Genomic DNA, 140,207 nt, shown 5'->3' with positions numbered 1-140,207 from the left:
TCTCAGCATTTGAAACCGTCTTTTCTAAATTGACCACCTCAATTAGGGATTCACGGTCGGAAAATTGAGTCTCTGAGACAAAAGTCGGAGTTGTAGGTTCATTCGACATCGAATGAGTGAAAGACATACCAGTTGTGTGCGGGATTTCATATCCATGAACAACCGACGACGTGAAATATGGATGGCTCATGTTTTGCCAATATTCGGCTGGAAGCGGTTGATATGGACCTCGAGGGGCATAATTCAGATGATGCATATAATTTTCAAAACCTTGGACATTTTGAAGATTTTGTAGAGGAAACGGCATATTGGGAAATGTGGGTATTGATAATTTGGTGGAATTTGTGGATTTTGGGAAGATGAATATTCTTGCGACATGTTTGTAGAATTCAAGAAATTTGTAAAAAATGCCCTATTATTTTCATCCATTTCGGATAGAAAATAAGATGGTAGGAACTTGAAAAAATAGATGGGGAGAGAATTTAGAGAATAAAATTGAAAGAGTAGTGAGTGGGAATGAAAATATGTGCACATATGGATTGATATTTATAGTCAAAATTTCAAACTAGCCGTTAACTAACCGTTAAAATGTAACCGTTAAATAACTAGCCGTTATTTAATTTTTAATTTAAAAATGTAAATCTGTTATTTAAAAAAATTATTATTTAAAAACTTATATTTAAAAAAACCGTTGCATGTGTCATTGGTAAAAAAAAAAAAAAAAAAAAGGTTAACATGCTGTTGTATGTGCCGTTGGTAAAAAAAATTTTGCACATGGGGTGGGCCCGTCCTGGCCCACCCCACGAACACTTGAACGCGTTCAAGCTTTTGAACGCCACGTTGGCATCCTGCAACGCGACGTTAATACACAGTAGCATTATAACGCGGCGTTTAATGCCGCGTTGTAGATGCTCTTAAAGTTTTAGCGTTAATATCTACGTGGTTGTACTGTTCACGTACTGTAACATTATATAGCTGTACTGTTTACGTACTGTAGCATTAACACGTTCAACGAATTGAACGCGTTAAAATGGCTACAGTGCTACAAAATTATATATATATAATAATATATTACCATTAACGTGTCACGCGTTAATAACGTTGTAGATACTCTAAGACGGATAAGAAACTAAACTGCTGATTATTTCATCGAGTAAATTAAGTTAATGTCTATTTTTTTTCTTTTCACACTAAAAATAAATTTAAGATTTATTAATAAATTTTTTAATTATTTTTTTATTTAAAAAATATGTACTCTCATGTATTTCTTTAATATCACATCTTAAAATTAACAATATTGTAAGTTGAAAAGATTATATAACTACTTTGGGCCAACATACCTTTCAAGAGTATAGTATTTATTCTTATAGTTTAATATATAATATAAAATATTAAATTAAATTTGTATGAGTGAAAATTCATTCTCGATTGTCGTTCTTGTATTGTATTACTGTATAAGTTTGAAGTACCTTTATCAAATCTAATTTATAAATCTGGAGTACTAATTTACATATATTCATATATTATATTACACATATAAAATATATATATATATATATATATATATATATATATATATATATATATATATATTAAAATTGATGTAGCACTTTCTAGTGAAACTTTATATATATATATATATATATATATATATATATATATATATATATAAATTAAAATTGATGGCACTCATTGTGAAACTTTATACCTACCCATCTTCCAAATTCAATTTTTTTTACTATGAAGATAATTTTTTTATGACCATTAAATAATTTTATTAAAAATATTTGATGAGTATATTTATTTATATTTTTTTCTAGATTTTAAATCCTTTAAAATCATCAAACATTTTTAGTAGAAAATATTAATGACACTTCTGTTTGAGTTTAAAAAAAATACTTAACACTTTTAATTATATGATTCAGATTTTATTGAATGAGTATTATTACATGTTATTGGTCCTCTTAATTTCTTTATATATTTTCTAAAAAAATAATAATAATAAACACTTCTAGTTAAAATTTATAAGGCTGTAAAATTATTTTAAGCTCAAATATAATCGTTTATTTAATCATGTAGCCTTTGAATCATGTTTATATTATCGGAATTTTGAATATTATTCAAACAATTTCATAATTCTGAAAAGAAAAAATATTATGAGAAAAGTTAAATTCCAAAAAGTACAGTGAAACCATTACAATTCTTAATCACAGCAAAGTAATTAGCCATTTATCTTCCGTATGCATATAATTCATGTGGACTGTACATGTATCACTGACCTTCATTGAGCCCGAAGTGTTGATACCCAAAGTCAAACGTAGAGTACGGAGTGGACTTTGATTGTGAGCCCTCTTGGGAAGTCAAGGAAGGGGAAGGCAAAAGCTTGATCGGGCTCCGCCAGGTCCCACCGGAAACTGAGCACGAGGTGGTGGAGGAAGACAGCTAGCTCCAGCTTCGCAAGCTCAGACCCGGCGCACAGACGGGGGCCGCCGCCGTAGGCCATGAAGTTGCTGCCCGTCGTTTTGGCACTCTGCAAACGAATTGAGAGAGAAATCAACCACGGTCAATTTAAAGAGTTGACTTAAAAATATTCCGCTGACCCACCTGCCATCTCCAGGGGTCGAATTTGTGGGGGTCGTCGTACAGCGAAGCATCCAAGTGCACCGCCGCGAACACCGGGAGAATTTTCCAACCAGAGGGGATTTTGTACCCTTAATTTTTTTTATTTTTTATTTTTTGCATTTAGAAAAAAAAAAGTAATTAAATTGCAGTAAGAATTTTCTTTCTAGCGTGATTGGTAATTACTAAGGTGTGAGAGAGTACCTTTGTAGTGAACGTCTTGGAGAACCTTTCTATGCACAAACCTCACAACATTGCCGAGTCTCAGGGTCTCACTTATGACCTGAATCCAGAAGAAACGAACAGTCAGTCAACTATTGATTTGCAAAATTACTAGCAAGTCATATTTGAGAGCCTACGCATTGGGTGAACTCCATCTGCTTGTAGTCTTCCCAGTTCAATCTCGTCTCTCCTCTTTCCTTCTTCCTCAGTGCGATCTCCCTGTGCTCGTCCTAATTAAACACAATCATTGATTAAATTGATTTATTTGTTTATTAAGTTAAAACAAATAATTAACCACCCTTAGTTGATCAACGGCTTTGGGGCAGGCCTGCAGAAAATAAATGGCTAAGGCGAGGGCCATGGAGGAGGTTTCATGGCCGGCAAAGAGCAAGCTGAGCAGCAGATCAAGAATCTGGTCTTTGGACAGATTTGAGTGATTTAGAGCCCAACCCAGCAAATCTTCTTCTTCTTCTTCTTCTTCCCCCGCCTCCTTTTTACATTTATCAGTAGTATCTGCCATCATTCTCTCCTCCATTTTCTGCTCGATTACTCTCAGAATGTTTGACCGCGACTGCAATCATAAAAGAAAAGGTATTAAAATAATCTTCACAGTAGTGGATGGTGTTGGCAATCATTCGTGATAATGAACTGAGACATGCAGTCGGCTTTATGTTTATTTAAGCTCCGAAAACGATTCCACTTGATTCACTCATTAATTGCTATTATTAATTACGATTAGGGAGGAACCGAAGTAAACCTTCAAGGCTTTCCAATATGAAGTTCCGGGGAAATTTAGCGGAGCGGAAACCACTCCCTTCATGAACGTTATGTACTCCCGCCTCAGCTTCTCTGTCTCTGCTTCGTTCGGGCCCATGCTCATGATGTTCTTCGCCATCAAATTGAATGTAAACTGCAAGCAATCGGAGGTTATGTTGATGGGGAAATCAATTTGATTAAGTTGAGACTGCGTACCTTCTTGGCTTCTTCTTGGGCGGAGAAGGGGCGGTCCTCCGGCCACGACCGGAGGACGAGCAGGGTGTGGCGCTCCACCTCCGGAAGGAGCAGCGACCGGAGGCGGGCGTGGCTCATGAAGTTGAGGGAGATGGTGCGCATTTCGCGGTGCATGTCGCCGACCAGCACCAGCATGGACCACTTGCCGAGGATGCCGCCGATGCTGCGGGGGTAGCAGCACTCGAACAGCTTGCCTTCGTTTTGGAGGACGAACCGGTTCAGGCCGGCGTCGGCCGACACGACGGTGGGCTCACCGAACAGATTCATCGACCGGAAGATGGGCCCGTGGCGTGCGAGGCTGCGGGACATGAACCTGCCGACGGAGGTAGCCGGGTGCGGGGCGAGGTAGGCGAAGGTGTGGCCGACGAGGGGCCACCCGCCACCGACTGCGGGAGGGAGGGAAGTCGTCGTCCCGCGATGGGCTCTCCATTTCAGGAGGAGAAAGAGGAGAAAGAGGGGGAGGATGGGGAGGAAGAGGAGGAATTGGTGGCGATCGCTGGACATGGGAATTAGGGAGTGAGGAGTGAGGAATGGAAATCGAGTTCGAGTGTTGGGGTTGTGGGAATTATCAATATTGTGGAGATTTATTTGCAATTATTAATGATAATAATAAATAGGAATTGGCTGGAAAGCCCCACGGACGCCGGTCCCTTTATTGAGCATCTAGTTGAGACTTAGGGAGGATGGGCTATTTGGCTACAGTTGCAGGAGGGCTTTATATTTGATTTGGAAATATATCTATTTTTTAAATTTTACCTAACAATGGCAATAAAAATACCATTCACGATCATTTTTTTTGTTAGTAATAAATTAGTACTCAAATTCAAGGGCAATATATTTGATCTTTTGAATCAATACAACTGAGAATTGATAATTAATTAATTAATTAATTATTAGAAAACCTTAATTAAGGCACCATAGTTTTGGGATAAATATTAGTTTATATATTTTTTAATCTAAATATTTAACTCTTCAAGTCAACTAATTCGGAAAATGATCAATTTAGCTCCACATAAGTTTGTCATTGTTCGATAAAATAGAAATGATTGCAGAGGCCTATCCAAACAACTAGGATTCTTAGAATTATCATCAAAATAAAAGAAAATTTTTACAGTATTCTAGAGCTGAGATTTGCTTACTTGAGGGCAAATATTAATTCTTATATTATAGTAAAAGCACTCATCCTAAATACTCCTCACAATTTATTACCAAATTATATAAAACAAGTTTATAGTCTATCGTTAAATTATTAGTTCATATATAAACAATACGAACGTGGGTACACATTAAAAATATTATATAATAATTTAGGGGAACAAAAAAAGAGTATATTGTAGTTCAAAAGGATGACGCCGAGAGCAGCTGATATTGAAATGAGACCGAATATACAAACATTTTACGATGGTGACTTCTTTGTCTTAATTCATCCATTGTTAACTTGATAAGGATGGGTCAAGTAGACTAATTAAGAGAACGGCATGGCGACAAGCCGCCTGACGCATGGTACGTGTATGAACTAGCGTCTGCTAGCCTCAACAGCCATCACCAGTAATATTTACTTCGATCAATTACTTAGTTTTAGACTGATAGCTAAGATCATGGACAATGGACATGGCTAATTAATTATGTTTTGTTTGATTTTTAATCAAAACGATGAAGCTAATTAATTACTATTTATCAGCTAGTTTGGAAGGAAATTTAATATTAATTCGTCAAATGAATTTAACGAATCGAAGGTTAAAACTTAAAATCAGCGTGGCGGTTGTTTTGTTCAATTAGGACGTCGCTTTCCCCGTGTGAATAATGAAATCGGGACTAAAGACACGTTGCCGACTACCAACTCGTGAATGCGAACCACAAGTTGTGGATCATCATAAATCTATTGATTCCCCGGGCGGGCCCACGAAACTATGGCCGCACGTCGGGTCTTCTTCATGTTTGATTGGGGTTGTACCATCATGCCTTAATCAATTTTGTTTGGTGAATAAATCCACGTATAGTAAAATAGATTAATTGATCGGGCTTAATCAACTTTGGAATTTTTCACGTTGGACGAATTGAATTTAAGAAGATTTTTTATTAAAACAAAACAAAAAACAGAAGGACAAATCGAGTATTTTAATTACTTTATTATTTTTTAAAATCTTTTTTTGGACGCTAGCGCTGTGGGAGATCACAAGTGGCAACGTGTGCACGCCCCCCGATGGAACTAGTCTCTACGTGGCCGCACGTGCGCCAAAGTAATTTGACGCATACGTCTAAAAAGTCTCTGTTGGATATTAAAATTACGAAAATGAACTTTTTTTGTTTTTTGTTTTAAGTTTTCTTCGATGTGAAACCGGTGGACAGACGTACTTGTCATCGAGGCGTGTCTTATGTATACTCTGCCTCTCTTTAATTTGTCCATTATAAATGAAAATGACTGCCGGTATTTTGGGGTCAAACGTGATAAACAGGACCGAAATGTAAAAAATATATATATTTATGCATTTTAAATATACAAATTATTGATTCTCACAACTTGTCGACCATTAGGTCGTATTTTGAATAAACATCGAGCACATGCTTTAATCACAATTCATGGAAAACTAGAGCGCGCAGTACAAGGTAAGAGATTTTATATAGAAGCCATATATATACGCATGCAAATCGTTTCCTCAAATATTGATGAGAGTGGTATTGCGTATTCAAATAAAACACTGTCAGCTAATATAACTCGTGTTATTATTTTTTTTCCCCCTTTTGTAAAAAGAAAAAATTATCGGATTCCTTCGAGATCGATTGTCCCCGAATGTATTTATTTTTTATTTTATTTATAATAAGTATTTAATTTTTATGATCTAATTAATCGTTAATAAATATTTTCTATCAGGGTTGAGATAAACTGACGAAGTGCTGATGAGTCTTAACCAGACACTCAACATTATTATTATTATTATTAATAATTTAGATATTTAGTTATTTGATCCATTAAATTTAAAAATGACTGATCGACCAACATAAATAAATCGATAAACACTCATAGATGGCCATGTAAATCATTAGTATTCTTCTTTATACTGCCTTGAAGTTAAGATTTATTTTCCAAATATCAAAAAGATCTCATCATTATACCATTGTTGGGTGGATTTATGATGTACTTATGATTAACTAAGTAAGATATCATCGATTCTGTGACGATCGGCTTGGCCATGCGAAAGTTTCTTATCATTCACTAGGGTAAATTAGGAAACACTCGTGGAGGATGATCCAGAAACCTAGTATCCCTTGGTTGCACATTCCATTTGGAGAAAAAAAATTCTACAAATGTACCATAGCTATAACTTGAACCATAGGTATCTAGGTGACAACTGAACTGGACGTTCTTCCATTGCATCATAGCCCCAAGGGTTATGTATGAAAAAATGATTAACCAAGTCAGGTATCGTCAAACCTAGGGCGACCTATGCAAGTTTTTTACCGACCATCAGGGTAAATTAGGAAGCACACTCGTGGCGGACGGCCTAGAAGCCCAATATCCTTTGTTTGCGAGTCTCATTTGGAGGAAAAATTTCTACAAATATGCCGTAAAAATGATTAACTAGATCACGTATTGAAAACTTGGGTTGATCGGCCCGGTCTTACAGAAGTTTTCCACTAGCCACAAGCGTAAATCAGGAAGCGCTCGTCGGGGCGACCCAGGATCCTAACATCCATTAGCTGCGCGTCTCATTTAGAAGAAAATTCCTACAGATATGTCGTAGCTGAGAATCTAATCGTGGATGTCTGAATGACAACTAAACCACTGCAACATAGCCCAGAAACACACGAAATTACTCACCACTATACTCCAATGACTTAGTTGAGTACTTATGATAAATCCAGTTAGACCTAGTCCTAAGGGTGACTGACCCGATCCCACGGATTTTTCCACCAACTAACAGGGTAAATCGGGAAGCATTCGCGGCGGGCGGCCAAAAAACTCAGTATCTTTTGGTTGCGCGTCCCATTTAGAGAAAAAAATCTTATAAATATATCGTAAATACGGATTGAATCGTAGATACCTGGATGACAACCTAAATACCTTATCACTACACCATACCCCTAGGGTGCTAGGTTGAGTACTTATGATATCAAAAAAAGGTAGAATCCGTCAGTCCAACAGTCTTACACGATCGACTCCATAATTATATGTGAAAAAATAAATAGAAAAATTATAATTAATCAATACAAAGGAAGATTTTTTTGTACACGACTTTATCAAAATTCAAACTCTTATTCTATCCTAATTACTCTACTTGTACTAACTAATTCAACCTTCTCTCCTGGCGTAGGCTGAATACTTATGCATCGTGAGGTAAGTATTATCGATTGCAACCAACGAAATCAATTGATTGGATGATGCCCAACTCTGCCGTTTAAATCGGATCATTAAATTCCAATTATTTCATGAAGTTAAAAATATAATTAGTAAAATTTCCTGCACGTTCGATATCGGGTTCGGGCAAATCTTCGATGACCCGAAAAACTCGGGTCGAGTTCGGTCCAAGAAAGCCACGGCAACGAAACTCGTGCTCAAAGAAACCGTCTGCTTGCGAACCGGGAACCGCGAGCAGCGAGCTGACCGTCGCACTTCATTCGGATCGGCCAGGGGAAGCTCCGGCCTCGGCGGAAGCAACAAGGAGACAGAGGTCGATCGTTGGCTCAAACCCTAGGAAGCAAATATGGACGAAGAGCTAATGACGAGGCTGGAGGTAGCCGTGGCGCGGCTGGAGGCGCTTTCCGCCGAGCCACCCGCCCCCGCAGCCTCGTCCAGAAGCATTTGCCACGACGCTGCCATGGATACGTCCATCTCAGCGTTCGACGATCTCGTTTCGGATTCCTTGGGCCGGGTTTTGGAGGCTGCGGGTAAGATCGGCGGGGAGGTTCTCGACGCGACGAAAGTAATGGAGGAGGCGTTCTCGGTGCTTAAGCAGCTCATTGTCAAGTCCAAGCGCTGCCAGGTTGGTCTTCCTCCAGTCCCGTTTCTAGATCCTGAGTCCCGATCGCTTGCCATTTTCCGTTCACCTTTCTTCAAATTTTTTGATTTTCCGATAAAATGTGTGCAATGATATACTGTGAACAATTTTAATGAATATTAAACCAATTCAATGTGTGATTCTGCAGACAAATTTAATAACAGTGATTTGATAATTGAGTAATGAATGGATGATAGATGGAGTCAAATAATACATTTATGTTGGTTAAAAAAATCTCAAAAAACTGATTACATTTAAATCAAAATTTATTGTAAGGTTAATTGGCCCCACATACTTCCATTTGCTTCCCCCACCGCTGATCGAGAAACAGGTTGTATTCATTGAGGGAAGCTTATTAAGCACGGTTGCTGAAATGTAACAACGTATCAGACTATTTGTTTCGTTTTTTGTGAATTGTTTAAGACAATGTTCCTAACATTATTTCACACGATTGCAAATGTACATTTGCATTGATGACCTACAGTAAATTAGGTACGTCCAATGTTGATTAAAGAAGTTATTGACTGGTGTTTGTCTTACATCTGCTATGTTTTTCTGTTGCAAAAGGTTCTTGGCCACTCAGTTTTGCAGCTTGGAATGACTGGGAACATAAATTATAGTGTTATACATTTGGAAATCCTTTCCACATAGGAGCTAAAGTCATATTGTACCAATAGATTTTCATATCTGCATACAAAAATGCTATTTCTATCACCTTATTACCACATTTAGCTCCAAAACTTAATGCACTTAGCTGTCAAAATAACAGGTTCATTTCTTGCTAACTTCCGTAATTTGTTCACATTCCTTATTTTCAATTAGTTAGTTAAATATTTTTTCCTTGAGAAGCAGGTGATGTCTGTAATCTTTCTAGTTCCTTAATGTTTCTAGGGATCTTATAAATTCAGTTGATGCCTGCAGAATCCAGGTGTTGCTGGTACGGCAGAGTTTTTGAGGCCACTCAATAATGTGATTGCCAAAGCCAATTCCCTAACCGAAGGGAAACGATCTGAATATTTCAACCATTTAAAAGCAGTTGCTGATAGTTTAACAGCTCTGGTTTGGATAGGTTACACAGGAAAGGACTGTGGTTAGTATATTAGTAATCCTTCCCTCATCAGCATATTTACTAATTTATCAACAGATGATACTTGACTAATTTGCTTTCAATCCTCAAAAATGCCAACTTCTAGGCATGAGAATGCCAAGTGCACATTTAGAAGAAAGCTGGCAAATGGCTGAATTCTACAGCAATAAGGTAAGCACAGGGCTACTCTTTGTTATATATGTAGAAACCAGCGACATGGAATTTGTATATCAAGAATCAGGGATTCATTTATTACAATGTTTTTTTTTTCAGTTTATGGTTAAAATGGATAGTTGAAGATTGTTTGGAAGGGGATGGAAAATTTCTTTGACTAAGTCATAAGCTAAAGCAGTCAGATTTGGGCATCAGGCTTTTCTATATTAAAAAAAATGGACAATAGAAGTTCTACATTCATTGTGTATATCTTTATTATTTTTAAGTATCTACTATGATTGGGAAGTATTTCGGTTTGCTTCATAATATCTATCACTTCCTATTATATGGAATCAGTACTCATGCTATGTAGAGATGTGGTTGTTAATAGTCAAATTAGTAGCTTGATCTCCATAATCTGTTGAAATCCCAATATTTGACAATCAAAGTAGATTTTAGTGAAATGACAAAGGTGCCCATTAACTGTTATACCTTTTGCAAATAGAAAAATAGACAACCATTTGTTCCTATAGATCCTATGCGTGAGAACATCCAATGGACTCACCAACTTATCACACTCTGCCTTAGCTTTTGTATGCCATAACAGTCCTAAGGGGAGCAGGCAATTATGCGTGACTAATAGACCTAGCCACTTTCAATGAATTCTTTATCCCATATCTGTCTAAATCCAGTATGTTAAAGTCTGCAAAAAGAGTTCTCTGAAGTCCAAACATTAAATTAATTTAATAGTCATACTTTTATATTTTTTTGTTAGTTCGTATCCTACTTCAACTTCATCAATTCCTAGAATATAAGGCTATAATTTAACACATGCTTCCATATATTAGTCTACAATTTATAAATTTAACAAATACAGTACTACAAATTTCTTAGTTTTTTTTTTGAGAAGGAAATTTCTTTGCTTTTAGTAATTTATCAAACTACAATCATTTTGGCATTAGCTATTTATCTCTATTCATCAATTTCTTTATTTTACAGTGAAATAATATCCCTTTTTTGAATATTTAGATTCTTGTGGAATATAAGAATAAGGAACCAGAACATATAAATTGGGCAAAGTCAATGAAGGAATTGTATTTCCCTGGCTTGTGTGACTATGTAAAGAACTTCTACCCCCTGGGTCCTGCTTGGGGCATAGCTGTGTCAACATTGCCGTCATCTTCTTCAAGCACCCCTACATCAAGCACCCCTGGTGCACCACCACCACCAAAAGCTCCTATTATTTCCGCAGAAACTGTACAATCACGTCCTAGAGAAGGAATGTCTGCTGTCTTCGAAGAAATCAATTCAGGAAAATCAGTAACTGCAGGTCCATTGTTTAAACTCTCAGTCTTTTGCCTCCTTTTTTCTTAACCTAGTGATAGTCAGAGGTATTGATTTTGTTCCCTATTTCATAGGCTTGAGAAAAGTTACAGATGATATGAAGACTAAAAACCGTGTTGATAGAAGTGGTGCAGTAGCCTCAGCTGAAAAAGGTGGTTGTGCCAGTTCTTTTACAAACACCAAAGTGCCCCCCAAGTTGGAGCTCCAAATGGGACGCAAGTGAGGCTACCTTCAACTTCCTAAAATTCTCATGTCTTTAATAGCTTTACCAGTGTTGAATTTCTCTGTCTTTCTATGCTCAACGTTTTTTTGTTGGAAATTATTGTATAAAACTATACTTTGGGCAGATGGGCAGTTGAAAATCACATTGGAAATAAGAACTTGATTATTGAAGACTGTGACACAAAGCAGTCTGTATACATATACGGGTGCAAGGATTCAGTATTACAAGTCAAAGGCAATTCTTCATTTTTATCTTCAGTTTTGGTGTAATTTGCAATATTTATACATGCAGAAATATAACAGTGTCCTTTTATATTTATTTATTTATTTGCACCTGATTGTGTTATGCAGGAAAAGTGAATAACATAACTGTTGATAAATGCACTAAAATGGGGGTCCTGTTCATGGTTAGTGAAAAATATTCTTGTGCCTGGACTGATTGACTTCACCAATCAGCTTGTATCAGTACAATAATGGAGAAATGGTGTTTTCATTTTTTTTGATTCATGTTTGTCATTTAGGAGGTTGTAGCTGCTTTTGAAATCGTAAACTGCAATGGTGTTGAAGTGCAATGTCAGGTATGACAGTATCTCTTGTGTAGCAAAGTGAGGTATTTCTTTTTTCAGATTTCCAGAAGTAAAATTGTATTGAATTGGAATTAGTTCTGGAAAATTGTAGGTTGGATCAAAATAGTCAGATGGAGCATTTGAAATTGAAGGATTCATCAGACATAAATAAAACCATGTAAAATGAAAACTCAACTGAATAAAAATAACAAACAGAAAATAAGGAACTAAAGCATAACATCTATGTTCTAGCTTGAAGAGTGTTGGATAAGCTTATTATTTTATCATACATGTTTCTAGATTAGAGGTGTACATTCATCTTTTCTGAGGGGTTATATCCAATATAATGTCGTAGACTCGTGCATAATATTCCATCATTGATTGCCTGTATATTTTGGTAAACACAACAGCATACCCACATATATGCTGGAAGCCAATTGAGTAGACTTCTTAATTATGCATGACTGTGCTTATGTTTAGTTTTCTAATTTACTAGGGTTGATACCTTGTTGCTTTTCTGAACAATGCTCGTGTATCCAGAGTTGTGCACCAACTATATCGATAGACAATACTTCTGGCTGCCAATTATATCTGAGCAATGATTCACTTGGGGCTTCTATAACTACTGCTAAGTCAAGTGATATTAATGTGTTGGTCCCAGATGCAGGTCCTAATAGTGACTGGGTAAGTTTCTTTGTTTTCTTGATGTTCGAGTTATTTTAATGTAAGGAGAAACACATTATCTTTTGCCCTAGTTTACTACCTTTTTCTATGTTGAATTTTGGTTGTAAGTTTGAAAATCGAACTTCAATACAATTTCAAGCAACAAAATTTTGTTGGTTTGAACATAACTGTATAGTATCTTTCATCTAAATTTTATAAATAACTAAGACGTCTCAGGTAAAAAACATATTGGTCATATTATGTTTTCCCTGTATGACAGTATTTCACTTTTCTTCAGTAAGGGTGTGTTTTTAACTTGGTTATAGTTGTTGTCAGTGGGAGTTCAGTGAAGAATCACAATTTTTGTTCAATTCTTATTCCATTCTGTGTTAGATATTTATTTGAGATCTTACCTAGCAAAGTTGTGCCTATATTAGCATGATAATAGTTCTTGTCTTAGGTCATTCATTTAGTTCATAGGTTGTATCTAAGTCATCACCCTCACTGGCATAATTCACACAAATACAGTAATCATGACAAGTCTTAAAATCAATAGCCATTTACAATGTAAAAAATTACTCTGCCGTATAATTTTGTTTCATAATTTGATATTAGTGTACTTCTCATGTGTTCTAACTTGTATACGTGCTTTGGGTATATGTTTTAGCTCAATGTTGATCCCAGCTAAGTTTTGTTTACAGGTTAAGTTTCTCAATCCCTCTATATTTAGTATGTCTATGTAATATACAAGTATGTGCACTGAAATATAGGCTATGTTTGGTTAGGATAATGTAATCAAGCTTATAATGTAATTAAGCTTGGAATGTAATTGGTTGTTGGCTTTGTAATTCAGATTATAAAATTTTATTACCTTTTTGTAATTCAGATTACATTACATTATACTTTTAAAATTGTACCAAATAAAGTAATCAATCTTGTAACGTAATCAAAATTACATTACAAGGCCGATTACCCCTCACCAAACATAGCGATAGTTTCCTAGCAGGATATGAATACTTTGATGCTAATTGTGTAGAATGATATAACTCATACATGGAAGTTTTAGTGGGTGGTGCCCGACACAGCAATGAGAGCTAGACTAGGCATGAACTATCCCATTTTCATAAGCCTAAACGATCCAACCCCCAACCTAGCTTGAAGCAATGACCCTCAGGTGTCATGTTGGGCCTAGCTCAGCCCAAGTCTACCAAGCCCATTTTCTTTAAAAAAATATTTTTAAAAAATAATTAAAAATCTAAAATAACCACCATTAAATATGATATTTTATTAAATAATATTTTTTTTATAAAAAATATAATATTAATAATTGATATCTTGGCCGTGCACAGGCTGATCCTATGCTGGATGGGGCATGGCACGGGCTTCCAACCTCTGTGCCTAGTACAAACCAACATCATGGGTCGGACATAGTCTGACATGATGCATTTCCTTTAGACTGTGGTGTGACCTATAGCGTTCCATGTTGAGCTGGACCATGGGTAGGCTTAGGGCCGATCAGTTTGACACCTCTATATATAATTAGATGAAGCATTTCATCTGCAAATGCAGCTGCAAATCACTTTTGAAACCTATCAAAAGCAGATAAATGAGATTGCAAACAATTTGTAATTGATTTTTAGCACACACAATAGTACTGTTATCATATAGTCTGGCTTGAGCAATGTGTTTTGTACGTGTATTTCAAATATTTTCCTTATGATTGTAGGTAGAGCATCCCTTGCCACAGCAGTTTATCCACACTTACAAAGATGGCCAGTTCACAACATCACCACTCTCTCATTCTGGAGCATGAACATCTTTTACAACAATTTTTGTTGTTGCCTTTGGAAGCATTCAAATTTAGCTGAGAAATCTTAAGATTATATCGTCTTTGACACCATTTTATAGTAAGTTAATCTTTAGTCACATCTTAAACTTGTATTCTGTCTCATTATTGCAGTCACTACCATCTAATTTTTTTTTCCCAGGGGTTTAGGTTTATGTTCCGTCTGCTCCTCCGATGCTACTTAAACTACATTGAGTGAGTTTTGAATTGTTACAAATCACACACGTTCTGCATTGATGGTTGATGAAGGATATATCGTTTTGTTTATGATTATTGTTAATTTCGCTCCATTACTGCTGGTGAAAGAACAATTTTCCTATATGTCTCATGAAAACTACTGTTAATTAGAATTTCTCTGCTCTTCTCTTTCCTTTTGGCGTTGCATTGTTCCGAATTATGGTTGAATCATATATCATTCTCATGCGGTGCAGAAGTATGGAGGAAATTGGAAGATTTTGGTACTTGGATTTTTTTATTCGATTGTTTGTATGCTTTTCGAACCTACTTGCTCCAAACGAATTCATTAACATATACAAGGTAAACTATTATTTCAAAAATCATGTGGCAAACTGAAAGCTCGTAAAATGATTTTTGTTTCTCAATTATGGAGGATAATAAATTGGTAAGATAAGGCTTACAGTAATTCTGGAAAGTAAGGGTTGAAAAATACTTTTAAAAAATAGAGATAAATATAGTGATCAGTAGTCTCCCACAATTTTTTAGTTTACTATTATTTTTTACTTTTAAAATTATACTTTTTAAACTTTCATAAATTGAAAAATTGTTGAGATCCCAAAGTGTCGCTTTGTCATCACGCGGCGTTGTGCGCCTCATAGGATGGTAAATAAGCTGAGTTAGATGCTATGATGTTATGATGTTTAAAGTTTATTTGATAAGTTAATTGAATAGAGTCTAAAATAATCAATTTATTAAAATAATTGATTAAGTTTGGTTTAATTGTTTTTTTTTTAACTTAATGTTATTTGAGGTTGATTTATTTAGATGTTATCTAATTTTTAATTTAAATTTGTTTGATTATTTAAAATTTTTAAAATTTTAAATTTCTTTAATTAGTTATGAAATTGATAATATAAATTTATTTATTTATTTTAAATTTTTTTAATTTATTTAGTAAATGAATTTTGTTATTTATAAATAGATTCACGAACATTGTTCATAAATATTAATGTGGTGATAGGAGGAGGTCCACCTGACATGAGGTCAACCGTCAGGGTGGAGGTCAAAGTCAAGATGGTCAATGCCCAAGTGTCAAAAGGTTGAACGGAGGATAAATGTAACGATCGCTTGAGATAGGTAGGTCTCGATCGACGGTAAATAGGTCCAAGCGGACAATCCTTCCGACTCAGGAGGATACCATAGGTAGGCGCTCAAGTCATTATTAAGACGCTGAGGGAAATCGGATATGTAGTCCGAACGGAGGAAGGTAGGTTACTACATAGACCGCACTGAAGGACAATTAGAGTTGGTAGAGCTGAGTCCTCACGGCCAAGCGGCTACTCGCTTGGCCGAGTAGCGGGACCTAACCGTGGGCAGAGCGCAGTCCTGGCCGAGTGGCTGATCCGCTCGACCAAGCAGTAGGACTGTGGTCCTCGTAACATTCTTTCATAGGACATAGTGGAGGACGTGGCCTCGAACATGTTGGAGAACGTGGCCACGGTCATGTTGGAGAATGTGGCTACGAACATATAGGAGAACGTGTTTATGCCTCGAGGAGCGTGTACGTCACCCACCATGACTCTATATAAAGGGGATCTAACACCGATGGAGATACGCGTGATTTAATGTTTGTGCATAATTTTACTATTGTTCCACTTCTTTTCCGTATTTCGATGACTGACTTGAGCATAGGAGGATCAACGTTGAGGAACCCTTCCTCGGCTTAGTACTAACGTCGTTTGTTTTGCAGAGTGAAGCGGAACCCACATCCGATCAGCGAAACCGTCACCTCCCTAACTTTCCACTCACCCGCTTTTGAAGAAGATCAAATATTATTCACAAATATTGTTTATGAATATTATTCACGAATATTATTTGCGAACATTGTTTACCCATATTATTTATGAACGTTAACGAATTGAAGAGATATATGTTCAAATTTATTTATTTAATTAAATGAATTGTTAAAATTTATTTATTTAATTGATCTCATGTATATTAAATTAATATAAATAAACTCTTATCAAGTTGAATACCAAATTTATTTACCCATATTTGATTCATTTATTTATTGCCCTATGCGTCTGGTTCTAACTGTTAAACAGAAGGCATAGGGCTCAAATAAAAAATGTATAATTTCGCATAAAATAAAGATTCAATCTTAAGTAAAATTTGAATCTTTTGGGAACATATTTGTAAATGTCCTAGCGAGAAAGAAGAACCAGTAGAGAGATCCAGAACCTTCTTAAACCCTAAACCCCTCTGCTGGCTGGAGCAGGTCCTGCCATTAAATTTCAAGTCATCGTTGTCGTCCTGCTTTCAACTTCCCTTCTTCAATGGCGAAGCGTTTGATTCCTTCCCTCAACCGCATCCTCGTGGAGAAGATCGTTCCACCTTCCAAGACCAGCGCTGGAATCCTCCTTCCGGAAAAGACAACCAAGGTGAGCAAAATCTTCCAAGTCAATCGGGCCTTCTTTTTTTTCTAGTCATATTCTTGTCCGTCTATTCATTTCTTCTTATCTATTTTTTCTGCAACGTATTGGCCTTTTCTTCACCCTTTTTCTGGGTGGAAAGAGCGAGGCGTTTATCACTCGCTATTCTAACCCGGCGAGTACTTTTTTTGTTGGCAGTGAATGTAAAATGACTTCTTTTTCCATAACTGCGGTTTTGAAAATATCAATCCATGTTGTCAGATTGATATTTATCTCAGACGACATTCCACTTTATTATTTATCGATGTAAAATCTTCCTGCCTTTGGTCCGAGAAAAATAATTGCATAAGTTGTCTACGAAGTCAAACATGTGTGGATACCCTGGTCATCGTGATTTTATCATTTTCTATGACCTTTGAGTTTCCAATGTGATTCATTAGTCTTAAAATGAGTTTTAAGATACATAACTATTGATGCATTACTTAATTGTTTCTTCTAAAGGTCCATTTTTTGGTAATAAATTTGTGTTTGGATTATACATTTGAGAGTTAGATAATAAGAAACATTTACAGCTCTTAATAAAAGTAGTGTGGGAATGTTATAACAGGAACCAATCATATATAGCGCAACTGATAATAACTATTGTGACAAGGTGGGAGATACTAGCGAGTGTTGTACTCTTGTTTAGAGGGAGTTGATTATAGCTTTTGGAAGTGTTAATCTCATATTTGTTATCATTAGGCAATTGCATTGGTTACTAGGTCAAATGAAATATCTTTATTTTGAATCTTGATCTTGGCAGCCAATGACTGCTCAGATTATCCAGTTGGCAATAATGAATCCACCTAAAGTTTAGAAACTAAAACAATTCAAAATCTCTTTCTGGATAGATACTCTAAATGTATAACTTTTCCCCCTGAAAATGCAACTGAGAAATTGGAGCTTGATTAAGTATTTAATAAAAAGAAGTGTATGAAAATTGCACTTGGATAGCAAGCGTTATGAAAAACTGTGACCAGATGAATTGTGCTGGATGAAGGTTTGGGTGGAAAACTAATTTAACACTTCCAGAGAGGAAAAACAGAAATAAGGAAGTGAGTTTGGAACCATTTAGCTTTCTTTGGGGTCTTTATATTGCCGTCTTTGGTATCCTTTATAACTGCAATTTACAATTCATTTATTCTTTTAACCTAATGAAGATGATATTTAGTTCACTATATAAGATGTGTAACACTTTTGTGCATAATGCAGTTTGTGCTGATGCACTTGTCTGTCAGTTTTAAATTAGTAGTTATCGTTCGTATTAATCTTATATAGTTTTTCATAGCTCAACTCTGGTAAAGTGGTGGCAGTGGGTCCTGGTTTACATGATAGCAATGGCAATCATATCCCTGTCTCTGTGAAGGAAGGAGACACGGTTCTACTGCCTGAATATGGTGGTACTGAAGTGAAACTTGGTGACAAAGAGTATGTTAAATTCTCTTGTTTGTTTTATTCTTTGTTATCAGGTATGTTTAATGTGATTATTGTTTGTTACATCAAGCATAGCTTTAGAACTGGTTCCTGTATTCCCCGCCCTTGTGACCAAAAATTAGATTGCCCTTGTCGTGACCTTCAGTTGTTGAATTCAGTTTGAGGCTACTGATCACAAACTTATGTTAAGCTTTCCATCACTATGTATCTCATAAGGCGATGCATGGTGACGTTCAAATTTGATGTTCAACAGTTGAATTTGATTGCATTTCAATCATGTCAAGTCTGATCAACAGGTGGAGCTAAGATAATCTGAGGGACCAATATTTTGATTATGATGAGAAACAAACTTAGTACTTGTCTTTATTAGACACTGCTACTGTTACATGTTTATTGTGTTCGACGAGCAAGAACTTGTAATGAATGGATTTGTGCAATTTATGTGCTCGTCAAAAAGTCAACTTGAATTTCCCTTCAACCACAAGGCTTAGGCTTAATCAAGGTTGAATATATCGTCTAAACAGATGTGTAAAATCTACTATAATCTAGAATACCCAATTTAAACTGCCAGCATCATCAGTGAAACATGCTAATTTATTGCTGTAATATTAGTTTTGGGTGTCTAAATATTCTGCTGGAGCAGAATCAATTTTTTCTTCAATAGTGTTGATGTACCGAAGCTTACCTTCAAATTTCTCTCCATTTCCTTTTCAAACATTGTTTATTACAAATCACGTTTCTCTTTATTTAATGGACTCTGTTTTCCTTGTATTGTTATATGCTAAGTTATCATTACAATTGTCAAAGTGCTTGATAGGTTCTTTAAAGTCTCAAAACCAAATACCAAACTCTCATACGTTTGGTTTGGTGATCAGCCCTTCGAATTGGTCTTAAAGCAATATTACTCCGGCAAATATGGTGCTAATGTCCATCATGCTTGTGTTTCAGGTATCATGTTTACCGGGATGATGACGTACTTGGGACCATTCAAGACTGACACAGTCGTTTGATTTGATGTTTTGGGAGTGGTTTAAAAGTTGAATGTTAAGTCTTTCCTCGGAGCTACTAGTTGTATGGTTGAGTTTTGAGTTTGGAAACGTTTGGGTTGGCAATAATTAGGGACTTGAAAAAACTCAATATTATCTAAGATGACTTCCATTTTCAAACTGTCATGGCTTGGCCCTTGGTAGAGAACTCATTTCCGTGCGCAATTACTGACGGGAACTTTAACTCATGCAGTTTTAGCCGAGCCTGGTAATCTCGTCTTCAAATCTTTAATATTGCCGCTCCTCTTTCATCGAATGCCCTGGTTTAATCTCTCTTTATTAAAATATCTTTATCTGTTTTTTAAAATAACAAAAAGTTAAAAATTGATTGTGATAAAATTTTTAAAAAAAGATCGATAGATAGAAGAATTATACAATATACTTCCACACCAAATTAAAGGGAAAAAATAATACATTGTTTTTATTCTAAAATTTGTCGTAAGTTTACTATCCTTTGTTTTTGTCCCATCAGGGCCGATGATTACTGGGTATCTTGTCCACCTTTGGCATGGTTTGGACGGTAAATCTACATCTTGTGGGTATAGTCGAATGGATACTCGGATAAGCCATCAAAGGTATGGTTTAATTTTCGGTAAGTATAAATATTACTTTAGATTATATTGTATTCTGATCTAAGAAGGCTGCTCGATTAAAAGATATTCAAGTCTTCATAATTGTTAACATTGATTGATGAGGCAATGTCATAGTGCTTGTCCTAATCAAACTGGACGTTGATCCAGCTATCCTCGTGTGAGTAAGTGGATGAAATTTCTAGAGGTTAGATTAAGATTTTCTTAAAGAGAGATGGATAGATTCGTCCTTTTCAGAGAAATTTATTAATAATATCACTTAAAAGTGGGAGAAGTCGTTATCTTTTTAAGCCTATACGAAAGAAGATAGCTTTAAATAAGCCAATAATCCCATGAGCACTGTTTTAAAAAGCCCTTGCTTGGCCACATACACAACCTCTTAGGTGAATCTTGAAGGGTGCCACATACCAACCTCATACGATATGACATTTGTGGTTTGCATGTATAAATACAAAACCTTACTCGATAGCTTCTAATTTGTAATAAAGACAAATAATTCCTTTCGTTAGATGGACAATAATTACTGATCATACTATAAAGTACATAAAATGCATGGTTTGAGCAACTATTTACCAACAGCTTGAACCAAATAAATCAAAACTATTTTTTTTTTCAAAAAAAAAATGATGACTTTCCTCTAATTCGAATATAATTGAAGTATAAATTATACACACTAAAATATTCATCTCTGGAAAGGAATCATTTCTCTTCGTGTAGGCAATTGTCATGAAACTATAGTAAGTTGGATGGTTTGTCTCTTTAGTTGAAAACTCTTTGGCATGCTGCATGCATGCATCCAAACATTTAACAGGTCGAAGCTGTTGGAGAGTCATAGTCATTGTTAGGAGAAGGTTCTGTGTCGTCCAGTGCATGGTTATCAAAAGGTCCCACAAGAGGATGTAAAGAAAGACCCATTGCACATTCATATATAAAACTATAGGAGATAAAGAATCGCAATGAAGTAAGCAAGGAATGGTGATAATTATCGAATCCTAAGAATTTACCAGTAAGAGTAGGGACTGGCGAGCAACTGTTCTAATTTGAAAGGGGCAGGTTGAAAAGCCATCAACGCGCGAGAGAACACATATTTTAAGAGAGTTAGTATAGATGCGAGTCGGCAGTATCTGCAATTCCTCTTTCCTTATCCAGTGCATCACCGAGCTAGTCTGTGATCTCTCATGATGGCAGAAAAAGTGAGTTTCTTCTTCTCCTCCTGCTTCTTCGTTGAATTTGGTTTGATCATATACGTTATTGCAGATGTGGAAGTTGGTAATGGAAGTCGATCTTGATTGCCACCTGTGCTCGAAGAAAATAAAGAGGACCATCTGCAAGCTGCAAGGTAGTACTGTGATCACTGGTAACTATTATTGCGTTAAGTGAATCAATGACGGTTCTCATCTGTTTTCTTAATTTCTAAATTCTGAAACGTGGTTTGGTAAAGAAAAGGTGAAGATCTTGAGGATATCCTACGACCAGAAGAATGGTATCGTGACCATCGCCGGCCGATTCGATCCAGAGAGGGTCTCTAAGAAGCTGAAAGACGAGGCCGGCAAGGTGATCAAGTCCATCAAAGTTGAAGAAGAGAAAGAAAAGAAGCCGAAAGAGAAGAAGGAAGGGAAGGTGGCCGATATGAATGTGCCTGAGTTTAACCTCCGCGATCGGATTCGAGGGACGTTTACAGAGCTTCCGGGAACTTTCGGCGAGTCCCGTGGAAGCAACTACTGGTTTTGTTGTTGATGGAGGGCATGCTTGTCTCAATTAACCGGAGACGGCATTTATGTACAAGAAAATCCAGTAGGGCATCTGCTCAAATCTCATTTCTGTTTTAAGCTTTTATGTGAGTTAATTTCCATCATCTTCTAGTCAAATTATTTCGAGAACACTTCGGCCATGAGCGTTGAAAACCATTGCAAATAATTTTCCGCAACTTCAAAAGTAGTTCATCAGCCACATGGTCCAATCGCTTCATCGACCACCAAACAGTCCCAATGACATAGCTAAGGTGGTAAGTAGATAGAAGTTTCTCACTTGAGGTCAAGAGATTGAACCTGGGGATTGACAAAATGTAAATCCCTGCGTTTCCTATAACTCATCCCCATCAACTTGTCTTCTCAGTCACTGATTAATTTTTTCGTATTGATCTTGAGACGGATTGACAGAGACATGGGGGCGAATGCTTTACCTTTTTGCCACTTCGTCGACCACCAAATAAAATAAAACAAAACAAACCAAATGGATGGAAGAGGCGCAATAAATATACACATATCTACAAACACCACTCAAATTTAATCAGCTAACAAATTAATTAATCAACTGTAAGTAGAAGAATAGGAAGCGGACGACGAAGAATGGGAGAGCTACAATAAACCTTATTTAGAGGGAGATACTAGCGAGTGTTGTATTCTTGTGACAAGGTGGGAGATACTAGCGAGTGTTGTATTCTGGTGACAAGGTGGGAGATACTAGCGAGTGTTGTACTCTTGTTTAGAGGGAATTGATTATATTCGTTATCATTAGGCAATTGCATTGGTTACTTGGTCAAATTAAATATCTTTATTTTGAATCTTGATCTTGGCAGCCAATGAGATCTCAGATTATCCAGTTGGCGATAATGAATCCACCTAAAGTTTAGAAACTAAAACAATAAAACAATTCAAAATCTCTTTCTGGATAGATACTCTAAATATATAACTTTTCCCCCTGAAAATGCAACTGATAAATTGGAGCTTGATTAAGTATTTAATAAAAAGAAGTGTATGAAAATTGCACTTGGGTAGCAAGCGTTAGGAAAAATTGTGAACAGATGAATTGTGCTGGATGAAGGTTTGGGTGGAAAGGTAATTTAACACTTCCAGAGAGGAAAAACAGAAATAAGGAAGTGAGTTTGGAACCATTTAGCTTTCTTTGGGATCTTTATATTGCCTTCTTTGGCATCTTTTACAATTCATTTATTCTTTTAACCTAATGAAGATGATATTCAGTTCACTATATAAGGTGTGTAACACTTTTGTGAATAATGCAGTTTGTGCTGATGCACTTGTCTGTCATTTTTAAATTAGTTGTTATCGTTTGTATTAATCTTATATATTTTTTAATAGCTCAACTCTGGTAAAGTGGTGGCAGTGGGTCTTGGTTTACATGATAGCAACGGCAATCGTATCCCTGTCTCTGTGAAGGAAGGAGACACGGTTCTACTGCCTGAATATGGTGGTACCTAAGTGAAACTTGGTGACAAAGAGTGTTAAATTCTCGTTTGTTTTATTCTTTGTTATCAGGTATGTTTAATGTGATTATTGTTTATTACGTCAAACATAGCTTTAGAACTGATTCTTGTATTCCCCGTCCTGGTGACCAAAAATTAGATTGCCCTTGTCGTGACCTTGAATTCAGTTTGAGGCTACTGATCACAAACTTATGCTAAGCTTCCCATCACTATGTATATCATAAGGCGATCCATGGTGATGTTCAACTGTTGTATTTGATTGCATTTCAATCATGTCAAGTCTGATCAGCAGGTGGAGCTAAGATAATCTGAGGGTCAGCGGCACTAGTCTAATCTCCCTGTCTCGTCTAATCGCTCAGAATGTGGCTATTCAATCAAGTGGACCTTGGCAGGAAGCAGCAGTACGCCTATTGTGGAAGGTCAGTTCGTCAGCAAGGAAGGTCGGAGGCCTATTCACCAGAGCTTGTACTCCTCTCGACGGCACCGGTCTTCGGGAAGCACCCGGTTCCGGCTGAGTTCCACCAATGGACACCCCAATCAGCTGATCTACGACCACCCTAGTGTTGCGTCAGTATGCGTATTGGTTGATCTCTTGAAGGATATGCCCTCTCGCTTATGGCTCGAGCACTTTTTGTTTTTCGTCTCCCCTTAGTCCCTTCGTTTCACTAACTCGGACCTCCGCACCAAGAGTTTCTTGGTCTCTCTCCAATATTTTGATTATGATGAGAAACAAATTTAGTACTCGTCTTTATTGGACACGCTCTTGTTACATGTTTACTATGTTTGACGAGCAAGAACATGTAAGGGAACCAATGGTATTTGAGTTGTACACACATCCAGATACGCACACGGAGTGTTAGAGATCAAAAATTAGGGAAGGGGTCCTTGACACAGGCCTTCCGACACTCAAGTCAAATCCGTTTTCTGAGAGGCAATGTACTTAAGAAAGAAAAAGAAACTGCTGAAGATGCGTATGGATGTACGCGTACCTGGCCAATGAAGAGGTCCCCCTTTTTATATGATTCTGTTTGCCTTTTGAACCTGCGCGCTGCCAGAGAATGTCGGGTATCAGGGATTGTCGAGTGAGGGAAAATGCTCGACGACCTCCCATTGGCAGGAGGAAAGTTCCACTCTTAGTGTGTGGCATAATTCTGGAATATTTTCTGACTCACAACAGTTATTCTCTGACAGGAAGTTACGATTCTTTGACACTGTTATCGTTTAGTGTTGTCGACTCTGCCAATGAAGACAGTGTTCAGAACCCGACCGAGTGGTCATTGGTCGCGAGAGCCCTGCTCACTTATAATTCACACTAGGCGAGAGTTTGGAACCCGAACGAAAGGTCGTTGGTCGCAAGAGCCTTGCTCGCTTATAACTCGCACGGGGCGAGAAACTGGAGCTCGACCGAGAGGTCGTTCATCTCGAGAGCTGTGCTCGCTTATAACTCGCACTGGGGCGAGAGTCTGGAGCTCGAGCGAGAGGTTGTTCGTCACGAGAGTTGTGCTTGCTTATAATTCGCACTGGGGCGAGAGTCTGGATCCCGACCGAGAGGTCGTTGGTCGCGAGAGTCCTGCTCGCTTATAACTCACAATGGGGCGAGAGTCTGAAACCCGACTGAGAGGTCGTTGGTTGCGAGAACCCTTGTAAAATACCGAAAAAGGGTGAATAATAATAAGGAAATTTTTCCGAAATTTTTAGAAATTTTCTGGGAATTTTTCGGAGCTCGTGTGGACGAGTTTACGGGGATAAAAGCTGGGCCTCGGGAAAGCCTGTTTAAGGTACCCCATTTAAGCGAGGAAAAGTTATTTTTCTTTTTCTTTTATTCTTATTTCCTTCCTCCCCCGCCGAACCCATGCATGCCCTATGCTTGACGTCGTCTCCTCCGTGCCCTAACCGGCGACGGTTTCCTTTCTTCCTCACGATTAAAGCCTCACCGATCTTTTCCTTCTTCGTCCTTTTCATCTTCTCATCTTCTCCATGCCGTCCCGTGCCCTAGTCGCGCCTTCTCCTCCTCTTTATCGCGTCGCCACAGCGGCAGTGGCGCCCTCTTCCGCTCTTCACCTTTCCTACCCAAGCGCCGGCGACACGCGAGCCATTGCCGACCGAGCCGCTCCTCAGCCCTAGCGCCGGCCTCCTCCACGCTGTGCCATAGTTTTCCGACACTGATTTCTTCTTCTCTGCCCAGGATTTCGTCGCTGCCGTCCACTGCGGACTCACACCCGACGGTGCCGACACCGCAATTGCTCTGCCCTAGTGCCGGCAGACGGCCGCCCCCTCTGCTGCGATTTGGCAGCATTCCAGCCGAGCCCTAGTTCCCGATCTGTGGTTTCCGAGGGTGTTCGGTTGCTCTGATGCAACTGGTAGGTAGGTGTTCTGCCTTAGATTTTTGATTGGGTATATGATCTCTGTATGGTTTGATTGGGTGCTTGGTTTGTTGGAAGGTAGTGACCTAGGTTGGTTCCGGCTACCATTGCATCAGTAGCTTGTTGTTGACTCTGCTCGATCCATGGCTCTTAGTAGCTGTTGAAGAGGAAGAGGTGGTGAGAACAGGTTATTACTAGAATTAGGTTGTTGCTTGAATTAATAATCTCTAGTCTGGTTCTGATCTGTGATCTTCCTGTTGATCTCATTTTGATCTGTTGAGTAGGTAGGATTCTAGCCAAGTGTGGTGCGTTAAGGGGAAAACTTCAGCAAGGAGGTCTTGTTGTGGTATACCTTGTTTCCAGCAGCAATCAGCTCACCTTGTTCTATGTTCAACAGTGGTTGAGCTTGAGGTATGGTGTAGGAATTTGGATACGTAATGTAGTTGGATGATGTGATTAGGGTTTTACCCTAAATTAGTCGTACAGATTTTATTTAGCTATTTATTGAATTTTAGCTAAATAAAAATATATATATTGGTGACACAGGACTTTGACGCGAGACGAGCATCTCGATGTCGGATTAGACCGGATACGATCCTCTTATCGGAGGCGGGTATCTTGACTTATCTTTGATAATGTCATGTTGATATGTTTAGTAGGTTATAACCTTTAGTAATGATTATGCTCGTCTTTGCTTCGGTTGGTCACTACCCGATACCTGTTACATGCTTGTTTCGTTTACTTATTATGCACTTCCTGATAGTACCTACCTGATTATACATGCTTATTGGGGTAGTGACATGACCATGTGTTTATTGTGTTCAGGATCTAGGTTTTTGATACCTTATCTGATTCTGTGTACCTTTGATTTGGTTCATTGTCTTATGATACACATTTTATATATATATGGATATTGCTATGCTGTTCAGGATTTGTGCCATGCTTAGTGACATGCACCATTCGCATGATTGCATGCTGTGCGATAGTCTGCTCCATTATTGTTGAGCACATCGTCAGTTTCATCTCTGTCGGTGCTCCGTTGGTCCGCTCATGGGTAGCGTGACGCAGCGTGGTAGCACGTCAGTTGTGCTCTTTCGGTGCTCCGTTGGTCCGCTCATGGGTAGTGTGACGCAGCGTGGTAGCACGTCAGGGATCCCTCCCCGTCATTGTGTACCGGGAGATGAGAGCATTGAGCTCCCCCATTTATGATTTGGGGTAGGAGGATAGGTGTACTCCGACAGTATCCCGTCCACTCGATCACTCATCAGGGGCAGTGACGTCAAAGTGCACGGTTGTCACAGCCCTACCCACTCGGTCTCACCATTGTGTGTGAGATGGCTGACTGGCGTCAGGGGTGACCATGTCATTGGCATCATATGCATTGATGCATTTACTGATTGTGTTTGTTGTATTTATATGCTGCATTTGGATGGATGCATATGTTTGACATGCATATAGGATTTATGATACTCTCGGTCTGACGACCTGACTATTCTGATAGGAGGCCCTGGTGAGTACAGTTCTCTTTAGCCTTTTCTATTGTGCATTTCCAGCTTTTGTCCAGGAGACTGTACTCCATAGTTTGTACTATTTGTTATAGTTTACTATACATGTTAACTAGGTATCTGCTGAATTGTTGAACTCACCCCCGTGGACACTATTTTTTTTCAGGTACCAGGTTGTTTATGGAGTCGTTTGGAGTATCCTGTCTGCGGTCCCCACGTCACATTAGAAGACCAGTCTCCGCGTTTTGTTTATTTTTATCTTGGTATATGATATGTGTGTATTTGGCTTTGAGTTCCGGTTTTGTTTCCGGAGTGTTGTGTTGTTGTGTGGTGTAAGCCTAGTCGGCTAGTAGTCTTGTATTTTGGTATTTGTATTTGGTTTTCTGTTGTATTCCGCTGTGTTTGGTTTGGTACAGCCGAGTGGACTGTTAGATTTACATATAACTGCGTGGTTGTGTTTTTATTGTATCAGCCGAGTAGGCTGCATATAAACTGTGTGGTTGTGTGTATGTTCCAACCGCCTGTGGCTGATGTATATTGTGTCTGTAGAAATGCTTCAGATTGTCACCCGTACAGGGGAGGTGCTGTCGAAATTTCTTCGGACAGGGACTTCCTCGGGGCGTGACAACCCGGCTCGCTTATAACTCGTATTGGGACGAGAGTCAGGAACCCGACCGAGAGGTCGTTGGTTGCGAGAGTCGTGCTCGCTTATAACTCGCACTAGGGCGAGATTCTGGAACCCGACCAAGAGGTCATTGGTCGCGAGAGTCGTGCTCACTTATAACTCGCACTGATGCGAGAGTCTAGAACCCAACCGAGAGGTCCTTGGTCACGAGAGCTCTGCTCTCTTTTAACTCGCACTGGGGCGTGAGTCTGGAACCTGACCGAGAGGTCGTTAGTCGTGAGAGTCGTGCTTGCTTATAACTAACACTAGGGAGAGAGTCCGAAACCCGACCGAGAGGTCGTTGGTTGCGAGAGCCCTGCTTGCTTATAACTCACACTAGGCGAGAATCCGGAATCCGACCGAGAGGTCGTTGGTCACGAGAGCCGTGCTCGCTTATAACTCGCACTAGGGTGAGAGTCTAGAGCCCGATCGAGAGGTCGTTGGTCGCGAGAGGCGTGCTCGCTTATAACTCGCACTAGGGCGAGAGTCTGGAACCCAACTGAGAGGTCGTTGATCGAGAGATCAGTGCTTGCTGATAACTCACATTAGCGTGAGAGTCTGGAGCCCGACTGAGAGGTCGTTGGTCGCGAGAGTCGTGCTCACTTATAACTCACACTTTGACGAGAGTCTGGAACCCAACCGAGAGGTTGTTGGTCGCGAGAATCGTGTTTGCTTATAACTCACACCGGGGAGAGAGTCTAGAACCCGACCGAGAGGTCGTTGGTCTTGAGAGTCCTGCTCACTTATAACTCACACTGGGATGAGAGTCTGAAACCCGACTAAGAGGTCGTCGGTCGCGAGAGCCCTGCTCGCTTATAACTCATACTGGGGCGAGAGTCTGGCGCCCGACCGAGAGGTCGAGAGTCTAGAGTCCGACCGAGAGGTCATTGGTCGCAAGAGTCGTGCTCGCTTATAACTCACACTGGGACGAGAGTCTAGAACCCGACCGAGAGGTCGCTGGTCATGAGAGTCGTGCTCACTTATAACTCACATTGGGGCAAGAGTCTGGAGCCCAATTGAGAGGTCGATGGCCACGAGAGTTATGCTCGCTTATAACTAGCATTAGAGCGAGAATCTGGAACCTGACCAAGAGGTCATTTTTTATCAAAGAAAACATGCCTGTAGACTTGACCCCCGCGACCTTTGAGGAATCAGGTGAACATGACTTCTATCGCATAATTGGGTATTGGCCCAATTTGAGCCTCACTCCTATTCTGAGGCTGGGATGAGGTACCAGATCCTGATCAACTTTTCCCGCCGCCATCTACTCCTTTTCCCAATGCAGCCACATGGAATTGTCGGTCGTCAAGGCATGGTGTCAATTACCCTGTATCAGTCTCATGATTTTCCAATCTTTTCCACTATAAATGTCGTTTTATAGGAAGCTGACAGGTGTCTAACTGACTCATTTTGATACGACGTCTGACGCACGTTTTCTGCACGAGACTCGATAGTGCTCCCTTTCTTCTGATCCGACGACTATCTTCTACCATTGTGTTTCGATTGCCCAGCTCATTTCCCCAGATATCTTAAAGGTTTTAGTTTTAAAACCCTAAAGACTAGAAGCGGTTGTTCATCGACGCTTCCTCTTCCCCAGACCTCTTCTTCTTTGCCCGCTTGTATTAGCCTTTGTGCGCCCCTTCTGTAAGTGTTTGCTTTCCCTTCTCCCTCGCTCCTGCATTTTTTGATTATGGCCAGAGAAACCTTAGTCTCCTGGTATGCCTTCTTCCGCTCTGATTTTGATAGGAGTGATCTTAAGTTAGTGCAATCTAACTTAAAGCTTTCTGAAGCCTACAACTTTCGCATCCCTGGGCCCGACGACCATTCTTGTTATCCTCCTCCCGACTTTGTTACTTTCTTCAAAGACCAGCTTCTTGGCGGTCTGCGATTCCCCATCCCTCTATTCTTTTCTGAGTTGTCAATATTTTTGTATACTCTTGTCTCAATTTGCTCCCAACGCCTTCCGTGCTATGTGCGGGATGGTAGTTCTATATCGCCTGTATGACATTCCTTTAATCTATCAGCTTTTTCATCATTTTTATTCCCTCAAACGATCAGAGTCCGGTGTTTTCATAGTGCAGTCTCGGCCCGGGTGTATATTTTTTAAGGGCATGTCTTCCTCTAAAAAAGGCTGGAAGTCTCGCTTTTTCTATGTACAACTACCTAAGTCTGTAGCTTGGATGGCGTTCAGGTCTTCCCTCCAGCTCTGAGTTAAGTGACAATCAACATGCGCCAGATTGCTTTATTGCTTCTAGAAAATTGGCCGAGGTGCAGCTCCAACTTCCTTCCTTGCTACGGGAGAGCGTGCTATATAACTTCGGGTTGAATCCTATTCGGACGCCCCTTGCTGCACCTTTTGGTAAGATTAGACAACTCTCTTCTCATACCTTCACTAACCGAGGTATCTTCTTTTATTTGCAGAAGTCATCATGTTTAGAGTTTTGGTCCTCGACTCTTCAACTATGCTCAATGATATTTTGTGGAAGCGTGGACAAGAGATTATGTCCGGCCAAGAGGTTCCTTAGGCTGGTGCCTTGGCAGGAGCCTCCTCCCATCAGACGGGAGAACCTGAGGCCCTCAAAGATGAATCTTGCCCTACGGTGGAACCTCCTGCTGCTTTTGCTGCTAGTGAGAAGGCTTCTTCTCCAACCTCTGAGCATCCATTGTGACTTCAGCGCAAGAGGAGACGTGTTACTCCTTCTGTCCAATCTTCCTCCAAGAGACTAGCTTTGGTGCGGGTGTTTGCCTAGGCAAAGACTCCTTCCTAGGCGAGCACTCCAACCTCCTCAGAGGTCGTGGCCTCCTCTCCTCCACCCGCCCAAGCCAAGGAACAGACTTCATCCCGATCAGGGGACCAGCCCGCGACATCCACGCCGTCTTTTCCTCCTACCTCTTCGACCCAGCCGTCTTCAGAGGCTCCTGCTTCCTCCCATCACTCTAAGGGACACTCCAAGGGGAGGTATGCATTCACTTCTTCTTTTTAATTACCGTCCCTTCAAGTGTTGGGTCCAGTTTCTCTTTCAAGTTCTTCCTTCCAGTTCTTCCTCCTACTGTGCCTAGATACAACTACACGGGGTCCTGACCAACTCGTGGAAGGACATGACCACCCAGATATTGGGATGCCATCAGTTGGACTTGTCCGACAGATTTTTCCAACAGATGGTATCGGTAAGTTCAAGCTGCTCCATCTTTTATATCCTCAGAGTGTCGCTAATCCTGTCCTTTCTGTAGACCCATGTCATGGGACTGAGTATCTCCCATTTTGTGGCCGGTCTGCATCGAGAAAATGAGTTCCTGAGGGCTCATATTCAGGAATTGGCCTTCCCTGCTACTGCAGGTCGGGTTTTTAATTTAACGACCCCAGATAGTTTACTGTAGTCCCACCTACAAATGGTGGAGGAATAAGTACAGACTACCCGGGACATGGCCCGCGTTGAATCTGACATGGTGAAGGCATTGGAGGTTGCATTACAGACAAACGCGGCTAAACTTAAGTCTGAAAGCTTGAGACACGTCAAAATCCTGGTCGAGTTGGAGGCGAAGGGTACAAAGGTTGCGAACCTCTTCTCGCAACTACAGGACCTCCAGGTGGCCCATGCCTCCCTACGGGCGGACCTGGCTGCTAAAATGGATGAACTATCTACCGATGTCGATCGGAAAGCCGCCCTTCAGAAACAAACTAATGCGGCTCAGGCCACCATCAAGTCCCTACGGGCAGAGCTTTCAGCGGCAAAGACTTGAGGCAACGTCCACCCTCTTGGAGCTGACTAGGGCACAAGTTGACTTGCACAAGGCCCAGGAAGAGCTGAAAGAGTACTAGGCGAGGGAAGGCTCTCGCCTTGCAGCTCACAAGACTTCCTTCTTAGCCTTAAAGGATTTTGGGGCTAAGGTAGATCTGTTGGAGCAGCGGGGTCGGCAAGAAGGGGGTGAATTGCCTGAAAATCAAAAGAGTATACCCTCCTCGAAACTTTCAACTCAAAAAGATAGCAACAGTAATAAAAGAAATAACAAGAAATAAAAGGGAGACTAAAAATTAACTTGGTTACAACCCAGGGGGTTGTTAATCCAATGCGGTGGGAAAGCGCACTAGAAAAGTCTCATTCTCTGAAGGCGGAGAAGCCTTTTACATAATAAGAGAGCACAGAAGTTGCTAGGAAGTTGTTACAGAGTTGATTCATTAATTTCCTAGCTCCAGAGGCCTTTATATAGCTCCTGGAAATCTTATCCTAAGTGTTGAAGGCGCCTCCAAGAGGGTTGAGGGCGTCTCCAAGCAGTTTGACCGGATAAAGCTCTATCCGGTTGCAAATGGTCATGAAGACTGGGTCTGAGGCGCCTCCAATGCCCTTTAAGGCGCCTCGGACTGGTCTGAGGCGCCTTCAAGGTGATGGAGGCGCCTCGAACTGCATGGTATAAATACTGCCTTCAACCTGCATGGTATAAATAGCTTCCAGCTTCTCTTTTTCCTCTTCTTCCAAAGTTCCGATCGCTTGGGTGATTTCGGCCAACCGAAATAGGGCTCACTCGAACCCAATTTTCGGCCTTCTCCTCGAGCAGGCTTCCGACCCGGCTTCTAGTCCCTCGAACGCCGCGCACGTTCTTCTCGTCCACCGGTGTACTCTTCCACAGCTCTTTCGTCCTTCGGACGCACCGAGCCCGTCGGCTCCCTTCCCATGCCGTCCTTCTCACTAGCTGCATCTTCCGCTCGACTTCCTGCGCTCCTAAGTTCCTGCACACTTAGACACAGGGATCAAATAATAAGCAGGACCTAACTTAACTTGGTTGATCACATCAAAACACCCACATGGTTCAACAATCTCCCCCTTTTTGATGTGCATCAACCCAAGTTCAAGTTAGGGAAACAAAAATAGACAAACAGTAATTTATATAAATTACTAAACTAACAGTTCAAGTCTAAAGATTGCAATAGAATTTGCAACACAAGTTAAAAATAAATTTTAAGTAAAAACATTAAAAATTCCCCCTAAACTGTACCTATCTTTCTCCTACTTTGATCACAGCAAAAAGAATGGGGTAATAATTATTAAAAAAATTCAAGTAAAAACAATGTTTTTTAAAATCCAAGTGCAGCATTTTCAAAATGATTTCTAAGAAAAAATATTTTTTTTTAAAAAAAAGTAACAAACATTTTTCTTAAGAGAAAAAAATATTTTTGAAGAATTTTAAAAAAAATGTTTGAAAAACTTTTTAAAGCATTATTTAATTCTAATTTTAATGTTTTATCATAAAGTTAATTAAACATTTTTTATTCCAATATTTTGGCTTCCAGATCATGACGAGGCACTAGGTCTTCTTGATTATTGGAGCAACAACCACTTCCTTAGACAAAACCTCATAAAGAAATTTTAATAGTTAATTTTTTCGCTGAAAGCACTAAGTCTAAAGTTTTAATTTAGATCAAATGTTTTAATTTTTACACTATGATATTTAAATTTCTATTTTAGTTTATCATAGTTACTCAAATCTAATGTAGGGAAATTTGAACATGCAGAAAATTGTAGTATCTTTTCTATTGTTAGTTTGTCAAAATCCTTTAATTGACAGGCTGTTTTTAACTCACTATTAGTTAATAATTTTTCTAATTGACAGGAATATTCTGATTTGCAAAAATCTTTTGACACTATATTTTCTAATTCGAAAAAATCTTTCGATGATGTTTCTAATTTACAAAATTCTTTTGACAAAATATTTTGTAATTCATAAAAATCTTATAGCAACGTTTTGACTGACTTAACCAATTGATCAGGAGGTAGAAACCATACCTGACTTACCTTGTCGGTCGTTGATTCTCCCCCTATTGAGTTGTCTTCTTCCGAAGACTCTCCCCCTTCATCGATGCTTATCTGGGATGAGCTTTCTGTGTCCTCAGGATGGAATTCGGCTGTTGGGGCTGACCCGACAGTTTCCTCGATCTCGGACTCTTCTAACAGTTCAGTATCCAATGAGGAGTCGACTTCTCTTGGTTCTTCGTGGAGCTTTAAGACCTTTTCTCAAAGTTTTTTTGCACTTTGGTAGTCGCCAACCCTATCAAGCTCTTCATCTGGTAGTACGCTTAGGAGGTGAAATTCAGCCCGAGCGTTTGCCATAAACTCGTCACGTTGCTTATTGGTCCAGAGGTGTTGTTCGATGTCTTTTCCATTCGTTGTCTTTGGTGCTTCGTAACCAAATTTTATTATTAAAAAAATATCAGAGTATGTGTTAAGATATACCTCCATTTGTTGCTTCCAGAAAGCAAACTCCCTCTCGAATGCTGGTGGATAGATGTTAGCTTCGGTCATCGTCTTAATATTTGTGCTTCAGTCGGCGGTCAGTCCTTCTGAGGTGGTCTGACTCTGATACCACTTGTTGGAGCAGCGGGGTCGGCAAGAGGGGGGTGAATTGCCTAAAAATCAAAAGAGTATACCCTCCTCGAAACTTTCAACTCAAAAAGATAGCAACAGTAATAAAAGAAATAACAAGAAATAAAAGGGAGACTAGAAATTAACTTGGTTACAACCCAGGGGGTTGTTAATCCAAGACGGTGGGAAAGCGCACTAGAAAAGTCTCAGTTTCTGAAGGCGGAGAAGCCTTTTACACAATAAGGGAGCACAGAAGTTGCTAGGAAGTTGTTACAGAGTTGATTCATTAATTTCCTAGCTCCAGAGGCCTTTATATAGCTCCTAGAAATCTTATCCCGAGTGTTGAAGGCGCCTCCAAGAGGGTTAAGGGTGCCTCCAAGCAGTTTGACCGGATAAAGCTCTATCCGGTTGCAAACGATCACGAAGACTGGGTCTGAGGCGCCTCCAATGCCCTTTAAGGCACCTTAGACTGGTCTGAGGTGCCTTCAAGGTGATGGAGGCGCCTCGGATTGCATGGTATAAATACTGCCTTCAACTTGCATGGTATAAATACCTTCTAGCTTCTCTTTTTCCTCTTCTTCTAAAGCTTTGATCGCTTGGGTGATTTCGGCCAACTGAAATAGGGCTCACCCGAATCCAATTTTCGGCCTTCTCCTCGAGCAGTCTTCCGACCCGGCTTCTCGTCCCTCGAACACCGCACACGTTCTTCTCGTCCACCGGTGTACTCTTCCGCAGCTCTTTCATCCTTCGGACGCACCGAACTCGTCGGTTCCCTTCCCGTGCCGTCCTTTTCGCTAGCTGCGTCTTCCACTCGACTTCCTGCGCTCCTAAGTTCCTGCACACTTAGACACAGGGATCAAATAACAAGTAGGACCTAACTTAACTTGGTTGATCACATCAAAACTGTTGGTTGCTACTCGAAAAACCTAGAGATTCCACTGTACAAAAATTTTATACAAAGGTCTGAACCTTTTCCTAGCTACCATGTGTTCTTTTAAATTAAATTTTGGATCACCTGCGGAACTTAACACGTTTGATCCAAAACTTAATCTATTTGTTCTTTTAGGTTTTGACTTGGATCTCCTGCGGAACTTAACACGTTCGACCCAAATCACCTTAAGTTATTAATTCCATTAAATATTAATTTCCATAATTGGTTCCCAGTACTGACGTGGCGAGGCACATAGCCTTCTTGGATATGGGAGCAACCACCACCGACTAGACAAAACTTTTTATAGAAATCTAATATTTAATTTCCTAAAATAACTTTAGGTTAACCAAAAAGAACAATCAAATCACAAGGAAAAATAAAACAAAAGAACACAACTTCGAAAAACATATTTGAAATACTAGAATCGTAAGCCTATTGTATTTGGTATTATTTCCATAAATAACTAGCATGATGCGGAAAGGAAAAATTACTAGTTATACATTCTAGAAAGACCTCTTGATCTTCTACCGTATTCCTCTTCTAACCTCGGACGTTGTGTGGGCAACGATCTTCCGAGATGAGAAACCACCAATCACCTTCTTCTTCCTTGCAAGTTTCGGCTATCAAAACATCTTCTAGGATGAAGAGGTTCGGCCACCACCACCATGCTCCAAGGGATGCTAGAAACGAGGCTTGCTTTCTCTCCTTCTTCTCCTTCCTTGATCCGACCACTAACAAAAGCTCCACCAAGAGGTAAGTTTCGGCCAACAAGAGGAGAGAAGAGAAATAGGGTCGGCCACACCATCAAGGAAAAAAGAGGGAGAAAAATAGAATAGAGTCGTTAGCTTTGAAGCCTCCTCTACCCCCTCTTTTATAATCCTTGATCCTGGCGAATAAGAAAAATTTAATAAAAAATTTCCTTAATTCTTTTTCCATTGAAAAGGAAAAATTATTTAATTAAAAACAATTTTCTTTCTCAATTTTATTTGGCCGGCCACACCATAGCTACAAACAAGGAGAGTTTTAATTAATTAAAACTTCCTAATTTGTCTTCAGAAATTTATAAAATTTCTCCAATAATTTAATCCCTTCATGATTGGTTTATAAAAAGGAAATTTAATAAATTAAAATCTTTCTTTTAAACATGTGGATAAAAAGAAAGTTATCTCTAAAAATTAAAATCTCTTTTAATCTACAAATAAGGAAAGATATCAAATCTTTTCTCAATCTTTTGTAGAAACTAATAAAAGAGAATTATTAATTTTTTAAACTTTCTTTTAAATCATGAACATGGTTAAAAAGGAAAGTTTTCTTAAAATTTAAAATTCTCCTTTAATCAACAAATAAGGAAAGATTTCAAATTTTAAACTCTCTTTTAAACATGTAGATGATTTACAAATAAGGAAAGTTTTTACCAAAAATTAAAATCATCCTTTTAAACTACAAATAAGGAAAGAGATTAATCTTTTCTCTTAATCTTTTGTAGAAAGTTATAAAAGGAATTTTTTAATTTTTAAACTCTCTTTTAAAATCATGATATCCACATAAGAAATAATTTTAATAAAAATCCTTTTAATATTCTAGTGGCCGGCCACCTAAGCTTGGGACCCAAGCTTTGGCCGGCCACCTACATGACTCATCCACTTGGTCTTGGCCGGCCCTAGCTTGGGTTCCAAGCTAGCTTGGCCGGCCCCATTGGATGGGTAAGAAGGTGGATATGCGGTGGGTATAAATCTCTATATACTAGAGGCTACGATAGGGACCGAGAGGGGGAATTGATTTTGGTCTCCCGATGAAATTAAGCATCCCGTGTTCGCCCCGAACACACAACTTAATTTCATCAATAATAATTCATTCCACTAAAGAACTATTATTGAACTACCGCACCAATCCCAAATTACATTTTGGGCTCCTTCTTATTATGAGTGTGTTAGTCTCCCTGTGTTTAAGATAACAAATGTCCACTAATTAAGTAAGTTACTAACAACTCGCTTAATTAATATCTAGTTCCAAGAGTAGTACCACCCAACTTCATCGTCATGTCGGACTAAGTCCACCTGCAGGGTTTAACATGACAATCCTTATGAGCTCCTCTTAGGGACATTCTCAACCTAGATCACTAGGACACAGTTTCCTTCTATAATCAACAACACACACTATAAGTGATATCATTTCCCAACTTATCGGGCTTATTGATTTATCGAACTAAATCTCACCCATTGATAAATTAAAGAAATAAACATCAAATATATGTGCTTGTTATTATATTAGGATTAAGAGCACACACTTCCATAATAACTGAGGTCTTTGTTCCTTTATAAAGTCAGTATAAAAGGAACGACCTCAAATGGTCCTACTCAATACACTCTAAGTGTACTAGTGTAATTATATAGTTAAGATAAACTAATACCTAATTACACTACGACCTTCCAATGGTTTATTCCTTTCCATCTTGGTCGTGAGCTACTGTTTATAATTTATAAGGAACCGATAACATGATCTTTTGTATGTGACATCACACACCATGTTATCTACAATATAAATTAATTGAGCAACTACATTTATCATAAATGTAGACATTTGACCAATGTGATTCTTATAAATGTTTATACCAAAAGCTAGGCTTTTAGTATACACTCTAACAAAAACACCCACGAGGTCCAACAAGATCACCTCATCGACCATATGCTCTGTTACGGGGTGAAGGGGCTCTGGTACAGCTGCGAGAGAATGACCTACTATGATCGACCCCTCCCGAAAATTTCTTGGATCGCACCCGCCTGCTCCAAGAGCTCCTTGAGGAAGATTTTCCTGTCTTCGAGTAGTCTGAAGCAGTCTACTACTGTCTCCCCTTGTCCCAATAGAAAAACATCAATGTAATGCTTTAGACCTTTCATTGGTCTTTGGTATTGTGGTTATCGCCAAGGTTGTGTGCGTGAGTATGCTGTCCACAAGTTGCGTCATTTGTGTATTAGTAGGCCCGTCAGGGACTTTTTTGCACTTCCCTTTTACGGCTAAGTGCACGATTGCTTAGTGGATGCTCGACTAGTCTATCTACCCCAGCAGGTATCACTGCCGAGGAGCATCATTCCCTTGAGCGCAACTTATTGTGAGTATCAGTTATCTTATTTTCCTGGTGAGTCTCTCTGTGTAGATGTCAACTGCTCACTCGGTCATGAGCTATAGTGATTCCAGAGCCACCCCACTTGCCCGAGTGAGGGTTGTTGTAGATTCGCTTGTTCCCCATGTCAGAAAGGCTTCCATTCCCTTGCCGCCACAAGTCCAATCGATCCAACTTTTTCAGACAAGACAACATACACGCGATATTCTATTGTGATCCAACGACTGTCGTAGCCCCCTTGCCCCTCGCTGATGCCATCCACTCCTTTTACAGTTCTCATGATTGACACTTGTACCGAGGCATCCCGTCGCACACCCCCTCTGCTGGCTATAAAAAGCCCCCATTGACTTCTTCCTTGAATTTCCCATTGCTAGTCATAAATATCCCTCCTTCTCTCCTTTCTTCTATGATCCTATCTTCCTTTCTTCCTTCTCTAACTCATCCATGGATCCTTCAGAGTTGGGGTGCACTCCTGGAGTTTCAACCTATAGTGGTGTAGATCTAGACGATATTCGCTTTACGTATGAGGTATCCACCAATATGCACATTATCATACCTTCCGAGATCCATCGTCTCCACCAACCCCCTCAAAGTTATGTGACTTTCTTCAAGGAACATATCATGGCGGGTCTTCGCTTTCCCATTGACCACTTTTTCTTCGACGTGAGTCGCTACTTCCATATCTCCCTTTATCAATTTGTCCCTAATTCCATCTGGATTCTGTGAGGGGTTGTCCTCATTTGTCGCTTGTGTGACATCCCGCTGACTCCTTGCTTGTTTTATTGTTTTTTCACTCCTCTATGCCATAGTGAGGATCTCTTTTGTTTCCAAGATTGTACTAAGATAACTCTTTTTGCTTCCATGCCTCCTTCAAAACCAGAGTGGAAAGAGAAGTATTTCTTCCATAAATTCCCTTCTGCCATAGCGTGGCCCACCAGGCGTCAATTAGCTCTCCCTTCTAAACCGTTTCTAGGAGACTTTTGCTCAGACATGATTTTTATAGAGGCATTGGCATGATTAGCGGGTCGGTGTTTTGATCTGCATGAACTACTGTCGAAGGACATTTTGTACTTGTTTGGGTTAAGCTTCGTTCCTTCGGAGCTACCATACTCTCTGGGTAAGTACCACTACTGCCTTAGCTTGCTTTTGCCTTCTCACTATGACCTTTACTTTGCTGCAGTGGACTCTCTCGCCCGAGCGTCTTTGACTAGGGATCTCCCGCTAAGTGCCCTGGAAATAAATCATTGGGGGCAAATAATCCTAGGCGAGTGAGGCAACTCGCCATCTGCTTTGACTGCTTTCCTCACGGCCACGGTTGCTTCTACCTCTCGTCCTTCTGCCACTCAAGTGATGCGGCCTGTTCGTTCTTCTCCTAACTCTACTCAGAGAACTCTGCTGCTCCTCCCACTCATCACTCCATTACCCTAGAAGAGGCATCAAATTCAAACGAGCAACCGCTTACGTATCGAAAGAGGTTCATACCTACTGGAGCATTTGTTGCGACTCAGATACCTAGACCGACCTCGGCCTCTATTCTAGAGCCAAGACCCTCGGGCGGCTTTTCTATTCCCTTGGGGACTCACACGAAGCCTGACCGAGGGAAAGCCCCAGTTGAGAGGGAAGAAAGCGTTCCAGAGAGGCGATCTCCGTCAGCTGCCCCGGTCGGGCCCTCATCCCCCTGACCTTCTACTTCCACCCGACCTACACCCAGCAGGACTGCTCCTGGATCCTCCAAGTCCCGACTGTTCCGCTTTCATGCCACTATGACTTCCCATCAAGGGTTGTATTATGATCCCTCTCTCCCTTCTGGATCGGTCGTGTTACGAGGGTTGCTGGCAGATGCTTGGATGGAGTCTATGGAGAAAATAGACGCCAGTGCGTTTCCTGCCCAAGTAGATGTATTCTCTGAAGATGCTACTGTGGTAAGCCTTCAACTTCTTTTGTTGCGTTTCTCTTCCAATCTTGACTGACCCTCTCTTTGCCTAGTTCTTTGCCTCAAGATTACGTTTGAGCCAGCTGGCCATGGGCACGTATCGACAGAATAAAATCTTGAAAGATCATGTTGCTGACCTGGAATCTCATCCCACCAACTCCATTCCAACAGTGCGTCAACTGCAGGCAGAGGTGGAGTCTTTGAAAAAGTTGAATGCAACTCAGGAACATGTTGGTTAGTCCTAGGAAACGTACCAGTTCCACTGTACAAAATTTTTTGTACAAGTGTCAAACCTTTCCTTAAATAACCTATTGTGTTCTTTAGAAGTTAAATTAGAAATCGCAGACGGAACTTAACATCATTGATTCCAAATTTAACTTATCTGTTCTTAATGATTTAGATTTGAATTGCAAGCGGAACTTAACACTATTGATTCAAATCTACCTAAGTTATTAATTCCATAAATATTAATTTCCAAAATTGGCTTCCAGGACTGCATGGCAAGGCACATGGCCTTCTTGGATATGGGAGCAACCACCACCGCCTAGGCAAAGCCTTTTAAGGAAAACTAATATTTATTTCCTTAAATAACTCTAGGTTAACCAAAAAGAACAATCTAATCACAAATTCGAAAAAGAAGAAAACACAAACTCGAAAAACTATTTCGAAAAACTAGATCTAATTGCCTCTTGTATTTAGAATTCTTACAAAGAAAATAACTAGTATGATGCGGAAGAAAATTACTAGTTATACCTTCTCTTTGTAAGTTAATGACCTCGAGATCTTCTGCCGTATTCCCCGCCTCACCTCGGACGTCGTGTGGGCGACGATCCTCCAAGATGAACACCACCCAAAAGAGTCCTTCCTCTTCCTCTAGAATTCGGCCACCACCACCACCAAGGAGAAGAGAGCAAAGGGAAAGGGGAAAGGGAGAGGGCCGACCACCAAGAGATCTCCAAGCAAGAGAATAAGAGTTGTCTCCCATGAAGCCCCCTCACCCATTCTTTTATATTACTTGCCCAAGGCAAATAAGGAAAAACTTTTTACAAAAAATAAAATCATCCAAGAGTTTTTCCTTTTCCCTTTTAATTTTTCCTTTTCTTTCCTCTTGATTGAATCAATCACCAAATTTGATTTTGTGATGATTATAATTTATTTATTATGGCCGGCCCCTTGCTTGGGCACCAAGCAAGGTGGCCGGCCACCTCATCAAGAGGAAAAAAGAATTATTTTTTTTTATAAAATTTTACAAGAAAAACTCTTATAAAATTTTACAAGCTCTCTTTCCTAAAGTAGGAGTTAAAAAAGGAAAGTTTCTAAAAATTAAAATCATGTTTTAAAATTTAAAAACTCTCTTATAAAATTTCCTTTTTTAACATGATGATAGAAAATTTTAATTTTAAAACTTATCTCCCTTTTTTTCTTAAACCATGAGGATGGTTAAAAAAAGGAAAGTTTTAAAACTTTTAAAACTCTCTGATCTTGTCCGAGCGCTGAGTCGACGGACGCTGGGGACGTGGCGCTCTCCTCTATCTCCGACCGGCTGCCCAAATCTCCGGCGAACCTGCAAGGAAGTCGGGCAGGGAAGGGGTTCCCGACGATGACCCTCCGACTCTCAAGTCAGGCAAGAGGAAAACGATGAAGTGGCTCCGATGATGAGAGATCGCGTACCTCCGGTGAAGTCTGTGGGCTCTTATATAGAGCTCTAGGGAGGCTTGTGCACACCTGTCGAGGCGTACACGTGTCCTTTACCATACCTCAGTATGGGCTTACCAGAGGAGCATGTCTGACACCATACTGCTACAGTCCGAGCACCTTCCGTCGTAGGATTTTGCGTATGGCCTGGTCGTCGAACATGCCTGTTGTCAGAAGATGATGTTCCCCAATGTCCCCTTGTCCTTATCTCCTTTTTCCCTGAGCCGAGCGTCCAGCTGCTCGGCAGGCACCTCACTTCCGACCGGGTGTAGGTATCGGTCCGACCGGGAAGATTTTCGGTCGTGTGCTCGGCTGAGACTGTTCCTTCACAGCATTGCTGCTTTACGCCTCAGCCGAGCGGGCTACCCGCTCGGCCCGGCGACCCTGTTCATCATGAGCGTCGGAAACCCGACTCCTTGTCGGGTTGTCTTTGATTCCGCTTGGACCCGTTCGACCGGTCGACCCACCCTTTCTCCGATAGGCCTGACCTCATGCTGACCCTTTTGACTTTTGACCTCCACGTGGCATTGACTCCCCTCCAGAGGGGGTCCCACGTCCTTATCGCCGGATCACTTGCCTCCCCTTCAAGTCTAGTCGAAGGAGGCGATTAGTCCGACTGACTGGACCACCAGTTACGCCGAGCGGCATCTCTGTGAAACTATCCTCCGCTCGACCGCCACGGGGGTAGCTATAACGTCAGTCAACGCTAACATTCCTCGGATCTCTTTGAGATTTGCGCCAATCTTCGATATTAAGGCCGGGCATGCGCTCATTAAATGCACTCCAATGGCCGAATGCCACGTGTCGCTGCTGCCGTCATTGTACGGCAGCGGCGTCGCGGGCGACGAGATCGAGGCGGTTTGAAATGGACAGCCCGATGTGTGCTCCAGTTCCCGTGACCTGCATTCGACGGTAGAGGCCGCTCGGGCCCAACCCTATAAAGCCTTCGCCTTCTCCCCCCTCTCGCCGCATTTGCGCCTTCTCGTGCTTCAGTGCTCCGGCAGCTTCGGTTCTCCCTTTTCCGGCGATTCCGTGTCCCTCGTCGATATTCATTCTTCTCTGTAAGGTTCTTCTTCTTTTCTATCTTTGGTTCTTGTGTTTTCTCTGCGTTTCTTTCCCGAGTTTTGGTCCTCTGGGCACTGTTTTGTTTGTCATCTTCTTCCTTCTATCATTTGTCGTTCCTCGCCTTTTGTGGTTTCGCTAGTTCGGACAATGACCAGTTCCTCTCAGCCTCAAGGCCCAGCCCTTGGCCCGTGGTATACCACCATGGAGTCGCGCTTCGATCGGCGCGACGCCGATATTCTGATGGACAATTTTGACCTCCCCTCTGACTTTGAACTTATCTTACCCTCCCCCTCCGCTCGGCCACACAAACCGTCGAGCGGAGCTTTCTGTGTTTTTCGCGACCAGACCAGTTCATAGCCGGTCTGTGCTTTCCAGTCCATCCCTTCATCGTAGAAGTTTGTAATTTTTTCGGCATTCCGCTCGGAAGCTTGGTCCCTAACACCTTCCTCCTTCTATGTGGCGTTGTTGTTTTTTTCAAAATCCACAACATTCCCCTCCGACCGAAGGTCTTCTACTATTTTTATTATCCTAAACAGTCCGAGCTGGGTACTTACATGTTCCAGGCTCGGCCCGGTTTAGTCTTCTTTAATAAACTGCCCTCTTCCAATAAACATTGGAAAGAGTACTACTTCTATCTTCGTCTTCCCGAGCGGGCCCTTTTCCGAACTCAGTGGCAGGTCGGACCGCCAATCTCCCCTGAGCTAAAGAGGTTCAAGACCCAACCGGACTATCTTCACGCTGCCAACATGCTAGCCGGTCTGAAGTTTGACATCAATAAGTTCTTACCTGAAGGGGTCATGTACATATTCGGCCTGAGTCCGATCCGGACTCCCCTCCCGAGCGGCTTCGGTAAGAATTTTACTTGTGCATTCGCCTTGATTGCTAACTGATTTTCTCCTTTTTCCTTTGCAGCGGACATTGTCATGGAGTCCGTGATGGCCGGGATTTTGAAAAGGATAGCGGCGGCACTCGAGGCCGCAGCTGCCAAAGAGATGGAGTCGCTCGGCATTGAGTCGGTCGGCTCACACGAAGGGGAGAGCGAGACGCATGCGGGGGAGTCAGCCGCTCAGGCTTCTCTCCCGGAGCCAGTGGTTGGCGCAACTTCTAGCCGAGAGCCTTCCGTCCGGGAGGAAGGCTCCGCCCGGGAGGAAGAACGCCCTCTCCGACAAAAGAGGCGCCGAACGGAGACACCGCTTCGCTCGGCCACTTCTGCGGTCCAGCCGTCCGAACGAACCACCGCCGATTCTCGCGGCAAAGCCCCAGCGGTTGAGGCGATTTCGTCCGATCGGACCCCATCCCAGCTGGATGCGTTCGCGGACCCCATCGAGGCTATTCCTGTCAGAGCTTTTCCGCCCTCTCCCCGCCGAGTCCAATGCTCGGCCATTTTGTCCCAGTTTTCTGCACCGGCCTTCGATCCTCCCCCAGCTTCCGCTCAGACAACTCCCGGTCGGCACCGTACCATCAGGGTCTCCCTGCATCTCCCCACCGAAGAGTTGATGCCCGAGTCCGCTCGGCCAACCGCGCCTGAGCACATGATCACCATGAAGGGGCCTCTAGCCGAGATGTGGGCCGACGCTCGGGCACGTGTCGCGATGATTCCACTCAGCAATCTGGCCAACAACCACATGCAGCAGGCCACTGGGGTAAGCGTGCTTGCTCAAATCCTTTACGCATTCTTTCCGATCGGCCATTAACAATCTTGCTTATGTCAGAGATGGGTGGAAGAGATCGCTGTCTCCAATCGTCTGGCCATGGTGGACGAGGAGCTAAAAAGGCTAAGGAGTTCTGGTGGCGCGCCCTCCCATGGTCCTTCGTACCCCGAGCTGCAGAAAGAGCTCAAGAAGACCCAAGATCTGTTGGCGGCTGAGCAAAAGAAGACGGCCGACCAGGCCCATCATCTGCCCGAACTCGAACGACAGGTCAAATCACTGGACCGCAAAATAAGCCTGGCAACCGAGCGGAAGAAAACGGCTATCTCCGATCTGGAGAAGAAAAATGTCGAGGCGCGGGGCCTGGAGCAACGGGTCAAAGAGCTGATGGAGCAGCTGGATGGCGAGAAGGCGAGCCGCTCGGGTGAAGCCATCAAGCATAGGGACGAGCTGAAGAAGTTACAGGAGGCTCTTGAAGCTTCCTAAGCTGCCTTCAAGGAGTACTAGGAGGCTGAGCCCGGCCGAGCCGCAGCCCTGAGGCAGAAGCACATCCGCTCGACCGAATTTTCAGAAAAAGTGTGCGAGCGGATGTATACCGCCTTTGAGCTCGCCATCACTGCCACGATGAAATATCTGCAGTCCAAGGGTCAGCTCCCTGATTCTGCCAGCATCCCGACCCAAGACTATGCGGCGCTCCTTAGCACCATCCCTAAGGACCTTTATGATTTCCTAGAATAGAAGTCTTTATGTAATTCGGTCATTCGGCCAAAAACATCCTTTTGTGTAATTCGGCTGCTCGGCTTTGATTTCTCTAATTTCAATGAAAAATTTATCTTTGTGCAACTCCGTTTTTACTTTGCATGCTTGTGAGTGATTGGTCGGGGCCTATGACACACAACTCGGCCAACTAGGCCTCCCGAGCGGGCGTAGGTGGCCTACGACTTATCACTACTTTCCCTTGTCGCTTATTTTCAAGCGTCTTCCGGCCGGAGGATTTATAGTCGCCGGTTCGACTCTCGATATTTAACGTCGGAGCTCGACGGTCTTCCGGTCGGAGGGTTTATAGTCGCCGGTTCGACTCTCGATATTTAACGTCGGAGCTAGACGGTCTTCCGGCCGGAGGGTTTATAGTCGCCGGTTTGACTCTCGATATTTAACGTCGGAGCTCAACGGTCTTCCGGCCGGAGGGTTTATAGTCGCCGGTTCGACTCTCGATATTTAACGTCGGAGCTCGACGGTCTTCCGGCCGGAGGGTTTATAGTCGCCGGTTCGACTCTCGATATTTAACGTCGGAGCTCGACGGTCTTCCGGCCGGAGGGTTTATAGTCGCTGGTTCGACTCTCGATATTTAACGTCGGAGCTCGACGGTCTTCCGGCCGGAGGGTTTATAGTCGCCGGTTCGACTCTCGATATTTAACGTCGGAGCTCGACGGTCTTCCGGTCGGAGGGTTTATAGTCGCCGGCGCGACTCTCGATATTTAACGTCGGAGCTCGACGGTCTTCTAACGTCGGAGCTCGACGGTCTTCCGGCCGGAGGGTTTATAGTCGCCGGTTCGACTTTCGATATTTAACGTCGGAGCTCGACGGTCTTCCGGCCGAGGGTTTATAGTCGCCGGTTCGACTCGATATTTAACGTCGGAGCTCGACGGTCTTCCTACCGGCGGGTTTATAGTCGCCGGTTCGACTCGATATTTAACGTCGGAGCTCGGCGGTCTTCCACCGGGTTTATAGTCGTCGGTTTGACTTTCGATATTTAACGTCGGAGCTCGGACGTCTTCCGTCGGAGGGTTTATAGTCGCCGGTCTGACTCTCGATATTTAACGTCGCTCGACGGTCTTCCGCCCGGAGGGTTTATAGTCGCCGGTTCGACTCGATATTTAATGTCGGAGCTCGGCGGTCTTCCGGCCGGAGGGTTTATAGTCGCCGTCCGACTCTCAATATTTAACGTCGGAGCTCGGCGGTCTTCCGCCGGAGGTTTATAGTCGCCGGTTCGACTCTAGGGTTTAACGTCGGAGCTCAACGATCTTCCGGCCGGGGGGTTTATAGTCGCCAGTTCAACTCTAGGGGTTTAACGTCGGAGCTCGACGGTCTTCCGGCCGGAGGGTTTATAGTCGCCGGTTCGACTCTAAGATTTAACGTCGCTGCTCGACGGTCTTCAGGCCAGGGGGTTTATAGTCGCCGGTTCGACTCTCGATATTTAACGTCGGAGCTCGACGGTCTTCCGGCCGGAGGGTTTATAGTCGCCGGTCTTCCGGCCGGAGGGTTTATAGTCGCCGGTTCGATTCTCGATATTTAACGTCGGAGCTCGACGGTCTTCCGGTCGGCGGGTTTATAGTCGCCGGTCGGACTCTCGATATTTAACGTCGGAGCTCGACGGTCTTCCGGCCGGAGGGTTTATAGTCGCCGGTTCGACTCTCGATATTTAACGTCGAAGCTCGACGGTCTTTCGGCCGGAGGGTTTATAGTCGCCGGTCCGACTCTCGATATTTAACGTCGGAGCTCGACGGTCTTCCGGCCGGAGGGTTTATAGTCGCCGGTCCGACTCTCGATATTTAACGTTGGAGCTCGACGGTCTTCCGGCCGGAGGGTTTATAGTCGCCGGTCCGACTCTCGATATTTAACGTCGGAGCTCGACGGTCTTCCGTCCGGAGGGTTTATAGTCGCTGGTTCGACTCTCGATATTTAACGTCGGAGCTCGACGGTCTTCCGGTTCGACTGACGATGCCCTATACTTGCGCTAATTTTCCGATTTTTTACTCCTGCATTTTAAGTATACAGCCGAACGGAAAGTATACAGCATACATTACATTGGCGTACCTTTCACCCCGCCCGGTAAGACTGGAGGTGGTTCCGTTGTATTCCCCGATCGCCGGTGGCACATAATGCTTTGGCAGAGGGGCCCACAGGATGACCTCTAAAAACTGCCGGTTGATCCGCTCGGGGGAGGCGTCCGTTCGGGGAGCCTTGCCTTTTCTGTAGTCTCGCCTAGGCGCCTCGTCGGATGAAGATCCTTGATCAAGGTTAGCTGGTGCGACTTCAGGAGGCGTACGGAATAGGGCCCGATGAAATGGAATCGGGGCAGGCGGTGCTTCTCCTTGGATGCCGATCGGATCCTTATCTCAGCCCATGTTGAGATATTCTCCGGTCGGAACTCTGCTGCCGCTCGGCCTATTGATGCTGACGTCGCCTGTTGCTCTAGTCGCTCGGCTTGCGCCTTCTGTTTCTGTTGCTCCACGAGCTTAGCTGCTCTTGCCTCGATTAGAGCGTCGAGCTCCTCCTGGGAGAGCATCACGGTGTGAGGTCGTCCAGCTTCGTCCATCTCTTCCGCTCGGATGCATGTGTGTTCCCACCGACGGCGCCAATTTGATCCTATCCGAGCGCTGAGTCGACGGACGCTGGGGACGTGGCGCTCTCCTCTATCTCCGACCGGCTGCCCAAATCTCCGGCGAACCTGCAACGAAGTCAGGCCGGGAAGGGGTTCCCGGCGACGACCCTCCGACGCTCAAGTCAGGCAAGAGGAAAACGATGAAGTGGCTCCGATGATGAGAGATTGCGTACCTCCGGTGAAGTATGTGTGCTCTTATATAGAGCTCTAGGGAGGCTTGTGCACACCTGTCGAGGCGTACACGTGTCCTTTACCATACCTCAGTATGGGATTACCAGAGGAGCATGCCTGACACCATACTGCTACAGTCCGAGCACCTCTCTGATGGGACAGCAGAACCTTCCGTCGTAGGATTCTGCGTATGGCCTGGTCGTCGAACATGCCTGTTGTCAGAAGATGATGTTCCCCAATGTCCCCTTGTCCTTGTCTCCTTTTTCCCCGAGCCGAGCATCCAGCTGCTCGGCAGGCACCTCACTTCCGACCGGGCGTAGGTATCGGTCCGACCGGGAAGATTCCCGGTCGTGTGCTCGGCTGAGACTGTTCCTTCACAGCATTGCTGCTTTATGCCTCGGCCGAGCGGGCTACCCGCTCGGCCCGGCGACCCTGTTCATCATGAGCGTCGGAAACCCGACTCCTCGTCGGGTTGTCTTTGATTCCGCTCGGACCCGTTCGACCGGTCGACCTACCCTTTCTCCGATCGGCCTGACCTCATGCTGACCCTTTTGACTTTTGACCTCCACGTGGCGTTGACTCCCCTCCAGAGGGGGTCCCACGTCCTTATCGTCGGATCACTCTCTATTAAAACATGTGGCCAAATTCAAATAAGGAAAGTTTTAAAAAATTAAAATCTCTCTTTTAAAACTTATAGTTTTCTACAAAGAGGAGATTTTAAAAATTCAAAACAACCCTCCTATTTGATTTAATATTGGCCGGCCCCTACAAGCTTGGTCACCAAGCAATAGGGCCGACCCCTATAAGAGAATGTGGCCGGCCATTGCTTGGTCACCAAGCAATGGTCCAGGCCCCTTCTTGGACACCAAGAAGAGCCTTACATTTGGATGGACTTGAGGCTACGACAGGGACCTAGAGGAGAAATTGATTTTGGCCTTCCGATGAGCTTGAGTATCCCGTGTTCGCCCCGAACACACAACTCAAGTTCATTGATAATAACTCATTCCACTAGAGAGTTATTATCGCACTACCGCACCAATCCCAAATTACATTATGGGCTCCTTCTTATCATGAGTGTGTTAGTCTCCCTGTGTTTAAGATTACGAATGTTCACTAATTAAGTAAGTTACTGACAACTCACTTAATTAATATCTAGCTCCAAGAGTAGTACCATTCAACTTCATTATCATGTTGGACTAAGTCCACCTGCAGGGTTTAACATGACAATCCTTATGAGCTCCTCTTGGGAACATTCTCAACCTAGATAACTAGGACACAGATTCCTTCTATAATCAACAACACACACTATAAGTAATATCATTTTCCAACTTATCGGACATATTGATTTATCGAACTAAACCTCACCCTTTGATAAGTCAAAGAAATAAATATTAAATATATATGCTTGTTATTATATTAGGATTAAGAGCACACACTTCCATAATAACTAAGGTTTAGTTCTTTTACTAAGTCAGTACAAAAAGAACTTACCTAAATGATTCTACTCAATACACTTAAAGTGTATCAGTGTAATTTATTAGTCAAGATAAACTAATACTTAATTACACTACGACTATTCTGATGGTTTGTTTCTTTCCATTTTAGTCGTGAGCAACTTGTTTATAATTTATAGAGAACCGACAACATGATCTTCTGAGTGTGACACCACACTCCATGTTGTCTACTATATAAATTAATTGAACAATTGCATTTAACAAATAAATGTAGATATTGACCAATGTGATTCTTTTATTTCAACAAATAAATGTTTATAAAAGCTAGGCTTTTAGTATACACTCTAACAGAACAAACCCTCAATGAGGCTTTATGGGCGGCCAATCTCTTACAGGATGATAAGAAGAAACTTAAAGTCCTTCACCAAATGGTTGATGCCAAATATCAAGAGGAGCTTGCCCTTAAGGAGAAGGTGTTGTCGAAGCTGGCCCGGTAAATCATCGCCCTGGACAACTTCAAGCTTTTCTATAAGAAGGAGATGACCTATTGGGCTAAAGAGCTCAATTCTAAAGACTTGCTTCGTATAGACTATCAAAAAAATTTGGAATCTCATACCACTGAGTTAGGTTCCTTATAGACAGAGCTAGTTCAAGCCCGATCTGACTTGTCCAACTCAGTCGTCGCCCTGGAAGCCTATAAAACTGAGGAGAGCAATCATATTCGGACGGGTTGAGAAGAGTACATGCGCTCATCAGAGTTTGGTTCCCAGGAAAGAGACTACTTTATCCAGTTACTTGTATATAGAGTGGTAGGAGCAGTCCAACAACTTAGAGAAGGGGGTATCTGTCGTCCGACGCTCCAGAGGACTTCCTAGACTACCATCGGATCCTTAGAGCAATATCCGATGATGTTTTTTTAGAGTTCAAATAATTCACTATCTTGTAATCTGCTATTTATTTACATTTACTGTTTATAAAAACTTGTTTTTGACTTCTACTTCCCTGCTCTCCGTTCATGCCTCACGATTTTTTCATAGGCTAGACCCCATCACGAGAATGCTTTCTAGCTCGGGTCGTTGAGTGAGAGTGAGTGGGTAGAACTTGTTATGCTAAGAGCTGCACGGGCTAATTGTTAATGAGATTGTTAGATCCTTGCCTGCCTAGGCCCGGGCAGTCAGTTGAGGTCTAAAGGAGTTCTACTTATGACTTGCACAAGGAGAGGGGTATTAGGACCCAACCAGGTCATGTAAGTTGATTTTGTGACTCTTCGGAAGGCTCAAGCATAATCCTGGCCGGATTCTCCTGACCGGGCATCTTGTGCGTATCCTAGTAGTGCTTACTCCCCAACCTTGGATCTTTTTCTCAAACAAAAATCAATATAAAGAGTGACACATTCAGGTACGGTAAGGCTGAATGTAATTGGCACTCCACAGGCGGTCCACCTTTCTACCATGAGATCCTACAGGTAATAGGCGCCTGACGCGAGCTTTTTAATGATCTTATATGGATCATCCTACTGAGGTGCCAACTTAGTCACTTCTCCCACCGGCTTTATGCTTTTTCATACCAAATCCCTTTCTCAAAAGAAGCGAGGGATCACTTTCCTATCATAGCTTTGCCGCATCCATTGTCGATACGTGGTTAATCGAGTGACCATTCTTTCTTTGGTCTCATTGATAAGATCCAGCTCTAGAAGTCATCGCTCGATATTATCAGGGTCGTACAGTAATCACCGGACGGAAGTGACCCCAACCTTGACTGGCACGACCGCTTCACTACCATAGACGAGGTGAAACGGAGTGAGCCCCGTGCTTTCTTGTGGAGTCATTTGGTATGCCCAAAGGATGCTGGGGAGCTCTTCAACCCAATCGCCACCCATATGGTCTAGCTTGACCTTGAGCCCCTTGACTGTCTCTCTATTAGTGACCTCGATCTGTCTATTACTTTGAGGATACGTCACAAAAGTAAAGGTTTGGGATATACCAAACCCTTGACACCATTTCTAAATCTTGCGCCCTTGAAATTGTCGCCTATTGTCTGAGACTAGTTCGTGTAGGATTCTAAATCGACATAAGATATTTGTCCATAGGAACTGGATGATAGATCTCTCAGTAATCCTGGCCAAGGCCTTTGCCTCCACCCACTTGGAAAAGTAATTTACAGCTATGAGCAAGAACCACTTTTGAGCTGGGGCCACGGGGAACGATCCCACGATATCCATGCCCCATTGATCAAAGGGACAAGAGACTACAAAGGTCCTCAAAATCTCGGTCAGTCAATGGGACAGGTTTTGATGCTTCTGGCCAGAGAGGCAAGTAGCCACCAATTGCTAGGCATCTCTTTGCAAGGTGGGCCAAAAATATCTGACCAACAATACTTTACGAGCTAACATCCTTCCTCCCACATGATTGCCAGAACATCCTTGGTGAATTTTTTGTAGGGTATAGTCTGCCTCGTCCAGGCCTGGAACTTGAGTAACGGACAAGAGAATGCCCACTTATACAACTGGTCCCCGATCAGTGTATAGGCATAAGCTCTCTTCTTAGTCAATCTTGCTGCTTCAGCATCGGCTGGTAAGACATCCCGCTGAAGATACAGGATCATTTAGGCTCTCCAATCGATTGGCTCTTCCAAGTTATTCTACAAGTCAATATGAGGTATTAGGAAACTTTGGGCTATTGACATATCCAGGACCCACGTAGTCAAAGAGCTAGCCATCCTGGCTAATTCATTTGCCCTTTGATTTTCTGCCCGGGGTATTTTAGTTACTGTTGTAGGACCGTTGGGCCGGCTAGAAGGGGGGGTCGAATAGCCCTGAAAAGAATAAATAAACACTTCCCGACTTTTCGTACTAACACTTGTAAAATAATCAAAGCAGTAAATTAAAAGCAGAAAAGAAAGAGGCACAGTTGTTTACTTGATTACAACCAGGGAGGTTGTTAATCCAAGGAAAGGATGAAGCGCACTATCAATCTCCTTCAGGCGGAGAAGCCTCTTACAGCGTTGAAGCACAAAAAGAAAGAAGCTAATCTAAACAGTGGAAAGCGCACAAGCATTGTTACAATTTCTGAACTGATGAAAAGCTTCTGGACCAAGGCTATATTTTATAGCCTTGGTCGGGGCGCCTGGAAGGGGGTCCGGGCGCCCTGAGGGGATAAAACTTTATCCCCAACGTTCAGATCGCGTTTGACGCGATCTGGTCAACAAATCAGGTCCAGGTGCCCGGAAGGGTTCCGGGCGCCCCGGGCTGCTCCGGGCGCCTCTGCTCCGGTTTGGTTCGGCTCGGTCTGGGTCTTCTATTCCGGATCCGTTCGCTTGGGTGATCTCTGCCATCCGGAAAAGGGCTCACCCGAACCCAACTTCCGGTCTTCTCGAGCGGGCTTCCCTCCGGCTTCTCGTCCATCGGAATCGCTGCGTATTTCCTTCTCGTCCGCCGGCGTACTCATCCGCAGTCTTCATCCCTCGGACGCACCGCGTGTCATCCTTCTCGCTAGCTGCGTCTCTTGCTCCCCGAGCAATCTTCCGCTCCGGCTTTCGTCCCTCGGAATCACCGCACGCTTCCTTCTCGTCCGCTGGTGTACTCTTCCGCAGCACTTTGTCCCTCGGACTGTCATCCTTCTCGCTAGCTGCGTCTTCCGCTCGACTACCTGTGCTCCTAAGCTCCTGCACACTTAAACACAAGGTTAGTAACAAACATGACCTAACTTAACTTGTTGACCACACCAAAACAACCTCGGGGTTCCAACAACTGTAACTTTCTTAAAATCTTCCTTTATCTTCTCATATGCTTCTCTATAAAACTGTAGCTTCTCATTATTAATCTCAAAGTTGCTAGCTACTTGCTGAGCCACCAACTGAGAATCTGATTAGATAATTACTCGGGCAACCCCTATGTGCCGAGTTACTTGTACTATGGCCCGTAATGCTTCATATTCTGTTTCATTGATGGTAGCTCAGAAATTTAGTCAAACGGTTAATTGCATGATATCTTCTTAAGGGGGCATAAGGAGTATCCCTACTCCTCTCCCTTGTTGAGTGGATGACCCATCTACATATACCTTCCATGCTCTCTCAGAATCATGTTGATGAATTTTCGTCAAAAAGTCGGCTAGGGCTTGTGCTTTGATTGCTGTCCGGGGTTGGTATCGTATATCATACTCCCCCATCTCGATTGTCCATTTGATAAGGCAGCCGATTGTTTCCGTGTTGGTAAGGACTCTCCCCATGGTGCTATTGGTCAGCACGATAATTGGATGTGCAAGAAAATAAGGCCTTAGACGGTAAGCCATGAGGACTAACCCGTAGGCCAACTTCTCGAGGGTTATATACCGAGATTGACTGTTGTGCATTGTCCTACTCTTTCACCAAAACTGCCCCAACTGCCTTAGGGGTAGCTAACAAATAAACCCAGAGCAGCTCCCCTGTGATAGGCTTGAATAATGAGGGTTGGGTCTCTAAGTGCTGCTTCAGTTTCTCAAAAGTTTTCTTACATTTTTCATCCCACTGGAACTTTGCAGCTTTTTGAAGTATTTTAAAGAATGGGAGAGCTCGATTTGTAGACCAGGATCTAAATCGAGAGAGTGCCATGATTCGACCTACCAGCTTCTGGGATTTCCTTAAATTCTGGGGAGCCTGCATGTCTCAGCGTGCTTGGACATTCTCCAGGGTTGCCTCGATTCCCCACTCAGTGAGGAGATATCCCAAGAATTTCCCTCCTCAAGCTCCAAACAGACACTTCAGTGGGTTTAGCTTTAACCCATACTGTTGCAGCGTGTTGCAGGTCTCCTCCACATCAGAGATCAGGTTTACTGCCAAGGTGGACTTGATAAGGATGTTATCCACATAAATCTCTACGTTCCGCCCTATTTGTTCTCGGAAGATCTTGTCTATCATCCTTTGGTAAGTGGCCCCTGCATTTCATAATCCAAATGACATAACCATATAATAGAAAGTATCATCTACCGTGATGAAGCTAACCTTCTCCTGATCTTCATGGGTGAGAGGGATTTGGTGGTATCCTTGGTAATCATCGAGCATGCAAATCCTTTCACAACCTGAGGTTGAATCCACCATCTGGGCGATCCTTGGTAGAGGGTAACAATCCTTGGGGTTGACCCTGTTGAGGTCCCTAAAGTTGATGCAGACCCTCCACTTGTTGTCAGGCTTGAACACCAGAACCACGTTAGAGAGTCAGGGCAGGAATTGTATCTCTCTGACGTGCCCTGCCTTTAAGAGCTGGTCTACTTCAGCTCGGATGATTTTATTCTACTCGGCCGAGAAATTTCTTTTCTTCTACTTAACCGGTCTAGAATCTGGCAAGAGATGAAGCTTATGCTCGACTACCTTGAGCCTAACTCCCGGCAGTTCCTTGGGGGACTAGGAAAAGAAGTCTCTATTGCGCACTAGGCATTCTACCAGATTTGACTTGAGTTCTGGTGGCAGGTCACTCGAAATGCGAGTGATCTTTCAGGCCGGTCGGGATGAAGTTGAATCTCCTCTCAGGGAATGAGTTCTTCTACCACAGGTAAAGACTCCTCTTGAATAGCGTGAACTCCCCCATCTTAGGTTTTTCGTGCCTTGCGTGCCTCAACTTTGACCATATCCACATAACACCGGCATGAGACTAACTGTTCTCCTTTAACTTCCCCGACCTGGTTTCATTTTCTGATGGAAAGTGGAGATTGCCGCTCGAAATTCATGCAAGGCGGGTCTCTCTAGAATAACATTATAAGAGGATGGGGAATCTACCACGATGAAAGTGCTCATTCGAGTCCTTATCAATGGTTCGCTGCCCAAATATATGGCTAGCTTAATCTGACCCATTGATCGTACTTCGTTACCTATGAACTCATACAAAGAGGTGGCCATGGGTTGAAGTTCACTAGCGTTAATCTGCATGTTATCAAACACACTTTTGAACAACACGTTGACAGAGCTTCTAGTGTCGACGAAAATCCTGGCCACATGACTATTAGTAATGACGACCTTGATGATGAGTGCGTCATCTGAGGGAGCTCCACTCCCTCAAGGTCTTGTAGCCCGAAGCTGATCAGGGACCCTGTAGCTTGCTCCTGGCTACAACCTACTGCGTGTATCTCTAAGCGGTGCTCATGGAACTTCCTAGCTCTGGTGGAATCACCATCTGTGGGTTCTCCAGAGATCATGTCGATCTCCCAAATAGCGGCATTAGCCCTATTCTCTTCTTCAGGGGACTCTATCGGCTCTTTGCCCCGTCCTGACTGCTAACTTCCCTGCCCTCTCTTTGCGAGTAGGGATTTAACTGCTTAACCGGCATTGGTAGGCGGTTGTCCATCTGCTTTTAAAGTTGAGGCACGATCTCTGGCGGAGGCCGAGTTTGGCGGCCCGCCGAGAATCTCAGGCGAATTGGACGCAGTCTCCTGTGTAGTGAGTGTGTGACCTATGGTAAGTACAGTAACGGGGTTCTCACTGGACGGGCTTGTTGGTTGGAGCTTGGACGACCTTGACCCGCTACGCTATCTTGGATTCCGAGCAGGGCTGAAAACCCAGTCGGGCCTCTTTAGGGAGAGCAGAAGGTCGAGCGGGAGGCAGGGCAGCCTTCTTTATGCCTTATTGGTAGAAGCAGGCACCTTGACTTCCTTTCTTCAGGCTGTCAGGGCTTCTTCTACATTGATGTAGCTTACTGCCTTTGTAAGCATCTCATCAAAATTTCTCATGGACTCTCGAATGAGGGCTCAAAAGAAATCCCTCTCCACCAGGGCTTGGGAGAAGGCGCTCATCAAGATATCCGAGGTAGCGGACGGGACGTCCAAAGCTTTATGTAGGTCCTTAGGGGCTCCATGGGCCCCTGTTTGAGAGCAAATAAACAGTGGTCAGTCTTTTGATATCTCATGTTGCTGGCAAAGTAGTGCAGGAAGACGTTGTTGGAGTATTGAAAACAAGTGATGGATCCGACAGACAGTCTATCGAACCATCTTTGTGCTGAGCCAGATAGAATGCTTAAGAACACTCGGCACTTAATGGCGTCTCTATATTGGTGCAACAACGCAGCGTTCTGAAACTTACGGAGGTGATCCTCCCGGTCTTTATTACCTTCGTATTCCCCAATAGTTGGGGGCTTATACCCCTTCGGTAGTTTTTCCTTGAGCACCCTTGGAGAGAAGGGTACTTGTAGTTCCTCGGGCACCTCCTTGGGCTCCTTCCTGATAACTATGGTCTTTCCCTTTTTTGAATCTCTCGACGTGGAACTTTTGGCCGTAGAGGCCTGGTACTGCTCCCTTTTGTTGTTACAATCCTAGCCAAGGTCGTGATAGAAGGCTCGAGGGAAGTCCTCTGGCTGTTTCCTCTTAGACCCCCTGTCTGAAGCATGAGTCCGGTCCTTCGAGGCCACAGGTATCTTCTGTGGCTATGAATTTGCGGTCTGCCTCTCAGAGGCTGCTTGTCTCTTGGCTTCTTTGAACAACTCGTATTATCCTACTGTCATGTTTACATTGATTTTACCGGTGTCCTCCATCTTCACATTCCAAAATAGGTGGAGAAGTTTCCTACAGATGACACCAAATTGATCATATTCGGAAGTTGAGTCAGACGAAGGCCAACGAAGGTGGCATCGCTGTTGACGGAGTGGCGACTTTGACACACCCTATATGCGTGTGTCGGCAACTTCCACCCCCACGTGGAACCAAAAGCCGATGATAACGGAACCGACGGTACTTGGGTTATGCACACACCCAGACAAGCACATGGAGTGTTAGATACCAAAAACCAGGGAAGGGGTCCCTGGCGTAAGCCCTCTGATGCTCAAGTCAGGTCCCTTTTCCAACGAGGTAGTGTATGAAGGAAGAAAAAGGTGTAAGGGATCGATGGCTAGCTTGAAGGGGGGTTGGATAGACGGCACCCCCAAATCGATTGCTTCCTACACTCGTTAGTATGTGCAGCGGAAATACAAACAAAAACAAACAAGCTAAACACTAAAGGAAAGAAAAACAAGCAAACCGCTAACACGTTTCCTTTAACGTGGTTCGGAGATTAGGGCTCCTACTCCACGGCGTGTCCTTGAGGTGGACGATCCCGATCCGTCGGTGGATTAGTCTCCGGCAAACTCCGGCTATCTCAAGTAGCTCCTTGTGTGTGGAGAAACCTCACCACAACACTCACAAACACTTGAGAACAAGTAGACTACTAATTAGGGTTTACCACCACTAATTTCGTCAACTATAACCAAGCTCCCAAGTTTTGGTTATATAGGCCACGGGTTGGAAACCCCGCCTACCAGTCGACTGCCAAAACATGCAGTCGACTATCCTCTGTGGAAATTCGACCGTTACATCCTAACAGCTCGATACCAGTCGACTGCTAAAACTAGCAGTCGATTGCTCCACACTGACCGAACGAATGAAGTATTCTATTCGCTCCCAGTCGACTGCCTGGTCGACTACACCAGTCGACTGCTAAAACATGCAGTCGACTGCTACAGTAGCGCTATAGTACTGCTACAGTAACGCTACAGTAAAATCCTAAAACTAGGATTTTACTCCGAGTGCAATCTCTCGTGCACTCGAACCCTCACCCTTAGACTCACTTGATGCTTCTTTGCAACCTTAACCTTTTGCCTTCAAGTCTACTTCCTTTGGCTCTCGTCCCTCGGATGCATACAAGCCCGTGGCTCGTCTCCAATGTCATCTTTCGCGTATGCCTCGAAGTCGCTTCCCTCGGCCCTTGTCCTTGCTGCCTTATCCACGGTCCCTCGGATGCTCCATCCTTCATCGGACCCGAAGCCATCAACCTGAGTCACATGTGTATCCTGCAAACTTGCACAACTCAAATACACATATCAAATACAAGGGTGAACCTAACTTAAACCCTTTGCCCAAACACCAAAACACATGGTCCCGCGGACCATTGGGATTGCTCCAACAATCTCCCCCTTTTTGATGTTTGACAATACGTTTAAGTTAGGAAAAACAATAGCAAATAAATATGCTAAAACAAATGGACTTACGTTGCCAAGGCTACACACTTGGACTTACACCGCCGAATGGACTTACGTTGCCAAGGCTACACACTTGGACTTACACTGCCGAATGGACTTACGTTGCCAAGGCTACACACTTGGACTTACACCGCCGAATAAAAAATAATGCAACATGCATTTGAACCTATCCCAAGGCTCCCTCTACACCTATGCTCCCCATTGAGCTAGGAATTTTTCCACAGGGATTTTTTAAGAACCTATCCCAAGTCTCCCCCTAAGCAAAGGCACTAAGGTTTTCCCAACTAAACCTTACTTCTCCCCCTTTGCCTAACATCCAAAAAGCTTTCCAACAATATCTCAATTGTTGAAAACTTATCAACTGACCCTAAACTCATGTATTTATCCTCCATAGATCCCATACATCTAAACGAGCTGACCCGGTCAAAATCCAGTGCTGAAAACACTTTCAGACTGGTATCAGTCGACTGCAAGAAGTACCAGTCGACTGCCCTTATCGAAATGAGCTTACAGAGACATTCTGTGCTCAAAAACACTGTTACCAGTCGACTGCTAACTGTACCAGTCGACTGGTACAATATTCATGTAAAAATCAACCTTTTCTAGCCAACTTCAGAAATGCGCCAGAAATTTCACAAACCTCCAAAAAATTTCAAATTTTGTGGAGAGGTCTATTATATCAATGTCTACTTGAGAAAAATATATATAAAAATATATCTATCACCAATCCCAAGATTGACATAAAATATAAAACTAGCTAAAAAGTTCAATTGAACCTTGACCTAAAGTCCTAGTTTTGGCTTCCTCTTGATGTATTTGCCCATACTAACCCACAATGCATCCCTAGCATTCGTTTATATGGCATCTATACATCCAAAACCAATTATCATGCTATATGACCCCAATGTCATATTTCTAAACATGAAACACATCCCATTTGTGCCAATTCCCTAGGTTTGAGACTCAAGTCCGTCTCTAAACCACTTGACACATTCCATGACCCAACCTAGACTCCCAAGTAAAATCCACTTGAGATCCATTGGCCATGGGTCTCAAATTGACTCTTTGAGCTCCCCTAGAGCTTTTAGCCTTAGCCACCTCTCTAGGTGACTTATCCACAATGGCTAGGTCATATCGGTGCACCTCCGGTGACACTTGGCCTACAAACCTAACTTTCTTAACCTTGGACACCTTGTCCTTGGTTAATTTCTCCTTACCTTTAAATGGTTTTCTCTTGCCATTTATTGGCTTCTCCTTGCTATAGTCATATGCAACCCTAGCATAAGACTTTACCTTAGCATTGGAGACATTAGTGTTGGTTGTTACTCGGAAAACCTATAGGTTCCACTGTACAAAAATTTTGTACAAAGGTCTGAACCTTTTTCCTAGCTACCATGTGTTCTTTTAAATTAAATTTTGGATCGCCTGCGGAACTTAACACGTTTGATCCAAAACTTAATCTATTTGTTCTTTTAGGTTTTGACTTGGATCTCCTGCGGAACTTAACACGTTCGACCCAAGTCTCCTTAAGTTATTAATTCCATTAAATATTAATTTCCATAATTGGTTCCCAGTACTGACGTGGCGAGGCACATGGCCTTCTTGGATATGGGAGCAACCACCACCGACTAGACAAAACCTTTTATAGAAATCTAATATTTAATTTCCTAAAATAACTTTAGGTTAACCAAAAGGAACAATCAAATCACAAGGAAAAGAAAAAACAAAAGAACACAACATCGAAAAACATATTCGAAATTCTAGAACGTAAGCCTCTTGTATTTGGTATTATTTCCATAAATAACTAGCATGATGCGGAAAGAAAAATTACTAGTTATACCTTGTAGAAAAACCTCTTGATCTTCTACCGTATTCCTCTTCTAACCTCGGACGTTGTGTGGGCAACGATCTTCCGAGATGAGAAACCACCAAGCACCTTCTTCTCCTCCTAGCTAGGTTCGGCCAAAACAAGAAAGCTTCACCAAGGAAGAAGAAAACACCAACCAAGCTCTAAGAGATGCAAGTTTCCTCTCCTTCTTCTTCTTCTTCTCCAAGTAGTATCCGGCCTCCACAAGAGCTCCAAGCAATAGAAAGTTTCGGCCACCACAAAGAGGAAGAAGAGAAGAGATGATGGCCGGCCACAACACCAAGGAAAAGAGGGAGAGAAAATAATAAGGGTTATCTCTTGAAGGCACCCTCACCCCTTCTTTTATATTCCTTGGCCTAGGCAAATTAGGAAATTTAATTACAATAAAATTTCCTCAATTTCCTTGACATGATTTAATTGAGAAAAATAAAATAAAATTTCCCCAATTACAATCTCATGGCCGGCCACATCATTGGAGAACAAATTGGACAAGTTTTAATCAACAATTAAAACTTCCTAATTTGTTTCCGGAAATTTTAAAAAATAAAATTTCTCTTTAAAATCTCTTCATGGTTGATAAAAGGAAATTTCTATAATTTTAATTTTATCAACATGTGAATAATTTCTAAAGAAAAAATAAAACATCTCTCCAATCTACAAATAAGGAAAGAGATCTAATCTCTTTCTTTAATCTTTTGTAGATCTTTTACAAGAGAGATATTTTAATTTTAATTCTCTTTAAATTATATCTTCCACATAATAATAAAAATTAAAATTAAATTTCTTTTTAATTTAATTTGGCCGGCCCTACTAGCTTGGTTTCAAGCTAGGGCCGGCCCAATTTTATACCTAGGCCTGTCCTAGCTTGGTTCCCAAGCTAGCTTGGCCGGCCCCCATTGGGTGGGTATAGAAGGTGGGTATAGGTGGGTATAGAACTCTATAAATAAGAGGCTACGATAGGGGCCGAGAGGAGGAATTGGTTTTGGTCTCCCGATAAAATTAAGCATCCCGTGTTCGCCCCGAACACACAACTTAATTTTATCAATGATAATTCATTCCACTAGAGAACTATCATTGAACTACCGCACCAATCCCAAATTACATTTTTGGGCTCCTTCTTATTATGAGTGTGTTAGTCTCCCTGTGTTTAAGATATCGAATGTCCATTAATTAAGTGAGTTACTGACAACTCATTTAATTAATATCTAAGTCCAAGAGTAGTACCACTCAACCTTATTGTCATGTCGGACTAAGTCCACCTGCAGGGTTTAACATGACAATCTTTATGAGCTCCTCTTGGGGACATTATCAACCTAGTATCTCTAGGACATAGTTTCCTTCTATAATCAACAACACACACTATAAGTGATATCATTTCCCAACTTATCGGGTTTATTGATTCATCGAACTAAATCTCACCCATTGATAAATTAAAGAAATAAATATCAAATATATATGCTTGTTATTATATTAGGATTAAGAGCACACACTTCCATAATAACTGAGGTCTTTGTTCCTTTATAAAGTCAGTATAAAAGAAACGACCTCAAATGGTCCTACTCAATACACTCTAAGTGTACTAGTGTAATTATATAGTCAAGATAAACTAATACCTAATTACACTACGACCTTCTAATGGTTTGTTCCTTTCCATTTTGGTCGTGAGCTACTGTTTATAATTCATAAGGTACTGATAGCATCATCTTCTGCATGTGACACCACATACTATGTTATCTACAATATAAATTAAATGAAAAACTACAAACAAATGTAGACAATTTGACCAAATGTGATTCTTTATTCATAATGAATGTTTACAAAAGCTTAGGCTTTCAGTATACACTGCAACAATCTCCCACTTATACTAATGACTAAGCTGCCATATCTTCTACCATACATCTGATTCCCATTCCCTCCACATGCCGATCGAAAGCTTTCGCTGGAAGGGCCTTAGTGAAAGGATCTGCCAGGTTATCCGCTGATGCAATCTTGGCGATGACAACTTCTCCTCACTTCACGATATCTCGTATCAGGTGGTACTTGCGCTCTATATGTTTACTTGCCTTATGAGCTCGTGGTTCCTTCGAGTTTGCAACTGCACTGCTATTATCACAATAAATTGTGATGATTTTGGGCAAACCAGGAATCACATCTAAGTCCATTAGAAAGTTCCTGAGCCATACTGCTTCTTTAGCCTCAGAGGCTGCTACATACTCGACTTCCATGGTTGAGTCCAAAACGCATTCGCTTAACACTCCTCCATGAAATAGCTCCACCTCCTAAAGTAAACACATAGCGATGTAGACTTCTGTTATCCCTATCGATTGGAAATCAATCTGTAACCCACGGGGAGCAAATCGTGCTTGGTAAACTAGCATATAATCTCTAGTCCTTCTCGGGTACTTTAATATATGCTTTCCAATGTCCTTGTCCAGATTACTCGATATCACGACCATGCCCACCAAAGCGGATATCGGTCTCGTATAACATTGCATACATTAGGCTTCCTACAGCCGAATAAGGAACTGCTTTCATGTCCTCTATCTCTTTGATGTCTTCGGAGACATCTCTTTAGATAGAGCTACTCCATGTCTAAAAGGTAAGAAACCTTTCTTGGAATCCTGCATGCTAAAACGAGCAAGGATTGTATCTATATATGAAGCTTGGGACAGACACAACATTCTTTTCTTACGATCCCTTATAACTTTGATCCCAAGAATGTGTGCACAATCTCCTAAGTCCTTCATATCAAATTGTTTGGACAACCATACCCTTACGTTCGATAATACCTTGACATTGTTGCCAATTAACAAAATATCATCTACGTATAGTACAAGAAATACCACCACGTTTCCGTTACACTTCTTGTATACACAAGACTCATCCGGACACTGAATAAATCCATATGACTGGATTACTTCATTAAACTGGATGTTCCAAGATCTTTAAGCTTGCTTCAGTCCATAAATCGACCGATTGAGCTTACACACTAGATGCTCTTTGCCTTTTCAATGAACCCTTCCGGTTGCTTCATATGGATGTTCTCTTCAAGACTTCCATTAAGGAAAGTTGTCTTGACATCCATTTGCCAAATCTCATAATCTATATGAGCGGAATGGATAAGAGTATCCGGATAGACTTAAGCATAGCTCTGGCGAAAAAGTTTCCTCATAATCGATTCCCTCTTTCCGAGTGTACCCTTTTGCAACAAGCCTAGCTTTGAAGGTTTCTACCTTCCCGTCTGTCCCTCTTTTCCTTTTGTAGATCCACTTGCATCCAACGGCTTTTACACCATCGGTGGTTCTACAAGCTCCAGACCTTATTAGAGTACATAGACTCTATTTGAATTCATCGCCTTTTGCCAAGATCGCATCTATATCTTGGAGTGCTTCATCATATGTTCGGAGTTCATGTTTACAGGGATCAAGTCCAAGACTCTCCCAAAACATGAATCTTCAGTTTGACAACCCTCCCACTCGACGAGGCACTGTCCGTGGTTGTGTATCATGTGTGACACGTGTTGCGGTCTCTTGTGGTACTACATCTTGTACTTTGGTACTAAAGTAGGCGTGTCCTCTCTTAGTTCTTCTAAAACAACTTTACTATCGGGCTTGTGATCCATTATATAGTCTTCTTCTAAAAGCGAGCATTGGTGCTAACAATGACCTTCGGTCTTTAGGACTATAAAATAAACCACCTTTCGTTCCTTTTGGATATCCTACAAACACGCGAACTTCTGTACGAGATGCTAACTTATCAGCATCTTGTGTCAGCTCATGTTCTGTACGACCCCATATCCGAATTTGTCTGAGACGGGTGTTTCGCCCATTCCACAATTCTATGGGAGTAGAAGAAACTGATTTAGAAGGTACTAAGTTCAGAACGTATACTGCTGTTTCCAGAGCATATCCCCAAAACGAATTTGGTAATTCTGAATAACTCATCATTGATCTAACCATCTCCATAAGAGTCCTATTCCTTCGTTCTGCTACACCATTCTGTTGGGGTGTTCCAGGTGCAGACAATTGGGATTGAATCCCGGCCTCTGATAAGTAATTCCTAAACTCTCCTAAGAGGTATTCGCCACCACGATCAGATCGTAGTGTCTTGATACTTTTACCTAATCGTTTTTCCACATCAGCCTTGTATTCTTTGAACTTATCAAAGCACTCGGACTTGCGGCGCATTAGGTAAATATATCCATATCTTGAATAATCATCTATGAAAGAGACAAAATATTCAAAACCTCCTCTTGCCTGGACAGACATAGGACCACACAAATCAGAGTGAACCAATTCTAACACTTCTTTGGCTCTATACCCCTTGGCCTTGAATGACCTCTTGGTCATTTTTCCTTCTAAGCAAGATTCACAAGTTGGAAAATTTTCCAACTCTAATGAACTCAAAAGTCCATCGGCTATAAGCCTCTGAATCCTACTTAAGTTAATATGACCAAGCCTTAGATGCCAAAGATATGCTTGGTTCATTTTTGAAAGTTCTTTTCTCTTATTAGAATTAGAAGATGAGTTATAAATTTCTATGTTTTGCTTTGTGGAAGAAATTGGATTTAAAATATACAAATTGCCAACTAATGCACCAGAACAGATAATCACTTTATTTCTTTTAATAACTACATCGTTACTGAAAGAAACTGAATATCCGTCTAAAAACAGTTTAGAAACTGAAATTAAATTCTTTCTAAAACTGGGTACATAAAGACAATTTCTTAAAACTAAATTTCTATTTCTACTAAAAGATAAGTCGACGTCTCCCACTGCAACAGCTGCCACCTTAGTAGCATTGCCCATGTAGACGGTAATCTCCCCTTCAGATAGTCGTCGGGTTTCCTGGAACCCCTGCAAGGAATTGCAGACATGATCAGTGGCTCTCGTATCTACACACCAGGTGCTGGTAGATAACACCGCTAAACATGTTTCAACAACTAGAGCATGAGATATACCTTTGTTTTGGTTCCTACGAGGACAGTCCGCCTTCCAATGTCCTGCCTGCTTGCAGATGAAGCATTTGCCCTTCGGCTTCTTCACTCCAGCTTTAAATCCCGTACTCTGAGATTTATTCACTTTCTTTGCTGAGCCAGCTTGTTTCTTCTTCTTCTTTCCTCTCGGTTTAGAAGTAGAACCATTTTCAGCAAAGTGAATTTGAGAATTGTGACGAAATAATCCTTCTGCTGCTTGAAGTTCTGTCAGTAGTTCCCCTAATGAATAAATCCTTTTATTCATATTATAGTTCTGGCGGAACTGCTCAAAACTTCTAGGTAGCGTTTGGAGGATCATATCGATCTAGGTTTCCCCATCAATTTCTCCTCCAAGGATCTGTATCTCGTTCAGATAAGCCATCATCTTTAGGATATGATCCCTTACAGGAGTACCCTCTTGCATGGTGGCAGTCATTATCTTTCTCATGGCTTCTTGCCTAGAAGCCCTATCCTGATGACTAAAGAGCTCCTTGAGATTGTTCATAATATCATAAGCTGTTGGTAAATCTTGATACTGATGTTGCAATACATTTGACATTGAAGCCAAAATGTAACACCGCGCCATCTCATCTGCCTTTACCCATCTCTTATGATATTCAATCTCCTCTTGGGTAGATTCACCAGTGGGTGCATTAGGACAAGGTTCAGTCAGTACAAATTTATAGCTTTCAGCAGTCAGAACAATGTCCAGGTTCCTTTTTCAATCTATATAATTAGGTCCAGTAAGTCTATTCTGTTGAAGTATGATGGACAGTGGGTTGAAAGTCATCATAAGAATCACAAATAACTTTTGGTCAGAATTCTAAATTTAGAATAATATTGATTCCTCAAACAATACTATTTTAAATTAACCAACACCTCATAACACCGTGAATTTTGTATGCCACGTTAGTGTGGACGTATACAAATTCAACATTTGTAAAAGGAGGGTTTTAACCCCATTAATTTTATTATCTTGTCAACCTAACTTTTGACAAATAAAATTAATAGTTGGTATCATTTGGTCATATAAATAATAGCAGTGACTCCGTTGGGGAGGATACTATTAGATGTGTCTAAGTGTATACCATTACTTGACACTAAGTCCATTAATAACATTATGCCCCTTCCGTTGGGGAAGATCACACGCTCTTAATTAACTTCCTATAGTCATCCATAAATGGAAGTCTGTTCTAGTGATCCGCAAACAAGCTCATCCGTTATGGAGGAAGGCACTCAGAGCCAACGCGCAAGCTTGTTTGTATCACTTACAAACCAGTAATGGAGACCATGGGATTTATTTAAAAATCCTTCTCCCACTTAGTTATTTATAAATGAGGAATTTTAACTATGCTAGCCTACTAAAACTTGTAAACTAACATGCACACACAGCATAATATAAAAGCAATAAATAGAAAATTTAATTTTCAACTATTATGGCTTTTAATTATCCTCCGTGTGTTGTCATCCCAAGCTGCTGCCATATTTGGCCACCGCCACCGGGTCTAGCTGTCGCATCCATCTTGCTCCTAGTTCCGCTGCGCCTCTGGTCCTCAGAAGGTTCCACGCTTTGCAAGATTCGATCCGCGACATAAATAGAATTTTACATTTTGATCCTATATTCCATAAAAGGAATGTACATGTGTCTAGATCAAAAATAAAATCCTAATAAAACTAAATACAGCACCTGCTGTATTTGAATACAATCATGCACACACAAATAAATGCCCTTGACATGTCCAAGGGTCCAATCACACACATAATAACTAAAAGCCATAATAGTTGGATCCTGCATCCACAAAGTTAGCACATCCTACTATTATCCTGCCTAAATTATGTATTACATGTGCATAATTAAACTAAATACCAAATACACAGAGGCAAAACCCTAGCTCTGATACCAATTGTTGGTTGCTACTCGGAAAACCTATAGGTTCCACTGTACAAAAATTTTGTACAAAGGTCTGAACCTTTTTCCTAGCTACCATATGCTCTTTTAAATTAAATTTTGGATCGCCTGCGGAACTTAATACGTTTGATCCAAAACTTAATCTATTTGTTCTTTTAGGTTTTGACTTGGATCTCCTGCGGAACTTAACACGTTCGACCCAAGTCTCCTTAAGTTATTAATTCCATTAAATATTAATTTTCATAATTGGTTCCCAGTACTGACGTGGCGAGGCACATGGCCTTCTTGGATATGGGAGCAACCACCACCGACTAGACAAAACCTTTTATAGAAATCTAATATTTAATTTCCTAAAATAACTTTAGGTTAACCAAAAGGAACAATCAAATCACAAGGAAAAGAAAAAACAAAAGAACACAACATCGAAAAACATATTCGAAATTCTAGAACGTAAGCCTCTTGTATTTGGTATTATTTCCATAAATAACTAGCATGATGCGGAAAGAAAAATTACTAGTTACACCTTGTAGAAAAACCTCTTGATCTTCTACCATATTCCTCTTCTAATCTCGGACGTTGTGTGGGCAACGATCTTCCGAGATGAGAAACCACCAAGCACCTTCTTCTCCTCCTAGCTAGGTTCGGCCAAAACAAGAAAGCTTCACCAAGGAAGAAGAAAACACCAACCAAGCTCTAAGAGATGCAAGTTTCCTCTCCTTCTTCTTCTTCTTCTCCAAGTAGTCTCCGGCCTCCACAAGAGCTCCAAGCAATAGAAAGTTTCGGCCACCACAAAGAGGAAGAAGAGAAGAGATGATGGCCGGCCACAACACCAAGGAAAAGAGGGAGAGAAAATAATAAGGGTTATCTCTTGAAGGCACCCTCACCCCTTCTTTTATATTCCTTGGCCTAGGCAAATTAGGAAATTTAATTACAATAAAATTTCCTCAATTTCCTTGACATGATTTAATTGAGAAAAATAAAATAAAATTTCCCTAATTACAATCTCATGGCCGGCCACATCATTGGAGAACAAATTGGACAAGTTTTAATCAACAATTAAAACTTCCTAATTTGTTTCCGGAAATTTTAAAAAATAAAATTTCTATTTAAAATCTCTTCATGGTTGATAAAAGGAAATTTCTATAATTTTAATTTTATCAACATGTGAATAATTTCTAAAGAAAAAATAAAACATCTCTCCAATCTACAAATAAGGAAAGAGATCTAATCTCTTTCTTTAATCTTTTGTAGATCTTTTACAAGAGAGATATTTTAATTTTAATTCTCTTTAAATTATATCTTCCACATAATAATAAAAATTAAAATTAAATTTCTTTTTTATTTTAATTTGGCCGGCCCTACTAGCTTGGGTTCAAGCTAGGGCCGGCCACCCAATTTTATACCTAGGCCGGCCCTAGCTTGGTTCCCAAGCTAGCTTGGCCGGCCCCCATTGGGTGGGTATAGAAGGTGGGTATAGGTGGGTATAGAACTCTATAAATAAGAGGCTACGATAGGGGCCGAGAGGAGGAATTGGTTTTGGTCTCCCGATAAAATTAAGCATCCCGTGTTCGCCCCGAACACACAACTTAATTTTATCAATGATAATTCATTCCACTAGAGAACTATCATTGAACTACCGCACCAATCCCAAATTACATTTTTGGGCTCCTTCTTATTATGAGTGTGTTAGTCTCCCTGTGTTTAAGATATCGAATGTCCATTAATTAAGTGAGTTACTGACAACTCATTTAATTAATATCTAAGTCCAAGAGTAGTACCACTCAACCTTATTGTCATGTCAGACTAAGTCCACCTGCAGAGTTTAACATGACAATCTTTATGAGCTCCTCTTGGGGACATTATCAACCTAGTATCTCTAGGACACAGTTTCCTTCTATAATCAACAACACACACTATAAGTGATATCATTTCCCAACTTATCGGGTTTATTGATTCATCGAACTAAATCTCACCCATTGATAAATTAAAGAAATAAATATCAAATATATATGCTTGTTATTATATTAGGATTAAGAGCACACACTTCCATAATAACTGAGGTCTTTATTCCTTTATAAAGTCAGTATAAAAGAAACGACCTCAAATGGTCCTACTCAATACACTCTAAGTGTACTAGTGTAATTATATAGTCAAGATAAACTAATACCTAATTACACTACGACCTTCTAATGGTTTGTTCCTTTCCATTTTGGTCGTGAGCTACTGTTTATAATTCATAAGGTACTGATAACATCATCTTCTGCATGTGACACCACATACTATGTTATCTACAATATAAATTAAATGAAAAACTACAAACAAATGTAGACAATTTGACCAAATGTGATTCTTTATTCATAATGAATGTTTACAAAAGCTTAGGCTTTCAGTATACACTCCAACAATTAGATCGGTATCCTAAACCCGATCTATCATTGTTGGGTTTTTGGCTACCCAACACCATGCCCAAACCCTTAGATCCAACATTGAATCTTTCTAGGGTTTTCTCCAAACGATCAAGCTTTGCCTTCAAAGCTTGATTTTCCCTTTCTAGGTTCCTAAACCTGGAATCAATATGTCCACAATGGACATTCCTAGACCTACCTTTTCTAAGTATATGTCTCCCCTTCTTGGGATTAATGTCATGGTTCTCCTTAGGTCTATCATTTCTTGATTTATCATGAATTGGTCTTCTAGGGTTATGATCTACAATTATCCTATTTCTATCATGATATCTAAAGCCAAAATTATGCATGGGTAAATAATAGCAATTATTTCTAACATGCATGGAGGAGTTTAAATTTGGATTAAACTTCAAGTTAGGATATACCTCCCTTACCCTTGAAGCTCCCCCTTGATTTAAGCTCCTCTTCTTCTTCTCCCACTTCTTTAAATGCGCAAGCTTCTTGATCTCCCTCTTCTTTGGGTATTTTGTATGGTAGTGTCCCTTCTCCCCACATGTGAAGCATACGATGCGCATTCTACTTCTTTGTGCTTCTTCATTCCTACAACCCTTGTTAGTGTTTAAATTAACTTGAACGGGTTTAGGATTTATCTTCTTCTTACCCATTGGACACCTACTCTTGTAGTGTCCCTTCTCATTGCACCCGAAGCAAATTATGTGGTCCTTTGACTTCGTTTCGGTGGAGGTGCTTGCTAGATTGAACACTTCTAAGACCTCTTCTTCTTCACTTGCCTTGGACTTTTCTTCAATTCTTGAGGATGTAGATAATGCCTCATCTTCCTTCTCCTCCTCGGATGTTGAGCATGGCTCAACTTCCATTTGCTCCTCCTCAACTTGAGCAATTAAACCCATCTCCTTGGGTTCTTCTTCTTTTGATGTTGAATTGGTCTCCACATCCGATTGGTCCTTCTTCTCCTCTTGGACCACTTCATCTTTTTCTTCGGATTTTTCTTCTTCGTGTGTAGGCATGAGTTCTTCCCATTGAGCCTTCTTTATCTTGCTCTACAAATTATGAGCATTCTCGTACTCACCTACACACCTCATCACATTAGAAGGCAACATATCAATTAAAATTGATATTATACCTTATTGTTTGCCTCCGATCTCGAGGTTTGCTCCTCCGTCCAATATCGTGGTCGGAGCTTCTTCCCTTTCTTATCTTTTGGGACTTCGAACGGTTCCTTGATCACCATCATGGTATCCCAATCCGTGTTGAAGAAGACTTCCATCTTCATCATCCAATATGTGATGTCCCATAAACCTCCGCCTTCAAACTTTGGCGGTTCTATCAAGCCGGTCATCTTCTTATATTTGCTCTTCTCGACGATTAGTCCGGTGAAGTGCGACCTTGGCTCTGATACCACTTGTAAGGGATCGGTGGCTGGCTTGAAGGGGGGTTGGATAGACGGTACCCCCAAATCGATTGCTTCCTACACTCGTTAGTATGCGCAGCAGAAATACAAACAAAAACAAACAAGCAAAACACTAAAGGAAAGAAAAACAAGCAAACCGCTAACACGTTTCCTTTAACGTGGTTCGGAGATTAGGGCTCCTACTCCACGGCGTGTCCTTGAGGTGGACGATCCTGATCCGTCGGTGGATTAGTCCCCGGTAAACTCCGGCTATCTCAAGTAGCTCCTTGTGGGTGGAGAAACCTCACCACAACACTCACAAACACTTGAGAACAAGTAGACTACTAATTAGGACACTACAAGAAAAAAGCCTTACAACAACGGTTTTTCACCGTTGTCGTAGCCCCTTTCAGACTGTTGTTAAAGGCTGTGTTGTTAAAGGGGGTACTCAAAGACAACAGTTTTTAACCGTTGTCTTTGAAGACAAAGACAACAGTTTTTACAACGGTGAAAAACTGTTGTCTTTTCCTTCAAAGACAACAATTTTTCACCGTTGTCTTTGAGCGTCTACCTTTAATAACAGGGTCTTCAACAATAGTTTTAAACTATTTACGACAACAGTGAAAAACCGTTATCTTTTTTTGATAAAAAATAAAAAAAATATTAAAATTTATTATACAATTTTCTAGTATTATAAATCATTCAAAATACTAAATTTGTAAATAAAATTTAACATATAATTTTCTAACATTCAAAAATAATATTTACAAGATTCCGAAGAAATTTCAAAAGCAGCCAACAAAATGACAACGACACTATTAAAACAAAGGTAGAACAACACAACATCCTAATCCTAGAAGAGTAACACAACATCCTAATCTTGATATCCAGTTTTGAAGAGTTGGATCATTTGAACTACTTTTACCATGTACAACACTAGAAGAGTAACAAAACACTACTTCTTAATTCTCCTAATCCTTCATCTTCTTCATCCTTGCCATGTTTGCATCGTACTTGGATCGAAGTGGACCAAGTCGATAAAGAAAGAAGATAAACTAAATGCCTTCATCTTCTTCATCCTTGCTTCTTAATTCTCCTAATCCTTCATCTTCTTCATCCTCGCTTCTTAATTCTCCTAATCCTTCAAACTCCACCTGTAAGAAGAAGATAAAGAAATGTCACTTGATCTAAACTAAATGCCTATGAATAATAAAAAAAATCTGAAATCTCATAAAGTAGACTTAATTCATTAATAATGCATCATATTGAATGCCTCTCCATGACTAGCTTAATAGCATGTGCTATAGACATGTCTTCATTTGTTTCATACCTGAGTTTGTTAGCCTGTAAACGTTGAATAGTCATTTCACAAGAGAAATATTTCCAAGTTATCAACACTGCAGATATAAGGTTAATAAAGAACTTGCCTCTTCCAGAATGGTTTCAAACACCTTACCAACTTTTTCCACTAGATCTTGAGGCACTTGATGTCCATCACCATCAAAGAGTGCGTAGCTGAAAAATAGAAATAAATTTGTCTCCATAAGATTATAGTCTCCATGATCAGTGATATCTGTTAGTTATTCAGTTAACCATTACCTCTCCAAGTCATGATCATACAAGACAGAATTGTCACCAGAAGTTCGATAAATTGGTAGACCAAGTCTTCCAATCCAAGATGCCAATGGATTCTCGTTGCAGACACCATGCAACCTGAAGTGTCCAAATTAAAACTTCTAGTCACTGAAATTTTGAAGGCTGGCCACAATCCTCTTCAGAAGGAATGAAAACAAAAACACAAAAAAAGAGAAGCATACCAGGCTGCTCCCATGTCAACAGGAAAACCAAATGAGTAGTTAGTGTGAACTCGACCACCAATTCTATCCCGAGATTCTAAAAGCACAACCTAAGGAATAAAAAATAAACTTCCATGTGATACAAATTACCCAGCCACTTCACACACTACATTCATATCAGAACTTAGAATCTAATATGTAAAGGCAACTGAAAAAACTGTTAATTTATATCGACATAACACCTGAAAAGCTGCATTTTTCAGTGCATGAGCAGCTGCAATCCCTGCAAATCCACCACCAATGACAATGGCAGAAGGAGAGTGAGATTGCCTTGCTTCAGTCTTCTGATAGAATGATGCTGCAAGAAAATTTAAGTCAATATATATATAGATATATATGTTGATGTGAAGCAGTAAAATGCAAACTAGAATATATTTTAACACCATGAAAAAAAACATAATTAATAATAAATCCAACACAAGAACAAGCAACATATTTTGTCGTGTTGTATATATATTTACCAAATGCATTTTCCTTCCACATGGTTGAACTCTAAAAATAATTCAGAAAGTACCCCAATAATAAGACTGACAACAGAAAACACCCCAAACATAAAAATTTAGTTTTATTTGCAATTATGACAGATAATCATGTAACTAGCTTCAGTATTCCCACAAAAAAAAGATATGTAACATAACAATATACTGATACAAAGAAAACTAAAGGGATGACCATTAAAGGAAAGAATACCTTAAATAAAATGAATTCAGAAAGTTCCCATAGGCTCTGGATTAATCCTTTAAGTTTACTTTGATCATGAGCTAAATCATTGCAGTGAATAGATTTAAATCGAAGTAGGTAAAATTCCCATTTTGGCAGCCTGTATACCTCACGAAACCCATCTGCAATTTCACACTAGAGGTTGAAATCGAGCTCTTAAAAATCTTTAAACTTGATATACCGAAAGCTGGAATAGAGCAGGAGGCTATACTCACCAGAAAAATCCAAATTGATGCTGGAAATCATTGAAAAAGGGATGAGTAGATTCAAAACTCTACTAAGCTTGAACACCAACATCTCACGACTGGAAGCCCTAAGAATCGACCTGAAATCAGTCAAAAAATTGAAGATTTTGTGACAAAAATTTACCCAGAAATAGGTCACAAAAAGGACTCTATTTGGGCAGAAACAAGCATAAAAAATATGTAAGGAACAAAACCCCACAAATGATTTGAAAATGAGGGAGGCGGGGAGGCGAAGGGTGTCAGTGACAGTGGCGAGTACGCGGAGAAGAAGTTTGTCCAAGAGCAGCAGAGATCTCTTCCTCCATCGCAGGTTCGTTTTCATTAGGGTTTGTGTTTGATCACTGAGTCGCATGTTGAAGAGTGCATGATAGAGAGGCCTTTTAGTTGAGGCGGCAGCGACGCATATGGCAGAAGCGAACCTGAGGCCCATCTAGGATGGAAGGCAGTGGAGCATCTAGGGTTTTCGACGAGAAGATGCAGGAGGAAGAAGTAGAGGACACTTACTGTTAGTGGATTTCATGTCGGAGGTCTTGCCCGTGAGGGCGTCCTTAATGGACTCGTGGACTGCTGCTGCTCCTGCGCGGCTCCGGTGAGCGAGAGATTGTGAGAAAAGAGAAAAGAGGGATGGATTGAGAAGATAAAAGGGTGGAATGCGGCGGCAAAAAAACTTTCGGGGAGAGGGAAAGAAAAAAAGCGGGGCAAAAATTGGCGAAGGGGAAAAAACGACGAAGGAAAAAAAATACCAGTATTCAACATCACTTAATCGACAACGGCTTTTAAAAACTGTTGTCGTAATCCCAAAAAAAAGGGCACATAGACAACAGTTTTCAAAAACTGTGTTGTAGCATTTAAAAATCGTTGTCGTAGTCTTAAAAAAACATAAATAGACAACGATTTTTAAAAATCGTTGTCGTAGGCCAAAAAAAATGCTAAAAGACAACGGTTTTTGTTAAAACCGTTGCTAAAAGGCAAAAAGACAACGGTTTGGTATAAAACCGTTGTCGTTTGAGTGTTGTTGAATGACGTTTTTCTTGTAGTGGGATTTACCACCACTAATTTCGTCAACTATAACCAAGCTCCCAAGCTTTGGTTATATAGGCCACGGGTTGGAAACTCCGCCTACCAGCCGACTGCCAAAACATGTAGTCGACTGCCCTCTGTGGAAATTCGACCGTTACATTCCAACGGCTCGATACCAGTCGACTGCTAAAACTAGCAGTCGACTGCTCCACACTGACCGAACGAACAGAAGTATTCTGTTTGCTCCCAGTCGACTGCCTGGTCGACTATACCAGTCGACTGCTAAAACATGCAGTCGACTGCTACAGTAGCGCTACAGTACTGCTACAGTAAAACCCTAAAACTATGATTTTACTCCGAGTACAATCTCTCGTGCACTCGAACCCTCACCCTTAGACTCACTTGATGCTTCTTTGCAACCTTAACCTTTTGCCTTCAAGCCTACTTTCTTTGGCTCTCGTCCCTCGGATGCATACAAGCCCGTGGCTCGTCTCCAATGTCATCCTTCGCGTATGCCTCGAAGTCGCTTCCCTCGGCCCTTGTCCTTGCTGCCTTATCCACGGTCCCTCGGATGCTCCATCCTTCACCGGACACGAATCCATCAACCTGAGTCACATGTGTATCCTGCAAACCTGCACAACTCAAATACACATATCAAATACAAGGGTGAACCTAACTTAAACCCTTTGCCCAAACACCAAAACACATGGTCCCGCGGACCATTGGGATTGCTCCAACAAAAGGAACTGCTGAAGATGCGTGCGGATGTGCGTGTACCTGACCAATGAAGAGGCCCCCCCTTTTTATATGATTTTTCTTGCCTTTTAAGCCTGCGCGCTGCTAGAGAATATCGGGTGTCAGGGATTGTTGGGTGAGGGAAGTGTTGGTGCGGTTAGCACTAACGGTCTAACTCAGGTTTTGATGAATGAAAAATCAGGTTAAGTTAGGTTCGTCGTTATCTAACACTCTGATCGAGTGTGCAGGATAAGTCCAGACAGGTCGACGGGCTGACCAGATGTCTGGCACGAAGTCCAGCTAGGTCGATGGGCTGACCGGATAGCTGGCAAGAAGTCCAGACGGGTCGAAGGGCTGACCGGACGTCTGGCAGGTAAGTGAGGTAAGTCACTGGAGGGGAGTGACTGCGAGGACGCGTTCCCTGGAAGGGAACATTAGGCGTCGATCCGGCTTAGATCCATTTCGGATGTCTAAGTCGAGATCGTGACTAGATTCCGGTCTCGGAAAGACGGAATCTAAGTCATACTATTGGTGCTAATTCATACTATTATAAAATGTGCTAACAATCTATATTGCAGGATGTATATTACCTCGGACTAACTTTGTTTTGCAGGAAAAGGGAGTTTTCTGGAACAAGGTGGTCCGGGCGCCCGGAGGTCCAGGCGCCCGGAAGGAATCCGGGCGCCCGGAAGGCAAATTATATCCAGCCAAGTCGTCACCACGTGGAGCATCTTGGTTTGAGCAGCTACGTCACATTCCAGGCGCCCGGAGCAACATATAAAAGAAGCCCCAGGCAGGAGCTTCAGGATCATCAATATGAGAACTCTTCTACTGCTGGTCCTGCTGCTCTACTGCGACACCAACAAAGCTCCGACAAAGCGCTCCTTCGGTTTTTAGTTAATTTCCTTGTCGGTATTACTTTGTTTCACTAGCATTCCCTGTATTCATTTTGTAATTATATTCGAATTGTTAGTGATTGTCCAACGAAAGTGGTCAAGGACCACGGGCCTTCGAGTAGGAGTCGTCACAGGCTCCGAACGAAGTAAAAACAACTGTGTTCATTTACTTTTCCGCTGCGTATTTTTACTCGACTTTTCGAATCGATATTCACCCCCCCCCTCTATCGAATCTAACGGTCCTACAAGTGGTATCAGAGCGAGGTTCCGCTCTGATTTGGTGCAACCACCAATCAGACTGGGGGTGAAATTTTTTTTTCCTTTTTTTCCGGTCTTCAGTTTTACACTTAAACTCCAAATTGGTTTATCATTTTTTTTATTTTTGTTGCAATTAAATCTAAATTGGTGCAACACCAATCTAGATTTTTCTACTATTTTCTCTTCCCGCACTACTAATCCAAGACCAAGTCTTGGGATATTTTTTCGGTTATTTACCTGTGTACAGGATGTCCCAACAAGAAGGCTTCAGCACAGTACGACCTCCACTCTTCAACGGGGACGATTTTCCGTACTGGAAGAAGCGCATGGAGGTTTACCTCAAAACAGACTTCGACCAGTGGATGAGCGTTACGAGACCCTATAAAATTCCAGCAGACACTTCCGGGAATATACTGGATCCTGAAGACTGGACAGCTGATTTGAAGAAGAAGGCGTCAACAGAAAATAAAGCAATCAACACTCTACAGTGCGGATTAACAAGAGAAGAACTAAACAGAGTCGGTCCACACAAAAACGCTAAAGAGCTGTGGGACAAATTGATCGAGCTGCACAAGGGAACGAGCGACGCCAAGGTAACCAAATGAGACTTGCTCTTAAATAAAATTTTTAATATAAAAATGCAGGAAGGTGAAACGGCGAATCAGCTCCACGCGAGGATCAAGGACATCCTCAACGGGCTTCATGCGATAGGCCACCAGATGGAAAATAGAGACTTAATAAGGTACGCATTAAATGCTTTTCCACGTAATAGTTTGTGGGCATCAATAGTGGATGCCTACAAAATTTCTAAAAATCTTTTTAAGTTAAAGTTAGATGAGCTTTTCTGTGAATTAGAATTACATGAACAAACTAATGCTGGAGCCGAGAAAGGTATAGCTTTATTTGCAGGTTCCACCAAAGAAAAGAAAAGCAAGCCTGAATTTGAAGAAGATTCACCAAGATTCAAGACGAAGAACACCAGGTGAACTTGGTAAGAAAAATATTCACCAGGAGAAAGAAGAGCTTCAAAAGGACCTTCAAAAGATCGGTTCTCCTCGGAACAAAAGAGCGTGACTTGCTACGGCTGCAATAAAACACTACAAGAACGAATGCCCAAAATTGAAGTTCGACAAACCAAAGCCAACCAAAGAAGGCACTCAAAGCAACGTGGGACGACTCCTCGGACGAATCGGTGGAAGAAGAGCGGAAACATCGAGCCACCTCGCGATGGCCGCGAAGATGAAAGAAGGCAGTCGGAAGATGAAGCGGTGCAGAACCGAAACAAGCCACGAGACCGTACTCGTTTCCGAAGGCCCGAATGAGGTATATTTTAATTTTAAAAAAAATTAGAATTATTTCCTGTTTAAATAGTAAATTAACTAAAATAGAAAATGAAAACAAATCACTTCTTGAGGAAAATCAAAACCTCAAGGAACAAATCAAAAATTCAAATCCAACTCAAGATCTAACACTTGAGGAGGAGAATTTATCACTAAAAAATGAGATTAACAATTTAAAAGAAATGTTAGAAAAATTCACAACAAGATCAAAAAATCTAGACTTAATCCTAAATAATCAAAAAGCATGCTATAATAAAACCGGACTAGGATATAAGTCGAATTCAAATAAAACCTTCAAATCATTAATAACCCAACACAAATCAACCAATCTAGCTTGGGTTCCGAAAGCGTGCTTAACCACGCAAATAGGACTTAATCAATATTATATACCTAAAGAAAAAATACATTATATAAAATCGAATAAACCAAACCAAAATCCAAAATACAAACCTAAATCAAATTCAAAATCTAAACACTTTAAAAATCAACAAAATTATCACCAAGTTAACCATAACTATAAAAAGAATCGACACAAACCTAAAACCAAAATTTAAATTAATGGCCAATAAGTCAGGGGAATGCTGGCACCTCCAAAACTAACTTACCCGACAGGGTAACCCAAAACAAACTAACCCGGCAGGGTAATTAGGATTAGAGACCAAGTTTAACTTGAATCATGGTACTGGTGAAATTTTTGGATGATAGTACGTTAGGGAAGCTTGGGCATCGCATGTCTAGAAAGATATGGCTTCGATCTGGTGCATTTGGCCAAGTGGAACTGACCGAAGCTACCCTTAAATGGATCCTAATCAGTTAGACCAAGATTTAGTACTAAGCTCCGTGGATAGGACTATTCGGAAAATCTCGAAAGGTTGGTTACTTCTAATGACGTCCATGTGACTCACCAAGCTTAGAAGTTTATCCGAAGATTGCCTATTTGTGGAAACCAAAGCTAAATCTGAATCTAACACAAGTTAAACCAAAACTCCACAATTAACAATCCAATTTCATCTCACAAAATCATAGGATTCCCTGATTGATAATATAGATCGGGTGAGATGAATAAGGCTAAAATTTTTAAACTTAAAAATTAATTTCAAAATTTTAATTTTAAACTTAAAAATTAATTTCAAAATTTCAATTTTAAAACTTAAAAATTAATTTCAAAATTTTTTTAAAACTTAAAAATTAATTTCAAAATTTCAATTTTAAAACTTAAAAATTAATTTCAAAAATTTTTTAAAACTTAAAAATTAATTTCAAAATTTTTTTTAAAACTTAAAAATTAATTTCAAAATTTCAATTTTAAACTTAAAAATTAATTTCAAATTTTTAAAACTTAACTTAAATAATGCCTGCTCAAAAAGACTAACTTTAAATGCTACTTACTGTAGGAAACCAAGTGGATTTTGGACAGTGGTTGCTCCAAACATATGACTGGAGATCACACCAAGTTCACTCAACTCACTTACAAAAGCTTAGGAACAGTTGCCTTTGGAAACAACGGCAAACTCAAGGTAATTGGTATAGGTAATATTGAATTAAAAATAGACTTTGTAATTACAAATGTTTTACTTGTTGAAAATTTTAAATATAATCTTCTGAGTATAAGTCAATTATGTGATACTAGGTATAAGGTTAAATTTCTATCCACAGAGTGTTTAATCAAACATCTAGATAATCCTACCATAAGCCTAAAGGGTTTTAGAAGAGACAACATCTATGCCATCAACTTAACCACTTCCTCCATTAAGTGTTATTTAACACAAAAACTTTAGAAATATAAGCAAGTTAAATGGACTAGTGAGAGGCTTACCAAAATTACCTAACTTAGATTCAACCACATGTAATGCTTGTCAACAAGGTAAACAAATTAAATCCACTCACAAACAAACAAATCAGCCACAAACTAACTCAATATTGGAACTTCTACATTTAGACCTTTTTGACTCCCATGGAGTCAAATCTATAAATGGAACTTATATTGTTTAGTAATTATAGATGATTATTCTAGGTTGACTTGGGTAAAATTCTTAAAACATAAAGATGAAACTTTTGAAATTTTTACAAATTTTTGCAAACAAATTGAAAACGAAAAAGATATTAAAATTAAAAGAATTAGGAGTGACAACGGGGGAGAATTTAAAAATCACAACTTTAACAGTTTTTGTCTTGAAAACGGTTACCATCATGAGTTCTCATGCCCTAAAACCCCCCAACAAAATGGGATTGTAGAAAGAAAAAATAGAACCTTACTTGAAGCTTCTAGAACAATGTTAAATGAGTATAACCTACCTAAATACTTTTGGGCAGAAGCCGTTAGTACAGCCTGCTATGTACAGAACAGAACAACAATAAATAAAACCCATAACAAAACATTCTTCGAAATGTTTTATAATAAACAACCAAATATAAAATATTTTAAAGTATTTGGGTGCCCAGTTTTTATCTTAAATACAAGAGAACACTTAGGAAAATTCTCCTCTAAAATTGAAAATGGAATTTTTGTAGGATATTCCCTAAATAGTAGAGGCTATAGAATTTACAATAAGGTTACCTTAAAAATTGAAAAAACTACTAATGTAAAATTTGAAGAAACTAAACAAGACTTAGAACTTACACAACCACCTGAATTTGTTCCAGAAACCAACCAGACTCTAAGTCATGAAGAAGAGGAACAACATCAAGAGAGTCAACCCACTAGAACAATAAGGGTTAACCCAAATCACCCAACTGATCAAATAATTGGTGACCCAGACTTGAGAGTTCAAACCAGATCATCTTTTAGAAACCTAAGTCAAATTTCTTTAATTTCAAAAATTGAACCCAAAACTGTGGATGAATCCTTACTAGACCCAAACTGGATTATAGCTATGCAAGAGGAACTAGCCCAATTTGAGCGTAATGAAGTTTGGGACCTAGTACCACCACCTAAGAATAAGAAAATAATAGAAACAAAATGGGTATTCATAAACAAATTAAGTGAAACTGGGGAAATTACTAGAAATAAAGCTAGGCTAGTTGCCAATGGGTTTAGTCAGGTTGAAGGACTTGACTATGATGAAACCTATGCCCCAGTAGCCAGATTAGAATCCATTAGAATGTTACTAAGTTATGCAGCCCACAAGGGATTTAAACTATACCAAATGGATGTTAAGTCTGCCTTTCTTAATGGACTAATTAAGGAAGAAGTTTATGTAGGTCAGCCTCCTGGGTTTGAAAGTCTAGAACACCCTGATTATGTTTTTAAGTTAAAGAAAGCTTTATATGGACATAAACAAGCACCCAGGGCATGGTATGAAAGGCTAACATCGTACTTAACATCTAAAGGATTCAACCAAGGTCAAATTGACCCATCCTTATTTGTTAAATCATTAAATACAGACATATTTATTGCACAAATATACGTAGATGATATAATATTTGGTTCAACAAATTCAGAATTTTTAGAAGAATTTATTAATCTAATGGAAAAAGAATTTGAAATGAGCTTAGTAGGAAAATTAACTTATTTCTTAGGATTACAAATCAAACAAATAAATGAAAGAAATTATATTTATCAACATAAATACACTAAAGACTTACTTAAAAAATTCAGAATGGAAAATACAAAAGAAATAAAAACACCTATGGCAGTAAACACAATCTTAGACAGTGACCCAAATGGAAAACCAATTGATTTAAAACATTATAGGAGTGCAATAGGTAGCCTACTGTACTTAACTGCAAGCCGACCTGATATTTTATTTGCACTTAGTATGTGTGCTAGATACCAAACTTGTGCTAAGGAATCCCATTTGACACAAGTTAAAAGAATTTTTAGATATCTTAAAGGAACAACAAATGTAGGAATCTGGTATCCTAGGACAAATAATTTTGAACTAATAGGGTATTCTGACTCAGATTATGCTGGATGTAAATTAGACCGTAAAAGCACAAGTGGTGGATGCCAATTACTAGGTTCATCACTTTTTAGCTGGTTTAGTAGAAAGCAACATTGTGTTGCTCTATCTACAACTGAGTCAGAATACATAGCTATAGGCGAATGTGTTACACAATTATTATGGATGATGCATACTCTAAAAGATTTCAACTTAAATATCACAAATGTAAAAGTATTAATTGACAATATAAGTTCAATTAACTAAAACTAAAAGAAATAATCATTCAAGAACCAAACATATTGAAATTAGGCACCACTTTATCAGGGATCATGTTACTAAAGGTGATATTGAACTCAAATACATTGAGTCCAAATCAAATTTAGCAGACATTTTCACAAAACTACTCCCTGAAAGTGAATTTAGCAACTTACGTCGAAAATTAGGGATGTGCTTAATAGAATAGGATTTTTCAAAAATTTTCAAAAACAATTCTTTCAAATTATAAGTTAAATTTGTGTGTTTTCAAAATTTTCCATTTTTAGATTTTCAAAAACAGTTTTGGCCTTAGACTAGTTTTGAATCCTTAGAAAACATGTACCCATAGGACTAGTTTTTGAGCATCTCACCAACACCTTAGGTTTATCTTGCTTGTGTTTGACAAACATAGAAAGGGGTGAGATGCATAGGCCAACTATCTGGACTTAAGATGCTTATTTCAGTGCATCAGCATAAGTCTGGACGTTAAATACAAACCAGACAGTAATCAGATTAAGATCATCAGTCAAGTCAAACACTGACTGTTTATAATCACCTTAATCTGACTAACCAAGTGAAAACTACTATCTTCTGATAGCTAGTTAGTACCTAATTGGTTAGACAGCTGTTTAAATTTAAGTATCAAGTTTAGGGGGAGAAATTAATTAAAATTTTGTGTGTTTGAAAAATGCTTTTGTACATCTATTATAAAACTAATTTTTTTAAAAAAACACCAGTTTTCAAAAAGTTAAAGTTAACTAAGGGTTTGAAAAACTTGGAAGTTTAATCCCACCTAATTTTTAAACCTGATTTAAAAAGTTGACTATTGCAAATTTAAATTTATTCAGTTTTGTAACATATGCTTGAAAATTAAACTTTCCAAATTGAGCTTTTATCAAATTAGCCTTAAAAATTTATTTTTGCAAATTTAATCTTACTTGTTTAATTTTTGCTTTGTTTTGAAAAATTGAAGTTGAAAATTTACGTTGTTGAAAAATGTAAATGTTACTTAAACTTGAAAAGTAAATTAAAAAAAAAATAACCTGATTTAAAAATTTTACACACTTGAAAAGTTAAACTTGATTAACTTTAAATTTATACTTTTCAAAATTCAACATGTCTTCCCCAAGTCAACTTGACTATTTTTAACTTTGTGTTAAAAAATTGTAGATATTTTTCAAAATTAGCTGTTTTTTAATTTGATTACTTGTTACAGTAACTCTACACTATGATTGTTTACCCTTGTTTTTTTTGGATGAATGCCAAAGGGGGAGGGTTAGGTTGGTTAAGTTAGAGCAACTAAATGCAAACTTGAAAAACTAACTTAAAACCTTAAAAACCTCGAAAATCATGCTTGATTTTTGCATATATTTATCACTAACTTAACCAGGTTGTCATTCCATCAAAAAGGGGGAGATTGTTGGTGCGGTTAGCACTAACGGTCTAACTCAGGTTTTGATGAATGACAAATCAGGTTAAGTTAGGTTCGTCGTTATCTAACACTCTGATCGAGTGTGCAGGATAAGTCCAGACAGGTCGACGGGCTGACCAGATGTCTGGCACGAAGTCCAGCTAGGTCGACGGGCTGACCGGATAGCTGGCGAGAAGTCCAAGCGGGTCGACGGGCTGACCGGACGCTTGGCAAGAAGTCCAGCTAGGTCGACGGGCTGACCGGATAGTTGGCAAGAAGTCCAGACGGGTCGAAGGGCTGACCGGACGTCTGGCAGGTAAGTGAGGTAAGTCACTGGAGGGGAGTGACTGCGAGGACGCGTTCCCGGGAAGGGAACATTAGGCGTCGATCCGGCTTAGATCCATTTTGGATGTCTAAGTCGAGATCGTGACTAGATTCCGGTCTCAGAAAGACGGAATCTAAGTCATACTATTGGTGCTAATTCATACTATTATAAAATGTACTAACAATCTATATTGCAGGATGTATATTACCTCGGACTAACTTTGTTTTGCAGGAAAAGGGAGTTTTCTGGAACAAGGTGGTCCGGGCGCCCGGAGGGGATCCGGGCGCCCGGAAGGCAAATTATATCCAGCCAAGTCGTCGCCACGTGGAGCATCTTGGTTTGAGAAGCTACGTCACATTCCAGGCGCCCGGAAGGAATCCAGGCGCCCGGAGCAACATATAAAAGAAGCCCCAGGCAGGAGCTTCAGGATCATCAATCTGAGAACTCTTCTACTGCTGGTCCTGCTGCTCTACTGCGACACCAACAAAGCTCCGACAAAGTGCTCCTTCGGTTTTTAGTTAATTTCCTTGTCGGTATTACTTTGTTTCACAGGCATTCCCTGTATTCATTTTGTAATTATATTCGAATTGTTAGTGATTGCCCAACGAAAGTGGTCAAGGACCACGGGCCTTCGAGTAGGAGTCGTCACAGGCTCCGAACGAAGTAAAAACAACTGTGTTCATTTACTTTTCCGCTGCGTATTTTTACTCGACTTTTCGAATCGATATTCACCCCCCCCCTCTATCGAATCTAACGATCCTATAGGAAGATGTTCGACGACCTCCCATTGGCAGGAGGAAAGTTCCACTCTTAGTGTGTGACAGAACCCTGGAATATTCCCTGACCCATAGCAGTTATTCTTTTGTAGGAAGTTATGATTCGTTGATACTGTTGTCGTTTACTGTTGTCCACCCTGCCTAGATTCAATCGCAGATAGCTTGAGATGATTGTTCAAAAAAGGTGAAAGGACTGAGCATGGATGCCCTAGTCTGGGGGCGGCTGGCCAGGGGCTATCCAAGGACCATGCCTGAGCAAGATGAAAAGAATGCGCTGTGCGGAACCGGCCGGAGATCATCTAATACTGTAACTAGGGACCCAGCCTTCATAACTTGACTGGTGAAGAGCCGATCGAGGGCTCTCTGATAAATGTGTCAGGTCCATATGTAAAGCCTGAGCTTGGGAAATCTGATCAGTAGATGGTAGATAAGGAATTAGTCAAAACCCCATCTTAGGACTTAGACCTGAGGATCCGATCTGTCTGTGACCGATCGAAAATTATACGGATGATGAAATAAAGATGCCTAACCCCTACTTTTCCTTGACTATTATTGTGTTCTTTTAATTATTAACTGTCATATCCATTAACTATCATGTCTTCTTCACCCTTACCTCTCTGGCCTTATCAACTTGAAAAAACTCTATTCTCTAAGATGACTTTAATTTTCAAACTGTCACGGCTTGTCCCTTGGTAGAGAACTCATTTCCGCTCGCAATTACTGACATGAATTTCAACTCATGCAGTTTTAGTGGAGTTTGATAATCTCGTCTTCAAATCTTCAATATTGCCGCTCCTCTTTCAACGAATGCCCTGGTATAATCTCTCTTTATTAAAATATCTTTATCTATTTTTTAAAATAACAAAAAGTTAAAAATTGATTGTGTGATATTTTTAAAAAAAAGTCCGATAGAAGAATTATACAATATACTTCGACACCAAATTAAAGGGGAAAAAATAATACATCGTTTTTATTTTAAAATTGCTCGTAAATTATTTACTATCCATGGCGTTTGTTTTTTTCCCCATAAGGGCCGATGCTTACTGGGTATCTTCTCCACCTTTGGCATAGTTTGGAGTGTAGATTTACATTTTATGGATACAGTTAAATTGGTACTCGGATAAGATTTATTATCCGAGAGTTATAGTTTGATTCTCGATAAGTATAAATACTACTTTGGAGGGCTGCTTGCTCGTTTAAAGATGAATAATTTTTCATAATTTATTTTTTTCTACAATACATGGAATCATTTGGGAGAATTGTTAAAATGACTTTTTAGGTGATGTTTAATTCTTTTCTAAGACTGAGAATAAGAATGATAGTATTTTGGAATAAGAATATATATGAGTATGGATATCACTCTTAAATAATTTTTAGATAGTTAAATATTTTCTATTAAATGAATCAAAAAAAAAAAATTATCTTTAGAGAAAAATAAGAAAAAAAAAATTAGATAGAAAAGAAAGTTGAATAGGAAAGAGAAAAAAAGAGAGAACATGTGATGAAAGAGAAAATATGTTGGCAACACCTCATGTGCGAGGAGAAAGAAAATATGATAAGAGAGAATGAAGAGAGAGAAAGTGTGATGAGAAAGAATAAAGAGAGGAAAAATATGATGAGAGAAAATGAGGAAAGAGACTGTCATGAGAGATATTAATGAGAGAAAAGTGTGATGAGAGAAAATGAAGAGAAATAAAGTGTGATGAGAGAGACTGAAAAGAGAGAAAATATGATGATAGAGAATAATGAGAGAGAGTGATTGAAGAGAGAGAAAGTATAATGGAAAAGATTTAGGAGAGAGAGTGTGTGATGGGAGAAAATACACACGATGAGAGAGAAAGTATGATGAGAGAAAAAGAGAAGAGAGTGTGTGATGGGAGAGCATGCATGATGAGAGAAAAAAAGGTAGAGAAAGTATAATGAGAGATAATGAGGAAAGAGAAAGTATGATGAATGAGAATATATGATGAGAGAGAAGGGCAGAGAAAAAGTAGCAAAAGGTGGAACCGCCACCCTACCGGCCCCCTGGCCCCGGCCCCACAAGATTTCAGAGGGAGTAAATCACGGTTAATCCTGGGCAGGATAGGTGACTGGGGGTCGAAGGAATTTTTGGCGCAGCAAGAAGGGCAGAGAAAAAGTGATGAGACATAACAAGGAGAGAAAATATAATAAATGAATGTGTGATAAGAGAATGAGGAGAGAGAATAAGGAGAGAGAAAGTAATATGAAATAAAATTAAATAAAGATATTAAAGATATTTTCATCTAAAATAATTTAGATGATATCCAAATTTTTAGATAAAATGAAACCTAAAGGAGAAGATGAGTATCATTGATATCTAAATTTTTAAATTTTATTCTAAAATTTTAATTCTATTTTTATCAACTAAATATAAAATTTAAAAATGAATCTAATCCCTCCTTCCCCGAACAAATGCTATCTTAATCTTTTACAGTCAAAGTGACAAAATCTACTTGATGTGACTAGATTTTCCTCCACTTCTTATTGGTGTTTGCCATTTCTGCAGTGTAGCAGTTAGACTCCATGGGAATTTCAGAATTGAGAGTTAGCTAAGGTGAATTATAGGATTTTTTTTTCTTCCAATTGATAACGGAAAGCGGACACTACAACAAAAAATAAAAATAAAAAAAATAATCTTTTAGGGACGAATGTTTACGACAAATTTATTTTTCATCCCAAACTTTTCAACAAAATTTACAACAAAATAATAAATTGTTGTAAATTAGCAACGAATTTAGTGACGAAAATAATTCGTTGCAAATTAGCAACAAAACATTTTTTGTCGCTAATTTTGTTACAAGCTAACGACAAGAAATAAAGTTTGTTACAAATTTTGTAACGAATAATATTTTCGTCGCAAATTTTGCAACGAATAATATTTTCATCGCAAATATTGCAACGAAAATATTATTCATTGGAATTTCCCAACGAAACCATAATTTGTCGCAATTTTGCAACAAATAATAAATTCGTTGCAGAGTGTTTTTGTATGTAAGAATTTACAACGAATCTATGAATTCATTGGAAATTTGCAACGAATTTGCAGATTCGTTGCGAATTTCTAACGAATTCGTGATTCGTTGGAAAGTATTCAATTTCTTAAAAACCCGATTAATGGACATAGAGACCTCGAAATTGGATGAAACAAATTCCTATGTGCTCCTCTTGGTCTCCTAATTCTATAAATGGGCTCAAATATTTTTTTGACATAGGATGATTTTTTTCACATCTAGGTCAATTAGATGAATTTCAATGTTCGTTGAAAGTGTTAGAGTTTTAAAACAAATTGATCTAGTTGAACTTGTTAGATTTACAAAATAATGTTTGAAAGCTCAGAACGAGACGAAATTAGATTGTATGCTTCATAAAGTTCTCATGATTATATCCATGAATTAAAAATAATTTTAGAGCCAATATATTTTAATTTTTGAATTTTTAAACCTGAATTAAATTTTTCGGACACATTGGTATTTGAAAAATTACTGAGAAAAATATATTAGGTACAAAAAATATTTGAGGACATATATAAATTCAGGATAAATAGAGGAGCACATAGGAACTGGTTTCATCCAATTCCGAAATTTTTAAGTCCATCAACCAGGTTTTTAGGAAATTACAAACTTTCCAACGAATCTCGAATTCTTTGGCAATTTCCAACGAATCTGTGAATTCGTTGGGAATATCCAACGAATTAGTGATTCGTTGTAAAGTATATAATTTCTTAAAAACTTGGTTGATGTGTCTAGAGATTTCGGAATCGGATGAAACAAGTTCCTATGTGCTCCTCTTAGTCTCCTGATTCTATAAATGAGTTCGAATATTTTTTTTAATATAGGATGATTTTTTTCACATCTAGGTAAATTAGATGAATTTTAATGTTCGTTGAAAGTATTAGAGTTTTAAATCAAATTGATCTAGTTGAACTTGTAAGATTTACAAAAATAATTTTCGAGTGCTTATAACGAGACGAAATCAGATTGTATGTGTTCGTAAAGTTCTCATGATTATATCCATGAATTAAAAATAATTTTAGAGCCAATATATTTTGATTTGTGAATTTTTAAACTCGAATTAAATTTGTCGGACACATTGGTCTTTGAAAAATTACTGAAAAAATATATTAGGTAAAAAAAATATTTGAGGACATATATATAATCAAGATAAATAGAGGAGCACATAGGAAATGGTTTCATCCAATTCCGAGATATCTAGGTCCATCAACCGGGTTTTTAGGAAATTATAAATTTTCCAACGAATCTCGAATTCGTTGGAATTTACAACGAATCTGAGAATTCTTTGGAAATATTTCCAACAAATTCACAGATTCGTTGGGAATTTCTAATGAATTCGTGATTCGTTGGAAAGTATGTAATTTCTTAAAAACTCAGTTGATGGGCCTAGAGGCATCGGAATTGGATGAAACCAGTTCCTGTGTGCTCCTCTTGGTCTCCTGATGCTATAAATGAGCATAAATATTTTTGTGACATAGGATGATTTTTTTCACATCTAGGTCAATTAGATGAATTTTAATGTTCGTTGAAAGTGTTAGAGTTTTAAATCAAATTGATTTAGTTGAAGTTGTAAGATTTACAAAATAATTTTTGAGTGCTCAGAATGAGACAAAATCAGATTGTATGCGTTCATAAAGTTCTCATGATTATATACATGAATTAAAAATAATTTTAGAGCCAATGTATTTTGATTTGTGAATTTTTAAACCCGAATTAAATTTTCTGGAAGCATTGGTCTTTAAAAAATTACTAAGAAAAATATATTAGGTAAAATAAATATTTGAGGACATATATAAAATCAGGATAAATAGAGTAGCATATAGGAACTGGTTTCATCCAATTACGAGATCTCTAGGCCCATCAACCGGATTTTTAGGAAATTATAAACTTTCCAACAAATCTCAAATTCGTTGGGTATTTCCAACGAATCTGCAAATTCGTTGGAAATTTCCAACGAATCTGCAAATTCGTTGGAAATTTCCAACAAATCTGCAAATTTGTTGGAAATATTTCCAACGAATTCACAGATTCGTTGGGAATTTCCAACGAATTCATGATTCGTTGGAAAGTATATAATTTCTTAAAAACTCGGTTGAGGGGCCTAGAGTCCTCGGAATCGGATGAAACAAGTTCCTATGTGCTTCTCTTGGTCTCATGATTCTATAACTGAGTTTAAATATTTTTTTTTTGACATAGGATGATTTTTTTCCCATCTAGGTCAATTAGATGTATTTTAATGTTCGTTGAAAGTGTTAGAGTTTTAAAACAAATTGATCTAGTTGAAGTTGTTAGATTTACAAAATAATGTTTGATTGCTCAGATTGTATGCTTCATAAAGTTCTCATGATTATATCCATGAATAAAAAATAATTTTAGAACTAATATATTTTGATTTTTGAATTTTAAACCTGAATTAAATTTTCCGGACACATTGGTATTTGAAAAATTACAAAGAAAAATATATTAGGTACAAAAAATATTTGAGGACATATATAAAATCAGGATAAACAGAGGAGTATATAAGAACTGGTTTCATCCAATTCTAAAGTCTTTAAGGTCATTAACCGGATTTTTAGGAAATTGTAAACTTTCCAACGAATCTCGAATTCGTTGGAAATTTGAACAAATAATTAATTCGTTGGAAATTTGAACAAATAATTAATTCGTTGGAAATTTCCAATGAATTTAATGATTCATTGGAAATATTTCCAACGAATTTAATGATTCGTTGGCAAGAGCCCTAATAATTGCTCTACCCGGCCCGATCTCTTCTCTTCGCCTCTTGACCTAATTTTTTTCCTTTGCTTGCGACGGCAGCTTCGGCGATTTTTTCGACGATCTCCGGACCAGTAAGCTCTCTTGTCGCCTATCTTCGACGATCCCAGTCCCTTCTCTTAGCTGGTAAGCCTAGCCAAGGCGTCCCGCATGTGGCCGCTCGCAGTCGCAGGCGGCCGCGCCTGGCCGCTCACTGTCATGGGCTACCGTGCCTTGTTGCTCGCGGCCACGCTTGGCAGCTCGCGCCCGCTCCTGGCCCCTCGCTCCCGCGCCTGGCCGCTCGCGCCCGTGCCTGGCCGCTCACACCCGCGCCTGACAGCCGGGGACGGTGACTTCTGCCGGCGGCCGCGGCTGGCCGTTGGCGCCGAAGTTGGCCACTAGCAGACTCACCTGGCCACTGTCGGCATAGGCTGGTTGCTGGCGGCCTCGCCTAGTTGCTGTTTGGCATTGGCTCCCGCTGGTGCCGTAGGCTGGTCGCTGGCGGCTTAGGCTGGCCACTGCCAGCAGTGTTGGGTGGCCTCTGTTTGTAAATCGACAGGTCACTGTTTGGGGTCGGCTAGCCGTTGTCGACCTTGGTTGGCCGTGGGGTGTCAGTGCCTTACCGCGGCACGGCTGGCCGGGGGTAAGTGCCTTACCGCGGGGGCCAAGACTATATTTGATAATTTGTGGACTTTTTTATTTTATTGTAAACTTGATATTATTGTTTGTGCAGGTTTGGATTTGACGTGGCTGGGAGAGACGTTCGATTTTATTTACCTTTGTTAGGTATATTTATTTACACGTTATTTTAACAATGATTGCATGTTTTTATTTTCCTATATTATATTTTATTTGCAGTTGTATGTGAACTAAGTAATATTGACCATTAGTATTTACATTCTAGGAGTTTTTATTATTTTAATTTATTTGAAACAAGCAAAATGCAGAATGAAAGAAGTTGGATGTATAATAAAAATTTATCTGACTGCGGGGGTTTAACTGATGAGTTTATCACTGGGTTGAGACAGTTTTTAAATTTTGCATCTAGTAATGTTGAGTTTATGGATGGTAATAAGATACAGTATCCATGCAAAAAAGTGTTATAATGGTAAATTTTTACTATCTAATAAAGTTTTAGAGCATCTTTGTAGATTTGATGATGATGCATGAGTTTGTGTAATTAGAATTTTTGAATTCTTTTATTTTATTGATTTTGTAAATTCTTTATTTTTGTATTTTGATTAGTATTGTTATTTTTGTTTCAAACAGGGTTACTAGGTGAAGATGATGGTAGTATTGACGTAAAAATATGTAAGTCTTTACATATTTATTTTACGTTGGTTTGTAAGATTTTTTTTTTTGATGTAGGTAGAAGAAGGAATTGGATTGAGAAGGGTCTCCATGAGATTATCTTCTACTCTATCGTTTTTATGTTTTTGTATGAGATTGGAATTTGGATACTATGACATGTTTGTTGTAACTTTGTTGTGATGTTTGGTTCAGGGTATTAGTTGTAGTTGTATATTGTTGTAATTTGTATTGTTGGATATGATGTTTGTTATATTGTTAGTTTTATGTTCTTAGTTTAGGTTGTATATGGAACATGTTTTGATGATGTATATGTTTAGTTTTATATTATTGACGTTTGTATTCATTTTGTGATACATTAATATGTTAGTTGATATTTGGTTTATATTTGTGTTATTGTGTTTAGTTGTGTATTTAATATATATTGAATCTGTTTGGGAAAAAAAATTGTAATAGGAAAAAATATTGAAATTGAACGGTCTGAATTTTTTTGTTTACTTTTGGAACGAATTTTGTAACAAAATTAGATTTTTTGAAAATATCATATTTTATCGAAATACTGTAACGAATTTAAAATATAAATTCATTGGAAATTTCCAACGAATCATTCAAATCTATTTGCAACGAATGCGTTTTTTGTTGTTAATTTGCGACAAATTTGAGGTTCGTTGCAGATTTTTTCTGCCGACATTTCCAACAAATATTTATTTTCATTGCAAAATTTTCAATGAATTTTGCAATGAACATTGTTTTCGTTGCAAAATTTCCAACGAATTTTGCAACGAATATTATTTTCGTTGCAAAATTTCCAACGAATTTTTAATTTTTCGTCGCAAATTTTTGGGACGGCGTATTTGCAACGAATTTTTTCATCGCAATTTTCATTGCAAATCCAATTTCCAATGAATTTTTTAAAAAATTTATTGCAAAATTCGTTCCTAAGTGATAGTATTTTTGTAATGGGACCGATTACGTAATCATGTGCACTTTCTAATTTATTAAAACCGAATATTAGATGTCAATTAGAAAAATGATGTTGTCCAATCATCCATTTCGTGTAATGATAACCTACTGCAGATTATTAAAACCGAATATTAGATGTCAATTAGAAAAATGATGTTGTCCAATCACCCATTTCGTGTAATACTGCATCTTCGATCAAACTGCAATTAGGATTAATGGAGGCCACCGACTTAGGCTTTGTAATTATCAATTTCAGAAGACAAACCTTGGGAGTTGTCATGTTAACTAGGAATTTTGATATATAAAATGCAATTGTTAACATTGATTGATGAGGCAATGTCATAGTGCTTGTCCTAATCAAACTGGGCTTTGATCAAGCTATCCTCGTGTGAGGGAGTGGATGAAATTTCTAGAGGTTAGATTAAGATTTTCTTACGGTCTGTTTGGGAAGAGGTGAGGGAAGGGGAAGGAAAGGGAAATAAGGGGAAAGGAAATTTTGAACCTTGTTTGGGAAGGAGTGAGGAAAAGGAAGGAAAGGTAAGCTTTAATCTTCGTTACCCATGGAAAGAGAAATTTTCTTACACCCCGAATTGGGGTGTAAGGAAGGGGAAGGGAAAACAAAAGATTTTTTATTTCAATTTTATCCCTGTTCTTAATAGTTTAAGAAATATTCCAATTTCTAATTTTACTATATCGCCGGAGTTCAATTTTCTCGCCTTCTTCATAGCTCGTTTGCTGCCAGATTATTAGAGGAGGGGCTCCGACACGTCTTCTAACTGAATTGAAAGGAGAAACCATTTTTGTCATCAAAATTTAAGAGGATATCTACTATTTTTTAATTTTTTTTATCAAAATTTAATAAGTTTTTAAAGAATAGAAATTCTCGTTATTAGCGTTATTTTTCAAAAAAAAAAAAATATTTAAGATTTCTAAAATTATTATTTTCATTATTTCTCATTTAATTACTTGATTATCATAATTCATTATTTTGTTATGAATAATATAAAAAGATTAATTTTTTATTAAAAAATAATTAATTTAAATAATAATATAAAAAAATCTAATTTATATTTATAAAATAAATATTAATATTATGAAAAATGTTTAATTTAAAAAGTAAGGGTATTTTTGTAACTTTATCTATTTAACCTTCATTCCCCTTCTTTTCCTCCCAAACAAAATAACACATGTTACATTAATGAACCTTCCCTCTTTCCTAAATAAGGAGAAATTAAATACTTTACTTCCCCTTTCGTTAATGAATCTTCCCCCAATCCATCCAAACATAGGGTTAAAGAGAGACGGATAAATTCGTCCTTTTCAGAGTAATTTGTTAATAATATCACTTAAAAGTGGGAGAAGTCGTTGCCTTTTAAGCCTATATGAAAGAAGATAGCTTTAAATAAAGCCAATTATCCCAGAAGCACTGTTTTAAAAAGCCCTTGCTCGGCCACATACACAACCTCTGAGGTGAATTTTGAAGGGTGCCACGTACGATATGACATTTGTGGTTTGCATGTATAAATACAAAACCTTATTCAATAGCTTCCAATTTGTAATAAAGACAAATAATCCCTTTACTTAGATGGACAATAATTACTAGATGGACAATAATTACTGATCCTACCAAAAAAAAAAAAAAAAAAAAAAAAATCGCACGGTCTATATTGTCTGACCCATAGTTATGAAAAAAAGATAAATATAGATACATAAATATTAGACGTATGATCATTACACTAAAGATTTTATACGTTCATCATCTATGTTATACCTTGGGCGCTACATAAAATGCATGGTTTGAGCAACTATTTACCAGAAAGGTTTTTAGGCCAACAGCTTGAACCAAATAAATCAAAACTATTTTTTTTTCAAACAAAAAAAATGATGACTTTCCTCTAATTCGAATATAATTGAAGTATAAATTATACACACTAAAATATTCATCTCTGGAAAGGAATCATTTCTCTTCGTGTAGGCAATTGTCATGAAACTATAGTAAGTTGGATGGTTTGTCTCTTTCGTTGAAAACTCTTTGATATGCATGCGTCCAAACATTTAACAGGTCGAAGCTGTTGGAGAGTCATGCATAGTGATTGTTAGGAGAAGGCTGTGTCGTCCAATGCATGGTTATCAAAAGGTCCCACAAGAGGAAGTAAAGAAAAACCATTGTACATTCATATGTAAAACTATACGAGATAAATAATCGCAATGAAGTAAGCAAGGAAGTGTGGATAAGCATCGAATCCTAAGAATTTACCAGTAAGACTATAGGGACTGACCAGCAACTGTAAGATCCCCGCATTCTTAGTTTTTCATTCTAATTTAAAGTAAAATAAGTATTATATTCCATACTTTCATAGAGTACAAGTAAATTGTTTGATTCAGACGTCTCGCGATTTATAATACTATTATTACAAGATAAAATCATTATATATTCGAAGAAGATTGTTGTATTTCGTGAGCATCATCAATTTCATCAAAACAGTATTACATTATCATTCTACCCGTGCTCCTATTGGACCACAGTCCGACCCAACATGAATTAACGAGGAATTATTTCTCTTGTTGTTGGAAATTGCCTGGAAACTAAAACGGTGGAAGATTTGTCTCCGGCGTTAAAAGACCCTTTGGCATGCATCCGCACAACAAAGGGTCCAAGTTGTTGGACAGTCATAGTCAATGCTAGGAGAAGGCGCTGTGTCGTCAAATGCATCCTTATCCACAGGTCCCACAAGAAGTTGCAAGGAAAGACCCGTTGTACATTCATATATAAAACTCCATGAGATAATTAAGAATAGCAAATAAAGCGAGGAATGGTGCTAAACGTCGGATTCAAAGAATTTACTGACCACCACCTGCTCTAATTTGAAAGGGCAGGTTGAAAAGCCATCAACGCGTGACCTGTTCTAATTAAGAGAGTTAGTATAGCTGCGAGTCTGCAGTATCTGCAAGTCCTCTTTCCATATCCAGTGCATCACCGAGTCTGTGATCTCATGATGGCAGAAAAAGTGAGTTTTTTCTCCTTCTCCTTCTCCTTCTTCTTCTTCTTTGAATTTGGTTCGATCATATACGTTGTTGCAGATGTGGAAGTTGGTAATGGAAGTCAATCTCGACCGCCAACGGAGCTCGAAGAAAATAGAAAGGACCATCGACAAGCTGCAAGGTAGTACTATGATCACTCGTAACTATGGTGTTACGGTTCTCATCTGTTTTCTTAATTTCTAAATTCTGAAACGTGGTTTGGTAAAGAAAAAGTGAAGATCTTGAGGATATCCTACGACCAGAAGAATGGGATTGTGACCATCCGCGGCCGATTCGATCCAGAGATGGTCTCTAAGAAGCTCAAAGACGAGGCCGGCAAAGTGATCAAATCCATCAAAATTGAAGAGATAGAAATGCAGCCAGTCGCACCCCCAGCCCCTGCACCCCCAATGCCCTATATGGATGTGCCTGAGTTGAACCGCGGCGATCGGAATCGGGGGACGTTTACAGAGCCTCCGGAAAGTGTCGGTGAGTCCTGTGGATGCAAGTACTGCTGTTGTTTTTGATGGGGGTGTGCTTGTCTCAGCTTCCTCACTGTCTCAATTTACCGGAGACGGCATTTATGTACGAGAAAATCCTATCTGCTCAAATCTCATTTCTTTTTAAGCTTTTATGCGAGTTTAACTTCCAAAACTTGAGTCAAATTATTCAGATAGCACTTTGACGATGAGGGTTGAAAACCATTGCAATTGATTTAATTGTACACAACTTCAAAAGTACTTCATCGACCACCAAGCAAAACAGAACCAATTGTATCTAGGAGACCGCAATAAATATACAAATATCTACAAACACCAGTCAAATTTAATTAGCTAACAAATTAATTAATCAACGTAACGCGAACGCAAGTGTCAATTAGGCCAAGAGCCAGAAATCTTTGTGATGCTTGGTGGTGATCAAGTAGCCACCGCCTCTCCTGCTCTTCCTCCTCACCGCCACTGCCACCGCCACTGCCATGCACGCCGCGTTCTGCGTGCAGTAGTCGGCGACGTTGCCGGCGATTTTGTTGTTGCCCACGGCATGACCAGTCTCCATGTGAAGGACCTCTTCTTCTGCCTTGATGCGGCGATAAGGAGAGACTCATCCTGCAAGGATTAGTTACCACGATGGATATCAAAATTAGGACGGTCAACGTTCAGGTATCATACGGTCAAATGGATAATAATCGTATTAGCCGATCGGACGATCAGGCCCCCGACCGGGAGGATAAAGTTCTGGTCTGACCCCACCTTTGACTTAGGGAGGTGTGTCAAATAGTCGACGCTCAAAGGAGTTGTGTTGGACACCAAAACGAGGAGGGGGCGACATGCAGAATCTTGGTCGAGCAGCTACCCCACTTGGCCAGGCAACAGGACTCGACACGGGCGTAGCAAAGTTATGGCCGAGCAGCTACCCCGCATGGCTTGGTAACAGGATTCGGCACAGGCGCAGCGGAGTTCCGGTTGAGCGGACGCGGCATAGGAGCAACGGAGTTCCAATCGAGCGGATGCGGCACAAGCGCAACGAAGTTCTGGCCGAGCGGCTAACCCGCTCGGCCTACCAACGGACCCACTGTATTATCTCTCGACATCCTTTTGGGAGTTAGTGCCACTGACACCAGGTGATCCGGTCCGGAAGCTGAGTCAGACAGACCGTCGGGTGAAGTGGATGGAATGTTGACTGAATCACGACGTTCCGGAGTGTGTTGACCAAGTCTTCAAAAGTCCTCTGGTCAACGCTACCTGCAGCCAGTGACCGGGTTGGCCCGGCCCCCGGTACCCCGAGTCTCGAGGCGGATCCAACGAATATATAAGTAATAGGCTAATATTAAAATAATGCCACGAATAAGAAATGAGTACGAAAAACGTACCCTGGCCCAGGGGGGCGCCCTCGGATGAGACGCGGCTTGAGTTGTCACGACCCGGAAGAGCAGATGACTCCGATCAGGCTGGAGAGCTGGATCTGACGACGAAGAGCTGAACGCGGCACGGGCACGAAAGACGAGCTACCTACCGGGATAAGACACCAGCACGTAGACCGGGACGCTGGGTCGGCACGCAGGCCGGGACGCTGGATCGGCACGCAGGCCGGAACCCGACACATATATAGGAGCAGCGCTGGGGTGGAACACAATATACAGGCAAGGTCGGCACCAAGTCGGAACATCATAACGACACACAGATGGCACGCAGGTCGGAGACAAACGACGACGAGGAAGCTAACACCGGATGAGCGTTCGAGTCTTATAGATGGCGACGACCAGCCTGCGGAAGAGGCAGTAATCTGCCCGGCGACGGCGCAGCGAGGAGGAGGAGCCGGCGGTGGTCGCAGCGAGGAGGAAGAGCCGGCGGCGGCGCTGCGAAGGGGAGAAGGAGGGAGAAAGGTTGGCCTGTCCGGTGGCTGTCGCGAGGAGAAGAGGAAGAGTCGCTGCTGGCGGCGTCGTGATGAGGAAGAAGAAGAGGTCGTACTGTGGCCGGAGGTTGACGGGGAGGAGGACAGCTGTTGGTTGTCCTCGGCGCCGGCGAGAAGGTGAGCGTGAGGGAGAGCAGCTGGGGTGTCGCCAAGAGGAGAAGGAAAGGAAGAAGGTTGGCAGCCGGCCTCGGCTCCGGCGAGGAGTGTGGGGAGGAGAACAGCTCCTGTGGCGGCGGTCTCCCTCGCGTCGTGATGGCGGCGGAAGCAGCGAGGAGGAGGAGAGTAGGGGAGCTCGCGTGAGGAGCCGACGGGCGGCGCCGGCGAGGAGCTGCGCGCGGGAGGAGAGAAGCTGCTGTTTCCTTCCCTGGCGGCGGAGAGAAAACGCCTCCTTTTCTTCGCGTGCTATAGTGCCATCCATAAACCCCAAAAACTCTACCCAAGTGAAAAGACCAAAATGCCCTCATCCTTCCCCCTAATTTCTTCTATACCCTCACCGCATATCCACATCACCAGGCATGGTCGACAAGAAGATCGTACGACGAAAGCTTCCACTGTCACATCAGAGATATGTTTGACTTGTTAAGATATTGTGTCAGAGACATTTTACTGGCAAGTCTTTTCAAGGGAAATTTTAAGAAGTGTGCTCGCCTGTGAAACCGTGCACGCGCGCTACAAGAACTCTATATAAAGGGTTTCAAGTATCGACGGAGGTATGCGATATATACTATTTATGCTACATTATTCATTCTTGTTGCTCCGCCTTCTACATCATCGTCGGTAACTGACTTAAGCATTGGAGGGCCAATGTCGGGGACCCCTTCCCCGGCTTGGCACTGGCATCATTTGTTTTGTAGGGCGAAGCGGAGTTTACGGGCGGTCAGCGGGACCTCCACATCCCTAGATTTCCATCTCATAGACTTTCGAACAGGATCATATTGGCGCAGTTTGTGGGAACTTAACCTGCATCCGAGTTAAGAAGATGAAGGACGCTGAACAACTTACTAACGTGGCACTCACTAAGGTGGAGCTCGACATGCTCGTGCAAGCCCGAGCAACGAAAATAGTCGAGTAGCAGCAACAACAAGCATTAGTCGATAGACAAGCACCACAGCCAGCCTGCGACGTCGGCAGTCGGAAGACGAGCGGGGCTAGAAGACCAAGCGGAACAAGTTTCCATATACGGGCAGAATAGGAGGTCGACCGACATGCAGGGAGAAGCACCGCACGCGCCAATCACCTTCTATTGTGTCTTGTTCCAAACCCCCTCAGAAATAGCGTAGGCGAACCAGAAACGGGGATCATCTTCGGATGACGCTCCCGTTCGAGATGCACGAAAAGGCAAGGCATCCAGAAGCCACTCTTCGTCCGAACGGATCAATCTGCAGTTCTCTCAGGAGATCTTGAGTGACCCTCTGCCCAGACATTATACGCCGCTAGCGATCAGGGAATACAACAAAGCGACCGATTCAGATGATCGTCTGGATAAGTTTGATAACGCAGCCATGCTGCACCAACACACAGATGGGGTGAAGTGCCGAGTCTCTCTCTCACTACGCTCTCCGGATTAATGCAGCGTTGGTTTAGAAGATTGTTGGATAGATCAATACGCAACTTCAAGAATTTCCGAGCTACAATCCTACACCATTAGTCATGAAGACGAGCGTCAGCCTCTTTGCCCTAAAGCAGGGGCCCAAGGAAGCGCTCAGGGTATATATCAGGCGCTTTAACCAAGTAATCATGGGCATTCCATCGGTCTCTTCCGAGATATTGATGAACGCCTTCACCCAGGTGCTCGTCGAAGGAGAGTTCTTTCGGTCACTCATCAGAAAGCCGCCTAAGGACTTCGACCACTTGCTTAAGAAGGCCACTGAATACATAAATGTGGAAGAAGCCCAAGCGGCAAGGAAAAAAGGAAACGCCAACCAAACCCTCAACAGTGTTAGAGCATTGACTGTCGAGCAGCCACCAACTGCCTAAAGGGCCAAGGGCAGAGGAACCGCGGCCACACTAGCAGGCCAGGACACATGTCGTGTAGCATGTGGCCTCCGGTCGTTATAAGCCTGCAAAAGGCAAGGTATGGATGCTAATGTTATGCTCTTTCCATTAGTCTGCGACGCACAACATGCGCAACTGCTATGATTTGACACCTATCGTTAGCCGACCGACGCCGAGAGGATACCGCCACCAATCTCCGTCACTCAATCGGTGCCATAGGCATAGATCCACGGGGCGGCGTGAGGACGAAAGAAGGCGCCCGAGCGATGCGATCAACAACACCAGCGAAGGGATAACACAGGTCCTTCCCGACTCCCTGCTGAGCAGAATAGACCCTCAGCTCGAGAAAATGAAAACAGAAGAAATGTCGCCCGAGGAGAAATAGACATGATCGCCGAGGGGTCGACTGGCGGCGACTCCAACAGAGCCAGGAAGTCGCACGCTCGTCGACCGGAAATCCACGTCGTGGGATGTAGCAGGGAGAGGGCCGAAGGTACCAAGATCAGCTTCGGTCCCGGCTATTTGGAGGGAGTAGAGATCCCTCACGATGACGCGCTGATCATCCAAGCGATAATTATCAATTATACTATTCACCAAACTTTTGTTAACACAGGGAGTTCGGTGAGCATCATCTTCAAGAAGATGTTCGATCAATTACAAATCGATCGAAACGAATTGTTACCTATGACAACCCTGCTCTACGGTTTCACAGGCAATGAGGTATTGCTGCTCGGACAGGCTCGGCTGGCCATCTCGCTCGGAAAAGAGCCACTGAGGAGAACTAGGATCTCAAACTTCATCGTGGTGGATGCACCGTCGGCCTACAAGGTCATCTTGGGTCGACCGACCCTCAACGAATTCCGGACAATGGTGTTTACATACTGCCAAAAGATTAAATTTTCGGTGGACGACCAAGTGGGAGAAGTCAAAGGCAACCAACTTGCCGCTCGGCGATGCTATGTCGAAATGGTAAGTCGGAAGCCAAGAACACTCGGAAGAATCCACGTCTGAAGGTAAACACAATCACTGAAAAACCTCTTACATTGGTTTACGAAGAAAAGGAGGAGGTTCAAATCCACCCAAGCCGGACGGAAGCAACCACCTTTATCGCTGTCAACCTAGAGGGGGAGAAGAAGGTAGAGTTGGTCGCCTGCCTCAGACAAAATCACGATATATTTGCATGGTTGACACACGAGTTTCTTGGAATCTCACAAAGCGTCGCTCAGCATGAGCTTCACGTCCAACTAGACGCTCGGCTGGTAAAACAAAGGAAAAGATATTTCAACACGGAGCAAAACTTAATCATTTGGGTGGAAATAGAAAAACTGCCAGAGGCCGGTCATATAAGAGAAGTCCAATTCCCAAGCTGGCTCGCTAACGTCGTGCTAGTCTCCAAGTTGGAAAATAAATGGCGAGTCTGCATCGACTTCCGTGACCTAAATAAGACATGCCCAAAGGATTTCTATCCGCTGCCTCGGATAGACCAAATGGTGAATTCTACTGGTGGGCTGCGAGCTAATATACATGTTTGATGCTTATCAGGGCTATCATCAAGTGTCACTCACCCGAGAAGTTCAGGAGAAGTTCAGCTTTATCACTGCCGACGGAACATTCTGCTACAACGTCATGCCTTTCGGACTTAAGAACGCGGGCGCTACCTACCAGCGACTTATAAACAAGGTGTTCCGGAGGCAGATCGACATTAACATGGAGGTATATGTGGACGACATATTGATAAAATCTTTTCGTGATGCTGACCTATGCACAAATATTGATGAGACCTGCCAAACTCTGAGGGCTTATGGGATAAAACTGAACCCGAATAAATGTTTGTTCGGTGCGAATAGTGGTCGTTTCCTAGGTTACATCGTCACCAAGCGGGGCATCGAAGCCAATCCAAGCAAAGTTAAGGCGCTACGAGACATGCCACCGCCCCGGAGCTTAAAGGAAGCCTAACGGCTAACTGTTAGATCACAACACTATCTAGATTCATATCTAGGTCATCCGACTAGAGCTTGTCATTCTTTAAGGTGCTTCACCGAGCTATAAAATTCCAGTGGGACGCCAAGTGTGATCGAGCGTTAGAATTGCTCAAGAAGTATCTTAATTCCTTACCTGTATTAGCCAAGCCGATTGTTGGTAAGCCACTCTACATCTATCTATCATCCAGCGAACACGCGGTTGGATCGGCTTTAGTAAGGCAGAATGGCCAGGAACAACAGCCTGTATACTTTTTAAGTCATATATTGAAGGATGCAGAGACTCGCTACATCGGTTTGGAATAATTAGCTTATGCATTGATACTCGCCGCTCGAAGGCTTCGTCCATACTTTCTAGCACACTTAATCATCATGCTGACTAACAGCGCCTTAGGACGGGTTCTTCTCAACCTTGAGGCATCTGGAAGCTAATCAAATGGACAACCGAGCTAAGCGAATTTGACATGGAATACCAACCTCGAACGGCAATTAAGGCCCAAGCCTTGGCTGATTTTTTCACAGAGGTCCAGAATGTCGAGCCGGAGGTAACCTGGAGAATATATGTGGATGGTTCATCCACTCGACAAGGTAGCGGGATAGACATAATGTTAAGCTCACCACAGGAAGACCATATACACTTGTTTGTACGACTGGACTACAGAGCCACCAATAATGATGCTGAATATGAAGCATTGATAGTCGGCTTACAAGCGGCCTGACATGTTGGAGTCATTAAAGTCCTCATCTACTTGGACTCTCGGTTGGCTGCTCAGCAGCTATCAGGGAAGATCAAGATAAACAATGCCCGACTCAAGCTCTACGCAGAAGCCTTCGAGAAGTTGAAGACCAACTTTAAGGAGGTCGTCATATAGAAGATCCCCCGATCGGAGAACCAAGCAACAGATAAGTTGGCAAGATTAGCCAGCTCCTTGACGCTGATTGCCATAGAGCATCCGATCGAGCAAGTTTCATTAGTGGCGCATATCGATAGGATAGAAGGGATAGCTCTCCCGACTGACCGGAGAATGACACTGATAGAATTACTCCGATCAGGAGTCACACCGGCCGATCAGGAGGAAGCCCGTCTACTGAAAAAGAGAGTCGGACGGTTCACCCTTGTCGAAGATCAGTTGTATAAAAGAGGCTTCTCTAGGCTCCTCCTCAAATGCGTCAGGTCAGAAGATGCCGAGTACATCTTGAAGGAAGTACATCAGGACTCTTGTGGAGGTCACTCGGGCGGTCACTCGCTCACCCGGAAGATACTCCTGGCCGGATATTTTTGGCTCACTCTTCAAGAGGACTCCGCTAGGACAATAGGCACTTGTCTGTCCTGCCAAAAATACCAAAATATTCTGCACTGTTCGACCGAGGAGATAAAGACGTCCATGGTGTCTTGCCCGTTCGACCAATTGGGCATGAATATCGTTGGGTCATTCCCCATGGCGACAGGTTAGCGAAGATTCCTGATCGTCGTGGTGGACTACTTCTCGAAGTGGGTGAAAGCCGAGCCGCTCGCGAGAATAACCAAGCATATGGTCATTAAGTTCATTTGGTAGAACATCATATGCCGGTTTGGCATCTCACGCTGGCTCGTATCAGATAATGGGAGACAATTCGCCGGTCAGAAGCTTAGAAAGTGGTGCGAGGGCTATGACATCCAGCAGGCCTTCACCTCTGTGACCTATGTCCAGAGCAACGAGCAAGCGGAAGTCGCCAATAGGGAAATCCTCAAAGGGCTACGGGCTCGGCTCAACCACACTGGGGGCAGTTGGGTTGACGAGCTCCCTAGTGTGTTGTGGGCCCTTCGTACGACCCCAAAGGAGGGAACTGGTGTAACTCCTTTCCACTTAGTATATGGCGACGAAGCAGTCGTCCCTGTAGAGGTTGGAGTAGAATCTGATCGAGTGTGATTCTACAACGAAGGAAATGTCGGACGGAGATTCATGGAGCTCGACTTAGTGGACGAGACGTGGACTAAAGCAGTCCTTCGGCTAATGACATACCGGCAGCGGGTGAAGTAGAACTACAACCGGAGGGTGATCCCGAGGTCTTTCCATGTCGACGATCTCGTGTGGAAGAAAGTAAAGACGGTCGGCGACGTCGCCAAGCTCGAAGCCTCATGGGTGGGACCTTTTAAGGTCGTGTAGAGGCTCCGCTTAGGGGCCTACTACTTGGAGGATGAGAGCGGAAGGCAGCTCGAGCGGTCATGGAGTGTGAATCATCTCCAACCCTATAGGACTGAGTGAGAGGTGCACAAGTGAACATAGATGTATTTGTATATTGCTTCATGGATACAGGACAAATATAAATAAAAGCGAAGTACGCCACTTTTGAGCTAAGTCAACGGTCGAGCGCGCAACCTTAAACCCTCGTCTTCACCAACGGTCGAGCGACGACCTTAAACTCTCGTCTTCACCAACGGTCGAGCGGCGACCTTAAACCCTCGTCTTCACAAACGGTTGACCGACGACCTTAAACCCTCATCTTCACCAACGATCGAGTGACGACCTTAAACCCCTGTCGTCATCAGCGGTCGAGCGGTGACCTTAAACCCTTGTCTCGATAAGCGGTCAAGCATCGATCTTATAATTCAAGAATGATGAACAGCCAATTGTGAATACGCACTATTCAAAAGCTACAAGTTTTCAAAATATGATGACCGTTCGAGATTATTCTGCTATGACTTCTCATCACTGATCAGAAGGTCACAAAGCCACAATATGCAACTCGCAATCTCGCTCAGGGTTTTACGCAGCAACACGTGAACAACTAAAATACGAGTCAAATTGAAAGATGCTGAATGGCGGTAAGGGGATGAACGAATTTGAAAAGATCATCGGACGAACGACCATTCATTAATAATTGAAATGAGGATTACAAACAGCTTGCATGAGGATTACAAAAGAAGGGTGAGTACAAAATCACTCGAGTAAAGTTCACTCTAGATAATCTAAGATATCGTCGGACAATGATTCAATCAGTTTGACTCGACTCTGGACTTGCGTCCGCCATGACCACAATCCGGACTCGCGTCCACCATGATCACAATCCTACTCCGGCCACGCGCGACTACCTCGGCCTCTTCCGAGAATGTAGACAAGAGGAAGAAAAAACAAGGACAGGGAGCAGGTGGCACGATACTCTGAAGCTTATTTGGGCATGACCTTGGTCTCTTTTTAATCTATAATTGGCGTCTAATTCAAATCTAGATTTCTCGTTTTCACCTGAATTCAAACTAGAAGATTTTCAAAATTAACTAATATATTCTTAAGATATAAAAAAAATTAAAATTTGTCAGTCCAATTCCTTACAAAAAATTAAATAAAAAAATAAATTGAGAAGCATCGCCTTTTGAATTGAAATGAAGTTATTGCTAATTACTCATGTGTCAAAAACAAGGTGGAATACTTGTGGAACTTGAAACTTTTTAAAAATACTTTAATAATTTTAAAATATCTTTAGAGCTCGTTTAGAAAATAAATTAAACTGTGAGAGGAAAATGAACAGTTTGCTATAAACTAAATAAAAAGCGCTACGGCAAAATAAAGACGGACGTGTCAGCGGTGCGAAAACCGCCATTCTTTGGGCGGGAATCACAAAGCAGCATCAGAGCTGTCTGATGATGTTTCCTAGCCACGTCTTCTTTTGGACCAAATCGTCGCCCTAATTATTCTTCTAAACCGAATTCCAGTCCACTTCCAGTTTTATCGCGTCACGACAACTCAAATCTCTCTCCGCTCCTTCCTTTCTGCCGACGATTTCGAGCTCCAGATCCTGCAAAATGTCGGTGAGTATTTCCGGATCCGCTGCTCCTTCGCTGGTTCTGCCGCCTGATTCGGATTCTGGATTCCCCTATTTTCTCTCTCTTTTTTTGGTTTTGGTGAAGTTAATCGGATGTTTCTTGTCTTGGATCTGAAGTCTGAGTTATTTTGCTGGTTCTGCCGCCTGACTCGGATTTTGGATTCCCCTATTTTCTCTCTCTTTTTTTTTGGTTTTGGTGAAGTTAATCGGATGTTTCTTGTCTTGGATCTGAAGTCTGAGTTATTCATGATTGGAGACTCGTGAAAGATCTCAATTTGATCGTGAGATTCCATGGCTGAAATTTGACTGCTAGTGATGACTTGCAATTTCTTTCGAACACGATGAACTATTCCCTTCCGTCGCTTCCGTTCGTTCGAAATCAATTTGATTGTAAACGTTCATCTTGGTTCATGTTGTTGATAGTATGTGAATGTAGGTCGATTTCTCTGGATACTGGGTTCTTTTCTTGCTGTACCTTTATGACTAAGGTTGCGTTTGGTTGAGGGTTATCCTTGATAATCTTGGTTATTCATCCAAGATTACAACAAAAATCCTGTTTGGTTTAGGTAATCGATGATTCCCTAGTAATGTTCCATGCCGGACACGTCAGCAAAAGGGACATACAATCAGGAATCGGAAAACTTCGGAAAACTGAGATTTTTCTTGATTCCTAGGTTATCAAAATACCTTCGATAAAAGAAAAATATGAAAAAAAATAAAATGTAAAGCAAAAAAAAAAATACAAAAAATAAAATAAAAAATTTTAAAAAACGTAAAAAAAAATTTTAAAAATAAAAATGGTAAAAAAAAACTTTTAAAAAATAGAAAAAACATTAAAAAATTTAAAAAATACAAAAAAAACATTAAAAAAAATAGAAAAAACATTAAAAAAATAAAAAATAGAAAAACGTAAAAAAAAATTAAAAAAAGTAAAAAATAATAAAAAAATGTTAAAAAACATTAAGAAAATAGAAAAATATAAAAAACCCCTAAAAATTACCTAAAAAATAAAAAAAAAATTAAAAATAAAAAAAAATTTAAAAAACATAAAAAAATAAAAATATATATAAAAATAAAAAAAACATGAAAATATAGTAAAATATAATAGAGTTTAAATATTATTATTATTATTATTATTATAGTTGGTTTTGTAACTAAACTAGGTTATTCATTAATAAGGGTAATCTAGTAAAATACTAAACTAGGTTATTCATTAAAACCTTCAAACAAACATGTTTTTGTTGCATTACCTAAATTGAACCAAACAACATTTGATTATATTTTATTCCCCATAACCTTGGTTATGTGATTACCTGGTAATCACATAACCAAAGTTATACATGATAACTTAAACCAAACACACCCTAATAAGGGTAATATGATTCATCGATTAACTAGTCAATCGATTAGCTCTAGTTCAGCTTGCTTTATTTTATTCTGATTTTTGTGCTTTACTGCCCCTGCGACCGAAATCTGAGGCAGAAACCAAAAAGGAGAAGTTTACTCAAATCGTTTTAATCTGGTTGTTGAATCCAGAGAGTGGTACCTGCCGATTAGTTATTACTAAGAAGAGAAAACTGTATGGTGCACCTACTTCTGCCCGGATGATCAATATTTATGGATATCTTTTAAGTTGTAAATTTTGTGGTTCTGTTTCATGCCCTTGTATCTCAGTGAAAAAAAAATGTATTGGCAGCCTGATCTGACAATGAATTGTCATATTACAGTTCGTGATGCAGAATGATTAGTTCTATCTTTTTCAGAATGATTTGTGTTCAATGGTTACTATCATCTCTTTTTCCCCGAGTGGTGATGTGATTTATCATTGTCTTCTTGTTAAACTTGATTTTATGTTTATTAAACTACAAAATTTTGTGAGATCATTGCTGTTCACAACTGAACATTGAACTCTTCTCTTCACTAATGTTGTTTCTTTCATCTGACTTATCAATCTAGTTGGTAAATTTTGATTCTGTGCTTAAGTAAACTATAAAGATGCTAAGTTTGTTTCTGTTCAAAGCTGAATATCGGACTCTTCTCCTTTTTTCCACAGGCGAAGACAGTGAAAATAAGCAACATTTCTTTGTTAGCATCTCAAAGAGATGTACAAGAATTCTTTTCCTTCTCAGGGGGTATTGATTATGTTGAGATGCAAAGGTTATTTTATTTACGTTTCTAGAACTTTTATGGTATCTGTGAAGTTTATGAATTAGGAAACGATGTTGAAATAGGAGATTTCTTCTTGGCAGTGAATCAGAAGATACTCAATGTGCATACGTCACTTTCAAAGAGTCACAGGGTGCAGAAACTGCAGTTCTTCTTACGTTGAGTTGAACTTATGATAATAACTCCTTATTTCTCCTATATCTGAAAAGGATGCTTTATGCCTTTTTGCAATCGAAACAACAAGATAGTAAATCTGTTTGTACTGTATAAATACAGGGAGCAACTATTGCTGATCGTGCTGTTGCAGTTTCACCAGCGCCAAATTACAAGTTGCCTCCTGAAGCTTACAGGCAGACATTAGTAAGTTGTTCTTGTTACAGTTGCTGCTCACTCCTATGGCTTTTTATGAAGCTTTCCATTCCTTATTACTAAGGGTGGCAATTTGTTTGATGTCATGTTAATCGTGTCAAATAGATTGTGTCATTTGGGTCAATGAAAAGCTACATAAGATAAATATAAAATCATTATTATATTTATTAAAATTCATTTTTATAAAATGTAGGATTAAGTGTTCTCTTTAAAATTAAATTATCGCACAAAATAATATTTTGTAGATGAAATATTTTGATAAATGAATTGATTTGTATATATATATTGTCATTTTGAAATTTATGGTTGTTAGTGTGGCAAAGTCATATGCATTTTAAAGTCAACATTTGACTAGACTAGAATTTTTCTTGAATATTTAGGGCAATGGCTTATTGGAATGGTAGAAAATTGATTTTATGCATCCATGATATACTTGTCCATTAGTTAAGTGGTAGTGCTGATCACATGAGTGTTTGTCCAATAGGTTTTGAGGTCAATTTTCAACGGGTGCAAAATGCCTTGTTGGTATATCTCCCCTTGCAAAGGGTGTTAAGGCAAAATGTTTCCTATGATTTATCTATCTATATCTAGCCATAAGGCCGACAAAACTAGGTCTTTTGGGCCGAGCGATATTACCTTTTGCTCCAATTAGTTAAGTGGTAGTGACTTATGAGAAGGGTTTCTAATTATAAGAATTCCTGAACTGGCCAAAATTGTAGGGTTGTAAATACTAACAGAGCCTATGTTATAGAAACTGAAAGAGAATCTTTTCATGGCTATGTAATAGATCTAAAGAAATCTCAAAGGGCATTTTGTCCATCTTTGAGCATTTTGTTCATCTTCTAAGTGCAAACTCTAAGGAAATGTGAGGCACTGAACCTCATTCGAAGGCAACTTTGTGTTTATCTGTTTTCTCTGAAATGATAATTTAGCTGTTATTTGATTACCAAGTATGAGGTGCTTCTCCTTTTTCATTTTTGTTTTCTTTTAATCATGACTGTTTACACCTGAAAGGAGGGGAAATCTTCATCTACCAGTGCGGCAGTGCAGAAGGCAGAGGATGTGGTAAGTAGCATGTTGGCCAAGGGCTTTGTTCTCAGTAAGGATGCACTCCAGAAAGCCAAATCCTTTGATGAGCAGCACCAACTTCTGTTCACTGCCTCAGCTACAGTTGCGTCTCTGGACAAGAGGATTGGTCTCAGTGAGAAGCTAAGCACTGGTATGGCCATGGTCAGCGGGAAGGTCAGGGAGGTAGATGAGCGATTCCAAGTATCGGGGATCACAAGGTCAGCCCTTGCCACTGCTGAGCAAACAGCCACAACCGCTGGAACAGCTGTTTTGAGCAACAGCTATGTCTCAACCGGTGCATCCTGGATCTCAAGTGCACTTGGCAAAGTAATGAAGGCAGCTGAGGATGTTAGCATGATGACTAGGGAGAAGGTGGAGAAGGCTGAAGAGGAAAGGAAGGACTTGTTTTGGACCGAGAAAAGTGGGATTGTGAGTGACTATGCAAAGGTTCACCTCAACGACTCATTGCCAAGTGAACCTCCGACTGTGCCTGTGTATTCTATGGATGAGCTGAAGTTGCGGACCTAGTGAGTCACGTACATTTGATAAGTTGGTGTAGTTGTTCCCTCTTTTGCTTTGCACAATCATTCTTTTGATGCCCGCACAATCCATTGGCATTACTGGGCAAATGCAGTATGATAGCTGTGTAGCAGAATAAAAAATAATTGGTATGCCTAAAATCGGACTTCCAAATAAAGTACATTTGTGTTCACCAGTCAATAGTAGTCAGTGTGCAACCACTACCTCTTTGTTTAAGGCAGGTGACAGTTGATCTCTTGAACTAGTTCAAGTAAACTGCCTTAAACGCGCACTACGTGTAATTTGGTTAGATTTTAAAGTTATTTTAATAGATAAGTGACCCTGAAATCACGCGAATACGGCCTCTGTAGAATAGCTCCCAGATCAGGCCTTTCCAGTATAAAAACAAAATACACCCACTCCAGAATCCTGGCCAAATATTGATGGATAGAAAATGAGTTTAGACATTTCTCTATTAGCCAAATATTGATGGATAGAAAATGACTTTGACATTTTCTATTTTTCCATAAATGATATTTTCTTTTTGGAAAAAAAAAATGGGTGTGAAACATACCAACCAAATAATGTATCAAATGAAAAATACCAACAAAACACTGCCTAATATTTGCAAGGAAGTCAAAATAAATCATCTTAGGCATATTTCATGGGCCATAGTAAGGTGTCAAACATCAAGTTCCTAATAGTTTCAAAGTTTAGTTGTCAGAATTATACAAGTCCTTTTGATTGTCTAAAAATTAATAGACATGACTAAGAGCCACTTACTGATGCCATGTCACTCAAACCAACAACCACAACAGTCCATTTCGCGAGGCTGAGTATTTAATTTGGAGAAGACACTATCAACTTTTCTCAAGTGATGGAAGCCGCGTTGCTCCATCGAGCTCAGCTACTGTCTTACAGATTATTTCCTTGAAAATGCTTGAATAAAACGATTACAAATTGCATTGGAAGAAATTCTTCATTGAATACTTATAGAAGTCACTAGCTTGCGCTAATTCCTGCAATGGAGAAAGTAAATAAGTGCTTAGCTTGTCCAGCAAAGTAACAAAATCTAGTTCTTGACACGCAGAAATTTCAAAATGGATATATACTCCTTGACCCGTCACATGCTTCTTCAAGCTCAGCATTCTCAAACCACCTCATCTCCTATAATGTTTAGGAGAGGTTGGGAATCTTATCTAGATGCTTAAAATTCTACAAACTATAAATCTAAAGAAAACCTTTCTCTTTCAAGTAGAGCCGTCAATTTGTATTGGGCCCGTCAAGTAGGCCTGCTACAACCAAAAATTTAAGTGAATTGGGATGAAATTTTATCAATCCATTTTAAAATGGATCCAAGCAGGCTGACCCACGCGAGTCATGGGCCCAGGTGATCCGGCCCGTGGTGGGCTCGGATTGGCTCGTAGGTTGAAATTTTTTTTCTTCCAAAATTTAATACTAAAGTGGAAAACTCAATGGATTTGTGGGCTTGACCTGCTTAATCCGCAACCCAAATCTAAAATTTCAACCTTTTCTAAATCTATATTTTTTAGCAGACTCGTAGACTTAAAGTGGGTACAAAAGTCCATATGAGCCTGTGGACCTCTTTTAAGGATTCCGATGTAGAAAAAGAATTGATCGTTTGTACTTCTATAGTATCAATTATCATTTCAACGATCAACTTCTTCCATAATGATAACTATACTACCTATTATCGTCATGATATCAACCAATTTCATTCTGTTAACTAGTTGAGGAAGAATTTGCAAATTTATGAAGTCGGACCCACTTAACTTGCAACTAGCCTTGGGTTGGATTAGGGATTTCCTAGCCCGTCCCTCCCCGCCATATGATAGGCTTTTTGGTGGGTGGACTCACCCCACCACTGATTGACCCACTTGACCGCACTACTTTCAAGAAACGGTCATCATCATTGTTAGATAGAAATATCAGATATATCTTAATCTAAAGATGTCTATTCTTCTACTCAAGTTTTAGACTGATCTAATTATGTTTAAGGGCTATAAATGAGTAGACTGATCTAATTATGTTTAAGGGCTATAAATATGAATATCAGCAATATGTCAAGAACATTATAGAATAATAAATTATTTCGCATCAACTATTTCCCCTACTTTGGTCGCTCATGAAATTGTAATTTTCTTTCCTTTGCATGATTACTTGTCTCCCCTCATCCATCCTTGTTCATGTCAAAAAACACATCAAAAAGGCAACCTTGTTTTGTACCCATTTGTAGCAGCAGTCCACGAGTTTTCTTCTCCAAGTTTCAAATATCCCATCTCCTGCAGGAACACCAAAGAGGGAACTACCCATCTACACAATCTTCTACAACCCAAGCATCTTTCCTCAACACCGAGCCCTCTTTGCAAACACTTGCCCAACCCTCAAATGAAGTGGCCAGTTCCCATGTATGAGATGTGGTCATTTACATTCGAGAATTATCCTGTATGAGAGGGATTGCTGGACAGCAACCTTGCCGGAGGTGTCATGGTCCCTCTTAAGGCAACATAAGTATGACAATGGGATGAAGTATGACAGATTTCCGCTGTCCTATACCCACCTCTCTTAACTCTAAGCCTCGCACCATACTGGTCTTTCAGCCTGCAGTAAGTTCACCCACCCTCTCCCACTATTTTCCATTACCAAGTGCCAATTATAAGACCAGAAATAGAGTCACTTATCAACATTCTCCCCTCTCTGAGTGTATAATTGGAATTCTAATATCAATTATTTTTTCTATGCTTCATCATCGATCTATTTTACTTTGCAACCTCTTGAAAATTTTCATCCATCCTAGCAAAAAATTAGAATCCTACAATACCTTCAATATAAGGGGGAGCTAAAGAAGATTATATCAAGATTTTTGAAGAGCAACAGCAATTTCACCTTTTTGGATATCAAGTACTCTGAAGATCGCCATCAACTTCACCTTCAATAATCACAGTCCAACCAACAACTACTTAAAGGTCAATCCCAAATGACTGATGTTTATGTTGTTGCACTGGTATTATGTCTTGGTTTTCATTGTTGCTGTCTTAGGCTTCATGTTTTTAATGAGATTTTTGTAGTCTATCTATAACCATCATGTTCCTCAACATCCAGGTATTCTCTCATAATCACACAGGACTGGATGATAAATGTTTCAAATGGAGAGATTTTCTTCCAAAAAGTATCAATTGCTAGAAGAGGAGCTAGTTGCAAGCTCAAAATAATCTCAGACTAGTTGCAAGCTAAGAGAAAGCCAAAGTTTCCAGTAATTGTTGTGCCCTTTGCTACTACTTAATGTGCATTCTTCTAAAGTGTGTAGACAAATTAAATTGCATGGTATCCTGTAAAAAGAAATATATTCTAAAATCATTATAGCTGCATATAGATAGATACATGGTATATACAATGCAAAATTAAAATTTACATTAATAGTTCAAGGGAAACATTGAAGCCAATTATTTTATATTATTTGAATGATTAAAAAACAGAGCCAAGAGGCAAATTGATTACTTCAGTTGTTCGCTACTAGGAATAATGTGGCACCCCACTGCCAGCGCCATAGAACCAGTATAAACCTTGTTGCAGTCATTTTCATATTTCCAAGTCCAACTAGTTTATCTTCAGCATTCCAATAAAACATACTCTTACAGAGTTAAATGGAGAAATAAGACCCATGAAGCTGATCCCAATTAGTTGGTACTCACAGTTTTAGTAATGGTGTGGTAGCAGTAATTCCGGCTAATTTTATGATAACAATAACAAATAAAATCATGTGAATTTTACCAGCATGAATTTGTCAAAAAAAAAAAAGGACAGTTGCATAAAGGTGGTGTAAGATATAAAATTACCTAAGCTGATTAATTGCTTCCATGAGCCAAAGGAGTTGGTAAATTTCACTTGTTGGCATATAGGGCAAATATGACTGCATGTTTCAGAGTGGTATATATTTATTAGATGAGTAAGACAATGAAACAACAAAAGTAGCTGCATAAAGAATGAAAGAAAAGTATCCTACCAATCAATGAAATAACAAAAGTCACCCAAAGAATGAACTTGATACGGTAACCATATTGAACTTGATATTGTAACCTAAGTAATAGCCTTTGAAAAGCTCCAAGATATCGATAAAGATGATTATTATATGTTACTCGTGCGTATCGACTAAGGTTGCTCTTACTTCTTTCATAATATGGATTGTATATCTGTGGCAAAAAAAAAAAAAAGGGTTATCTAAAAATTCAAGATAATTTATAAAGCAATCAAATCTAGAACACTTTGTGAATGTGGGTGGCAACAAGTTACTCACTTGATGTGGTTCATGATTTCCCAAGGGAGCCGATTCTATCAGATTATGTTGGTTCGGAGCACTCCACTTAGCAAATTCATATTTGCACCATCGCATATTAGATCTTGAATCAAGTGCGTTGGACAATGCAGAAAAGCTGAGTACTCGTGGAGTTGGGAGGTTAGGCCGATCATCTGATGATTTCTCAGAAGTATCTTCACCTTCACTACGGATTGTTATTTTGCACGCTCCAAGATCACCAGCACAGCTAGCTGATCTAGGATATGCATATACTTGGCCATTCTCCAACTCATTTGAGTAAAAAGAATTCTTGGAACGGTTAATCAAAGCCTCTATATTCTTTGTGGAAAAATCATTCCAGTCACTCCCATTATTAGCCAATGAGATGTTTTCTTTCCTTTCCTTCGAAGAGGGACTAGATAAGAACTTAGCAAGTTCATCCCGTTCACGTTCATCCAACTGAACCCATGTAAGGGCACTCTTGCCAGTTTCCTGATTTGTTCCCCTGACAAAATCCTCCACTGCCAAGATCTTATTTCCAATAGCCGATACAAATTCACCATGCCGAGCTCTCGCATCTTCTCCAGCTGACAAAGCCTCATCATTTAACTTCACAGCATTTTCAAGCTCTTCTAGCTGAGAATTAGCAAACCAAAATCGGATTTTGTCCCATTTCCTCAAAACAAAACTCTCAGGAGATATTAAAAAGGAAATACACAAACTCGAAGGAATTGCTAAAAATGTTCAATTAATACCTGCCATTTCGCGGTCCCAAGAACTGTGTGAAGCTCCCTTTTAAGCTCGCCGGAAGAGAACTGGACTCCACCAGAGGACTTCGAAGCGTTCTCCCGCTCGTGGACGAACTGTCTGTAGACGGATTCCAACCTACCAATCGAGAAATCGAAGAGCCAACAACTAATCAGCGGGAAAACCCTAACTAGAACGCGAGGGGAAAATTATCCAAAGGGCAGGCTCACCGATCGGCGGAATTCTGGACTTCCTCCGCGGCGGCGAAAAAGGGATCCTTCTCCCACCGTTCGAAGTTTGTCGCCATCTGAGAGCAAATAGACGGAAGAGAGCCCTGTCAATGGAAACGGTCGCCTCCCTTCTCGTCGTCAGCTGTCTGTATTGTTTGCTGGCGAAGCGAAACGAGCTCGACAACGAACGGATTCCAGAACGCCTGCGCTGCTCCAAAATGGATCTGGGGATTCTGATCCTCACGGACATGAACTCGTGCAAAATGAGCTTTATCTTCTTTTTTCTTCTTCTATAATTAATAACATAAAAGTTCTTAAATTCTCATCCAAATTTTTAAAAACGATTTTATAATTTTTTTTTACCCGTTACATTCATTTTCTATATCAATTACCAAATAACAGAGTCTTGATATAAAAAAATTCTGTTTATTTTTTCTCCCTCTCGTTTCAATTGGTCTCTACGTTTCCGCTCTGTTTATCTTAATATTTATCTCCTTTGAATTTCTTAAGCTCATTGGTTAGAAATACATTAATTGGAGCAAAATAAAAAGATAATGTCATTTATCTCATACAGTCCAGTATCGAATACCATTGATCCCACGATAAAATTCACATAAGTAAATCACAAGGGATGGTGTTAAGTAGGTCATCTTCAGAATTAGTTGGTCAAATATGACATACTTTCTGGAGCCTATCACCACCATCAGCCAACAATACAAGCACAGAATGCCAGTAATGCTCTAAGAAACCATTCACCATGAACAAGATAGATTGAGGCTATGCAAAAGCAGAGAGTACGAGCACACAAGAGCTCTTGAAAAGTTACACCAGAAATGTTCCTGAGTCCTGGTGAAAGCCAATTTAGAAAACACTGGAAGGAGTCTTCTACAAATAAATTGAACTCAATACTAGCATCTCCCTTCTCTAGACGAGTCTCCCTTCAGTTTATGAACTGCTGACTGCTCCATGCCTGCGGTGCCAAATCCATCTTCAGTGGCTATCTAATTTCTTGATGTGTTATTGTTAAACATAGAAGTGCCAATAAGCTTACTCAGCATATATTTTGCAACAGAAGGGAGCCATTTCTCTCCCCTAGCCTTTTTCAATGCTGAAACTCTCTCTTCCTCTTTCTTGGCTGCTGCCTTGGCTGCACCTTCTTTAGCTTCAGCTCTGGCCAAGGATCGCCTGCATGCTTCTGTTGCAGCAGCCATGATATCAGTGCCATCAACGACCACAGATTGAACTTTCCTTTTGAACTGCAAAAGGTATTTTTCATGCATCCTATCAAGGAGTTGGGGAACAAGTATGAGAAAATTCAGCAGATGGGTCATACAGCATAAAACCTTCTTTGATTTCTCATTCAGTTCTTCCCCTGGCAGGATTCTTGGTTTCTTGGTTGGCAATTTATATGTATCTGGGCAAGAAGTTTCAAATTTGAAATACACTATTTGAGTAGTTTTTCTTTAAAAATACATGTAAATCAGACATGAAAATGCATACCAACAGGATCCACTATTATGCCAGGAGCTGATTTTCTGAATAGGCGAATACCAGCTACGTTAGATTGTGAAATTTCATCATCGGAGAAGCCAGAGCTTTTGACCATCTCAAGGCTTTTATCCAATAGGTCATCCAGAAGTTTTTGGGCCTGCAAATAATTGTACAACTCTTACACCAAGGTATAAGATCATGATAGGAAGGACATGAATTGGTTTGGGATGTTAAACTTAGGAGTTGGAATTCCAGATTCTGTTCCATGTCATTTCTATTTAGTTGTGGATAGTTCTAAAAGAAATTTGGTAGATTTCCCAAATGGTGCACCTACTTTTGAGTTTAAACAGTGTTCCTTCGCTTTCTACAAACTCATAATACATAGTTTCAGAAATTTTAACGCTTTCTTCGTTGTACAATTATTTTGATGGCCAAACGAGCTCATTTGGAGAGAAAAACAAAATACTGATGGATATAAAAGTTAGAGAATTATCCAGAATTGTTTGGTATCAAGGAGTTTTGAATCCAATAAACTTTTAACAGAGGATGAACTCACTACCAACTAAAATTAATTACTAATACATAAAGTTCTAGCATAATGCTATTATGATTCATTCAGCATGTATTAATGCAAGCAACGTTGCCAGTTAGAATGACTATGAATCAGTTTCGAAAGAGCAAAAGGCATCCAGGTAGGAGTTAGCGAATGCAACTGATTAACTACTAAATTAATCTAATTAATCCACATTCTATCTTGAAAAAGACTTTCATAAGCTTTGGGATTAACAATTAAATTAATCTCGTTAAACCCATTTCATTTCCGCATTTTAACAAACAAGCAATGTGCGACAGTAAACACTAAAACCTTCCCGAAACCACTAGAATCACCTTTATCTGATAAAGCTTCAGCTTAGGGGCTTTGGAAAGCATCCTTCGGTCGTGGTGCTTATTGTCCTCGTCGGAAGAGGAATCCGCGTCGGAATTGCTGGGCTTCCGGCGACCATTCGAGGCCGGTACGCCGTAGCTGACTGCGGCAACGGAGTCGATGGCTGCTTTCCAGTCAGCATCCCCGTCCTCTTCGCTGCTACTGCTGCTGCCAACACCGCCGACAGCCAGATCGGCGTCGCCCATTTGAACGGTTCTCTTCTCCGTGCCGTGCGGCCGCTGCGTCCGGGCTTGCTTTTGGCAATTTCTCAATCCTGCACTTTAAAATTCGCACCACGCCCGAACTCGAGTCGAGTCCGATCTCATATCAAAACCTCGAACGTCAGTTCAAAATCGAACAATTCTAACTCAAATTGTTTATTTATTCTTTTAATAAATCAGTGTAAAAGAGTATGTAAGTTATTTTTAAGATTTAAAATATATATTAATTTTAAGATAAAATTTGATTAAACTAAGGTTGAAATCAAGAGATGTGGCTGCCTCATGGTATCTAAGTGGATAAGTTCCATCGTTTAATTAATTTAATCATCGACTTGGATTGAGTCCACTAAGCAATGCCAACTAAGGTTATGGATGCCACTTTTTTCTTATATAGTGCTTGCCTTCGTGGAAACCAACTTGATAGATAGTGGCTCTTTTGATATGAAAAAACCACCTCATATAGAATATATACATATGAGGGTGTTGGTCATAAATTTTTTATAATGAAATAGAGATCAAATTTCGATAGGTATATATTATGGTAAAAAAAAATTTCTCACCTTTTATATATATATATATATATTTATATTTTGACTGTCAACTATAAATTAATCTTATGATTTATCTCTTTTTATATAATTTAAAAATATATTACGAGAAATATTTGAGATGATAATAATCATCTTTTACTATCATATACATATAATTTCCTTTTTATTTGATTGAATAAAATTTTAAAAAAAGTTTTAAAATAATAATTTTATATACTATTTTATGTTTGTGATTCTATATAACAATAATGAAGAGCTATTCTTCGTATATTCCATTATATAAATGAATTTCCAATACCAATTTAATTAGTGTAGTAAATTGGGTTATTTGGTGCAATTTGGAAACTGGGAGGGGCAAAATATCTATTGTTTAAATATAGGGATGCAAACGAGAAATAGTCAAATTAGGGGCATGAATATCAGGCAAGAGGCAACGAGGGTTGAAAGTGCAATTTTGGAAAGGTGTCGCCATCACCAGGACGCATCTCCGGCGAGATTCACCGCCTCTGCTCTCGCCACGGAGTCTTCTGGCTTCGCTCTCCTTATATACCCCCTCTTCCTCTCCCTCTTCCAATGCGACTCCTTTCTTAGTCTCCTCCAAGAGCTCGAGATAGTGAAGAAGAAGAGAGATGTTCGCATCCGCACCGCTTCAGCCCCCAACAACGAACTTAGGGTTTCGTCGTGCCGTGGTCTCAGTGGAGAAGCGTATTGGGCGGAGCAGTGTAATCACTCCCGGGTCAGCTAGATTGAGACATCCGTCGCCTCGGCTCGAGGCGGTTTCCCGCGGCGAGGAACAGTGCTGTGATTCCACTGGAACTGGTAATAATAATTTGCTGAGTCTTTGTTTAGCCTCTGATGGGATCTACCGCAGTTATGGATGGAAGTGGGATCCAAATTCTATAGTGGGTATCTTGCAATTGCGTTGCATTGCTAGTGAAAAAAAAAAACTTTTTTCTGGTTATTGTTTAAATTTGTGATTGTGCTCTTCTATAATTCCTCAAGTGTGATAAACTGGCAGACTCGTGGCATTGTCCATGCTTCTAAAACATGTCCCAGTGACACTGGTGACCTTGTTGTAATCTGATTCAAATTACATATTGGACGTTGCCGACTGTGGTTAAATAGTGTCTAGATTTTACCGAATTCATTTCTGACAAAAAAGAGGTAAATGTGAAGTGTTGTGTTTTTATGTTCTTTTTTTTCTTTTGAGGACTATATTACCGAATATTCGTTTACTTTCAATATATATATATATATTTGGAGGAAAACGGCATCTTAGTTTACTTGTGAATATTGAATCTGCAGAGTATAGAATTATTGTCGCACCACTATTTCTTGAGTTTGAGATTTTTAATTTTTTGGTGCATAAATCGTTTTTTTCATGTAATCCACTACTTTAAAATGTTTAATTTTTAGACTGAATTTTCACTATTGAAACTCAGTTATTCTTCAAGCAAATAATAACATGCAGTTATGCTGTGAACTTGTTTTAAGATTTATAGTTATCATATACATGAAACTTTGCAGGAGCATCCCCCCATGTATTATCGACTGTTGGAAAATCAACAAATATCTTATGGCATGAATGTCCAGTTGGAAAACTTGACCGGCAAAAGTTGCTGGGGCAAAAAGGATGTGTTGTGTGGATCACAGGCCTCAGTGGATCAGGTTTATTCTTGATGATCCTAGTAAATTTCTCTCCTTGGATATCTTTTAGAAATGACAACCCATTGCTTTTATTACACCTCGTCTAGTTAGCAATGTAGTATATTCTCATTGGCAATTCTGGATCCAATTTTCTAGATATTATTTTTATTTTTTTTTCAAATGATATATTCTTCACATGGTCTACTGTTTGATCTAGGAGGACTTAAATGTATTATTGAATCACTCACATGTGAAATTGCTGAACATCATCATTTAAAATGGGTATATAGCTAAAAGAATGAACTTGATATGAGTGATTGTGTAAGACATTTTCTTTATATATATAAACGAGTTGGTTTCCTTAATCTATCATAAATTTAAGTTCCACCCTCCATCATTCAATTTTCTTTAATTTCTCAGTCTAGTAGTCATGTGGTTAGTGCATGGAAGCAATATCACCTTAATTCTTCTAGATACTCTCTCTTATGACAAATTGTTGCTCAGATAGTCTTACTACAACAAGGATTTAAATAGGAGAAAAAATTGATATTTGCAATCGAACAGTACTTATAGAAAAAGTGACGTGGTAGTTAATATGGACGAGCAAGTTTCTATTAGTTAATGTTAAATATCTTTGACATCTTATTAATGAGAAGGAGATATTGTTGAAGGTGTAAAGGAAAACTAAAGCAAACGTAGTTGATGTAAATAAAATGATCGAAGTGTAATGATATTACTAGTTGTAGTTGATAGTTCAATGGAGGAGATGAGATCTAGTTAGCTAAGCCAAAATAGTTAGGAATGTTACAAAATTAGATTGCTTATGTTCATGTTGATGTTGTTTTGAGAGATTTATTAATATTATTTACAGAATAAAGTTTGGGCAATCAAAATGAAGAGAGCCTTCTTGATTTTGTTTGCAAAGAGCAGTGTTGAAGAATCAAGGACTTATAAGATGGATATATATGATTACTTACAAAGGTGGAATGCAAAATGTGATTATTAGTTTGCATTTTTGTTATCCTATTGAATAAGTCAGAGCAAGGTGTAAGGAGAGTCTTGATATTCAGCTTTGTTTGTTTGTTTACCACCTTTCATTTGCTTGATTTTTTAGTTGCTCAGTTGTTTTTCGTATAAGCATTTTTTTACCAAATTTCCAATCACTTGATATATCTTATTGTGATGCACAAAAAAATAGGTTTTTGGTACTTTCGGTTTTGTCAATGGCAAGCATGTACTTTCATAGTGATCTTTTCTTCCTTTCAGTGCATGAATATTATGTTGCGAAAGCCTGCTTTTACAAATAGCTTGCAAACATGATCCTTTGATTAAAAGCGTTTTGTATCCCCAGAGCTTTTATTCCCACAAGCTCAGGAAAGACTTCCGCATGCGCTTCAAGACTCCACTATAATGCCCAAGCTTTTGTTTATCTGCCAGGAAAGATTGGATTTATCTACCAATTTTAAGCCAAGGACATCCATAAAACAATTTAACAATTACTTCTTAGATACCTATACTAGAAAAAGGAAATAGAAAAAGCAAGATATATTTACTGCAAGTGCTATAATCCAATATTTTTTTAGCTTTACAGATCTCTGTCTGCCAATCTTAAATTCTGATTTAATTTTTCAGAATTTTATTACCGTCAAGATTAATATGAACCGTGTAACATTTTTTAGGTAAAAGCACTCTTGCTTGTTCTCTGAGCCGAGAACTGCACCATAAAGGGTATCTAACATACATCCTTGATGGTGACAATATTAGACATGGCCTGAATGGAGATCTCAGTTTTAATGCGGAAGATCGTACTGAAAACATACGGAGAGTTGGTAAGGAATTTTTATGCTTCTTCATTTCTATTTTCCAATACCAGTTTTTCAATTCTATCTATCAACAATATTAGCTTTCGGCTTGTTTGCTTCCAGATTTGGAGCAGTTATGTCATGATTCTAATGTTCTCATAGTTTTTATCTTGCTTGGTCACTCTAGCGTACCCTTTCTAAAATATAATTTTACAGGAGAAGTGGCAAAATTGTTCGCGGATGCTGGTGTCATTTGTATTGCTAGTTTAATTTCTCCATACAGAAAGGAAAGAGATGCCTGCCGTGCAATTATGCCAGATTCATCATTTATTGAGGTAGTTGTTTGTTAATGTAATCCTTAACCTCATGAATTAAATGTCTAGATAAGTGGTTCACAAAATATAAATTATTTGCGTTTCTTAAAATTCAACCAGAGATGTTTGTGGCAAAAGAATTTGTCTTTCTCTGACCCATGAATAATGGAATTACTACTTGAATCTTCTAACAACATCAATGTTATTCAGGTATTTCTTAATATTCCTCTGGAGGTTTGTGAAGCAAGAGATCCGAAAGGATTGTACAGACTTGCACGAGCAGGAAAGATTAAAGGTACAATGAAATTGGTTCATGTTATGTGAGTCATATTGCTTAAGCAGAGCAAGTAAAGAATGTGTTTTACATATCTACTCTTTACATTCTCTGATACAAAGAATCTTGCCTGTGATGCAGGTTTTACTGGGATAGATGATCCATATGAACCACCACTGAATTGTGAGGTAAGCATTTCTACAACTAGTCCAAGGTATCTTTTGATGTAAGCCTCAATCAAACCTGTGTTCATTGCAATATATTGAGTAGATATTTGCATAATAATATCCAACAATAAGTATAGAGTTTTTCAAACACCCAGAATCCTAATTTGATCATGAGATTTTCTATGAAGAATATGATTTTGAAGCGCCTTATTACTTTATGAAACCTCTTGTTAAGCAATTAGTTGAAAATTTTCCTATGACTTGCATCCATATCTTCTTTCATCAATATTTAGTAGACTAAGAATGTTAATAATTTTAGAAACATTTTTTTTCATAGGTAGTTTTCCATCGCAGACTGAATTATTTGTATCATCTTCTTTAACTATATACACTGATTACATGCATCTTTGTTCATTGATATTATCTTAAACCAGTTTTCCTAATTCAACTCTTTTTAACGCTAAATCTAGTTCATACATATTTATTTATTTTTTACTTTGATTTTATGATTTAGTTTGTATCCCTTCCCTTATCATCCTCAAGATGTTAGTTCGTCAAATTCCTGTCCTCTATACATCCAATTCTGATTTTGTGCAAAGGTAAATAGTGAAGGAAAAATTTGATCCAAACCACAGTATGATTTGATTATCATCATCTGTTAAAATTTAGTAAAATAATTGTCATCCATGACATGCTATCGCTGATGGTGATACTAGTCAGTCAAAACCAACCTGGTTAACTCATTAACTTTATCAGCTTTGGGCATGTTTTTCTCTGGCAAACATGTGGGTCGCTACTGTAATTCTTGTTATTCCACTTTATATTGGCTCACATTTGCTTCCTACTGTATGTGGCTTTCTCAGATAACAATAGAACTGGAAGATGGAAAATGTCCTACCCCAAAAGCTATGGCGGAGGAAGTTGCATTCTTCCTTGAAAAAAATGGGTTTCTCCAGGGTTAATAACTTAATATGATAAGCTATGGTCTACATCTCGTGGACCAAGGAGTGCTTGTCTTTTAATCATCAGGATTGTAATAAGTCATGCCAACTTTCTTCTGATGTGATACAAGAACAACCAGAATTCGTGTGAGCTCATGGAGAAGAAGATTCTTTCATTGTTTGCTCTTATTTTTGGGTCGAAATAATGGGAAGACGGTTTCTCAGCATGTGGTTGTCGTCATCCACATTGGTTTGCAAAAAAGGGCCTTTGTATTGAAAATGAACAGTCAGTTTCTACTGCGTCATAGATATCATGTCATGTTTTCCCCTTTTGTGGAATTATTTATTATAGCAAAATTTCAAGCTGCTTTTTTCCGCCTGCCTGTCGAACGGCCATAAGGCTGTCACGGATTTAGAGAAGAAAATCTTCATATTATTCATCTCTTGCTTTTGAATACATCAGTATCAATTCTCAATTTTACTAAATTTTTAACAAGCTCAAAGTTTAAGTAGGAAGGCTTAATTTTAACACTCACCAAGAGTCCTTGCTTTTCATAATAATAATAGAAAGACTCATGCATTCCCCATTTCTTTGTCGCATTTAGCTTTCTCATACGATCTCATGTAAATTAATTATTTGTACCAAATTAAGCCTGAGTTGGGTCCGAAATGAATTAGATTCGGTAAGATCCAAAGGAAAAAAAAAAGAACTATTCATTATTTGGGTGAGTAGATCAAAAGGGAAACACATGTAAAGCATCTGCAATAAATAATATGAATCCATACATTTAGTTCGTGTAAAATACTATCTGTCTGTTAAAATAAATTTCATACCTCCCCCTCCCCTGCTTCTCGAGTGCAACCCAGATGATCAGCTGAATTGCAACCCAGTGAACTCGTTACCTTGATCAGAGCTGATCTAGCTGCCTTTCTTCTCTCCCTTTCTGAGTTCTACGCGGATCAGTTCATTTACAACCTAATAACTTCGTTGCCCAAAGCAATAATGTCTAGTTGTCATCAACTATCTCATGCCATCCTATCTTCCATTAATAAGACGTGACTAATTCAACACAACCATTTATTAAGAGCGCAGTTTCCTCGATAGGGAGATGGATGGTGAGCGATATAATCTCCACACATGGACAACTAAGGCAGCGACAGTAGTAAGGAAGGACGAACTATGCACAGTAAGAGGAGGGAATGTTGTACGCATGAAAGAGAAGACAACTATAGGAGAAAACTCTAATCCTTCCCGTGTCATTTTTATCAAAATGGTCATAATTTTCATTAATTAGTAAAAGATTTTCCCCACGCTGCATTTATTCATAAATAGCTATTTCAACTTTAACCTAGCTCCCATCTAATAATTAATTCAGAATTTGACTATGAAAGCAGAAAAAATCGAGTGAAAAAGGTGAATGAATGTGTGAAGACAGAGAATAAAGAACTTCCAATTTAGTACTCGCCATTGAATGCACAATTATGAAAGAGCATCAAAGCTTACCAAACCCCTTTATCTTTACGAACCAAAGTGATCACTGATTTAAGTGCTTGTAATCAAGAAACCAACTAATCTTAATAGATGTGAGTGTGCCAACTATGCTGAATCCAAGATATCCAAGTTTGCACTTATTGCTACATGATCCTGTTAGCTGCCTAGCATTCATTACTGCCCTATTCAATGCACAGAGACTCAAAGATAATTCGGTAGCAAGTGAGCAACTACATTTGCCAGGGTAGGACAAGTGACAGAGCAGAGGCAGAACACTTTCTAGGCAAGTTTTACCTTGATTCTTATAGAAGACGAGAGAATTGAGAGCTGATTGTCTTATGGATGTTATTGTTAGATTGAACAGCAATTACAACAGTAGACAAGCAAACAGCGAAAATAGATTTCTAATGGGAAAGAGACCTCATAGATCCGCATAACAAGAACTCCCTCTTTCATATCATCGTTTTAGTCCTTTTAACAGTATATTTGACATATTTAGTTTTCTACTCATTTCACAACTCGATGAAGAAGTTTAGGGATCCAGTTCAATTTTTATCGAGTAAGAAACCATTAACAGTAGAAATCATTATAAAGTTGAAACTATAGATTTGAGTTTCATTAGCTTGCGTACTAGTTATTGACAGTCATTTAAAAGAGCTATATAATATATAGACAAGTCAGGATTCGTTTTGGAAGCTTAGAAGCCTAATAATTTTCTAATTTTTGTTACCACCAACTAAAGCATCTTTTACTAATTATACTACTCCCAACTGATGGAAGCTAAATGTCTCGTCTTTCTATAAGAAAGGCAACAAAATTACCCACTTTACAGAAGTCAAAGCCCGTGATTCCAAGGTACCACCTATTTATACATGGTCTGACGTCAAGTCAACTTCTGCTAAGTAATTCCTGAAACCATATTTAATCGTCATTAACGTTACTCATTAAGATTCTGAAAGAATACAGCTCATAAAGTAAAGAAGGATTTAAGGTTTTCAAGCTATTTATAGTGTGGAAATCCATAAATCAAGTTCCTTGTTCATGCATCTTACTTCATGTCTGACCTACTTAGTAGCCATGCTTTTTGTTGTTTTCCTTTTAATTTTAAGGAAGGTTTACCCATCAATTAGTACTTTTTTTGCCTCAAAGAAAGAATTTAGAAATTAAATTACTATAACATAAAAATTACAAAATAAACATACAGTTTAAATATTGTGATAGTGGTTAGTCTATTATTAGAGTTTCAATAGTTTGTGCCCAATCACAGGTATTGTGTTTTTAGGTGATGTTGAAGCATGAGTGCTGAGGATCCATGCAAATAGAACATTTTTTTCTAATTACTAATCATTTTGATAGAAGATCTGAATGTTTGGATGGACGAGAGAGCATGTTGAAGTACAGTGTGCTTCACAGTCAAGAGTTTTGCTGAGTGTATGCTATGATTACTTAGACTCTATCTATCGTCCATACCGTGTTGGATAGCAACACTCCTAGTGTGCATCAAAAAGTTAAGAAATAGATGGACTTGATCGAATGCACCTATGTCGGAGACTCATGCTACCTGAGTAACATACAGTGTATGTGCCATGTGTTCCTTCTTGTAGTTATAAGAGGAAAAGTGTTGAGATCCTTTTAGGACTCATCGAAAAGTGCATCTTACTCCCAAATGGATAGTCATTCTGGGATGAAATGAAATTTTCTCTCAAGTTATTGTCTGTTGGTATTAATTAAACCATCAAACAACTATCTTAGATTTTGTTGGAAGGCAAATGTCATCACATTCCATAAACTAAACCATCTTTTGCTAAGTAAGCTCGAACTAATGGTAGCCAAACCTCTCCTCTTTCCACAAGAAACTCGTGTTTGCACTTATCTATCCCCACAAGAACTGAACCCAACTTTTGCAAGATATCCTGAAACACTAATTTAAACATCTTTAATGCAACCAGCCACAACCAGGGACCAAATTACAAACATCTTAATCAGCAAGATTGAAGGATGCTACCATAACATAATGAATTTAGGGCATAAAAGACAATAAAAAAGAACTGTTGTTTAGGGATCAGGAATCAAGATACCACCTGCCTCACTTAATTCCTCCTGGCCCCGCACTCAATTCAGTGGCGTGCAGTCTCTCTCACCACAATGCCAACCAGGAAATGAAGCAGCATTAAGCAGCGGTGCCGCTAAGAGGGGCATTAAAAAAACAGCAGGATCCTCCAGTTCGTATCCCCTTTCCTCCCCTCGTTTTTTTCTCGCAGACATTTCGTCGAACAGGTAGCGGGCGAATGGCCCCGCGCCTCCCGCTGCCGCCCATTCCGCCCCTCGCGGTACCGCGGGAGGTCCGACGGGCGGTGCGGCTGACGCTCCTGACGGCACTCACGACGCTGTTCGGCTACGGTCTCTTCCTCTTCTTCGGCTTCCTCAGGGACCTCTTCCGCCGGCTCCTGCTCGATCGCGCAGAGCCCGACGAGCTCATGGTTTCGCTTTCCTCCTTTCTTCTCTTGCCTCCCTTCTCCCGTCGCCTGCGTTCCGGAACTAACCGGTCCACATTTGATCCGTCGCAGGGCTACGCTCCGATTTGCCCGGCGTTCGAGGATTTCTACACCCGCCGAATATATCGCCGCATCCAGGTCCGTCTGCATCCTCTAACGGGTCCGATTAGGGTCCGCACCCGAATAAATATATTTTAATTAGTCGCCATGAATTTTTAATTTTAATACAAGTTTTCGATCTAATTATTGGACTTTTTAAAAAGTCCAATAATAATAAAAATTCTCAAAAGTGACATGGCAGGACTGCTTCGGGCGACCAATAGCTAGTGCACCAGATGCTTGGATCGATGTGGTGGAGCGCAGTTCAAATGACAATAACAAAACGCTGCAGTATGTTTCTTAATTTACACTATCCTTTCTAAATATTGCATTTTTATGAAACAAAAATATAAATTAAAATATTTTTTTATATAATCCTAACTATTACGACTGAATTTTAATATCTTGAAGTTAAATTATAGAATTGGGAGAAATAAGTTCAATTATAAGGCGAGTAATATAAAATTAAGTTCAATAAGAATTTTAATTAATAAGTTTGAATAAATTCGATAATAAAATTATGTTTCACATATATTAGTATACGTTATAATTGATTAATTAATTCGTTAATTTGTTGTGTTTGGGTGATGAAGCCGGACCTCCAACAAATCCAGATGCCTCAACTTGGGATCGTACAACTACCTTGGCTTTGCAGCTGGAGATGAATTCTGCACTCCTCACGTTCTCCACTCCCTCAAGAAATACGCACCTAGTTCTTGCAGTGCTCGAGCTGATGGAGGTGCGAATTTTTCTTTGTTTATAGAAAAACAAAGACAAGAGAGAGTTTATAACGCAATCAGATCATTGCAACTCTGTTTGTTTTGTGGATTTGATTGCCAAATATATCAGGGACGACTCAGTTGCATATTGAGCTCGAGGATTTAATTGCAAGATTCGTGGGTAAACCAGCAGCCATCACCTTCGCCATGGGATACGTTACCAACTCTTTCATAATTCCCACTCTAATTGGAGAGGTCTGTGCGATCACCATCCCTTTTTTTTGTCAATGCAATTTATTGTTACTTCTTCTTCTTCTTTTTTAATATATTCAGTTGATTTGGTTTTAGGGAGGTTTGATCATCAGTGACTCATTCAACCACAATTCCATTGTCAGTGGTTCTCGAGCTTCCGGAGCCACAGTCCAGGTCTTCCAGCACAACAGTGAGCATGAGATGTTTGCTGAAATGCTTGTTAGATTATATTCTACTTCATGAGAATTATTTCTGTGAAAAAATAATTAATTACTAGGCCCATCACACTTGGAAGCGGTGCTGAGGGAGCAGGTTGTGAAGGGCCAACCTGGCACTGGTCACAAGCCATGGAGGAAGATCATGGTCATTGTTGAGGGGGTTTACAGCATGGAAGGGGAGTTCTGCAAGCTCCCTGAGATAGTGGCCATCTGCAAAAAGTACAAGGTTGAGGAATTTTTTGGTAATTTATCCAAAAATGTTTTTGGTTTACAAAATTTTTTCAGGAGCCAATCCATCTATTATACTTTTCGCTGTTAACTGTTTACTGTGTATTAGTGCATTGCTGATACTCGCTAGTGTGTCTAATTGTATAATGCGAGAACTAGGTAATTCTTTAAAAAAAACTATAAGCTTTACCCAGTAAGTTGCATTTTTCTTGATAAAAAAATATATTAGAGCAAAGGAGAAGTGAAAGTGAAAGTTTAAGTGTTGGCAAACTGAGATGATAATTTGTGATTCAGGCATACATATACTTGGATGAGGCTCATAGCATCGGGGCAGTTGGTAAGTCGGGCAGAGGTGTCTGTGAATTGCTCGGGGTGGATCCTGCTGATGTTGATATCATGATGGGAACTTTCACCAAGTCATTTGGATCCTGTGGAGGATATATTGCAGCTTCAGAGGTCGATCTAAATTCATCTGCATTTTTTTATAGACTCTTATATATATATATATTCCCCTATTATTATGGAACATAACTTCATAGGACATACAGCCTGAAGTCTAATAGAACATTATTAACATTCTCCAATTTTCTTTGCAACTAATTACCAATATGTGCTTATACTCATACTAATTAAATCTTAAACCTTACCAGGAAATCATCCAATACCTGAAATATGCCTGTCCTGCACATATCTATGCAACTTCGATGTCGCCACCTGCTGTTCAACAAGTGATATCTGCAATCAAGGTTGTTCTAGGAGAAGACCGATCAAATAGAGGTGAGCATAACATTGGCACCTTTAATCCTACAAATATGATCATGAATCCTACTCGAACTTTATTGTTTGCTTAATCCAGGAGCGAAAAAACTTGCAAAAATTCGAGAAAACAGCAACTTTTTCAGATCGGAATTGAAGAAAATGGGGTTTGTGGTTCTTGGTGACAATGACTCCCCAGTTATGGCCATAATGCTTTATAATTTGGCTAAGCTCCCTGCATTTTCACGGGCATGTTTGAGGCAAAATGTAAGTGATGTTGAGCTTGTGTTTGGTTGCTAGAGCTTTGCAAATTTGGTGAAAGGATTGATCAGTTGATGATTCAATTACATAAACTTCTGATATTAAGGAAGGACTGATCTTAACTTGTCTGTTTACAAATGTCAATGTCAATAGGTTGCTGTCGTTATCACTGCATATCCAGCAACTCCAGTACTACTTGCCAGGGCAAGAATCTGCATATCTGCTTCCCATAGCAAAGAAGACTTGATAACAGGCTTGAAGGTACTTTTCATTTACTAAGGGGTATTTGATTCATAGGATGATAGATTCTCAAGAGATTTTACACAAGGTAACATGACAGATGGAATGAGAACTTGACATTTTGATCACACATTAAACCATAGAAAATTGAGACTGACATTTTGGTTCAACAAATGCATTCATTTGACAGAATATCTTTTAAATTCCAATTTTATCACTTATCATTGATCAACTTAAGTTAGTAGTTTTACTATTTTTCAGTTTTGTCAACGATTAATGTCACATCATACCAGTATAATTTTAGTATAATATAACATAACATAATGTATTATTGTCTGACTGATTATAATAATACATAAAACAGTAGATTTTATGTTATCATATGTTACTAATATAATGAAATAGATGTTGTATTCAATATAATACGAAACAGATGATATCTTTGCCAATCAAAGTCTGAAGTTTGAGGGAATGTTAAAAATGATCAATTTTGGTGGAATCACACTCAAAAAATGTGGAACCGCCACATTAACAGCCCCCCACGCGACGGTCCCATCAGGAGCACAGGTGTTAAGTATATGACAGGATGAACACATGCAATGCATTTCTTGGGATTTGAACCCTACCCACTATAGGCAAACTACTATGCATTTATCATATTGTATGTGAATGTGATTCTCATGGGCATATAAGATGTCGTAGAATGTTAGAATAAAAAATTAACCTAACCAAACAAAGAAGTTCGACATTACTAGAGCATTCATAAGAATGTTTGTATATTTCATGACCCAAATAAATGTCCCTACAGTTTCAAGTTTCTACCATGGCACAATCTAAGAAAATAGGATAAAATATTTCTTTGAAAAAGAAAAACCAATCTCATGGTGTGTGAACTAGAGTTGAGATTGATATGGCATTTTCAGGTCATTGGTGAAGTTGGTGGGCTTGTAGGGGCGAAGTGCCTACCTGCCGAGCCAGAGAAGGCCAAGAAGCTGGACTGAGGAGATCTAAGAGGATACAACTATACAATCACAAGAAATGCTGCAAGAAAAATCTTTAACTTTTGCGCATTGGCAATTTGTTTGATTCGTTGAACCCTTTTCCACTTCAGAACTGTATTTTGTTCCTAGTTTTATATGATTCATGTGTACAGTTTCTGTGAATAAACATTCCATTGATTCCTAGAAGTAATTCAAGTGATTGAATAAGTTATTGCTCAAGAAAAAGTTGTGATAGGAGAAGAGTTGATTAGTTCAAGTGTATCTTTTTCGATGAGGCATTTTTTCTTTCCCTTCGAAGTGTTTTTTCTTTATGTGCAAAGGTGGGGGAGTAGTCCATCTTTGATGTTCCTTCTCTCGATGTGGAGACCGATACCGGTTAGGCACTCTCAACTCCTTGTCCACTTCTGTTGTAGCTTCGAATTGTTACTCTTTGGTCAGTGGCAAGTTCGAGATGTTGCCTTCCCTAGTAGGTTCTTGAAGCCTTTCAAGCTTGTCCCACATGGATGTTCACTTTGTTAAAAGATGACAGATTTATTATAATAGGGTAGAGATAAATTTTTGATGGACATGTGCGTTCGAAAAAAAAACTCCTCCCACTCCTAATCGCTTGACGATCGGTTATGATTTATCTTCTTTCATATAATTTAAGGATCAAGCTTATCCCACAAGGCATTGTACGGTGATAAGAAATAAGGATGATTCGGATGATTCATATGCAACGAAAGTTCAAATCTCAGATTGAATATTTTCTTTGAAGTTTGAATCATTGGTGACATTGAAGTATTATGTTAGAATCCATCTGTATTTTATAGATTTATCTAATGGATACTTAGATTAAAAGAAAATTGAAGCTTGAATTTTGGGAAAAATCAATAAAATTATTTTCTAAATTGAAATTCAAAAATATTTTGTTAAAGATAGAATAAAGTTTAAATTGTTTTTTAAAAAACGAATATGAACCCATTCTGTTATTCATTAATTCGTTTCTTCGGACAGAATTAAATCAAACCAAAGCCCAATATTGGTGCCGGTTCGTCAGGCTTGCAATTTACCCAGCCCATTCGTCCGAACCCTAAGAAGCGAAAGGCCAATAAGCGCCCCTTTCCGCACGTAGTCGCAGCCTCGCAGGGACCGGCGGGAGGAGCAGTGAGCGAGAGAGAGCGACAGAATGGCGAGCACGACGGTGGCCTCTTCTCCGAATCCCGAGGGCGAACCGGACGCCGAGGAGCCGATCAAGAACACTGAACCTTTCGGTGCTACGTCCGGCCCCGTCGTTTGCGTCGTGAGGTTCGCTGGAGACTCGCTCGCTGGAGGTTTCATGGGATCCATCTTCGGTTATGGTAGGGTTTCCCTGTTACCTCTTATTCCGTCTATGGTTTTTTATTTTCTAATGATCTTTACGATGAGCTTGAAATCTTGATGGATCGTTGACTGTTGTGTTTGGTTCCTTGTTCCTTCTGCCTTGTTGTTTTGAAACGGAAGATTTGTTTTAATGATATTTCTTAAAAAAAAGAAGAAGAAATTATTCACGCGCATTTCCCAAAGTGGCTCGATAAAGGATGCTTGTTGTTCGCATATAATTTCTGAAAGGTTCAACAAGTAGTGAGCATTGTTTGTGGATATTGTTTGCTTGCAGTAGAAGAGAGTGTGTGCCGCTTGAAATGCACCGGGTGTATTTGTTGGAATAGTTGGTTTGGCTATCTGGTGCCTTCCCGCCCTCCAATTCTGTTAGACGTTTTCAGTAGTAGTGCATTAAAACTTCACGTTACATAATCTCCTAATTATGTAAAGACTGACTAATGATTCCATTCGAAATCCCTCAGTGCGTTTTCACTGGCAGGCTACCTTTTTTCAGACTGAAAAATTTAACCATCACTGTTATATGTTAGCATACTTTATCTAATGCGTATATACTGTTGCCTATTCCAAGTTATATTACCTTAATAAATTGGAATATTTCCACTTCCCATCTCCGGATCTTTTATTCTAACTAATTCCTTCCATAGCCTTTTATCCTTTGAAATCTACCTGGTAGGAGTGACTGAGAGTGGAAATACAAGCAAACAGTTCACATTTCTCTCCTCCTTTCTTTTCTACACTGCCTGGACGGATAGTTATTCCCTAATAGACATATATTAAAGGACTCCTTTTGCCTTCCCAAAGATTCTTTTTTTTTTCCCTGGGAAGTTATGGGCAGGAGTAAAGTTTTATTTTGACAATTGTGTATGTGAATACTTGATCATTCCATGAACGTGGGCCTTGTTTTTCCTAGGTTGGACTAGGCTGCACCTTGTGGAATTTAATCTGCATAAATTGATAATGAGCCTTGCTTTTACTTTTCAATTATAAGAGCTAGGAGCAGATAAACAAACTAGGTAGTTTTATTTGTTTGAGGAGGTGTTTGTTCTGATCATTAAGGAACAAAAATAACAGACGGCAGTAAAGAAAAAAGAAGAATAGGGAGGAGAATTAGAAGAGAGAGAGAGAGAGAAGAACAATAGAAATATGAGTAAAGATGGAAAGAGAAAGATCTCTGATTAATTTGTTTTCTTTCCTTCATCGATGGAAAGTTACACAGAGATACTGAGGTTGTCAAATTGAGGTTTGTATCATCAATTTTTTAGCGAATCTTTAAATTGTGAATTGTAAGAGAATTCATATCAATTTCTCCATAATATCTCTAAAATTTAGGGTAAATCATTCACTTTATTAAATTTAGATACACACTACATCAGCTGCCCTAAAATTTATATCATCTTTTTTTTATTATTATTATTTTCTCTCTTTTCCATTTTTTATTGTTTTTTTTTCTTCTTATGTAATATCTACTTTTGAAGGGGAGCCTTGGCGCAATGGTAAAGTTGTTGCCATGTGACCAAAAGGTCACGGGTTCGAATCCTGGAAACAGCCTCTTGAAAAAAGCAGGGTAAGACTGCGTACAATGAATCCTTCCCCGGGACCCCGCATGGCGGGAGCTTCGTGCACCGTGCTGCCCTTAATATCTACTTTTCTTTGCTCAATCTATTCTCTTTATTTTTTCTCTCTCCCAAATTAAATGATATTTTGATGTTTAAGTAATGTATTTCATTCCCTAAATTTAGAGAAGTACTATTCATAAAATCTAAATTTAGAGAACGGATAGGGTAGCTGATCTGTGTGCAGGAATGCTGATGTGGATACTCTATAAATCATGAATTGTAAAGTTCAAATAAAAAATTCTTAATATTTTTAAAAATAACTCTTGAACTCTGTTTACAGTTTATTTATCTAGACTTATTATAATAAAAATAAAATAATTGTAAAATAAATGATTTCTAACAACTTGGTCCATGACGAGACAACTCTCTTACAACAAAATTTAAAAATCAAATTAAAATTATAAATGCCTATCATTTTTTTGTTAATGTGGATTGTCTATGACGTCAAAGATGTGGAGCCTCTCAGAAATCATGCTTGTTCTCAAGCAGAATATTGGCAAAGCCTTGAAGATCTTTGAGGTGAAGATTGGCTTTGCCATTTTAGGCTGGAGTGTTATAGGCAATGATCAAATGTGTTGTGATAGGAAGATCGGGAGTTTGATTGAAAAAAAGAGGAATAACTACTTTTGTTGAAGTCCTTTTTCTTGTAATACATCCTTTAAAAGAATCACAGTAATAGCACCTGTTCCAAATATTTTGATTTCTGCTAAACATCTATTTTTTGCAGTTTCATAAGAAAATGTTTTTGGATACTTTTGCAGGCAAAGGTCTGGTGAGTAAAAAGGGTTTAGTTGGTTCTTTTGCTGATGCTGGTGCTTCTGCCAAGGTTATCTATGAATTACTGTCATTTCTTGTAATTGATTTTGTCTGCAGTTCTTTATTTTAATAGTTGGAAAATGTTTGTAGTATCCATGATGTTCATATCATACGGGTTACCCTCTTGTTTACTAGTTTTAGTTTGCCAAAACGAAGTTAGCTTTGGAGCATCTTGTCATTTCTGACCTTTTATTGTCTTTCTTGTTTTCTTTTTATTAGACTTTTGCAATTTTGTCTGGCGTACATAGTTTGGTTAGTTGCTTATTGAAGAGATTGCGGGGAAAAGATGATGGTATCCTATCTTTTGCCTATTCAGACATTTGTGTTCATAAATATACTTTGTCCAGTAGCTCAATAGTATATCCACAATTGCTTTTTGCAGTCATCAATGCAGGTGTAGCTGGGTGTTGCACTGGCCTTGCCTTAAGCTTTCCAGGTATTTGTGCGAAGTATTTCTCAATTTTCATATTATGTCTTTTATGGACTTTATAATAGATACTGAAACCAATTTACTTCTTTAACTTGTTTCCATGAATTGATATGGGTGTTAAAGCTTTGTGAGTTTTTCATCAATTCTATTGAATCCTGCATATATTGGTCGTTCAAATGCTATTTTAACTGAATGAACGGTTAATCTATTTGAGTACATCACCATCATTTCATTGTTGCTTGTTAGGTGCATACTGTATTGGATATATCACCGCTAGGGATGTAAACGAGCCGAACAGTATTAGGCTCGAGCTCGGCTCGTTTAAGTTATATTCGGGCTCGAGCTCGAATCGAGCTTTTATCATAAGGCTCGAGCTCGGCTCGTTTTAGAATTATCAAGCTCGCGAATAGTTCGAGCTCGGCTCGTTATTAGTTCGATTATCAAAGTTAACGAGCTTAATTCATTAAGCGAGCTCAAGCTCGTTTTCGGACTCGTATAGAGCTCGTTTTTGGCTCGTTTTTTGGCTCATTTTAAAGCTCATTTTAAGGCTCGTTTTAGAGCTCGCGAGCCTATAATCGAACATGTTCGTTAGCTCACGAGCCGAATATCTTTAAGCTCGAGCTCGGCTCGATAAAACTGTCGAGTTCAAAATCGAGCTCGAGCTCGGCTCGATAAGATAAACGAACGAACTCGAATGAGCTTTTTACCGAATCGAGCTCCGAATAGCTCGCGAACCGTTTGGTTCATTTACATCCCTAACCACCGCCAATAAATTGTCTAGTCTTTGAAATAACTTCCAGAACTTGTGGAACACCTAAAATTTAGCATAAGTGGTACCTTAAAAATTAGGTTTGGAAACCATCCTTGATTTATATCTTATATTTTGCATGTTTACTGTTGTTTCAATTAAAGAGATTGTTTGTCTTAAAAAGTTGATTTCATGCCATTTCCACTGTCGATATTAAAGGATATTGAACATTGTGGACCATGATAAACATATTCGAAGATATTGAACATTGTGGACCATGATAAACATATCCAAAGCATTATGGGCAAATGAAATAGCTCCTGGTGGGAGATGTAAAGTGCAAATTGACTTGGAAAAAAGGTTGGATGACCTTCTTGCTGTTGGAGATAAAACACATTTTAATTGGTAATTCGATCATTGACTGCCAGATAAATAGATTTGTTTGTAGAGCTGGAAGATTTGGTTCTACATTCGATCTCTTGCTTTGCAGAACTTTTGATCTCAAATTGCAACTCAGCATATTTCATGTAAAAATACATCTCCATTACTAGACGTCATAGGCTCTGGTGGTAGCTCTAACTCTGCCGACATTGTTAGTTAGACCAAGTTTGTTGAGTTAATGTGCTGTACTCTTCACCTCCAGAACTCTTTCATAAACAACCAAACTTCTCGGATGGATTTTGGTTACACAGCAACAGTTCTTACACACCCGCGTCTTTCTTTTACACAGCAACAGTTCTTACACACCCACGTTTTCTTTCTTTCTTTCTTTCTTTCTTTTGTTCCTGAACAAGAAGATTCCAATTGATTTGATGCTTTTATTGCAGGCGCACCACAGGCTTTGGTGCAGAGCTGTCTCACCTTTGGAGCATTCTCATTCATTATGGAAGGGCTTAACAAGCAGCATACTGCAATGGCACAATCTCTCTCTTCTGGTAACGAGGGTGAAAACACCGTGAAGAATCCGATGAATGTTCTTCCTCCCTTCACTCTTCCTCTCCCGCCCAATGTCATGGTGGGTTTTTCTACCTTCTGTAAGTCCTTGCCCAAGCCGGGCAGTCACGGTACATGGTGAATAATGCGAAATGGTCAGAACATCCAACAGGTACATGGTAAATGTGACTCTATCTTTTTTTGTTTTTTTTGTTTTTTGTTTTTGTGCTCATTAAGACTTCAAAGCATGTAAATGGAAATCAATGTTGAGTAGAGTCACAGAGGGGTGATTTAATCAACATTTTATTTACTGATTCTGTTGCCAACTTTGCTGATACATGACATCTGTATGCTGTGATCACTGACCCAAATAAATTTTTATTTTTTTAGTTTTCATGAATATTTTTTTTGAAAAAATTATTTGTTTTAAAAACATCTGCTATTCCAAAAAAAATATATTTTTACAAATTATTGCTAATCAATATCGAATATAATATTCTTTGTACGCACTTTACTTGAAAAGGCATGGAACTGAGAGCGATGGTTAAGGTGTTTTTATTAATTTTTTAAATGATTTATATTTTTATTAATAGAATAAATTTCAAATAGAATGTAAGATAGGAATAATTGTTTGACCAAATAATATTTTGATAGAGATTAGGGAAATAAAATGTTGAATAACTTGTAAAATTATTTATTATGTTATTAAAAATAATAAAAAAATAGTTTATCAATGAAGGTAGATTTTCTTTTATAAAATATGGAAAAATTTATGAGGTAGATAATTTTAAAAAATAGATGTGTTAGCATAGTATATATTGAATTAATTAAGGATATTTATGAGAATATAACAGCAAGAATGAAGATTTTAGGTGGATTAATTAAAGTATTTCTAATAAAGATGATTACATCAATGATTAATTGTAAGTCTCCATTTTTTTATATTAATCATGAACAAATTTATTGGACACATTCAAAATATAGTACGTGATATATGTTATTTTTGAATGATATTATTTTGATAAATAAAACATATGAAGAAGTAAATGCTAAACTAAAATTTTGACAGAAAATACTAGAAGTGAAAGATTTAGGTTTAATAAATAAAAATAGAATATATGAAATTTAACTTTAACAATATTAGACGTAATGAGATAATTGTTAAGATAGTAGATGACAAATTGTCTGGAACTGATATGTTTATGTATTTAAGATCATTTTTGTAAAAAGACGGAGGAATTGAGATAGTTGTTTTACATAGAATACAAAGTATAATAGTTGAAATGAAGGATGACGTCAAATGTTTAATGTGATCATAAAATACCTCTAAATTTTAACATAAAGTTCTATAAAACAACGGCTAAGCCTAACTATATTTTAGATGTTAAATGTTAAGTTATGACTCGAACACATAAGTATAAATTAAGAATTGTAGAGATGAGAATGTTAAGGTAAATGTGTGAACATAACGAGAATAACTAGAATAAGAAATAAACATTAAAGAGAAAGTCGAAGTTCATCTATTAAGGAAAATCTCCGAGAGACATATTTAAGATGGTACGAACATGTACTTAGATGACCAATAAATATTCCGGTTAGGCCATGTGAAGCTATGAAAAATATGTACATCAAGTGAGTAAGAGGAAAAAAACTTGACTAACAACGATAAAACAAGATATAATTTATTTAAATATAGATGATGATATATTAAGAGATAAAGTTAATGACATAGAATGATCAAAATAATGTAAGTTGTTCTTTCAAAATAAATTTTATATATATATATATATATTCGGAGTACATAGTGTAATTGATTATTTATTTATTTATTATTTATTTTTTTTAGTTTTTGGTTATCCCACTCAAATTTTGTTTAGGATTTGGGTTATAGTATTAAGTAAAAAAAATCAAATTGAAAAAAAATTTAGGTGCACACTAGATGTGCGGCGTCATGTGAGCATATCAAAACTCTTTCTCTGTATATAATTTGATACTCTACATACCCTTATATAAGCACCAGCATACATGGTTAATTTGACATAGTCCAAACTTATTATTATTATTTTTATCTCTTAGCTCTATGTAACACTTTTCTCTCTCGTTCATGCATGCACTTATTTTCTCTTTTTTGCATGTAAAATGGTGATGGTTGTATAAACCAGCACCAGCGCTGGTCTTTAAAAACCACCACTAATAGTGTTAGTGATGATCTCAGTTGGTGTTGGTTTTAATTTAAAAGAAAAGAGAGAAAAATTATTGCATGTAAATAAAAGAATGATTAAAAAAATTAAATTTTGATTATGTCAG

At 39.8% G+C, this 140,207-nt stretch overlaps 12 protein-coding genes, 1 long non-coding RNA gene and 1 pseudogene across 21 annotated transcripts in view; 9 read left to right on the top strand and 5 right to left on the bottom strand.

The window, feature by feature from the left end:
• The window catches only part of LOC122013466 (glutathione S-transferase T3-like), a 954-nt gene extending 764 nt beyond the window's left edge, over positions 1-190 (bottom strand). Inside the window, exon 1 of the mRNA XM_042569748.1 lies at positions 1-190. This exon is cut by the window's left edge and continues 187 nt beyond it. Within this exon, the coding sequence (XP_042425682.1) occupies positions 1-190 (190 nt within the window).
• Positions 191-2,152: 1,962 nt separating this feature from the next.
• LOC122015895 (cytochrome P450 90B2-like) lies at positions 2,153-4,442 on the bottom strand. Its single transcript, XM_042572980.1, has 7 exons — positions 3,814-4,442; positions 3,599-3,751; positions 3,140-3,412; positions 2,979-3,071; positions 2,824-2,902; positions 2,605-2,711; positions 2,153-2,530 (listed from the first exon to the last, which is right to left on the bottom strand). Exons 1-7 carry the CDS (start codon positions 4,354-4,356, stop codon positions 2,312-2,314), a joined length of 1,467 nt encoding a protein of 488 aa, XP_042428914.1. The 5' UTR covers positions 4,357-4,442; the 3' UTR covers positions 2,153-2,311.
• Positions 4,443-8,451: 4,009 nt separating this feature from the next.
• Positions 8,452-15,043, top strand: LOC122016594 (cyclase-associated protein 1-like). The gene is made up of 11 exons (XM_042573948.1): positions 8,452-8,834; positions 9,771-9,939; positions 10,043-10,107; positions 11,119-11,419; positions 11,508-11,652; positions 11,781-11,890; positions 12,007-12,062; positions 12,177-12,233; positions 12,762-12,905; positions 14,611-14,791; positions 14,873-15,043. The coding sequence occupies exons 1-10, from the start codon at positions 8,556-8,558 to the stop codon at positions 14,695-14,697; spliced, it is 1,413 nt and encodes a 470-aa protein (XP_042429882.1). The 5' UTR covers positions 8,452-8,555; the 3' UTR covers positions 14,698-14,791; positions 14,873-15,043.
• A 2,072-nt stretch (positions 15,044-17,115) lies between these two features.
• Positions 17,116-22,330, top strand: LOC122017118 (10 kDa chaperonin, mitochondrial-like). 5 transcript variants are annotated; one of them, XM_042574627.1, is made up of 7 exons: positions 17,116-17,348; positions 18,667-18,806; positions 19,761-20,066; positions 20,331-20,433; positions 21,260-21,641; positions 21,706-21,787; positions 21,895-22,063. In XM_042574627.1, exons 1-3 carry the CDS (start codon positions 17,244-17,246, stop codon positions 19,807-19,809), a joined length of 294 nt encoding a protein of 97 aa, XP_042430561.1. In that variant the 5' UTR covers positions 17,116-17,243; the 3' UTR covers positions 19,810-20,066; positions 20,331-20,433; positions 21,260-21,641; positions 21,706-21,787; positions 21,895-22,063. The 5 variants fall into 5 exon arrangements, with proteins under 5 accessions (XP_042430561.1, XP_042430560.1, XP_042430562.1 ...); XM_042574626.1 differs by having other exon boundaries at positions 21,890-22,063; XM_042574628.1 differs by lacking the exon at positions 21,260-21,641.
• Positions 22,331-23,265: 935 nt separating this feature from the next.
• On the top strand, positions 23,266-23,805 carry LOC122013465 (annotated as a pseudogene).
• A 48,817-nt stretch (positions 23,806-72,622) lies between these two features.
• LOC122017314 (polyamine oxidase 3-like) lies at positions 72,623-74,373 on the bottom strand. Of its 3 annotated transcripts, none has more exons than XM_042574893.1 (6): positions 73,540-73,785; positions 73,319-73,407; positions 73,101-73,214; positions 72,929-73,016; positions 72,832-72,845; positions 72,623-72,655 (listed from the first exon to the last, which is right to left on the bottom strand). In XM_042574893.1, exons 1-6 carry the CDS (start codon positions 73,753-73,755, stop codon positions 72,637-72,639), a joined length of 540 nt encoding a protein of 179 aa, XP_042430827.1. In that variant the 5' UTR covers positions 73,756-73,785; the 3' UTR covers positions 72,623-72,636. The 3 variants fall into 3 exon arrangements, with proteins under 3 accessions (XP_042430827.1, XP_042430828.1, XP_042430826.1); XM_042574894.1 differs by lacking the exon at positions 72,623-72,655 and adding an exon at positions 74,293-74,373 and having other exon boundaries at positions 72,722-72,845; positions 73,540-73,655; XM_042574892.1 differs by lacking the exon at positions 72,623-72,655 and having other exon boundaries at positions 72,722-72,845.
• A 21,694-nt stretch (positions 74,374-96,067) lies between these two features.
• Positions 96,068-96,932, top strand: LOC122015652 (protein PYRICULARIA ORYZAE RESISTANCE 21-like). The gene is made up of 3 exons (XM_042572652.1): positions 96,068-96,287; positions 96,361-96,442; positions 96,529-96,932. Exons 1-3 carry the CDS (start codon positions 96,273-96,275, stop codon positions 96,825-96,827), a joined length of 396 nt encoding a protein of 131 aa, XP_042428586.1. The 5' UTR covers positions 96,068-96,272; the 3' UTR covers positions 96,828-96,932.
• A 9,386-nt stretch (positions 96,933-106,318) lies between these two features.
• On the top strand, positions 106,319-110,810 carry LOC122015862 (binding partner of ACD11 1-like). The gene is made up of 5 exons (XM_042572926.1): positions 106,319-106,473; positions 108,541-108,644; positions 108,737-108,812; positions 108,930-109,013; positions 110,037-110,810. Exons 1-5 carry the CDS (start codon positions 106,468-106,470, stop codon positions 110,616-110,618), a joined length of 852 nt encoding a protein of 283 aa, XP_042428860.1. The 5' UTR covers positions 106,319-106,467; the 3' UTR covers positions 110,619-110,810.
• On the top strand, positions 106,480-108,252 carry LOC122015863. Its single transcript, XR_006120987.1, has 2 exons — positions 106,480-106,975; positions 107,860-108,252. It is a non-coding gene; the product is annotated as an uncharacterized LOC122015863 (long non-coding RNA).
• Positions 110,811-111,245: 435 nt separating the features above from the next.
• LOC122015860 lies at positions 111,246-116,188 on the bottom strand. 2 transcript variants are annotated; one of them, XM_042572924.1, is made up of 6 exons: positions 115,902-116,186; positions 115,680-115,809; positions 114,925-115,560; positions 114,634-114,820; positions 114,467-114,540; positions 111,246-111,628 (listed from the first exon to the last, which is right to left on the bottom strand). In XM_042572924.1, the coding sequence occupies exons 1-5, from the start codon at positions 115,976-115,978 to the stop codon at positions 114,512-114,514; spliced, it is 1,059 nt and encodes a 352-aa protein (XP_042428858.1). In that variant the 5' UTR covers positions 115,979-116,186; the 3' UTR covers positions 111,246-111,628; positions 114,467-114,511. The 2 variants fall into 2 exon arrangements, with proteins under 2 accessions (XP_042428858.1, XP_042428859.1); XM_042572925.1 differs by lacking the exon at positions 114,634-114,820 and having other exon boundaries at positions 115,902-116,188.
• A 452-nt stretch (positions 116,189-116,640) lies between these two features.
• On the bottom strand, positions 116,641-118,658 carry LOC122013350. Of its 2 annotated transcripts, XM_042569606.1 has the most exons (5): positions 118,281-118,651; positions 117,402-117,549; positions 117,245-117,315; positions 116,953-117,157; positions 116,641-116,871 (listed from the first exon to the last, which is right to left on the bottom strand). In XM_042569606.1, exons 1-5 carry the CDS (start codon positions 118,521-118,523, stop codon positions 116,810-116,812), a joined length of 729 nt encoding a protein of 242 aa, XP_042425540.1. In that variant the 5' UTR covers positions 118,524-118,651; the 3' UTR covers positions 116,641-116,809. The 2 variants fall into 2 exon arrangements, with proteins under 2 accessions (XP_042425540.1, XP_042425539.1); XM_042569605.1 differs by having other exon boundaries at positions 116,953-117,315; positions 118,281-118,658.
• Positions 118,659-119,532: 874 nt separating this feature from the next.
• Positions 119,533-124,597, top strand: LOC122014223 (adenylyl-sulfate kinase 3-like). Its single transcript, XM_042570396.1, has 7 exons — positions 119,533-119,908; positions 120,617-120,757; positions 122,416-122,565; positions 122,755-122,873; positions 123,063-123,147; positions 123,268-123,314; positions 124,157-124,597. Exons 1-7 carry the CDS (start codon positions 119,719-119,721, stop codon positions 124,253-124,255), a joined length of 831 nt encoding a protein of 276 aa, XP_042426330.1. The 5' UTR covers positions 119,533-119,718; the 3' UTR covers positions 124,256-124,597.
• A 3,082-nt stretch (positions 124,598-127,679) lies between these two features.
• Positions 127,680-132,185, top strand: LOC122014222 (long chain base biosynthesis protein 2d-like). Its single transcript, XM_042570395.1, has 12 exons — positions 127,680-128,206; positions 128,294-128,359; positions 128,523-128,611; positions 128,914-129,059; positions 129,170-129,294; positions 129,388-129,481; positions 129,569-129,735; positions 130,032-130,193; positions 130,388-130,514; positions 130,594-130,760; positions 130,908-131,015; positions 131,918-132,185. The coding sequence occupies exons 1-12, from the start codon at positions 128,015-128,017 to the stop codon at positions 131,993-131,995; spliced, it is 1,521 nt and encodes a 506-aa protein (XP_042426329.1). The 5' UTR covers positions 127,680-128,014; the 3' UTR covers positions 131,996-132,185.
• An 866-nt stretch (positions 132,186-133,051) lies between these two features.
• Positions 133,052-138,289, top strand: LOC122014225 (chloroplastic import inner membrane translocase subunit TIM22-2-like). The gene is made up of 5 exons (XM_042570397.1): positions 133,052-133,335; positions 135,735-135,799; positions 136,009-136,081; positions 136,172-136,225; positions 137,795-138,289. Exons 1-5 carry the CDS (start codon positions 133,164-133,166, stop codon positions 138,040-138,042), a joined length of 612 nt encoding a protein of 203 aa, XP_042426331.1. The 5' UTR covers positions 133,052-133,163; the 3' UTR covers positions 138,043-138,289.
• Positions 138,290-140,207: the final 1,918 nt, after the last annotated feature.

Source organism: Zingiber officinale, chromosome 8B (assembly GCF_018446385.1).
Source record: "Zingiber officinale cultivar Zhangliang chromosome 8B, Zo_v1.1, whole genome shotgun sequence".
Lineage (NCBI taxonomy): Eukaryota > Viridiplantae > Streptophyta > Magnoliopsida > Zingiberales > Zingiberaceae > Zingiber > Zingiber officinale.
The sequence above is the reverse complement of the archived record's forward strand: the minus strand, read 5'-3'. Positions and strand labels throughout refer to the sequence as shown.

Bases quoted from the DNA above. Each gene is read 5' to 3' on its own strand.
- LOC122014225 (XM_042570397.1), top strand. From the start codon at position 133,164: ATGGCGAGCACGACGGTGGCCTCTTCTCCGAATCCCGAGGGCGAACCG. The intron at 133,336-135,734 runs GTAGGGTTTCCC...ATACTTTTGCAG, and splicing joins GGGATCCATCTTCGGTTATG to GCAAAGGTCTGGTGAGTAAA. The intron at 136,226-137,794 runs GTATTTGTGCGA...CTTTTATTGCAG, and splicing joins CCTTGCCTTAAGCTTTCCAG to GCGCACCACAGGCTTTGGTG.
- LOC122017314 (XM_042574892.1), bottom strand. From the start codon at position 73,755: ATGTTTTTTTTCATGGTGTTAAAATATATTCTAGTTTGCATTTTACTG. The intron at 73,215-73,318 runs GTATGCTTCTCT...TGGACACTTCAG, and splicing joins GTTGACATGGGAGCAGCCTG to GTTGCATGGTGTCTGCAACG. The intron at 72,846-72,928 runs GCAAGTTCTTTA...CAACGTTTACAG, and splicing joins TTGAAACCATTCTGGAAGAG to GCTAACAAACTCAGGTATGA.
- LOC122015862 (XM_042572926.1), top strand. The intron at 108,645-108,736 runs GTTATTTTATTT...TCTTCTTGGCAG, and splicing joins GATTATGTTGAGATGCAAAG to TGAATCAGAAGATACTCAAT. The intron at 109,014-110,036 runs GTAAGTTGTTCT...TACACCTGAAAG, and splicing joins AAGCTTACAGGCAGACATTA to GAGGGGAAATCTTCATCTAC.
- LOC122015652 (XM_042572652.1), top strand. The intron at 96,443-96,528 runs GTAGTACTATGA...GGTTTGGTAAAG, and splicing joins GACCATCGACAAGCTGCAAG to AAAAAGTGAAGATCTTGAGG.
- LOC122017118 (XM_042574623.1), top strand. The intron at 21,788-21,889 runs GTAGTACTGTGA...GGTTTGGTAAAG, and splicing joins GACCATCTGCAAGCTGCAAG to AAAAGGTGAAGATCTTGAGG.
- LOC122015860 (XM_042572924.1), bottom strand. From the start codon at position 115,978: ATGGCGACAAACTTCGAACGGTGGGAGAAGGATCCCTTTTTCGCCGCC. The intron at 115,810-115,901 runs GTGAGCCTGCCC...CTCGATTGGTAG, and splicing joins GTCCAGAATTCCGCCGATCG to GTTGGAATCCGTCTACAGAC. The intron at 114,541-114,633 runs GTAGGATACTTT...TGAAACATGCAG, and splicing joins TTTTGTTATTTCATTGATTG to TCATATTTGCCCTATATGCC.
- LOC122014222 (XM_042570395.1), top strand. From the start codon at position 128,015: ATGGCCCCGCGCCTCCCGCTGCCGCCCATTCCGCCCCTCGCGGTACCG. The intron at 128,612-128,913 runs GTATGTTTCTTA...TGGGTGATGAAG, and splicing joins GACAATAACAAAACGCTGCA to CCGGACCTCCAACAAATCCA. The intron at 131,016-131,917 runs GTACTTTTCATT...TGGCATTTTCAG, and splicing joins ACTTGATAACAGGCTTGAAG to GTCATTGGTGAAGTTGGTGG.
- LOC122013350 (XM_042569605.1), bottom strand. From the start codon at position 118,523: ATGGGCGACGCCGATCTGGCTGTCGGCGGTGTTGGCAGCAGCAGTAGC. The intron at 117,550-118,280 runs GTGATTCTAGTG...AATTATTTGCAG, and splicing joins TGAAGCTTTATCAGATAAAG to GCCCAAAAACTTCTGGATGA. The intron at 116,872-116,952 runs GTAAGCTTATTG...TTGGCACCGCAG, and splicing joins TGTTGCAAAATATATGCTGA to GCATGGAGCAGTCAGCAGTT.
- LOC122014223 (XM_042570396.1), top strand. From the start codon at position 119,719: ATGTTCGCATCCGCACCGCTTCAGCCCCCAACAACGAACTTAGGGTTT. The intron at 119,909-120,616 runs GTAATAATAATT...GAAACTTTGCAG, and splicing joins CTGTGATTCCACTGGAACTG to GAGCATCCCCCCATGTATTA. The intron at 123,315-124,156 runs GTAAGCATTTCT...TGGCTTTCTCAG, and splicing joins AACCACCACTGAATTGTGAG to ATAACAATAGAACTGGAAGA.
- LOC122016594 (XM_042573948.1), top strand. From the start codon at position 8,556: ATGGACGAAGAGCTAATGACGAGGCTGGAGGTAGCCGTGGCGCGGCTG. The intron at 10,108-11,118 runs GTAAGCACAGGG...TTGAATATTTAG, and splicing joins CTGAATTCTACAGCAATAAG to ATTCTTGTGGAATATAAGAA. The intron at 11,420-11,507 runs GTCCATTGTTTA...CCTATTTCATAG, and splicing joins AGGAAAATCAGTAACTGCAG to GCTTGAGAAAAGTTACAGAT.
- LOC122015895 (XM_042572980.1), bottom strand. From the start codon at position 4,356: ATGTCCAGCGATCGCCACCAATTCCTCCTCTTCCTCCCCATCCTCCCC. The intron at 3,413-3,598 runs GTTTACTTCGGT...TTATGATTGCAG, and splicing joins CATATTGGAAAGCCTTGAAG to TCGCGGTCAAACATTCTGAG. The intron at 2,712-2,823 runs GTACTCTCTCAC...AAAAAAATTAAG, and splicing joins CCAAGACGTTCACTACAAAG to GGTACAAAATCCCCTCTGGT.